This window comes from Gymnoscopelus braueri (assembly GCF_963280865.1).
Source record: "Gymnoscopelus braueri genome assembly, chromosome: 12".
In the NCBI taxonomy this organism is placed as follows: domain Eukaryota; kingdom Metazoa; phylum Chordata; class Actinopteri; order Myctophiformes; family Myctophidae; genus Gymnoscopelus; species Gymnoscopelus braueri.
Window position 1 is genome coordinate 43391017 of NC_137614.1, and position 144179 is coordinate 43535195.

At 41.8% G+C, this 144179-nt stretch overlaps 6 protein-coding genes across 7 annotated transcripts; 3 read left to right on the top strand and 3 right to left on the bottom strand.

Moving 5' to 3' along the window:
• Positions 1–7605: 7605 nt before the first annotated feature.
• Positions 7606–24836, top strand: LOC308096285 (sodium- and chloride-dependent GABA transporter 1-like; the record flags this gene model as incomplete). Its single annotated transcript, XM_080443672.1, has 14 exons — positions 7606–7840; positions 8789–8920; positions 9106–9206; positions 9909–10018; positions 10156–10288; positions 11891–12025; positions 12518–12621; positions 13279–13403; positions 13959–14071; positions 17268–17399; positions 18722–18824; positions 19799–19899; positions 20271–20438; positions 24372–24836. The coding sequence occupies 14 exons, from the start codon at positions 7606–7608 to the stop codon at positions 24834–24836; spliced, it is 2157 nt and encodes a 718-aa protein (XP_080299798.1).
• Positions 24837–50475: 25639 nt separating this feature from the next.
• On the bottom strand, positions 50476–61690 carry LOC308096898 (transcription cofactor vestigial-like protein 4). The gene is made up of 6 exons (XM_080444415.1): positions 61546–61690; positions 59724–59860; positions 56663–56828; positions 55257–55482; positions 54491–54605; positions 50476–53869 (listed from the first exon to the last, which is right to left on the bottom strand). The coding sequence occupies exons 2-6, from the start codon at positions 59803–59805 to the stop codon at positions 53667–53669; spliced, it is 792 nt and encodes a 263-aa protein (XP_080300541.1). The 5' UTR covers positions 59806–59860; positions 61546–61690; the 3' UTR covers positions 50476–53666.
• On the top strand, positions 61575–91822 carry syn2a (synapsin IIa; the record flags this gene model as incomplete). The annotated part of the gene is made up of 13 exons (XM_080444416.1): positions 61575–61705; positions 64818–64901; positions 66703–67081; positions 85251–85305; positions 85467–85558; positions 86232–86388; positions 87248–87337; positions 87471–87533; positions 87974–88116; positions 88595–88669; positions 88889–88991; positions 89641–89787; positions 91688–91822. Exons 3-13 carry the CDS (start codon positions 66711–66713, stop codon positions 91820–91822), a joined length of 1431 nt encoding a protein of 476 aa, XP_080300542.1. The 5' UTR covers positions 61575–61705; positions 64818–64901; positions 66703–66710.
• Positions 91823–95227: 3405 nt separating this feature from the next.
• Positions 95228–105605, top strand: LOC308096595 (peroxisome proliferator-activated receptor gamma-like; the record flags this gene model as incomplete). The annotated part of the gene is made up of 9 exons (XM_080444010.1): positions 95228–95291; positions 95644–95950; positions 96650–96722; positions 98937–99180; positions 99879–100069; positions 101193–101331; positions 103412–103620; positions 104468–104972; positions 105358–105605. The coding sequence occupies 9 exons, from the start codon at positions 95228–95230 to the stop codon at positions 105603–105605; spliced, it is 1980 nt and encodes a 659-aa protein (XP_080300136.1).
• Positions 105606–107409: 1804 nt separating this feature from the next.
• On the bottom strand, positions 107410–119259 carry LOC308097181 (5-aminolevulinate synthase, non-specific, mitochondrial-like). 2 transcript variants are annotated; one of them, XM_080444827.1, is made up of 11 exons: positions 119129–119259; positions 116531–116736; positions 115680–115811; positions 114622–114753; positions 113953–114175; positions 113454–113638; positions 112836–113015; positions 111937–112101; positions 110252–110520; positions 109202–109364; positions 107410–108129 (listed from the first exon to the last, which is right to left on the bottom strand). In XM_080444827.1, exons 2-11 carry the CDS (start codon positions 116721–116723, stop codon positions 107969–107971), a joined length of 1803 nt encoding a protein of 600 aa, XP_080300953.1. In that variant the 5' UTR covers positions 116724–116736; positions 119129–119259; the 3' UTR covers positions 107410–107968. The 2 variants fall into 2 exon arrangements, with proteins under 2 accessions (XP_080300953.1, XP_080300954.1); XM_080444828.1 differs by lacking the exon at positions 119129–119259 and adding an exon at positions 117500–117513.
• A 3353-nt stretch (positions 119260–122612) lies between these two features.
• On the bottom strand, positions 122613–136847 carry spo11 (SPO11 initiator of meiotic double stranded breaks). The gene is given in 16 exon segments (XM_080444829.1): positions 122613–123158; positions 124890–125001; positions 126211–126235; positions 126238–126286; positions 126815–126852; positions 127858–127921; positions 127923–127958; positions 128090–128202; positions 128356–128365; positions 128367–128393; positions 128833–128919; positions 130165–130273; positions 130610–130676; positions 133466–133557; positions 135564–135677; positions 136524–136847. Coding segments are annotated over 16 exon segments (1167 nt in total). The 5' UTR covers positions 136628–136847; the 3' UTR covers positions 122613–123038.
• Between the last annotated feature and the right edge of the window lie 7332 nt (positions 136848–144179).

Consider the following 144179-nt stretch of genomic DNA (forward strand, 5'->3'; position numbering starts at 1 on the left):
GGTCACTACAAATGTACAAATCAACCCAAAGCTGTTCTTTACTTTGCTTTGATAGAGCGAAAGGGATGGGGAGGAGAGACAGAGAGAGTGAGAGAGAGAGAGAGAGAGAGAGAGAGAGAGAGAGAGAGAGAGAGAGAGAGAGAGAGAGAGAGAGAGAGAGAGAGAGAGAGAGAGAGAGAGAGAGAGAGAAAACTGCTGGAGCATTCACTTCACAGCTATTTAGGTCATGCTAAACAAATGCTTTACCACATAGTCAAATAAGAACATTTAGTCTTGAGGTCATTGTAGTTTCTGGGAGGCTGGGCATTGAATGGAACACAGATAAATAAAGTAAGGGGCTGTGCACAGTAAAATCATCAGTGATATTCTAAATGTACAAAATAGAACTAAGAACTAAATGGACTCTTGTGGGTCTGTTTGTTTCCATTTGTACACTCTCAGTGAGAATTTTACTGTGTGGATTACATTTTTGTGGGTTGAGGTGTATTTCATGGTATAAAATCAATTCAGTCAGAAAGCCCTGTGTGGGTATGGGGCTGAATTGTAATCACTTAAAACTAAACCATTCTCCTGTAAGTGATCGCTCACCCAATTATGTATTTATATCTTGGTGGAAAATGTATCTTCAGCAATCCTGGACACAATTGGACACATATACTCGAAGAATATGGAAATGATATTCTTCTCAATTTTATTTACAGCAAAAATTGAGTGAGAGAGAGAGGGAAAAAAAGCCAAATAAAGGACCAGAAACAATTCTGCATAGCCATGACTCATGAATAAAATGGAACCACAATGGAAATAAGCGCTCCAGTTTTATTGTTGTGTTTTATCCCTTTGAGATATGTACAAATGTATATGCATTTGTATTTTTTTCAATAAAGATGTAAATCAATCAATCAATCAATCAGTCAATCAATCAACTCAATTTTTGTCTATATGACCAGATTTGATCCCAGATGACACCTCACTCCACAGAGGAAGGAGATAGATCCTGGTATTATATTTACACATTTATTATGTTATTTATTGTATTTATTTTAGCCATAAAAAGGCATTTCTCCTTTTATATCATCTCTTCTTGATACGTTAATATTATTGCATGTTAAATCACATACAATCACAATTACATAATATAACTTGTTTAGAACAAATACAAATGGAAAGTGTAAACAATTTTGAACTGTCGGGGAAAACAAGTCCTGCACCAATATGAATAAAATATGTATATCTCTCATTATCAGTATGCTAATCACCAATCATCATGTTAATCAGTTCATTTGTGTTCTCAAATTGCAGACTGGTGACTGGAGATATTCCATGGCCATGAAGATTTATCTCAAACTGAGAGAATTTGACTGAAGGCTACGTGTTATTATGAGGCGGAAAAATCAACATCAATGTTTATTAAAAATGTAGATGTCGAGTGTGATCATCTCATTGAGGATATTTCTTAATGGCTTTAGCCTTGTCCCAAGAAAAGAGGGATTTTTCTTCATTTTCCTCCTAACATTTCTTAATTTCACACTTCTATTATGTTCCTTGGTGTTGGCGATGCACTGGAAACTCCAGAAATTATAGATTAATATTTATACTAGGACCCCAATGGAAACAAGACCGCAAGGACTTTTTTTGGTGTTATTCTTTTAGACAAAGGGTTTGACTATACTCGTGCTGTTTTACATTTCTGTCTAATAAAAGATTCATTCAATCAATCAATCAATACTATATATTCTTTTTAAATCATAATATTTGCTCAAGATCTTCATCCTGAATTATTCTCAGTTACATGAGGTTTGCATATAATTATGTGAGGCCAACATATTTAATGTTGACAACGTTGCTAAATAGTTTTGATACTATCACTGGTTGTAAAGATGGACTTGAGGTATTAAATATGTATTATAGATATCAAAGTGATGTTGCACGGTAAAATCTTGAGTACTAATTTACCTCTGAGAGTGTACAAATAACCAAGTAACCAAGGTCCATCTGGTTACATTTGTTCTTTCTTACATTGAATTAACACTCAAGCGCCACAGTCATAGCAATTTCCCTCCAGGCAAATTATCCAGCCAACACCACCAGGACTGTTGAATCATCTGCTGCTGCTCATTTCATAGCATGTTTCTGTCAACCAGGACTGTTGAATCATCTGCTGATGTTCATTTCATAGCATGTTTCTGTCAATATGTCAAAATATCTGTGATTATGTAGCCAGTGCTCTAAAGCAGGGGTCTTCAACGTTTTCAGGCCAAGGACCCCCTAGCTATGGATAAGGATAAGCTGAGAGAGAGATGAAGCAGGGACCCCCTACTCTATATTGTATAAAATTGTGTTTCAGATTTAAAAAATGTTTTTACTTGGTCTGCTATTTTTTCCCTCTACACCTATAGCCTCTTTGCCAAAAATAGTCGATCTACAAGCTGAGAGCTTGTAGATCTGCTATTTTCGGCTAATGTTCCCCTCAGAAATTTTTTTTTAGGGTTCAAGTGGTTAATGTAAAAAAAACTAAATCCTATCACACAAAGATTTGGCGGACCCCTTATAGTAGCTCTGAGGACCCCCTAGGGGTCCCTTACCCCCTGTTGAAGACCCCTGCTCTAAAGAGAGCACTGGTGTCAGGCAAGGTACTGCTAGCCCTTTCCACAAACAAACAAAAATCTGCACAGAATTAACCGGAGCTTAATGAAGCACATTGTAGGATCCATGGAGTCTGTAGATAAGGTGCAGAGGGGAGGGTGGAACAAAAGCCACCGGGCCGGGTTAAGAGGTCAGCTGGCAGGGCACACATGTCACCAGCCCATCCGACATGGTCTGCGTACTCTGTCAGCAGGTGTGTAAATATGTGTCATGATTCACACTCTGGCGTCCGCAGGGGACGGCAACCCAGATGGGAGTTTAAATGCTGCATTTCATGTGTTATCATTTAGTGGGTTAGTTCACCCCTCATTGGTTTACCATCTGGTGCCCTCTCTCTCACTCACTGCACTGTAGCTGCTCTACTGCCTTAATGCCCCTCAACTTATACCACCAGAGCATTGCCAACCATTTATTCCACCGTTAACAAAGTCACAGCAACCCCAGCAAAATGACATTGAGCCAAGTATCTGTCTGCACATGAGCAAATGACACTGGAAATAACTACGGCATCTGGAGTTTGAAAACAAAAATAGACAAGGATAAAGAATGGAGATTTGTATGGCATTATGCTTTGAAACAAACCACATGGCGTAATAGGCTGTAATATGGGGTGTTTTCTAAAACAAACAAAAAAACAAAAAGAGCCATTTGGTGATGGATTTACTGGAAAAGTTAAAACAGCCTCTTAACATCAGTATTCACACCAAAACTCATTACACAGAAGAAAACTCATGCTAAACATTCAGTTGAGCTAACCATGTTGTTCTCATTTGAAGATGTTTTAAATCTGTATATCTTTATAAATATAATTAACAATAATAAGATTTACAGTAGATATACATCTTTATATGTATTCTTATTTATCTTGATTTAGCTCTTGACTCTATTCTTTACCTGTACCTATCCTGTGTTACTTTCTCACTGCTGTTGCTGCTATGTCACCTGACTATACCTCTCAGGGGATCAATAAAGCTTTATGAGACAATAACATTGACATACTGTAAGTTCTGGAAAAAAAACTCACCTTTTAATAACTTCCCAGGAGTATTTGTCCAAAAAGAACAAGAACTGTTGTTCTCTTCTTTCTTCTTATTTTCCAGATGGTTTGTCTAGAAAGGCAAGGACATAAAACATAATAAAAATTAAAAAAAAATCACAGACTTGGACTCAAGCACCTTGACTCCTTGCTTTTCCTCTCAAGAGAAGGAAAAAAAAAACCATCTTAACATCTTTTCTTAATTCTCCCCGCTTGGATCTTACTTCTTGAAGCAGTGGTGTCTTTTTAAAATGTGTGGGAATAAAGATTAGTCCACGAGTTTATTCCTCTGTCATCATCCCTTCATTTCTGGAGACGTTGGGCTTATTGGCGATTACAGAGACAAGACTTAGACAATCAGCGACTGTTCCCTCCCTTTATTGACGGACTCTCTTATCACATTTGCCAGAAAGCAGACAGCCGCTAACCGTTCTGTCTCACCTTCCAAATGTGCTCATTTGGACTTGTTAATCGTGCTTACATTGCCCTCAATATGTTTTAAATGTTTTGTACAACGAGATTAATTTCGTTTGAGGGAGGTTTGGGGGGGTGTCAGGTTTTGAGGTGGGTGGGAGCGCAGAGCGCAGAGATTAAAGGAGTAGTTCACCGAAAAAATGACTTATTTATCTATCAACCACACAACCCATGAAGCCTTGAATTCCTCGAGATTTTTTATTTGTTTATCGCATTCCTGAGCCAATAATTTTACTCCTAACGCCTACTGGAGTATCTGCCGGTCATTAAATTATTGGCTTAGGAATGCGACAAAAACGCCATGAATTCAAGTCTTCATGGGTGTGTAGTTGATAGAAAATAAGTACTTTTTTGGGGGGGTGAACTGCTCCTTTAACCTACCAATTTGAACAAATGTAATTCTGTGTTTGGAGAAAAATAAAAAAAACACACAGATGACAAATCGAACATTAATCGCTTATACAAATGGTCATCTGCAGCCTTTCCCGTGAGTTTCTTTGCCATTGGCACAAACTTGCTTGTTAATGGGAGCTCGAGACAAAAGTATGTGTAAACGTCTGGTCTATCCATTCCATGTGATTATACCTGGTTATCGATCATAGGCACACCAAAAAAACACGTTACAATTATGAAATATTGAGGAAAAACACACTAAATAGCGGTGCCCTGATGTGCATGCGGTCCATAAAGAGGAGGGGACGGCGACTTTCAGATGACATTGACGCTGCTAGATGGGAGTTGGTTTCTTGGTTGTTGATGTTAGACCAGTGGTTCTCAACCTTTTCAGGCCGTGACCCCCCCCCAAAAAATAATCATATTTGAACTGGGGACCCCCCAAATAAACACATTTAAACTGGGTTCTCCCCCCCGCACCCTGACAAGCACGCGGAAATGTAGGAGTTGAGGCATAACATTTTGTTTGACTCGATTCCCGCAGATAAACATTGTGAAAAGATCTACAAGCGTTGTAAAAAGTCTTAAAAAGTCATTAAATTGTCACTTCACTGTCATCTGGGGACCCCCCAAAAATCATGTGGGGACCCCCCTGGGGGTCCCGACCCACAGGTTGAGAGCCGCTGAGTTAGACAGTCGTTCTCGCTGTGTGTTGATTCAGCCACCTCGTCTCGTTTCAGCACCGAGCACTAGTGGACAGCTCCCCGCAGCGGGATATACGTGCGCGCTCTCTCCTCCTCACCATCGCTCCAAGTGCTTTCCCCCTTTTAATGGAAATAAAAGATATTTATGTGCCAAGAAGCACTGGAAGTTTACAACTTCAGGGGGAATCTATACGGATACCTCGTTTTTTCAGTATTTGTGGCAGGTACATCATCGTCGGTGGCAGACAACACAGATCTGTGAGTAAACTGGATTGTTTTTTTGTTTTTTTGATTGATTGATTGATTGATTGAATACTTTATTAACAGATTTGCACACAAAAAAAACCACAGAAAGTACAGTTCTATACAAAGGGATGCTAAAAAGGATTAAACCCAAGAAAGCTGACTTGTTTCCATTGGGGTCCTGTGTATTCAATTCATCACCCAAAGAATTTGGTGTGTGTGTGTGTGCATATGAACTCCAAAATTCCTCTCAGTATTAACGAGATACAAATAATCAATTCATTTATTGCACAATCGCAATAATAACACTAATAATAATGACGGTGTTTAAACTCAGATCGATGCTGTCAGTATATAAAGCCATTAACAGCTGGTTAGTGTGAGTAGCCTACACATAATGAGCGCCGGACCATGCATGTTATAGCCAATTAAATACCAAATTGATGGCTGGCCCCTGGTGTATTGCATGTAGATGCATTGTCATGTGTTTTAATACTGCGTTTTGGTTCACAATGAACGGATGGAATGGGGTTGCTGCTATTTGTGCTGCCGCCTGATGCATGCGTAAAAGCTTTACGCTTTGGGTCATTCCTTTGTTTCCACAATGCGTTTGGGTTCTTCTCCTCTGTAATCCTGAAGAATAGATGTTTTGTACATGGATATAAGTATTAAAAAAAGAATCTGCGGGTGCTATAGTCGGTATGGCTACAACACCATTTTTTATTTCTTAATTCTCATTGGCTATTTGGTATTTCTGTGGCGCGCCTGGGGGCGCGTGATGTGCATGTTTTGGTGCTTGGAATTTACATGCAAGTTGTTTTTCCTTTGCCTATTGTTCGTGTGAAGAATTCTTTCATTGGCTTAGTTTTAGTAGCAGGTTTACTTTTTCCAGACCATCATATGTGTGCTTTTTGATCGATTGATTGATTGATTGCTGAATTTTATTAGACAGAAAAGCAAACAGCACAAGTATAGTCATACACTTGGTCTAAAGGGACTTTAATACACAAATAAAGTCCTGGTGGACTATCCACTGAGGTCCTATTCAATTAATCAACTTAACATAAAAATAACACAAAAATCAATATCATTATCAATATCATCACAAATAATTGACCTGGTGTCAGTTCATATGCAATCTGGCTGTGTATGTGAAGGCTATTTGTTGACGAGAGAGTCTAATATCAAAATGTCTAATTAATAGTGTGGTGATTGTTAGTTAAGTAGCCAGTAAGACATCGAGGAACAGAAAATAAATCGTCGTGGATGCAAACGTTCGTTGAAATGCTGTATTGGAAAATGTCTGCGGTTTAAGTTTCACCTGTATTTTTTTCCACCCTCCATGAAAAACAAGCCATCATCACCCCATGCAGTGGTTCTCAACCAGTGGTCCGGGGACCACCAGTGGTCCTTGAGGGGGCTCCAGGTGGTCCCCAGCTAAATGATGGAGCTGGTTACCAAATGGACCCCTTGTAGATCTTTAACTCTTGAGAGTGTAAAATGAAACCAAATGGACCCTTACGGGTCCATTTGGTTTCATTTTACGCTCTCAAGAGTTCCATTATTGTTAAACATCTGCATTACTTAATTAAATTATTGTTATTTTGATCAACGTTTGGCCTGTTATCTCTCCTATTGATACCAACATCAATACAGCATGGAATTGTGGACAAAATCTTATCCAACGATAACAAAATATTTTGGGTCTGAGATCTCATCAAACGGTGGTTCATGGCTAAAAAAAAACCCCGAATAAATAAATGGATCTTGATATGAAAAAGATTGAAAACCACTGACCCCATCCATCATGTATTAATGTAAACCCAGTTTGAGTGCTGCCCTGAGAAACCGACCGCTTGCTCTGTCTTAATACGAACGATTCCAGGTTAACGGCAACCGACGAGCCGTTGTCTCCGTGTAGGAGCCTCGATCACCCCCCTCCTCCACCTCCTCCTCCTCGCCCTCCTCCTCCTCCTCCTCCTCCTGCTCCTCCATCCTCCAAAAAACATTCTGGTCAAAAAGGTTCCATCGTAAACCGCTAAGCTGCTGTCTGCGTGGACCGGCGCTGAAGGAGCCCCCTATCGCCCCCCTCGGACCAGTAAACCCAGAGACATGGCGACGAACGGCACCAAAACGGACGGGCAGGTGACGGAGCTGAACGAGGTGGCCGCCAACAGCAGCGACAAGCCCAAGTCGCTGGACGTGAAGCCCGAGAAGGAGAAAAAGGAGCTCCCAGAGAGGGAGACGTGGGCCGGGAAATTTGACTTCCTCCTGTCATGTGTCGGTTATGCCATCGGACTGGGGAACGTGTGGCGGTTTCCTTACCTGTGTGGGAAGAACGGTGGAGGTAAAAAACAACAACAACAACACACACACACACAACACAACTATTTGAAACACATAGGGCTATATATCACTGTTTCCCCCAAACAGTGGGTCGGGACCCATTTGTGGGTCGTGGACACATTTTTTATGGGTCACGAGTTAAAGATCCCTTTATTTTCTTGTTTCTTACATTTTGTTGTTCATTATTATCATTTCAAAGAAAAAATAAATAATAATAAATGCTAAATCTTTCATGAATTAAAAAACAAATTCAGTGATTTTTTTTCATGAATAAATAAAAGAAAACAAACAATTTTTAAGAAAGTGAAAATAGCCTAATCTACAAGTTGTGAGCATGTAGATCTGCTATTTTCACTAGTTTGGGTCCCAGGCAAACATTATTTCACACTTATTTCTCTTTTGGTTCGACCTAAAAAGTTTTGAAACTGCTGTAGGCTATATCCACTGCTGTAGGCTATATATCCACTGCTGTAGGCTATATCCACTCATAAAAGCATTGTCATCTTCTTCCTTTAAAAAACAAAACATACAGATTTTTCCAAGTTGTTTTTTATAACATACAACCACACAGACAGTACAGACAGTACCAAAAAAAATAACACTTAAACATAAGACATAACACCATATATCAAAAGCAACAACAAAAACACACAGAAAAAACACATGAAAACAAAAAAAAAAAACTCCAAAAATAAAATAAAATAAAAATAAAATAGTTATGCATCATTCAAATAATATACATATATTCACTTTACATCACCAAAGGCGTTGCCATCTTTAACTGGCCTAGGAGATATACAAACTCATCATCATGTGGCAGAGAATAGGAATCCATAACCCTCTAATATAATGCTTCACACGTTGCATGCATGGGGGCTGTGATAATGCACTGGTGCAGTTTTATAATTGACATGCTTTAACTCTTATCTATTCCCATTCGTCCATGCAGGGGCCTTCTTGATCCCCTATTTTTTGACTCTCATATTTGCTGGAATGCCCTTGTTTCTACTGGAGACTTCCCTGGGTCAATACACATCAATTGGAGGGCTTGGTGTATGGAAGCTGGCTCCTGTGTTTAAAGGTATGCCCCCCCCCCCCTAGATTGCAAACACCCACAACAACAAACAAAAAACGGTCCTTATATTATTTAAATACAATTCATATGATTAAATTGTAGCCTAATTATCAGGAATAAATCTAAAAATAAAAGAAAGACGACTTGGGTCTGCATCAATAACCTCACATATCCCCTTCTTTGTGTTATAGGTGTTGGCATGGCGGCGGCTGTGTTGTCCTTCTACCTTAACATTTATTACATTGTCATCATTTCGTGGGCCATTTACTACCTGTGGAACTCCTTCACCACTGTGAGTATGTTATCGTACTGTCCATCAAGATTATAGCTCTCACTCAGGCTTTTCTTCCAGCTCACAGAGAGAGAAAGAGAGTTATAAACATGCATGCTAATGCCAAGTGTGGCATAAACCCCTAGCTCATAACCAGTGTGGCGTAAAGTAACTAAGTCCATTTACTCAGGGTTTTCTTCCAGCTCACAGAGAGAGAGTGTTATAAACATGCATGCTAATGCCAAGTGTGGCATAAAACCATAGCTCATAACCAGTGGTGTAAAGTAACTAAGTACATTTACTCAAGTACTGTTTTTTAGCAACATTTTGAGGTATATTTTACTTTACTTGAGTATTACCAATTTTCAATACTTTTACTTCTACTCCACTACATCTCAGAGGCAAATATTGTACTTTTTACTCCTCTACAATTATTTGAAATCTTGAGTTATTAGTTACTTTGTTGATTACAAAACATACATTAACCACTTCAGCGATATTATATGCATTTCGGCCTTTTTAAAATAGCCGATCTACAAGCTCTGATGTCAAATTATTCGCTTAGGAATGAGACAAAAACAAGAAATCTCCATGAATTCAAGGCTTCATGGGGTGTGTAATTGATAGAAAATACGTCATTCTTTGGGTGAACTACTCCTTTAAGTAAAAATGTGAGTACTCTTTCCACTACTGCTCATAACTTTGGCTTTGTTTTGCATGCAGGACCTCCCGTGGAGCTCATGTGGCAATGCATGGAACACAGAGAAATGCTACACCAACTACAGCATCGTAGACACCACCAATCTGACCAGTGCAGTGGTGGAGTTCTGGGAGTAAGAGATTGTCTTGTATACTTTCCGCTTGCATCAAGAAACTGCACATTATATTAGACCTGGCCTGCATGCTTCCTTGAGATACATAAAAGAGAACCACAATAATAGTGTTATTGTTGCTCGCTCTTATCTTTTAGGCGCAACATGCATCAGATGACCGATGGCTTGGAAAAACCAGGGCAGCTCCGAGTGCCACTGGCAATAACACTGGCCATCGCTTGGGTCCTTGTGTACTTCTGTATCTGGAAAGGGGTTGCTTGGACAGGGAAGGTGAGATTTGAATTGAAAGGCCCCCCCCCCCTGCCAGATTTCTAAACTAGGGCAGGGCGATATATCAATATTATATTGATATCGTGGTATGCGACTAGATATCGTTTGGGATTTCGAATATTGTAATTCTGTGATATGGCAAAAAGGCCTGGCTTTTCCTGGTATTAATCACTTATTCTATACTTTAAAAAATGGTCAGAAATTGTCAAAAATACAGAAAATAGCTGATCTACAAGCTTACCACGCGCAATGATGCGACACATAGTGAGCTATTTTCATCTTTGACAATTTTTGAAAAATGTAAAAGAAAATTCTATGATGAATCATTCTATGACCGACGATGAATTAGATTCATCACAATATCGATATTGAGGTTTGGTAAAAAACACAAATTGTGATTTGATTATTTTCATATATTGCCCAGCCCTAATCTGAACCCCTCCCCATCTGTGTCGATTTCCTACAGGGTTCAGTGTTTGACAGCCATGCCAAATGCATCATTCTCATATCACATCACCACTCATTTAGATTGCAGCGTATAGTACTGTACAGATAGATTTTTCGAGTATAGTACTGTAGGAGTAGAGACATCAAACACTCCCTAATCCAGTGCAGTCTCGTGGTAGCTCCCCTAATTCCAATCCTCCTGACAGCGTCTGTACTGTGTGTGCGGACCCATGATAGGAGGAGCAGCAACATGCAGCCAAACGCCACACTGTCGTTTTGTTGAGCCTTTTTGCCCTCCCCAGTGCTGCTATGACGAAAACCCTGTGTGCCATGTGACCATGGCAAATAAAATGTCTTCTGGTCACAAAATAGCCATTCCCCCTTTGCACATTTTGCCCACAAATATCATGCAGAGTGTGATAAAAAAGCGAGAAAAGAGGGAGAATTTAATTAAACGAAAGCTTCAGTACGTTTCTACACTTGGAAATCGTTGTTAGCCCGTTATCTGTTGTCTCTGTGTGATACTGAAGCCTTTTAAACCCCTCATGAAGAGGCCTTTTGTTTTCCCGAATGGTGTCTGCATTGCAAATGTGCTAATTCTGTCCGCTTCATTTGCAAGTGCACAGCAAAAAAATACGGAGCGTTAATGTAATCCAGAGAGTGCAAAAGGGGGTCCACTTGTACACGCTGAGGATTAAATTAACACTCAGGATTAGGGATGGGACGATGTGAAAATGTCATGTCACGATTATCGTGGCCAAAATAATTGCGATTAACGATATTATCACATCAATCAAACTATGCTTAGAACCCCTAAAATATCATTTTTGTTAACCGCTTGCACCCCAGCTTCCATATTCTGGATGGAACATTAGCCAAAAATAGCAGATCTACGAGCTTGTAGATCTGATATTTTTGGCTAGAGATTTGGTAGACAAACAAAAGCAGTCAGAGACAACTTATGTCCAGTGCATGACGGACAATTTCATGATAACATTTTAATCTCCACGATATGATTATTGTGAGCGGCTTTTATTGCGGTATAAACGACAATAACGATTATCATCCCATCGCCACCCAGGATTTTACAGCGCACCCTTGCAGAGCAACACTATAACATTTCTGATGCTTTATTCTGTTCCCATTCTGTTCTAGGTGGTGTACTTCTCAGCCACCTATCCCTATTTCATGCTGTTCATCCTCTTCATCCGCGGGGTGACTCTACCTGGAGCTTCAGATGGAATTATGTTTTATATCACGCCTGACTTTAACAAGCTCAAGGAATCTGAGGTAAAAAAACAACAACAACATGATGGAAACTTTGTGTGTCCAAAACTGTTACATTTAAGGAAATGGGGGGTTGGGGGACAGGGGAGGGGATAAACTGTATTTAAATGTAGTTATCATATAGCCTACTTGTTAATACTTTTCATTGGTTAAATATTTATAAAAACCCACAGACAGACTCATTGGCTCTATAAGTGGGGCCCTTGGGGGGGGTGCCAGGGGGTCCCCAGCAAAATGTGTTTATATGATGTCACAATCATTTTAACCACTTTAACCATATTTTATACATTGGTTATTCAAAAATCTTGATTTTTTTTAAGCAAACATTTTTAACACAAATCTTTGCTTCTAGGGGTCCCTGGCACAAAACAAAATTGGGGTCCGCTGCCAGATATATATATATGTATTTGGGGGTGAAAAAGTTTGAGAACCACTGCACTATAATAGCTCTCTCCAGGCTGCTCACTATAGTTGTCCTCCTCCACCTCCATCCAGGTCTGGCTGGACGCAGCAACCCAGATCTTCTTCTCCTACGGCCTGGGTCTGGGCTCTCTTATTGCTCTGGGCAGCTACAACCCTTTCACTAACAACGTGTACAGGTAAGCTCACTGGTTGATTACCAAATTCATGGATAAGGTATATTGGACCGAACCCCCCAAAAAGAAATCCAAGCTGAATTTAATACGTTGGTGCAAATCCTTAACAAGCGGTTAATGAACATGGAAATTACACTGCCACCGTTATAGGCCATTATTAAAGACCCTTATTAAATCCTGCTGCCAGGGATATATAGGCCATTATTAGACCGAGATTACATTTGCTGCGAGCAGGAACATGATAACAATAAAACGTGTTGAGAGATGCTTCGGGGCTGCATATAGCATGTCCACAGGGGCCGAGACTCTTCTCTGTGGGTATGGAGCGTACAAAAGTGTTTATCAATTGCAGAAGCACTGAGCATCATGTTGCAGTTGTTTTATGCGTCTCAGTCGTAACCAAATCAAGGATCCACACAATTAATATTTTTATTGCATTTCACTATGCTGAAAAGGACTATTTTGCTGACAAATTGCGTGGTTGATACTGAAGCTTGCGTGGTTGATACTGAAGCTGGCAGCGGGGATGATGTGTTCACTCAGCCGTTGCATAAGGCAGGAATCTCAGTCTCCTCAGTCAGGGCCATAGCTGGAGGAAATCAAGGAAAATGATTTTGAGCTTTGACAACAGGCCCTGTTTTCATGTCTCCCGTCCCCCAGAGACTCTATCATCGTCTGCTTTGTCAACTCGTGCACCAGCATGTTTGCTGGCTTCGTCATCTTTTCCATCGTCGGCTTCATGTCGCACGTGACAAAGAGGTCCATCGCGGATGTGGCGGCGTCGGGTGAGTACCTCAATCCATCACGTCCTTCCACTGTAACCGTTTGATCGACGCACAGAGTGGTGTCATTGATCTAGACGCTGGGGAGTTTTCAATACCTCTTGAACCTTATACAGTAGCATCCCTATTCTGGGCATGTCATCATAGGCAAACATTTGGCCAAAAATAGGAGATTTGGTGTAGAGTGTTTCTCAACGTCAACTCCGGGGACCACCAACCAAGGGTCCATAATGGACCCTTACGGGTCTATAACTCTGAGCGTGTACAAATTTGTACACTCTCAGAGTAAAATAAACACTGAGGATTTTCCAGTGTAGATATGGTTCCCATAAAGAATTGTATCAAATGGGCGGTCCGTGGCCTAATGCATATCAAACTGGGGATCTCACTGGTGTAGAGGGAGAAAATGAGGTGACCAAGGAGTCAGGACAGGACTCAACGGTATAATAGGCATTTAATTGGTTAACTGATGCTACTATACAGAGTGCTTCTACAGCTTCACAACCGGGTTCTATGAGAAGAAGAATTGTGATTTTCCTGTGTGTGCGCTTCTCTCAGGGCCTGGCTTGGCGTTTCTGGCCTACCCAGAGGCTGTGACCCAGTTACCAGTGTCTCCTCTCTGGGCCATCCTGTTCTTCTCCATGCTGCTAATGCTGGGGATAGACAGCCAGGTGAGCTTGCTCCTCCACGGTTTGACCTGAATATGTACGTTGCAGGTACATATCACGCTGCTGTTCGGCGCTGCTGCTCTCTCCCCGCATGATAAGTGTGCAAGTTTGTTCCGTGTGGACGGATATAGTCGCGCGTTGACATTTGCTGTCAAGTCTTTTTAATGCATCTCTGTCACTTGACGACAGGCCCCTCGGGTATCGATATCTGTGTTTATTCTTTATTTTCCATGTGTGATACGTGGTGTTAGATTGAAGCCAAATAGGCTATACAGACCGGTAGCCCAAATCAAAATTTTCTTTGGCCTATCCGGATTAGAATCAGATCATTTTTTGTCAAGTTTGAACGACAAAAACATAATATAAAATAAAATAAAAACACATTTTGTTTGCTTATTAGATTTGAATCACGTGCATTCGAGGATGGGTTGCAAAGTGATTGAAATCTGATTCCTGATGTGACACTCAGACACTGAAGCCTGAGTTATATACTTATTCATACGATGGTGTCGCTTGGTGTGGAAAATATCAGATTTACAAGCTCACAAGGTGGGCTATTTGTCACAGAGCGACACCGGCATACGACAGGGTAAACGCTAAGCATTAAACTCTCGTCTATGTCATTACGTAATTAGCACAGCAACCAAGACGTGTTCAGACGATGTCTGAACACGCAAATCCGATCCGTTCACTTGCAGAGCAACAGTGTCCTAAAAATCTGATTTGAGCAACAAATCAGATTTGCCCGCCAAGAATATGTTTGCTGTTGTCGGAATGTTGAAATTGAAATTATTTATGTTTTTTTGTAAATCTAAGGTAGGGTAAGTGCTTTTCTTTGGTTAAAATAAGTGTTAAATAGCTCTATATTCTGATAGTACTCATTGCATTAGAGTGTTTGTTCAGCAACAGCAGTCTCCATGTTTCTCCAGCTCTTTAAACAGAAAAGCCATTTTCAGTTCAGGATACCAATTTTATCCAATCAGGATAGAGAACTCAGACAGAATACAGGATACAGGATACAGATCAGGATAGATAACTCAGACAGGATACAGATTAAACAAGTGAAATTGGAAGTGATGACACAAAGAAATGAGCAGACAAAATTGGAACTGGAACACTATACAAATTAAGCTGATAAATGGGTACTCTCCTGATTTAGTCACCTACCTGAAAATGTATTTTCTGTTTATTAAAGAGGTGGAGAGACAAGGAGACTACTGTTACTGCACAATGATTACTATCACAATATAGTGCTTTAACCTTTTAACAAAACAATTTTTGTTTAAACCAAAAAATATAATAACCTACCTTTAATGCACTACTTCATCATGAAAGAGTGTCACACAAAGGTAGTGAACATAGCAGATCTACAAGCTCACAATGCATTGCATTGTGATGCATTGTGAGCTTGCAGATCGGCTATTTTCACTACTTTTAATAGTTTTTTTTGTTTTTTTGTGTCATTATATTTTAATAATAAGAGGACCGGTTTTGATTGAACATTCAAAGGTTTCCCATAATTGTCTTTCTCGCACAGGCAGATTTGTCTGGTTTCCAGGCTAGGTTTCCCACCCGAGAGTGACAATATGAAATGTAGCTTCACAATAGGTTCTCCCGCCCGGCAGCATCTCACAGTAAAAAAAAAAAAAGCCCCATAAATCATGAACCTATAAAAATTGTCATAGTAATGGCTCCTTCGCATATTATCAGAGCTATTAGGAAGATGGCCTCCACGAAGATGCAGCGGTCAGACAGAAGATTATGCTGCCTGTTATGTTCCATGGTTTCCTGCACACTATAGTCTCATGTAATCTGTCATTGTCTGGCAGGTTCCCCGTTAGGACGAGGCTACTCGTACAGGGGTACCCGTCTGAATCCTCCGAGTTCAATTAACTACTCAGAGTGTAGAAATGGAACCAAATAGACTCTCTTGACTTAAATTAACCCTGAGGATTTTTACTGTGTATATAGAACCACCCGATCTACTATGAATCACCCCATTCAATGGAAAGGTGGAATTGTACAATCTCTATACAACCTCGCTCGCATCGGCGCCAAGGACCGCCCATACCTTCTCCTGATTGGTTGAAATGAAGCGGAACTGTCTGCGACTGAGGCGCGCCGTCTGAAGCGGACTTGAGCCACGACAGGCACCGCCGAGCGAGCTCAAGCGAGCGAGTCGCCGTGCCGAACGTTGCGTTGCGAGTTACGACCCGATAGGGACAGAATCGTAAATCATGTTTTGTCCGCAGACAGGTCACGTGACAGCATCTGCGTTAGCCAATGGAGAATCCAATACCATTAAATGGGATTTTGGCAATAATTTGTGTAACCCCGGGTGAAAGAGGTGGGCGGGGCGGGTGGCCGAGAGAACAGCCAATGGCGAAGCCTTACCATCAAATGGGGTTTTAGGAGTAAGTTGTGTAACTCGGGTGTGTGGGGTTGTAGAGATTTCTGAATGGGGTGATTCATAATAGATCGGCTGATTGAACATACCAGTTGAGAGACCTGACCATTACGGAGAGAGAGAGAGAGAGAGAGAGAGAGAGAGAGAGAGAGAGAGAGAGAGAGAGAGAGAGAGAGAGAGAGAGAGAGAGAGAGAGAGAGAGAGAGAGAGAGAGAGAGAGGGAGAGAGACAAAGAGAGAGAGAGAGATACAAAGAGAGAGAGAGAGAGATATACAAAGAGAGAGAGAGAGAGAGAGATACAAAGAGAGAGAGAGAGATATACAAAGAGAGAGAGAGAGATACAGAGAGAGAGAGAGAGAGAGAGAGAGAGAGAGAGAGAGAGAGAGAGAGAGAGAGAGAGAGAGAGAGAGAGAGAGAGAGAGAGATACAGAGAGAGAGAGAGAGAGAGAGAGAGAGAGAGAGAGAGAGAGAGAGAGAGAGAAAGAGAAAGAGAAAGAGAAAGAGAAAGAAAGAAAGAAAGAAAGAAAGAAAGAAAGAAAGAAAGAAAGAAAGAGACAGAGACAGAGACAGAGACAGAGACAAACAGAGACAAAGAGAGACAGAGACAGAAAGAGAGAGGGAATAGATTAAGATAGATCATGACAATATCCCCCCCTCCCCAGTATTTACTTAATGTTTTTTCTTATTTACTCTGTTTAATCATGAAATTAAAATAATTGAACCAAAGTACACAGATTATGTACACGTGGTTATGTGTAGTGAATCAGTGCTGGGTTGTGTGTCCTGCTCCAGTTCTGCACGGTGGAGGGTTTCATCACCGCTCTGGTGGATGAGTTTCCCAGGGCTCTGAGAGGAAGACGAGAGCTCTTCATCGCTGCTGTGTGTCTGGTGTCCTACATCATCGGCCTGTCCAACATCACACAGGTAACATCCTCTCACCTTACCAAACCCATTAAAATACCTTCTAAACCGTTAGTTCTCAAACGTTTTCGTGCCAAGGACAACCAAATAGATATACTGTATATATTTGGCTGCGGACCCCCTCCCCCCATCTGAAAACGTTTTGTGTGAGGGACCCCTAGAAGAGAAGATTTGTGTTAAGGAAATTGTAACGTATTCACATTATTTCAAGCACTTTAAAATAAAATGTTTAAAAATTGCAGATTTTTTATGTAGTTTTAATGGGTTAATGGTTTTAGCCACCAACCCTTGTGCAGTGTTAATTTAATAAATTACTATGACGAAAAATGTTTGTCGACTATACCTTTTTTCCCTGACGAAATAAATGTGAATAAATGACTCAAACTGACTAAATATACTAACAGATAAAAACTAGATGAAAATGTTAGGGAGGGACTAGTGGATAAGAGATCCAGTAGAACTAAGACAAGTCATTTTATGCTTGGCTGTGCGTGGGTGTCTCACAAAGAAAATAGCCGATCTACAAGCTTGCAACGCGTTGTGAGCATGTAGATTGGCTATTTTCGGCACACAGCTAAGACGTCCCACGTTTTGAGCAAACATTTTCCAAAATAGCACACATCTATAGGATCTATTCTATAGGCTTGTATATCGGCTATTTTCACCGCCCCACACCATCATTTGACAAAGTATGAAATATAATAAGACTAGTCCATACCCGTCATTTCCACCCACCGTCCATCCGGGCTATGGGACTGCAACCACGACTACAGATCCCATAGTCTGCGAGGACCGTTCACAAAAACGCTAATAAACAGCTTACATTTGAGGAAAGTGAACAACTGGCTTCGTCACTCCCTTCATAATATGCCAATGGTCGGTCAATGCCCGTGTGCAAGTTCAGATCAGTTGGTCAACACAACTGAGGAGAAAACGCGGTTCCGGACAGACAGAGGCTTCTTCATTTTGTAGTGTAGGATCACGTGGGTTACAAACCTCATAGGGCTTAAATGGTTAATGAACAAACCAGGCAAGTACAGCAGAAAGATCCATCAAATATCGTAAGGTAATGTGCTTGAAATATGTCATCAAATCCATGCATATGGTAGTGAGAACGAGCAGATGTAACTGTTTACGGCCAGTTGCCCTTTTGGCTTTTCGTAATTTTGCTTGTGCCAGCAAATGCTGTCCACGGACATGAGTGTCTGTTGCCTTATGCGTGTGTGTGTGTGTGTGTGTGTGTGTGTGTGTGTGTGTGTGTGTGTGTGTGTGTGTGTGTGTGTGTGTGTGTGTGTGTGTGTGTGTGTGTGTGTGTGTGTAACCAGGGAGGCATCTACGTCTTCAAGCTGTTCGACTACTACTCTGCCAGTGGAATGTGTCTGCTGTTCCTCGTGTTCTTCGAGTGCATATCCATATCCTGGTTTTACGGTGTGTAGCATCATCACTGCATCAGTGAAGCAACTAAGCATTAGGCTACAGTATATTCATCATCCATTAACCACTTCAACCCAAGTGGCCCTCTGGGCATGTCATTACAGATGAACGTTCAACGGACGGAAATAGCAGATCTGCAACCTCATTGCATTTTGACACGCTTGTAGATCAGCTATTTTTGGCAAAGAGATTTGGTGTAGCGAGAAAAAACAATGGGGCCTAGTATAGGTAGTAAAGTACAAAACGATGATAAATGCATGTGTTATCTGAACCCAAACATGTTGATGTCTTAATATGTGAGCAGTGAAAAACATCTCTTTTTAAAAAAAACACATTTTGAACAAAGACAAATTCATATTTTGGTGAATTTGTTAGTAGCATAATTGGTCATGTATAAACATGATGCATCACTCAATCAATTATTACAAAAAATATACTAGTACTAAAATATACATTTGACAATTGATACATTTTCTGTTCAGCAATTAATCTATTATTTGATTACTCGATCAATTGCTTCAGCCCTTATACTGTAGCACATCAGGAGATTATGAATACCAGGACAAACCATTTTCCATCTGTTACCAAACTGAGACGGTGACACGTGACAGAGGACACAGGTTAAATGATGGATTAACCTCACACGTCTCAAACAATATTAACACAACTACAAACACTGTTCATCCTCAATGACACCAGCGCTACCGTGCTCTGCCTCATATAAATGCCTGATTGAGACTTATTCGTGCGCCGGTGTTGCACACAGAAAATTGCAGATCTACAAGCTCTCAAGCAACCACGCTGCGTCGCGCTGGGGGCTTGTCGATCGGCTATTTTCAGTGCGGCACACAGCGTGCGACCAAGAATAACTCAGGCGTATAAGTCATCGTCATGCATGGCACGCCGGCAGCAAATTGAAATAAATTGGCTATGAATATTTTTCGATCATACTTTCATTTGTCTCTCAGGTGCGGACAAGTTCTACGACAACATCGAGGAGATGATCGGCTACAGGCCCTGTATATGGTGGAAGCTTTGTTGGACCGTGTTCACTCCTCTCATCGTGGGCGTGAGTGCTCCCCAGAAATCCAATAGCGACATCCTCAGTCATGACATGAAAGCATGAAAACAATAAAGTCAATATTATGTGCCTCGGGTCATGTCAGGCCCGGTGACTGATTTATACTTGGTTTCGCACTGTGGTGCGCACCCAAAACAGCAGATCTACAAGCTCACAACGCGTTACACTGCGGGCGCGTTGTGAGCTTGTAGATCGGCTATTTTGGGCGCGCGACGGCGGCACAGAGCTAAGTGTAAGTCACCCTTGAGACGATGCTGCCCTGGAATTAGTGATGTCAGGATACAAGGCTTGATTTATATCCTTCGTCGTACGGGCGGAGAATAAATTGGGCGTAACGCGTGTCCCCATGTCTCCCACAGGGGGTGTTCTTGTTCAGCGCCATACAAATGGTTCCACTCACCATGGGAGATTACGTGTTCCCAGGCTGGGGCCAGGGAGTGGGCTGGCTCATGGCTCTGTCCTCCATGGTCCTCATTCCAGGATACATGGTCTACATGTACTTCGGCCTCAAGGGCACTCCCAAGGAGGTAAGAACATAGATATGAAATGGTATAGATCTGTAATAAGTAGAGATGTTCCAGTTTTTTGCTGTCGGGTAGAAACCTCTTATCTCCGTATTTTAACTTTTAGTTTTTTCGCAAATTTGTGCCCAACTGACCATACTACGGCTTGAGCTTGTAGATCTGCTCAACCCGATCTCACACAACTTAGTATACATTGCAGAGACGTCATTCCGTGCATAGACACCTAGAAAACCCCGAAAATCCGCGCATAGCCGCCTCGCATCTCCTCCATTGACTAAACCATTTCGGAGGCGCGCAGTCTCAAGCTAATTGGAGCCACGCGAGGGACCACCGAGTGAGCTAAAGCGAACGAGTTGGCCGTCCCGAACGTTGCGACGTTCGCTTGAGCCTACTCAGCGCCGTTTGAGTTATATACCGATAGGCACAGAATCGTAAATCATGTTGTGGGGACTGCTCTGCTTCCGGGTTGCAACCGGTTGCGCCCACCGTGGGACTCGCCATACATTATAGGCGGCGGGTGAGCTTGACAATTGGGAAGGCTACTGGTCGGCCGTGCGCAAAGCGCGCAGGCGCCGATTGGTTTCTGGGCGGATTCTGTTAGTTTATTTTGGGTTTTTGGTTACTTTATTTCGGTTATAGGGTTAGGGTTCGGGTTAGGTTAGGGTTAGGTGTTTTAATCCATATTTTACCCTGATTTTACTGATTTATTATAAAAGAAATTACTAAACAATACTGTGCACATATATTATATATAATTTGCACAATTCCCAGAATTTCCCAGCATAACATTTGGGAAGGCTTAGCCTACCCTAGCCTTCATTACCCGGCGCCTATGCCGTACATATGCACAGATTTTCTAGGCGGCTATGCACGGAATGACGTGCACTGGGTCCGTGCAATGTATACTAAATTGTGTGAGATCAGGCTGATCTGTTACTTAGGCAATTCTTTTTTTGAATTCTGAAAAGTAACAGTTCTGGAGGTTTCCACCCGACAGAGTCTATATTGGTCTAGACTGAGTACTGATCCTCCGATACCAGTTCGTAAACATAAACTGATAAATTGTTATTACTATCTAGTTTAAAAGAACATAAACTAGAAAAAGTGTTCCTCGGAGCACAGGCCTCCGCCAGGTCAGGTAGGTTATTGTGGGCCAGAAATGTTTGGAATTCAGTCATTATAGGGGTAAATGGACTCTGTGGAAGTTGAGGGATTGATGTTGAGGAAGTTATTGCACAGACACATGTTGATTTGTGGGACTGTAGGATATAGTTTTGTGTTTGAGTTGCTGTTAATTGTATTGTCATTAATGTGAAGTGGCTTGTTATAGTGTTATAGTCAGACAATTTTTGGGTGGGCCTCCTGGTGGCGCTAAAATAGGCCCATGTGAAAAGGGTGGCATTTTCTTCATCTGCCTTTCACGGCAATCGTATGCTTACGTTCATGATTTGAGGCATTTTGTTCAGAACGGACCACTCCTGCTAACTTCGGAAGCCAATCTTACCAATCAGGATGGAATATGAAAAATCTGACAGATCCTTCTTGATCACATGACTATAGAAATTATGTGTACCGATTTGCGTGATGTTTGGACAAAATCTGTAGGAGTAATATAAAATAAATGTTTTGCTAAAAACAGCCTCCTGGTGGCGCTATAACAGGACAATGTGAAAAGGGTGGCATTTCTTCCTCGGCCTAGTGGGAATGTGCATGGAAAGTTTCATGGCAATCGGATTTGAAGCATTTTATTCAAAACGGGCCACACATGCAAACTTTAGATGCCAATCAGGATGGAATCTGGAAAATCGGACAGATCCGTGTTAATCACATATAGAGATACTGTGTACCGATTTGCGGGGTATTTGGAAAGAATCTGGTGGCGCTATAACAGGCCTATGTGAAACATTTGTGCCAGAGGTTCTGCTCTGGCATCCAGGGAGTGTGTGCGCGCAGTTTCACGTCGATCAGGCCAACAGTGCCGGAGATTAGCTGTCCACAGACGGACACGCGGACATGAACGGACAGGGTGCAAAACATAGTCACGTATCTGCCACGCCTTCGAAAATGTCCGTCACATGCCGGCATGGTGGTGACCCCTGCTCCCTACGCTTCCATTGAAACATTTTGACCCTGGTGTCGGGTAGGTAGGACACCTACTGGTTGACAACAGACAAAAAAGATGGCCCACTGGATTGGACACTAGGGGCCCTATCTTGGCCAAGAGTGGCTAAACAGACTATTTGGGGATTTAGTATGGCGCAAGGGGCGTTCCCGCTGCAAATGTTGCTCCCTTCGGACACCGGCCTTATCCCTAAAACACCTGCGCTACCCGTTACATTATGCATAGGTGTGGTTTGGGCGTTACATTAATAAAACCAATCACCGCGCCAGATGCCACAGCCTTTAAGAGAAGACTGCGCAAGCCATTGTCCCCAGTGCAATCTTACGCTCTCTCCCTCTCTGCCCATGGAAGAGCGACGTTGCCTTGGAATAAAATGATATTTGATACACAGAATTACCACTCACACATTGCTGGCTATAGAGAACTTTAAATTACAGCGATCGCTTGTGCTCTGGATTAATCAAACGAAATGGTCTGGTGTGGTTATAGCAAACGCTGATCAAACAACGTTTTATTTGTCTTTGATAAGCTTAACTGGCAACTGCTGATAAAAAACACAATAACTTGACACAAGGAATTAACAGTCACACTTTTTCGAATTACAGTAAAATTGTAATGACAATCACATTCACAATCACTTAATTCAGTAGCGAACTCTGCGGCCGCACTGACGCACTTATATCGTTGGACACTGTACCCGACGTTTGCTTCATACGCTCTAGCCTTTGATTGCCTTGAATAAAACCATATTTGATCGACATAATTATCACCCACATGTGATTGATTATAGAGAATGTTATATAATTGTAATCCATTCATTATTTCCTGCGCAATGGATTAATGAAACTGAACGGAGCGAATGGCATCGCGCACGACGCGCGGCACAAATCATTGTCTTCTTTGAAAAGACTGCCCGGGCGACTCCCGACATTCCCATTACAGGCACGTTCTACCAAACTAATTTGGCATAGCGGGTGGTTTTAGAATCCGCTATGCACGTGTGTGGGCAAGATAGCAATTTCAGGGAAAGCGCAACAACACGCCAACAGGCACACCTCCAGGCGCAAATAACGGAGTCAGCATAATGTATAGCAGGTAGTGCGGCCGTAAGATACCATTTAGGGACAGTGCAGCTGCCTTGTGCGTAATTCACAGGTAGCGGGTAAGGCTAACGGGTAAGGCTTCGCCCAAGATAGGGACCTAGATGTGCTGCCATCTTTGTTGTAGTTCAGACATCATCACTGCAATTTCCTCTCTGTCAGGAGAAGGAGACAGCGGACACAACTCTAACAAAACTCGCAGCTTTAGCAATGTCATTATTTGCTGGTCAGTTATAGGCTACTGAGCCAACCTTCATACATGGTTTTTAGCAGTAAATTCAATGTTGTGGAATTCTGGATCAATCATCAATTGATCAATTGATGAGGCAATAGGAGTTGGAGACAATATTCTAGGTGGTGATGGTTATGCTTTAATTTACATCATGGGGAGAAGTACATTAGACACACAGTCTGACACGGATCGTGGTATGGTAGTTCTGCCAACGAGCACAGGGATCAGACCATAGTAATACTAGCTGCTACAAGGACAAGCTGAACAATAACAGATAGGCTGTAACAAAAAAACAATAGCTGTCAGGCCTAGCTGAGACATCTTTGGCTCCAACAGGCTACCAAATATCATGTCATATCATAATGCACTATAAGTGATGGTAAAATATAAAGGTTAGATATAAACACAACCATAATAACAATATAGTATAATGTATAATGCTTCTACAAAATAATAATTGTAATTATGTTTCTCTCTCCCAGCGACTTCGGATAATGTTTCAGCCTCCTGCAGTGGTCCGGCGGAAGGAGAACGGACCGGAAATACAGGCAGAAACCAGCGCTACTAACGTAGCTAGCCCCACCAACCCGGCCAGCCCTACTAGCCCGGCAGCGGCGCCGGCGCCGCCCACCGCCACCAGCCCCGCTACCAACGCGGCTCCCGCTATCTCCACCAGTCCTACGGCCCCGGCTAATCCAGCCACCCAAGCTCCACCGGCGGCAGCCACTACCGCCACCAGTCCTGTGAACCCAGCAACTAGTCCAACCTCCGTCATCACCACCACCGCCACTACCACCACCACCGCAGCAGCAGCCACTCCAGCTAACCCCGCCACCGCAACCAGCCCCGCAAGCCCACCGCCCCCCAACCCGGCCGCCCCTACGGAGCCCGTCATCCCTCCTCCCAACACGACCTCCAACCTGACCAACGCCGAGGCCAACGTCTAAAAACGAGCACGGAGAGAACCCTATAGCTGGAGAGAGTAGACAAAAAAAGAGAACATTACAAAGGACTTCCAAGATTTCAATTGATTCACCTACCTCCAGGGGAAATATGTGATCAAAACAAATCTTAAAAAAAACAACAACCTTGTATTAATTTTTTTGCATTTGTAAAACCAAGCCAATAGTGTCTCATTATTGGTATGCATTCCGAATACAAAAATCAAAGACTGTTAGTGTTCAGAGATACTACCATAAAAAAAATACCATAGGAAAAAAATATGTAAAACATACTGTGTAATACTGTGAGAAAAGAAAAGAAAAAAACTGAAAATAGAATAGCAATTTGTTGAATATCTTCATGAATCAAGTAAATACAGTGTGAATATAGTAGATGAAGTTAGTGACTAAAATTGACATCATAGGCGAGCGAAGGGGACGATGGGGTCAATTTTATTGTGGATGTTTACCAAACCTCACACAGTTGTCTCTTATTCAAACATGTCACTCTGTGAGGACAGCACTACAGCGCCCAAACAGAGGACGGGGGGAACGGGGGAGGGGAGCGACGAGAAAGCACAATGCCAATAAGAAGTTTGGAGTAAATCCAGTATTATGTTGCAAAAGATTTTATGTGTGTGAGAGAGACTGTTATTTTTGTTCCTTCCTTTTTTTGAGTAAAAAAAAAGCAACAAAAAACTTTTATGTGATTGAAACATTTTTAGAATTATTTTTAGGATGTTTTTTACTATATGTTGTTTACGACGGAGGACCAAAATCGTATATAGGCAGACGAAAAGCAAAAACTATGCCATTTTAGTGTTCGGTTGGTAAAAAGCACAGGGTACAAAACAAAAGTACGAGAAAAAGCACAGGGTTAGAAAACGCTGATTTACATACGCTGACTGATGGCAGTCGATCCTGTTTACGTTTTGCATGCTTTCCTCAGGAACATTGGTGATTTTTTTTCCAAAATGTCTCCTGACAATGAAAAAAAAAGGAAAAAGACGAAGGCCTTAAGCCAGTTATAACAACCAATTTCTACAAAGCCATTATAGTCTGTTTACATGACTGGGCTCAGATCAACAGAACACCACTTTGTATGCTAGCACAAAAACTCGGACCAACTCTGTGTTTAAATACAGTCCTTAATTTTACTTTATGTGTAACGATCAATTATACTTTGATCAATATGTATTAAGCAATACATATGTAGATGTATAGGTGCAGGCCAGTTAGGCGAGTGGTCTGTTTTCTCATTTTGTTTACGTTGTCTTTGCTTTACTAGTGAAAAAGCACAAAGCTTTAATTTCAGCAGACTTTTGCCATGGCGTGTTAGGACAATGTAAGCCTTGATTTATGCTTTGTTGCGCGGGGGTGTCGCGCCCCGGAGAATAGCAGATCTACAAGCGCAGCACGTCACAGCGCGAAGCTGTGTGAGCTTGTAGAATGGCTATTTCCGGCGTGTGACGCCTGTGCGTCGCGAAGTATGAATCGAGACTTTAGTTTGCTTCTATGGCAGCTACTGTGAAAAGGCATCTGGTGGAACGAAACATGTTTACTTTGAAAAGCAAAACAACTGAGTGGAAATGTGAAATGGCTAACAGTTCATGTCCTGTGAATTTTGTATAAATTACTCTACCACAGTTTTCTCTGGAACTTTGTTGTAAAACTGTACCGTGTAAAACATGTAACTGTGAATGTCTGTAATACATTGGAAGTTATTGTCTAAATGTTGAAAAAAAAGAATTCTAAAGGAGTTGCTGTTTTCTGCAATAATATTTTGATGACAGAAACCGAAGCACATATCTTATAGAAATATATGAAAAATGATGATGACAATGAAGATATCCACCGTTATATTAAAAATAGAAACTATGTCTAGTAAAAAAAAAAATATTGTTTTGTATATTTTTAACTGTCTCACTGCCAAATGTAAAACATAATATAGACATGATATGTATCTAAATGGTGTCACATGATAAAGCACGATTGTCATGTTATACAAAAATAAAAAGAAAGCAAAAAAATAAAATAAAGAATTATAGAAAATAATAAATACAAGACATGCCTTCATATGTACGTTATTTATTTATTTAAACGGATTGCATGTGTCTAAACAATCCAGCATTTCCAGCATTTCTTATGTGGAAATTAGGTCACCATGACTGTCCTATCAGAAGCTATATTTCGCACGCAGAATCTTCCTGCAGTAATTGGCTATTGTCTCCTGCCTTGTAAATAAACCCTGTTGTTTTATTTACAGTGAATGCATTTGCACTTTTAAGAGAAAAGGGAGAAAAGTAATCTACTTTCAGCGGGGATTACAGATACCAGTTCCATATGCAAAGCTGTGTGTTCATGCCTTAAGCCTGTAACGTGTGAGATGAAACGAATAAGAAACCTTTTGTTAATTATTACCGGGCTAAGACGACAAAACCTGCTGTCATTTCAGAAGATGCCAACGTCGTGCAAGATTTTCAATGAAAATTTGTGAAAACTGAGAGTGAAAAGCGTCAAAAAAAACAAACAACGAGAGCAAAAAAATGCCTGAGAGCTTTTCTTGGGGACTTAATATGCGTAATTTGCTTCTTCGAAAATAGCCAATCTACAAAGCCTCACAACGCATTGTGATGCGTTGTGAGGCTTTGTAGATGTGTCACGCGACTCCGTCGTATATACCGCCAAAGTCTAAATGGGTGTGTGTCAGAAAACACAAGCTGATCACCAGGCCTCAGCAGGCTGGAACAAAAACATCACCACCAAACAGCTCTGGCCCTGGGGCCACGGGGCCCTATAGCGTGTGTACACCCTCCCCTTCCCCTGTCCTGTGTGTGTGTGTGTGTGTGTGTGTGTGTGTGTGTGTGTGTGTGTGTGTGTGTGTGTGTGTGTGTGTGTGTGTGTGTGTGTGTGTGTGTGTGTGTGTGTGTGTGTGTGTGTGTGTGTGTGCGTGCGTGCGTGTGTGTGTGCGTGTGTGTGTGTGCGTGTGTGTGTGTGTGTGTGTGTGCGCGCGTGCGCCTGCGTCTTACTTCCCCCACCTCCCATGCGTTTGCTGCTTCCATTAGCTTCCAGTGTGATAAAAGAGACAGCGCCAGCTGACACCACCAACAATGGCTCGCACATGGAGAAATAGAATGAGATGTCCTCACTGGTAAGCTTGTGGCAAAACGTGTGCACGCGCGCGAGTGTGTGTGTGTGTCTGTGTGTGTCTGTGTGTGTCTGTGTATGTGCGTGTGTGCGTGCGTGCGTGCGTGCGTGCGTGCGTGCGTGTGTGTGTGTGTGTGTGTGTGTGTGTGTGTGTGTGTGTGTGTGTGTGTGTGTGTGTGTGTGTGTCTAAAAGAGAGAGTGGGCGAGTGAGACAGACAGAAACAGATACAGAGAAAGAGAGAGAGACGGGGGTGGTGGGGCAGGAACAGTGTGTGAGTATATTGGGGGGGTTGAGGTTGAATAATGCCTCTAATGTTAGCTCCCATAACGATCCGTTGATGGATGACATACCGGCCTCCCCTTATTCCCACACGTGCAATTTAGCATCATTACCTATGAAAACCAGTCACCGCCTCGAACAACCTGGAACTGATGTCTTATGTCCACACAAGCAATAGATCATCATTTTCAGTGGGGAGGAGGAGGAGGGGGGGTCTTGATTAGTGGGATGCAATCTACCAGAACACGGTTAGTCTGAGGTGACGACGTTATTGGCTCGGCGCTGATAGGTTGACCGTGTTTTTTTTACGATACAATACAACCTCAGTTTGGCTCCGCTTTTCTTCATGCAGCACTGCATTTAAATAGAGAGGCTTGTTGTGGTTGATTCGTATTCACCGGTACAGGCTGTAGCTGATAAACGTTTAAAAAAATATTGTGTACACAGTACGTTACTATTGGGTGTTATAGGATAGTGTGTATTGTATGTTTAACCCCCATTAACACCAGGAAAGCATCATGTGTCATTTTAGATTTTAGATACAAAGCATTATTTTATACTTTGGCTATTCAAAAATCTTGAAAATTTGTGTTAATCTTTGAATATATATTTTTAAAGCGAACATTTTAACTCAAATCTTTGCTTCTGGGGGTCCCTGGAACAAAATATTTTCAGATGGGGGTCCGCAGCCAAATACATATAATTTTGGGGGTCCTATATAGCCATTAAAAGGTTTGAGCACCACTGATATAGCAACGTACGTTTTTCAGAAAACTGTTATAGGATTTAGACAGACATTTGTAGAATGCAGGCCTCAGGTCTTAATGGGTTAAGGATGAGTGTTTCTAAATGTTGGTTAGCTCCACGTTGTGCACAGGAGAGATCCGAGCATGCAAAGGGACTAATGTTTGGCGCCGAGCGTTTCTTGGCGATGTCTGTGCAGAGAGAGAGCCTATTTTTAAAGTTAAAACAAATGCTCGCAGTGTGGCCGCCAGTGAGGACAGGCTAGAGGTGCAAACTGGTGATCCATGATGCTTTTAAGAAAGGATGACACAAAGCTATGAAATCCCCAGTGTTATTTTAACTCTGGGAGTGTGCAAATGTGACCAAATGGACCCTTACACATTTTTGTACACTCCCTGAGTTACAAACAGATAAATTAAACTCTGAGAGGATTTTTATTGTGTAGGCTACGGCTTATAAACACATAACCCACCATAATCCTCACAGCCCACTGTGAGGGAGATCATTATTTCTGCTGTGAAGATGAGGAGATTGATAATCATTCAGATAGTTTTTTGTTTATTTGTTTTCAGCCTCTTATAATCACTTGAACCTTGGCGTCCCTATTCTGGGGAAAAAGTAGCAGATCTACAAGCTCACAACGAGTTGCAACGCGACGTGTTGTGAGCTTGTAGAGTAGCTATTTTTCGGCAAAGACGTTTGGCGGAGATGGAAAAAAGGAGGGTACCTGCAGGACTCACCTGCAGGACTCAGTTTAAATGGTTAAAGTGGCACCAAATAAATTATGATCCTTTATGTTATTTAAGTAAAATAAAGCCCCTTTTTCCCATTTAAATGCATTGTATGGGTCACCAAACCTGCACAGGTTTTTTTGCGTAATGGTTTGTGATTCCCAGACAGCCATCTGAGGTACGCTCACCCGAGGATTCAAATCAAATACATTAATGAATAACTAATCTTTGCCGATGCATGAATCTACATATCAATGTAATCAGAGGATGCTGTGTGCACGGTTATTTCCAGCACGAGGGGCTGAAAGGGATGTCAGGCATGCAAAACCTCTCTGCATATATGCAAATCAGTCTCCGGTCTCCAATCTGAATATGAACCACGATGCTGAAAATGTACTTGTTTACCGATTCACTTTTAGCGTTTACCCTGTTTTCACACAACCTGCATCATGCATGCCAGGGCTTTCATTTAAGTCAGCACAGCTGTCTCGGCTTCGAGATAATCGATGGAGCCTGAAAACACATGAAATGCGATGATAAAGGCGTCTCGTGACGCAGCAAATATTGTGGTTGTTTGCAAGACTGCAGGCAATGCACAGAGCAGTGGCAATGCACTCAGTGCAGAGGCAATGCACAGAGCAGAGGCAATGCACACAGTGTAAAGGCAATACACAGAGCAGAGGCAATGCACACAATTTCAATTCAATTCAATTCAAAGGGATTTATTGGCATGAGAAAACATACGTTTACATTGCCAAAGCAGAAAGCACAATACAACAATACAGCAATACAATCAAAACAAAAAATATGTACATTTGAAAGTCAGAATCTTCAATAGATCAATTTCTATGTACCAAGATCACTGGGTGCAGGTATAGTGCAGGAATATACATAATGATTAGTCTTTGGGTGGTTGTGTTCCGTTTGATATCCTTCTCCTATCACAGCAACTCACGAATCTTGCTGCTGTGTTTGCACATTGTTGTACTTCACCCAGCAGATATGGGAGTTTTTTGTCATTGGTCATGTTTTCAAAATCTCCGTGTGTGGTTGTAATCTGTGGGAAGTATGTGTCTCTGATGTCTTGGTACAATGGACAGACGGTTAGGAAGTGTAGCTCGGTTTCCACTTCATTTTGTGTGCAGTGGGTGCATAGTCTGTCTTCTCTCGGGATACAGGTCTGCCTGTGACGACCTTTCTCGATCGCACACAGTGTAGAGGCAATGCACAGAGGAGTGTCAATGCACAGAGCAGTGTCAATGCACAGAGCAGTGTCAATGCACAGAGCAGTGTCAATGCACACAGCAGTGTCAATGCACACAGCAGTGTCAATGCACACAGCAGTGTCAATGCACACAGCAGTGTCAATGCACAGAGCAGAGGCAATGCACACAGTGTAGAGGCAATGCACAGAGCAGAGGCAATGCACACAGTGTAGAGGCAATGCACAGCAGAGGCAATGCACACAGTGTAGAGGCAATACACACTTACACAGAGCAGAGGCAATGCACACAGTGTAGAGGAAATGCACATAGCAGAGGCAATGCAGGCATGAAAAACCCTATTTATACTTAGTCGTATGTGTGTGTGTGCCACACCTGAAAATAGCTGATCTACAATCTCAGAACGCGTCACATCGCGACGCGTTGAGAGCTTATTGATCGGCTATTTTCGCGGCGTACGCTATAAATTAGGCCTAACCACTCAGTACAAACAGACTTATCAGATTTTAAACCCCTGTATCAGAGAGGTCAACGCCTCATACATAAAGGGCTTATTGTACATCTAGTTTGCCGTATAAGAATATGCAAAGGTTTCTATTTAACAAATCCCCCTCTTCCGAAAAAGCAAACACACTCTTCAAAAAAAAGAAAGGAGAGCTTAATTTACATTACATCACCCCTCCCCCATCCAACCCCCGCTGGCAGTTTTCATAAATCCACATGGAAAAGCCTCTTCTAGTCAGTCTGTATATAGGCTAAATAATGCTACTGCTTTGAATTAGCCAGCCCTTCCGACTGTATTTCCATATCCCTGTGTGATTAAAAGAGGGGATAGCGGTATTTTAATTATTGACTATTATGAGTGAGCAGCACAGTGTACCATAAGGTTTCACGACGGTGATTAAAATACGTTTCTATCAGTGAGTGGGAATTTAGGCAGACAATAAAAATGGCAATTTTGACTAATCAGGAGGACTGTCCCTAGCTACCTGCGAGTTTGTTCAAGCTTGTCTTGTCTTTTGTCACAGTTTATAACATGTCCCCAGTGTGCCGCGGGCCTATTGAACAGTCACTGTAGATTACAGCCTGGCTCAAATGCTCGCATGCAAATCAGGCGCAGTCAGAAACAAGCAAAACCAAACGCAGAAAGTGAATTGGGGGGTGCGACGCTCTCTCCCAAAAGGGAGAATGAGCTGTCAAACCACTGCTGGCGTTTTTAGTTTTTATTTTAATTATTGTAATTTTGTACACAAGCAAGAGAGAGGTACATGCATTGAATATGTGAATGTAACACCGCTAGTGGTTTTTGGCGTGTAGACCTACTCATGTCTTTTTGGAAATGGCACAGTCAGCGTTTACATGTATAACCAAGCACTAAAGCTCAGTAGCAAAAATAGGCAAATTTGCAAGTTTTTAGATTGTTTTGTGTGCATTATTTTTTGAACGTTTGGTGTAATCCACCACCACATTATGTGACAGTTTCATTTTGTTTACAATAATAATAGCAATAAACCACCATCCTGTACATGACATCCTTTGTGAACTGTTTGTAACCGTTGCCATAGGATACAACATAATTTCAGCCAACAGATGATACCTAGCGTATGTTTGTATTTATTTATGTATTTATTCATGTATTTATTCATTATTAATAGTAGGGTTACTGTGGTGCTAACAGCTGAAAGGATGTTGACATGGGTTTTCATGTCTCATAGCAACAATAACATGTTATCATCATCTATATACAGTACAGTAGGCCATACTGTAGGACCAAATGGCACATGCCAACTTTTTGCCAAGGGGAGAAATTCCACATGGTGAGCGATGTGTTGTGAGCTTGTAGATCGGCTATTTTCGGCGTGTGACACTGGCGCTCGACTAAGTATACAGGCTTTACGCACCCTCATGTCATGCACACCGGTTGTTCTGGATGATCTTGTGTCCTGATGTGAAGAGAGGCTCCCCAGTCTGTCTGTCTGTCTGTCTGTCTGGCTCCTCTAATGGTCCTCCTCTCCACAGGGAGCAGTGTCTTTCCTGTGAAGAAAAAAAACTGAAAACAAACAGGATAAGTTGTGTGGCTGCCCTTACTGTACATGGAAGTGACAGCACACAAAACTCTCTGTAGCAAGTGAATTACTATGCAGCTGAAAGGGATAGTTCACCCCAAAAAAATACCGCCGGTCATCAAATTATTGGCTTAGGAATGCGAATCTCCATGAATTCAAGGCTCCATGGGGTGAGTAATCGATGGAAAAAAAGTCATTTTGGGGGTGATCTATTCCCTTTAACACCTGAAATCAAGAATTTGTGCGTGTGTGTGCCTGCATGCGTGTGCGTGCGTGCGTGCTTACATGTGTGCATGCGTGCGTGCATGCGTGTGCGGCCGTGCACGTGTTTGTGTGCATGTGTGCATGCAAGTGTGTGCACGACATCATTTGCATATACAGTATGCGTGTATGTGCTTGTCTGAGTGAGCCTGCTCATGGTGATTTGATGGTTTTTGGCAGGTTGTTACATTGAGAACGTAGCCCACTGACATGCTTCACATGTAACGGCACTGCTCCCGCTGTCGCGTGACGTTTCATGCTCATGTGATTATGCCCTTGATTGCCCATTACAATGTCTGTGCATAATGAGGCACACACTTCAGTCCACTCACATATCGTTGCTGTCGGGCAGTAAATTAACCCCCTATTGATCATACTACAGCGTCACGCAAAAGCATCAAAAGTTGCAGATCCGCAGGCTCGATACGCGTTTCAAGCTTGTAGATCTTTTTTTTTATTTGAATCCTGAAAAGTAGCAGTTTTGGACATATGAGGTTTCCACCCGACGATACGAACCTCCCTCCCACATTATGCAGACTGCAGACATTCTGCCACCGCGTTTCAACCACTTAAGCCCTATATATTTCGTCATACGCCGAATAGCGACATTATAGGCAATCTACAGATGTGTGTAGACCTGCAATTTCTGAGCATTTTTCAAACACAATGGCGTCCCATAATGATGGGACGTCACACCAGGTTGAAAATGGCTGACAGGCGTTAATGATGCACTGCTCACAATCACACACATACAAGTAACTCGTCATAGCGTGGTCATAATATGCAAAGCCCTTAATTTTCTCTTGGTTTTTATTATTTTGTTTTACAGGGACAATGGCACCAAAGTTAGCTCCCAGCTCATTTATCATACATTAAAACCGGGTCATTTTAGATTTTATGCGTTAATTGGCCATTCAAAAATCTAGCAGATCTACAAGCTCACAGCGTGTCACTGCAAGCTTGTATATCTGCTACTTTTGAATTTTTTTGAAAAATCTTGAAAGTGTGAGAACTACTGATTTAGAAGGCATTTGTAGAATCAGCCTCATATCTTAATGGGTTATATACTGTATGTAATGCCTGGGCCGGCCGGAGTCTATTCTCTTTCGCTCTCTCCAGCCTTATACGACAAACACACACAAACACACACACACACACACACACACACACACACACACACACACACACACGCACACGCACACGCACACGCACACGCACACGCACGCACACGCACACGCGCACACACACACACACACACACACACACACACACACACACACGTGCGCAAAGACGCACGCAATGATTTGGGTCTAAGGGCCTTCAGGACAGAGAGGGACTCGGGGGCTGCAGTGAATCATACTTGTGATGTGGTGATTTGCATTGTGATCTGTCAGACAGACTCAGGCTCTGTGCTCACTGATGAGTGAGGAGGATCAGGCAGGGCCACAGCAGCCCTGCATGATGCGCTCCCTTCCCCTCGTTCTCCTCGGGCTCCACATCAGCTACAGTCCTCCGCCAGCCCCCCCCCCCCCCCCCCACCCCCACCCACCCTCGACAGGATCAGACCACAGCCTAATAAAGCCTCATTTATAGACTTTGTTGTGTGGCGGTGTCGCGCAACCGGAAATAGGCGATCTAACTATAGCTTGCGATGCGTCGCAGCGACATGGCACGCGAGCCAAAGAACCAGACAACACCAAGCCCCAGGGTGCTCAAGACATGACTGTCAAGGTGTTTTTCTAGTTTTCTAGTCTATGAAATCTTGACGTTGAGAACATTTTAGTTTATTTAACTAGAACTTTCAGTATAGGTTAAAAAACCTATGAAATGCAACAAGAACTGACTATAAAACCAGTTACAAAGACAAACAATTTAGCAAACGTTTAAGAAAACAGGCAGGTATAAATACACTGGGAACTGACAAGATACAGATGAACTCAAGGACAATCAACACATGGATTGGCCGGGGGCAAACGGGACACAGGTGACACAAATGTCTCTCCACCGTGTGAATAATCACACGGTGGAGAGACTTCAAAATAAGCCACAGAAATACAAGTGACTCCCTGCCCGGACTCCCTACAGTTTGCGTGCCATGCAGGCAAAACTCCATATGGATGAGACCATCATCTTTGACTTCTCCAGTGCCTCATACAGCCACTACCAGTGGTGTTTTGGTCGGGATACCACAGCGTTCCACTGGTAAATTCACCCCCTGGATTCACAAGCTAAGTACCCAAATGGTTACTTTGCATAACAGTTTTACCGGTGGCGGTGAGCGTGCGTGCGCATGCATGTGACGTCATTAAAATACCGTTCCCCTGGGGGGAAAAAATCACCATTGGCCACTACGACTAGCTGAGAAGCTCTCTGTGCTGCTGGTGGACCACGGCTTGGTGGGATGGATTACCATCAGTAGACCAGGGCAGGGCAGCCTGTCAGATGTGCCGTGAGCAACACCGGTCCTCCCCAAGGACCTTTACTGTCACCTTTTCTATGTGACAAGAACCACCTCAAGCTCAACGATGGAAAGACCAAGAAGCTGGTGGTGGACTACTGGCCAGCAAGCAAGCAAGAGGAAGCCCCCAACTCCCATCACCATCCAAGTGGAGGAGGTGGAGGAGGTCATGACATCTAAGAAGTTCCTGGGAGTAACACATGAACAATAAACTGGACTGGACTGACAACACTGAGGCCCTCTACAGCAGTGGTTCCCAAACCTTTTAGCTCAAGAAATTAGACTTTCTACAGGAAGGGGACGCTGTGCCCAGGAGCCTCAAGTTCTTCAAAGTGTGCAACAGGCTACACTACAGTGTGTAGTCGCCAGTGTAGCCAGTGTCCTCCTTTAAGGTAGTGAGTTGAGGAGTGACATCAACGAACTGAACAGGATGGCGAGTACCAGCTCTACAGAGGGAGTTGAACTGGACATTCGGGAGGTGGTTGCGGAGGGTATAATACAGGCACGCACACACATGCACACGCATGCACGCATGCACGCACACGCACACGCACACGCACACACACACACACACACACACACACACACACACACACACACACACACAAACATTTTGCTCTATACGTATTCTTTATATTAATGAAGTGATGATCACACTCTCATGGAGTTCTCAGTCGTCACGACTGATTTGTCATTTGGATTCCATATAGAAGTCAGCATGTCTTCTATGGAAGCACGTCGCGCACCGAAAATAGCAGATCTACGAGCTTGTAGATCTGCTATTTTCAGTTATTTGTTATTTTAAGATGAAAGAGTATTTGAAGTGGTCAAACTAGCAATAGAATAGGCTACATGTTCAGAAGCATCTTCCATGAAACATCTCGGTCTTGGATATTTCATAAAAGCAAAAGGTCAAAGCCTCAATCTAGAACAGCAGCAACATAGTTTTTAGAATAATATCTAAACATCGTCATCTTACATACTGTGTTAAAAAATATAAATAGGAAACAGAGCACTAAGTCACAAATCACAGATTGGGACAAAGTGGTTCAGTCATGACATTTTATTTAGCTTTATTCCATGCACTCTACCACCCTGCCTTACAGATGATGACCGGACCACCTACGCACACCATGTGCACCACTGGATCCACAAACCAGACACTGTCAGGTGTGATAACGGTTTGTGTAACAAAAACCCACTGTGAAGCCCCCTTTCCTGCTGCCACGCCATCGCCACACTGTGCACTACTGCAACACGCATGCATGCGCTACAACAGCCTAAAGATGCTTTCACTCTCGGTTCACCTGCACTACAGCCCCCCCCCCCCCCCCACACACCCCTGGTGGCGGGGTTGGGGGCGTAGCCAGGGTCTCATCACCAAAACTCGCATATTGTGTGAGCATTGTGCATTACTGGCGTCCATACACTGGTTTATATGTCAACCTATGGGAGTGTAATTAAATCTAAAGTACTTCATGTTTCTTAAATGGGGAGGCAGTGGATCAGGCGCAGCCATTTGTGAGCCGCCCGGAAGGTTCCTGGTTCAATCCTCAGCTCCTCCTGGCTTAGCGTCCAAGTGTCCTTTAGCGCTGTACTTATGATGCGATAAATGCAGACGAATGCAAAATGTACTCGGGCCAATAACAACAGCAGCAGCTAAGGGGGGCACATTTATATGTATTTGTTAAATCATCTTTACCTCCCTTTCGGGGGACCTGCTTCCTCCCTTTGACCTTTTTGGTTGCCCTTTATTCGACCGCTGGCTTCATATGTCCCCTACGGACCCAGAAGAATTGGGGCAGTATTTCCCCAGTGCATGCTCATTATTTCAATCCTCACCAGACTGTGGACAGGCACAGCCTATCTGACAGCATTTCTCTCTTATTGCAATGTAAGACTAGCCAACCTTCCTCTTTTTCGTCGCTCCTACTGTATCCTGTTTCCCCGTGCAGTTTCTGATGACCCTGCAGAAATGAGAAGGGTAAGTGGGGCCATTTAGCAAAGATCTTCATCTTGCATATATATACAGTTGCCTATATGAGTTCTGATTTTGTTAACTTTTTTTGTAATATCCACCCTATCCATCTCAGCCTGAGGATGTGTACCTGCCCGTGAAGTTTTATCGTGTATCGGTGCCAAAATATTCAGTGGGAGGCTGAATACACACACACACACAATAATTAGCCACATGAACCCAAGCGTTCCCTATTCTGGGGTAAACATGCGGTGCAACGCGATGGATTGTGATCTGCTGTTTTCGGTTTAGAGATGTGATTTAGAGAGGGGGATCTAGTGGTATGGACCCCCGGGGGACTCCGGTCAATACAAGGTTTAAGTGGCCGTACACACACAACCTTTTATTCCTGCCCAAAGCTTGCTTCTATTTGGAAATCCTTTTTTGACACACTCACTGCGGTTCTGGGATTCTCTGTGACTCCCTGTCCTCTAATTGCCATCTTTGGTGTGTCTCCTGCAGCAGGCAGATTTAGCAGATTCCAGGCCAACTTGGCTGCTTTTGCTTCCCTCACAGCCAGACGTCGTATATTCCTCCACTAGAAGAGCCCTAACCATCCGATCCTGGTGTGTCATCCCATGGTTAAAAGACTTGTCAACGTTTCTCCATTTGGAAAAAAAATAAATTCACGGTTAGAGGTTCGTTGAAAAATAACCTGGGACCCATTTATTTTGTACATTAACTCCTTAACCACAATCTAAATAAGGAGTTAACAATCCCCCCCTCTATTATTTTTATTTTTGTATGTATTTTTTATTGTACTCTGTTATCACTACTATTACAATTTTCTTTGTTTCATTTCTTATTTGCATGCGTTCACTAATTTATTCTACTCCCCCCTGGGCATGGGTAGGTGAGGGTGGGTGGATAATTGTGAAGGTTTGTTTTGGTGTATAGTAGTTGTTGTTGTCTCTTTTTTGTTTTCTTTTGTTCCTTCTGTTCTGTATGTTGTATGTCTTGGAATGGGAAAAAAGCAAATAAAGATATATAAAAACGAAAAAGGAATCTGCATTGTCAAGAGAGAGGCTTGCGAGTTCAGTTATTTCATCATCATAACATCATTGTTTTAAGTCACAAGGGGCATTCATCTGGATGTGAAAACTGGTTGTCTTGGAAAAGAAATGTAATGTGATTAATAAAAAAAAGAAAAGGTGTGTGTGGACTCTTTTTCCTTTCATTTGAAGGAATCTCTCCCTGGCATCTGTGAGATCTTTCAAGCCTATTCTTACAGTGAACACAATGGGCTGAAAATGAATGAGAGAAGATCACATATAGGCAGTTGTAAGATCTCAGCAACTGAAGTGTCTTTACTGCCATCGCTCTGTGCTGATCATCATGCGTAACCTGGTCGTCTGTTTGCTACCGTAAGCCGCTGATTCTGCGTGGGTTTATTCAACATGAAGGGGAATGATGATGCAGAAAATATACTGTATTTGGTCTCTGCTGGCTGCGCGAGGCTCCCAGAACAATATGGTGGAAAAGAAGAGAAGGAAAATCGAGCAAGGAGCAATTTTCTGCACTGGATTGTTCCCTTTGATCTGGAGTGTTGTGAAAGGAGGGCATTATGTAACATCTTCAGCACACACATGGCTGACTATGTGACTGCTAAACACACACACACACGCACACGCACGCACGCACGCACGCACGCACGCACGCACGCACGCACGCACGCACGCACGCACGCACGCACGCACGCACGCACGCACGCACGCACGCACGCACGCACACACACACACACACACACACACACACACACACACACACACACACACACACACACACACACACACACACACACACACACACACACACACACACACACACACACACACACACAGAGAGAGAGAGAGAGAGAGAGAGAGAGAGAGAGAGAGAGAGAGAGAGAGAGAGAGAGAGAGAGAGAGAGAGAGATTGGGCCATGGTACATGGATGTGAGTGGAGAAACATTGCTATTGGTGTTGGGTCACTTTCCTTATTAAGGCTGTTCAGTCAAGCAGCTGTAATGTAGGGCCCTAACGAGCCTGATAATGAGACATGAGAATGCCCCTTAGTGATGGTTCAGCATTCATTCATCTGCTGCTCCGAGCCCAAACCCATGCCGTCTCCATTACCCACCTCTTTCTGTACGTCGTTTACACAGAATAAAAGATCATTATATGGGTTACTGATCTTGTAAGGTAAGAAGAAAAAATAAAAGTGCTCCCTGTTTAACAAGGGCTGCTGACCTCAGACCATTTGTTTATTCTAATTGGAAACAATTCATTATCTTCCGGGAAGAAGAAAAGTGTGTGGGCAATAATATCATATAGCCTATTGCCCTCACAGCTACTCAGGCTGTCTTACAAGCAGATGGTCCTCATAATCAATCATTCAAATAAAGAATCAATAATGCATAATTCCATGAAACCTACGCCAAATGTGTCCCTAAAATATGCTGGCTGTATCAAGCGCCATACGGCCAGCAAGGAAAAACCCCAATAAACTGGCCCAAACGATCGCTCCGAAAGAGGTCAAACACTTCAGAGACCGATGGAGAATACAATTGGACTGAAGACGATCCTTATACTTAGTCCTGCAGCCGGCATCGCTTCGCTGAAAATAACTCGTCTTTCGGCAGGCGACACACCGCCGTACGACGGGACTATACATCATTAGGGCTTCGACACGCAAAGGAAGGCTCCTAACAAATGGGAGACGTCTCAACCGATGGCCGGCGGAAGTGAAGGAGGGGAAGAGCGATCGGCAGAGTGTGGCGTTCGTTGGTCTTGCGCATGCAGCGCCAAACTGATGCTGAGACGCCCTGACAGGGTCTGTTTCTGTTCACTGTGAAGACCGTGATCCACAGTGACCGGCCCTGTCCTCTCCTCCTTCCACAGAGGTTATGCCATCGCCAGCAGTACACATGACACAATGAATGAGGCTCCGCCATTAAGCTTCATTTATACCAGTGATTCTCAAACCTCTTTTCATTTCAAAGGACCCCCACCGGTTTGATACAGATTATAGGCTTTCGGACCCCCATTTGATATATATATTTTAATCTCTGGGACCTCTACACTGTAAAATCAGTGTTTCACAGTGTTTATTTAACTCTGAGAGTGTGCAGATAGGGTCCATTTGGTTCCATCTGCACACTCTCAGAGTTATGGTCCCATAAAAGGGTCCATTTGGTGGTCCCTGGACCCGATGTTGAGTTATAGTGATATACCACTTCGCACCACGGTGTCACTTGCAACACTGTTGCACTATACGGAGTATAAATTAGGCCAGAGAGAACCTCCATCCTCTACCGGTTCTCAACGTGGGTCCCGGGGACCCCTCCAGGGGTCCTTGAGGGGTTTCCATGGGGTCAGCTTAAATTGGTCGATAGTTAGGAACCAAATGGACCCTTTCCTCCGAGCGTCCGTGGCATAACGCATAATCACACTAGGCGTCCTTGAGGTCAAAAAGGTTGGGAGTCTTTGCTCTCTTCAACCTTCACGCTCCACCCACACCATCACTGACCCCCACACTACACCTCACAGACAGGTGTGTGTGTGTGTGTGTGTGTGTGTGTGTGTGTGTGTGTGTGTGTGTGTGTGTGTGTGTGTGTGTGTGTGTGTGTGTGTGTGTGTGTGTGTGTGTGTGTGTGTGTGTGTGTGTGTGTGTGTGTGTGTGTGAGTGTGTGTGTGTGTGTGTGTGTGTGCATGCGTGCGTGCGTGCTTGCGTGCGTGTGTGTATTTGTGTCTGTGGTATGTTCTTTGCTGGCGACCCATCGCGGGGCCGTGGCTGCATTCTGGAGATGACGTGCTTGGTAATCGGGTGTGTTGGGCTGTGGGCTCAGGGTGCATGATCTTGCCAGCATGACTCAAGTCTGCCCATGAAGCGCTGCCTCCCTCCTTCCTGCATGCATGCATGCATGCGCTGCTGTGTGCGCCTCTGTACTCCAGTTTGCTTGTACGATCTATTTTAGATTATTTCGCCCCAAGGATGTGTGTGCATCGTCACAGCAGAGAGAGATGCGGAAGAAAGAGGAAGAGGGGGTGGGGGTGGGGGGGGAGAATAGATAATGTTCAAATAATCTACAGGCAATCATGCAAATTCTCTCCCGAAACGTCGTGCACTCAACGGATGCTGCAGATGCTGTAGCTGCTGCTGCAGCCTGGCATTCTGATCAAGTCACAGCAAATTTGGAATTATGCAAAACGAGGGATGGAGGGAGATCTTTATCAGATGTTTGCGCGAGCAGGCGCGCAGGCTCCGCGTGTGACAGAGAAAGGGACACGTTTCCATTTAACCCCCGTGAAATGACTCTTTTATCCTGCATGGAATTAATGACCTCTCCATCTATAGGGCTGCAAATGTATAATAATATTATATTGATTGCTTTTTTGATTAATCGAATAATCGAGAAGCACAGTTTTTTGTTTTGTTTTGTTATGTATCAACGGTAATCGTTATAATAAATTGATGAATCTGATTAACCACTTAAGCCCTATTTTATGTTTTATCGTACAACGTGTCAGACAAAAACAGAAAAAAACACCTGATCTACAAGCTCTACGTCACGATGCGACGCGTTGTGAGCGTGTAGATCTGCTATCTATTCATTTTATTTTATTTTATTATTTTATTAAAATCTAATATTTAGTTATAATCAATTCCAATTGATTACGGTAGTTCAATTAACTGTTGCACTCCTATCTCCATCCCATGTCCATGAGTGCACTGTTTCAACCAGGTCATTGGTTCTTCTCTTCTATTGCGTAACCACGGGGAGAAAATGGCGTGCGTGTGGTTGGTTGGACAGATATGTGTCTTGACCAACGTCTGAAGGCAGCAATGGCATCATCCTGTTCCAGCAATGAGAGGAGGCAGGGGGGGGTGGAGGGACCAGCGCTGATGTCATGCTCCTCCTCGCTATACCTTCAATAAGAAGAGGCAGGGCTGCGCTGATGTTAGTGGTGGGAACTTACTATGTAACTGTTCTTTAATTGATAAAATGTAATTTTGTCCAATCTGTATGGTAGAGTATGTTAATACCAATATAACTTTTTGTATTTGTATTTGTATTTTGTCTCCCTGCTCTTCTTTTTTTTCTTAATAATTTTTATCCCACGATTTTGTAACCCTTATTTTTCACCCGGTGCCAATTTAAAATGATCCTGGGCGCTACACTCCCCTCACCAGCCTAGGGAGGCCAGGGCCGAGCTCATGCCTCCTTCAATGCATGAGAGCCAACTGAGCATGAGAGCCAACTAAGTCTCCCTGCTCTTCTATTGAGACATTTAGATCGTGTCAAAGGTCATGTCTCACCTAGACACAGGATCTGACACGAATTTTGACCTGATGGTCAAGATTCAATTTGTCTTCTGAGCAAGCAGGCAGGCTCTATAGTGCTTGCCAACGTGTCGTCACCACGGGGGGGGGGCGTGGCATAGTAGCTGCAGACATACTGGTGGGGGGCAATGTTAAGTCAACCTGTTTATACCCCACAAAGATGTCCGCCGCTACCAAATGACACTTGCTGACGCCCCTTCAGAATTTTTGGCACGCACTATTAGCTCAATGGCAAAACATGTCAGCACTTGCACAGGAAACCAGGTTCAAATCCTGTTAGAAGTGGAAAGTTACAGCTTTAAGTAAAAGTATCAATACAAACAATATGAAAATACTCTGTTACAAGTAAAAGGCCTGTATTCAAAAGTTTACTTGAGTAAAAATATACTTACACTTCCAAAGTAAAAGTACTCAAGTTTTTCTAAATTTGTCATACTTGTTTTTTAAATAGATCTATTAGATTGGCTATTTTCAAATAGCCTTCTGTGGTTATTTTATGTTTTGTAACAATCTCAATCTGCAAAGTAGCTAGTAACTAAAGCTGTGGAGCTTTAGTGGAGTACACAAAATGTGCCTTTTTGCAGGAAAATTGCAGATTGTCAAGCTTACAACACATCGCAGCGGCTATTTTCAGCGAATGGTAGAGTATGTTAATAATAACAATAACAGAAAACAGAAAATTCACTAGCATAGAGCCCTGAGGGACTCCACATAAACATATGGGGTTTAAGTGGTTAAGTTAAATTTGCTTGGGTAAATGTACAAATGATAGTCTTCAAGAGACAATAAAGTGGCAGCACACACTGGTCGCCAAAGTGCCAATATTTTATCATTCCGGACGCAGAGTAATGAAAACCAACGTTGCTGCCTTCTTCAGAGTAAGATGGCAGTAAGCTCCCGAAATGTTGGTTTTCATTACTCTGCGTCCAGAATGAAATATTGACACTTTGGCTGCCAGTGTGTGCGGCCACCTTAGTGTCTCTTGAAGACTATCATTTGGATCCATTCTGCCGCACGCCGGCACCACTACAAAGACCAGTGGTGTAAAGTAACAAAGTAAATTTACTCAAGTACTGTACTTACGGTAAGTAGAATTTTGAGGTATTTTTTACTTTACTGGAGTATTTCCAATTTTAAGTACTTTTAATTCTACTCCACTACATTTCAGAGGCAAATATTGTAATTTAACTTCACTACAATTATTTGAAATCTTTAGTTCAGTGCTCTCTCCCGATTGGTTTAAATGTTGTCACCTACCTGAAAATGTACTATATTCTGTTTACTAAAGAGCTGGAGAGACCCCTGTAACCAAACAAACACTCTGTAGCAATGATTACTATCAGAATATAGTACTTTAACCTTTTTAACAAAAAAATACAAATACCAAAAAAAATCACGTACCCTACCTTTAAGTACATTTTGATACCAATACTTTTGCACTTTTACTGAAGTAAAATTTGACTTGTAACAGAGTATTTCTACAATGCAGTATTGATACTTTTACTTAAGTAAAGAACGTGAGTACCTTTTCCACCTCTACAAAGACTTTGCTGTGCGTAGCATTCCTGTGCACAGTGAATGAACTTAGATTACCTTCCACCTCCGCTCACAAGCTTCAATAAGAGGAGGCAGGGGGGTCGAGGGAGCAGCTCTGGTGTCATGGTGCTCCTCACAACCTTCACACTGTAAAGAGAGCCAGCCTGGATGTGGCATGACCCTGAAGTGTCTCCCTGATCTACACCCCCCATGTACATGTACATGTCACTGTGCTCTGATATCTCTGTGTGTGTGTGTGTGTGTGTGTGTGTGTGTGTGTGTGTGTGTGTGTGTGTGTGTGTGTGTGTGTGTGTGTGTATTACTATACTTGTGAGGGCCAAAACGTCCACAAGTATAAACTTGTATACACTTGTGTATACACTTTGAGAAATAGACATGTAGTGAGAGGACAATTTTACTGGTCTATTCACAGGAGAAATGGTTGTTTTAAGGTGAGAACGTGTACGTGTACGTGCACGTGCACGTGCACTTGCCTATGTAATTTATAAGCTCGCAACGTTGTGAGCTTGTTGTGAGCTATTTTCGGTGATAACTCATAACAGGCTTTAGGGTTATAAGGTTAGAAATGGAAAGGTCAAAATGGCATTTATAAAATTGTTGTCCTAAATTGCTGATGTCCTCACAAGTACAGTAATACAAACATGTGTGTCAGTGTGTGTGTGTGTGTGCGTGCGTGCGTGCGTGCGTGCGTGCGCGTGTGTGTGTGTGTGTGTGTGTAGTATGTGCACGCGCGTGTGTTTGTTTGTGTGTCTGCCATTGGTTTTGCACAGGCAGGGATACGTGGATCTCGGCGTCGGTCGGCGTATAATCCCATAGGAGCGGGGCGTCTTTGGAAGGCATGGCATAGAGAGAGGAAGCATTGGCATTGTGGTTGGTGAATGGTGGGGCCTAATCTCGTGGAGGCAGGGGTCTGTTGGAGAGGCTTTTGAGCAGATTTGAGCCTGAGGGGTGAGAAGAACTATAGTACCAAACAAAACACACAAAAAAGGAAACCCAGAGATGCTTCTCCTCCAGTTTGAAGATTTAGGTTAGCTAAGGTTGTTGGGCAAAATGAAATGATAGGCAAACTGAAGATGAATGCGTTTATGAGAATATGACTCATTTTACAGTCTATTTGAGGCTACTCCAAAAATTCTATTTATACCTAAAGGTTATAATAGATATGGTAGTTGAACATCATGCCTCTGAAACATAGGCTGATTACACCCACTGGGAAGAAGGAATGGTCAAAAAATATAGCAATCCAATCCAATCCAATCCAAACCAATGTAACCTCTTGACCAATGTTGAGTAACCCCTGTTCTACCAAGTTCAAGTTGTGCTTCCTTATTTACGTACAAAATGAATATTTACACAATGAATATAAATAGATACGGTATATAGAAAGAAATGTTGGATTCACATCAATCTTCCCTGGGTGATGATGGTGCTCATGTCTTTGTTTGCTCTCCAATGACTAGACTTTTGGAGAATCTTCAGTGGATCAACGCTGCCATCTGCTGGTTGAGAATTATAATGAGGGTTTGTTCCCATTTCAGTTCCACAAGTTCATTGATTGATTGATTGATTGATTGATTGAATGAATACTTTATTAGCAGGTTTGTTAACAGTACATACAGTCAAAGGTTATGCTAAAAGACACACAAAAAGCCCCAGGGGGCTTGTTTCCATTGTGGTCCATTAACTCAAACTTTGATATGCCATATATGGTGTTATCCTGAATTCATTATACCTTTTTTGTTTGTTTGTTTGTTTGTGAGGGAAATATTTTCTGATCAGCCAGAACCATAAAACCACTGCATACTGCATCAAGAGTGTTCAGTGGCTTTTTTTTTTTTTTTTTTTTTTTTTTTTTACCAGGGTGTCGTAGAACCTTCCATAACCTGAAACTTTCCAAAACCTGTGATGTTCTGTGAAGTTTCTTTCTTTTCTTTTCTATGATAACCAGAACGACCCCGGAGGTGCGTCATAAAAAACGAAACAAAAAAAACTCTGAGTTCATGTTTCCCAGAACTCAGGGTTAGTAGCCTACAACCTCCTTAGAATTACCCAGATTAAGATCTGAGAACCTTTTAATTTCTATCATATGGAAATAAATCCAGTACCTCTGGACATATACTTTACACGGTCGGCATGGCATGTTCTCTTGTCTTTGCATGTCTTTATGTATGTATTTTGTTGTTTTCTTGTGTCATGTCAAATGTGTGTACCTGTTATATGTTGCATACATGGCTGTTGGGTCGCAAGACAAATTTCAGTGCAAACTGACAATAAAGTATTATCGTATCGTATTATCGTATCGTATTATCGTATCGTATCCCTAACTTCTTGCAGTCAAAAAGAGCCATAACGACCTCTGACACAGACTGATCAGCCCTCTTTTTTTTCTTTATCAGGGACAGTGGCCATTAATCAACATGTCAGTTTTTCACATCCACGTAAATGAGCCAGAGTTAGCCAGAGTTGGCTAATTTTCATCTGTAGTCCCTGAGCAGGCTGTTAAAAATGGTGGAATAGTTATCCTCTGTGGGAGATAAGAGGGATATCTGTTAGTTTTAGCACTGAATTGCATGGTAATGCAAGCCTATTCTGGGCACAACATAAAGTTACAAAGCAGCAGTCAGAAATCTGTTCTCAGCAACCGTTTGACCACGAAAAGGAACCACATTAAAAGCAATCAGAGCTGGCCCGACCCATTTAAGTGATAGGCCCCCCCGCTTGGGGGCCCGCAATGTGCATAGGCCCCATGCCCTATTGTTATTCTATGATAATAACCTGCAACAATTTATTTATAATTAAAGGCTGCTTGTAACAATGTCTGCAACATCACTGTACGGCTGGAAAAGACACCAAACTGGCAACACTGTCTGCAACATCACTGTATGGCTGGAAAAGACACCAAATTGGCAACACTGTCTGCAACATCACTGTATGGCTGGAAAAGACACCAAACTGGCAACACTGTCTGCAACATCACTGTATGGCTGAAAAAGACACCAAACTGGCAACACTGTCTGCAACATCACTGTATGGCTGAAAAAGACACCAAACTGGCAACACTGTCTGCAACATCCCTGTATCATATTCATAATGTGCTCACGTGCGCTCATTATCACGCCACATTAATTTTAATTATGTTTGTTGTGTTACTTACAGAATGTGTTTGTTGTGTTACTTAAATAATGTGTTTGTTGTGTTACTTACAGAACGTGTTTGCTAATGTAGAAGAATGTCTTTGCCTGCCACAAAGAGTGAAGAAAGAAAGGGCAAAGAGGAAGTGAAACAGAACACAATAGGTTCGCTTTGTTTAGTGTTCCATTCATATAACCAGTGATGGAAAAAGTACTCACATGTTTTACTTAAGTAAAAGTGTACTGAAATACTCTGTTACAAGTAAAAGTCCGGAATTAAAAAATGTACTTGAGTAAAAGTACACAAGTATTGGCATCAACTTAAAGTACCAAAAGTAAAAGTAGGCCTATAGCCTTCTAAATGTTTGAAAATAGCCAATGTATAAAATAGGGCTAAAGTGGTTAATGTGTGTTTTATAATATGATTTATATCTGCAAAGTAACTAAAGTTTTCAAATAATTGTAGTGGCTTGAAGTACAATATTTGTCTCAGAGATGTAGTGGAATAGAAGTAAAAGTATTGAAAATTGAAATACTCCAGTAAAGTAAAAAATACCTCAAAATTGTACTTATAAGTATATAAGTAAATGTACTTAGTTACCTTACACCACTGCAAAACAGAAGCATCCCAAATAAAGAGCTGAGACTGACAGCACAGCACAGGGCTGCCAACCCTCTTGGATTCTGCAGGAGTCTCCTTGATTTCGACCACATCTCCTTCTGGACTCCTGGATTTTCATTTCCCCTTGATATGGTAACAAACTCCCTAAATTCACCAAAACACAGGAAATGACATCTACTATGTTAAAAAGGTTTCGGGGGGAGGACCCCCAAGACCTCCGCTTGGGGGGTGTGGTCAGTGCATGCAATCATACACAGATATTCACTTTTAAGCAATGAATGGTTATTATGAAAGATGGGTTTTACATTGCTTCAGTTATCAAATCAATTTCTGTCTGCCTGCTTTTTTCGTTTTAATGGATGAAATTGTACCCATCATTTTCCAATGCTAGTAGGCTAAAGCAAGCCTGATAAAAGTAGCAAACTCACAAAATTCACCAGAACCGAAACGGCATCAATGCTGTGCTGTGCCACAGCATTGATGTCGTTTCGGTCAGTGCATCTCTATTTTTCTTCCTAACCAGCCGAGAGACAGAGATAATGTACCCTTTGCTAACACCACCACCATGATATAAGTGTGAAAGAATGGGGTCAGTTCATGAGTAGCTAAACTCAAAGGTGTATCATTTTTGATGCTTTGTCACACATCATTTGCACTCAAAGGACCACAATGGAAATAAGCTCTCGAGCTTTTTGGCGTTTTATCCTTTTGACAGATAGGTACACATATATATGCACAGTGACAGGATATGCATTTGTGTCAATAAAAAAATCTATCAATCTCGTGACTTAGGCTATACCTCCTTTTCAGGATCCACAGCGGCTGATGACATGTTTGGATGATGATCACACAACCACATCAACATAAGGATGATGAAGATGATGATGAAACTGTTATGGGTAAGTAGAATCATAAATTAAACAGGTATCAGGTATACCATTGAATAGCCTACTGAATCTAAATGGTGTCAGTGTAATAGCCTAATAATAATATAATTATTTATATAGCACTTTTTTTTTTAACAATGATACAAAGCGCTTTACAATATAAAATCAAACAATGAATCACATACAATTTGTGTGAATAGAATGACAAGACAGCAACACACAATTAACAGCATCAATGAGGATATAGGTGCACCAATTTCTGCCATTAGGGGGTTAAAAGGTCTTTTTGTAAAAACGGTTATGGAGCTAGCAAGCCTGGGATCGGGAGTCGAACCTGCGACGCAGTGTCAGGCTACATTGAGCCTAGGTGCCTGGACCACTACGCCAGCGGTCCAGGCCATGGAGGGCCCTTTCATGCACTGGGGCCCCTCGCCCCCTGGGCACGTGCCATAAGTGGTAGATCCGGCCCTGATTTGTCTGATTAACCACTTGTACAAAAATAAGGAATGCTATTGTAGCTACAGTTGCATAATGCCATTGTTAAAATGTCAAATGAATGGCTAGCTGGACACTTTGTGCAAGAACATCCTTATGTGTTATGAACCAGACTAAATAATCTTTGGCTATGAAGTGCCATCTAGTGGCAAATGTTCTGTATGTAGCCAGAAGTACTTAAAACATTGGGTCTGGCTGTTTTGACAAGCCATAGGGAATTACAATATGCTAGTATCAGTTATCATAGAAAACACAATTGAAGACTAACAAGATTGTCTCTTTAAACTCAAACCCTGCTACTTTTTGCTAAAAGACTCAGAATTCCAGGTTGGCAGTATAGTAGTTTATGTCTAATGTCCCAGTTAATTCAGTGATTTATTATGTAGACAAGCTCGTAGGCTTAACTCTGGGTGTTTGTGCCGCTTAGGCACACCCCCTGACTGCATCCCTCCCTGTAAGATTTACTGTAAACTGGATCTGTATGAATTGGTAGATAAACTAGGTTAAGTCAGGTGCTTAGCTTCTTGGTCCCAAAAAGCGGTTGTCCTAAGAGAAAATAAAATGTCAATTATATCCTGTAGTAACAATGTCAGTCATCAAACTAGTTTTCTGAATCAGAGTAAAAAAAATCTTTCACTTGTGATTACACTATGCTAACATTTTAAGATATAAATGGACACAAAATAAATATTCCAAAATGCATTTGTATCTTTATTTAGAAGAAATCAAGTACAAAACAGTGGCATTTTCTTCTGGAGAAATAAGGCCAAAAGTTAACCCCAAAAATATATATATTTAAATGTTTATTTTCCATGTGAATGACACCTGGAGTTAGTTTCAGCAACTTGTCTTAGAGGCAGAAGCAGTCAAAGTAGAGCAATTAAATAACATTGGAATAAACGTATCAGAGGATCAACTTGTGTCAAACAGGTAGATCCTGTGATAGTCCCTTACTGTGGTATACAGACTGTCACCGGTTAGTACCGATGTCACCATGACACTGTACTTAAGTCTTTTCACTAATTGACTGATGTGTTCCTGCACTTATTACACCTCTGACAATGGTGGAAAAAAAGATCAACTTTTAAAGAAATAAAATGCATGGTTAGAAGATAATGAGGATCCATGCTACACAAGTATATTGTTCTTAATAAAACAAATATATCTATTGATCATTACGCGCGGCGTAATGATAGTCTGTTGTCCGATATCCAACTAAAAATAAACGAAAAGACGGTAGCGTATATATTCATTTTTCAAAACAGTGTAAATTAGTAAAAGCAAGTACACAAGCATACTTTTCTCGCAGACAGTTGACTTAAAGGAAAATCTCAATTTACAATACCATTTCTCATCAGTGTTGACACCTGGGTTATGCTACGTTAATAGGTAATTTCAGATGGGTGGTAACGTACAAATTAAACAAAACGCAACTGCATAACGACTCAGACTCACTGGTACTCCTACTTTTATGCACAATTCTATAGATCCTTATAGGTCACACTAAAGCATCAGCTATATTTAAGTGGACACCACACTCCCGCGCACAAAACTCAACTCATATTAAACACTTGAAGTGACTGACAAATGTTAGATGGTGTTGGTGGAATGTTTATGCGCAATCATAACATTAAAGACATCAATACGCCAGGGAGGTGTATTGCCTTTTACAATTGAGAGGAAAACAGCGTTTGCAAAGGAGGAATGTAGATGTTCTCAGATGCTCGATTGAAGGGAAAGGGAAACAAAACAGGCAATCGATTTTTAACGAATCTAAAGTTATGGCAAAAGTTAATGTGAAGCTATGTTATGTCCCGAATAAATAAAATCCATTACCAACAGCATTATCATGTCAATTGTCAGGTAGAACTTCTCTGCAGAGACTTATGTTAGCAGTATTCAGTCATGCATAACGCTATAGCATCCAGTACCACAGAATAACAAAGCAATCTAGCCCATTATACTGCCTTCAGACAACCTTGCCAGAGGCTGTTATGTGATTCGTAGATGGATGCCATTGCTAAAGTATAGGCCTACATATACTAATGAAAACCAGATACAAAAAATATATTGAGTACAACTGTACCAGCAGTAAGTATTTCTAAACCGTTACTGATAAAAAATAAATTCTGAGGGTAAATAGTATAGAATAAGGTTTGTAATAGAAACCAGCTATTTGAAACATGCTTCCTAGTTAAGAGGAATAACCTACTATCCTTGATACTACCTTACCAAGTGTTCAACCACAGTGAGCATAAAGACTCAAGACAAAACAAACTTTAGTTAACAGTGGATAAGTCCAGTTCTGAATAACTAAGAAAACTCAGATTAAGAAAGTTTTAGGGGCCATTGGAGACCAGAGCCTTGATTGCATTATGACCATTTCAAACACAACACACATTCTTCAACCAGTTAGCTCAAATAATAATAAAAAAGGAGAAAAAAAAGATAAAATGCTGCCTGAAAACAGCCTCAAACGCAATAGTGCAAATCAGACCCAGTTGTCCTTTTTCAAGTAAAAACAGACAAAAAAGCAGGATGATTTTAGAATTTAAAGATGATGGGGTGTTAGTACTGCGCAAAGACTGGAACCAGACCTATGGCTTGTATGTAGTTGGAAAAGGCAGGGACTTTCTTTGGTTAACAAGGCACAGAGCAGTTTCTTTACGAGCCTGTATCAACTGATAATTTTGCAAATATCTAACAAATCTATGATTGTACAGTTTCCACAAGCCAAATCAAGACTGTCAACCCAATAAGTAAGCCTTGCCGAGCCATGTGGCCTATCTCCTGTTTCTGTAGCTTGAGGCAGCTCAACCCAATGACCCTCATTTATCAAACTTTCGCCGACCCCCCAAAATATTCGGCGAACTTATTTCAATGCAATTCTCTGCATTTACCAATCTGTCGTCGATTTAACGCAAGCGTAGCCGACGATCAAATCTCACGTCAAGTCTCAGCTCATGTATGCAAATGTTTTTCAGCGCAGACCAGACTTGTGACGCTGTAGGTTCCACAGGGTGTCCAAAATATGCACGGGCCACGGGCTGTACACGGCACGCCTGGAAAATACTTTATTCTGACCTGTGGGGTTCCGCACAATATTGCAATATTATTATTGCGATAATGGGATGCCATTGGACCTTCCAATGAAGCCAGAAAGCCATGGATATTACAGACCCAGCTGGGGACTGTATGACGACACGGGACGGGACTTCACCTCAATCCTCACTTCTAGAATTATGTTTGGCAAGGTGGCTTATTCAATACGGGAGATTGAAACACGTTTAGTAAAATATTTGGATATAATAATTTAGCTTTTCATTTATCTCTTTTAAAATGTCGCAGAGAAATGAGCGATTGAATTTATTTCCGCCACTGTCGACCGCATCATTGATTTTCTTTCATGGTTTCTACATTAGATTGATAAATGAGGATCAATGTGTGTTGACTCAATGAAGTTTTCATTTTTCTTCTAGGAAAAAAAGGAAGTCTGAATGTTGATCCATTTGAAAAGAAGTTGACCTATAGGTTTATAGCCTATTTGAGCACCATATTCAAACTAATACATCACTCACGTTGTTCGTAGCTACAGGAAGTCACCCACATGAACCCTAGCGTCCCTATTCTGGGCATGTCACAATAGGCGCGTACATTTGACGAAAATGTGTGAATCTATTGCGAAAGTAGCAGATGTACAAGCTCGTCGCGTGTCGCGAGCTTGTAGATGGGCTATTTGCGCTATTTGACGTCCTACGAAAGTATACAGGGTTTAAGTGGTTAATGCTTGGCAAAGGATGGCACAGCGGTGGATCTGCGCTGTCGTCTGGAAACACTAAGGAAGTGATTGTGGTTCAACTAATCGGCACTTGAGGCGAGCAATCTCTCTCTTGGTTCATGAGTTCCCCTTTGGGCTTTGGGGACCCCCTCCTTTAGCCATGATCTGGAGCCAGGTGGTCTCCCCCAGTGCCTTGGCGAAGTGGTCGTCCACTGAGCCGGTGATGGAGACGGAGTTGGAGACGGGCTCGGGCTCTTTGTAGTTCTTCCCGAGGCTGCGGCGGAAGTGCTCCTCGATCACAGGATCGCAAACCGTGTTTGCTGAAAGGACACAAGGAGTCAGAGAAATGTTTTGAGTTTAATGGCAACCAGAAATCTAGTTTAAAAAAAACCTAATCATGTGGACCCCATGATGAAGTCTGAGATTGGAGCCACTCCGTTCCCATGTTCATGTGGCCAGCCTGTGATGTCACTATGACGGTCAAATTTGGGGAAGGTTTCAGATCTGAGCCTGTATGACTTTCATTACCAAACTATTGAAAGAATTTTTAAAAATCTATGTGAGGGGGAAAAATGCATGGAGGTACTAATTTAGCCTACTGGAAGCATACACAAGAAATTTGGCGATGAGCTCCGGACAAACAGACACACACACACATCTCCATTAACGGCTAGCCTCCTACAGCGCCATGCCGTAAAAGGGATTGCTGACTATGATGGAATAATTTGGGCATTGATGTGAGCCGTTGTGTACATATGCATGCGTGTATTTTCCATGTCCCAGTATCTAAGCTTGGCTAAGATGAGATCAAAAAATCGATTCCAACTCCAACCATAAATCGATGTGGAATTGAGCACTCAAATCGATGAGATGATTGTAAATTAACATCCCTACTACCAAAGATGCTGGAATGCATGAACCGTTTTAAGACTTGAACCTACCATTTGTCTTCCTCTGATCAATGGGTGGACTGGGAGCACAGCCATTCATGTGGCAGTGAGAGAGGTTGCAATTTCGGTTGCTTGCAGGGGCACAAGTGATGACAGATGGACGATTCTGTACACAAAATCCAACAGATTAGCAAGTTAGCAACAGGTTTAAATCTAGCGTCAATAAAACAAAACATGGTAACATGTTTAGCTAATATACAGTATTTTCTGTATTTAACTAGTTTGTTACTCCACTTGACATGTGCCTTTGAAAGACATGGCATGAATGTAATTAAGGGACAGAATTGAATTGCCCATTTAAATTGCACTTTTACTAGGGCTGGGTGTATCAAATACATATATTTATTTTACCAAATACCATGGTATTGTGACGTTAATATAATTTTATTTTAAAATATTAAAAGATTGTCAAAAAAGTGAAAATACACACAACACACTGTGGGCTTCTAGGTCTGCTATTTTTTTTTACATTTCTGAAAGCATAACATATGGAAAAGACCACACTTTTGCCATATCACTATAGTACGATATGCAAAGCCCCAGATGATCTCATCACAATATAGATATATTGCCCAGGCCTAACTTTCACCTCACAGAAATACCCTTACATCTACTGTACCTCTCCGTAAACATTAAACAACCCTGATTAATCAACGAATGCCGCCCCCCCCCCCCCGTCTTCGGTCCACAGACTTGACTTTGCCAACATTAAAGATCACCTCCATGCGTGTAATCTAACGCTTTGGCGAAGACATACCTGCTGCCGCTCCACGGAGCCAGCCACGGCAGAGCGCTCGCTGCTCCCAAGGCCCACGTCCATGTTGCTTTTGGTCAACGCCAAAGGCTGGTCGGAGGCATAGCCAGGGATGGAAGCATACAGGTGGTTCCCATGGAGACCGTTGGAGGAGGACGTAATGCACTCCACGGGGCTGTGGCCGAGGCTCCAGTGCTCATTGCGGTTGTCTCCGCCAGTAGGCCGGGCCCTTGATAAAGAAGAGTGCAAGAGGCAGATTACCCCTGTGACTTGACATACAGACCACCAACAGCTCTGTCTATTCATAGGGCCACTTAAATCTTGCTCCCGCTTTGATGTCAGGAGTCTGACTGTGCAGCACAACGCTTAATGAGGGTGCAAGGATTCAGCTCACGAGTTGTTCAAAGCACCGTGGACACCGTGTTTACTTAAGCTGTGACTAGACTACAAGATTTAGAATCCCAACAGATGGTTTAAACAAAGGCAATTTTAGCAATGAGGCGTTTTTTTTTAATTCTTTTCATGCTGTCGGAATACTGAACAATCATGCAGAAAGTGTCGACCACTGAACAGCTTAGGCCCATGGGAACTACAAGATGGGCACAAAAAGTCTGTTTACAAAAGACGCTTATGGGATTCAATCAAATGGTCCCCCAGTCAGCACACATACACTAACCTGACAAGAACAGTTTTAACAAGTCAGAATACAGTGACCATTTTAATTTGTTCCGAGTGTTTATCTGAGAGGGAATAAGACATGTTTTGTGAGAGGGAGGAGGTGAGAGGGGTCCCGCTTGATGAGAGTGGCTTTCCTGATTCTGATTACTAGCCAGGTGTCCAGATCTGATAGGGGAGTTGGGGTGAACCCAATTATTTTGCGTGGGAGAGTTTCGTTTTGCATTTAGCGGTGTTATACCAGGTTGAATTGCAGAAGGTGAGCATGGATTCAATTAAGTGTCCTGTAAACCAGGGTTAACACTTAAGCTGAGTGTGCTGAGAAAAGGCACAAGGATGCGTCTATCTCCCCCACCCAAAGGTATTTAACCACTTGAGCCCTACGTATATACTTCATTGTACAACAAATAACAAAAATAGCCGATCTACGTAAGCTCACAAATGCGTCGCATTGTGAGATTTTAGATCTGCCATTTTCTTTACATTTATTATTTTTAATATTATTTTATTTTTTAAATGTGCCCAAAAAAGGGCACCATGTGGGTAAACAATTGTACTTGAGTGGTTGGAACAGGGTGGTGGTAGTTCCGTGTTACCTCCGTCATTTACTAAATGGTATGTAAACGTGTTCCCCTTTCAGCTCTGAACTCACTCTGTCCTATTGTGTTACATTTAAGAACTGACTGGCAAAGTGCTGGATCATCAATAAATCTCTCTCTTTTCAGAGCACTTACAGTTGAGCCGCAAACAGTCTGCTCATTTTGGTCATGTGGTCATTATCACAGTCGATGTGGTCGTCCACTTGTTCTTCTCCATACTTCCTTTTACTGGGGCAGATAGGAGGTGGCCCAGTCCTCATGTTGGACATGGCAGTAGGCAGGGAGGGCATCCTGGACTCACCTGTAGGGACACAATTCAGCTGTGGAAAGCAATCTACCAGAAATCACATGATAACTGCACTGCTCAATGAAATTAACAGAATACTTTAGCCCCTTAATTTTGTTTGAGCAGTTTTACTGCTATCGTATACTGCAAAAAAATAAAATAATACTGTTCCAAATAATACTTTTGAACAGTATAGATAAGACAGACCTTTATTGATCCTGAGGGAAATTCCTGTGCCATAGCAGCACCACAATTAGGACAAAGATACAGAATAAGGGTAGAGAACAACTACAGTACAGAATAAGTAACAGGGTAACTCTAGTTAAAATAGGACACCAATATAAAATACAATAAAGATGACTTAACCTCAGACATGGCCCTCTGTGCCTGGGCTGGTCAGGTGTGCATAACATATAAGTCATCAGTAGATAGAAATAGGGTCATGGGTAATAGGCATCGCGTGAGGTGCGAGTTCCATCACCAATTAAAAAAAAATAGACAGACTTAAGGACCTAAAAACTGACCTGGTCATGGCCAAGTGCACTTGACTGACCGCCGGGCATAATAAATATGTTCAACAACAGCCTACAGTGAATGGTTTTCTATATTGAAGAACAGGCAACAACAGCTATCATGTAGGTGATGATTAAAATCGCTGCACGCATATTAATTAGGGTATCATGCCCCATAGGAACCAAAACCCAAACAGTGATTCTGGACACAAACCATAATTATCCCCCCCCCCCCTTTCTGCCATCTCACAATTTACAGTGAGATACATCATGCAGGGTAGAGAGGGTATCATATACATAATCAATCTGCATGCCATCTTGAAATTGAAAAGGAGTTGATAATATGAGGAAGACAAGTGCTGCAGAGCTCAACTAATTCCTGTACATAATGGCTGAAGTTTACTTAAACTAATTTCCTTAAAAAGGGTAGGGTAAGTGATATTTTTTGGTTAAAACAAAACGTTTTTTGCAAAAAATCCAGCTTATCAGAGAGAGTACCCATTTATCAGCTTCAATTGTAGTGTTGTCAGGTTCCAAACTTCCAATGTTGTCTGCTCATTTCTTAGTGCCATCACTTCCAATTTCACTTGTTTAATCTGTGTTCTATGCATGTTTTCTCCCGATTGGCTAAAGCAGGTAGCCAGACCTGAAAATGCATGTTCTGTTTTCTAAAGAGCAGGAGAGACAGGGAGACCCCTGTTACTGAACAAACACTCTATCAATGAGAATAGAGCGCTATTTAACACTTATTTTAACAAGACAATGTCAATTACCCTACCTTTAAGTATAATCACATGTATGAATGAGCAGAGCAGCAGATCTTATGTTATGTAATTTAGGCAGAATAAAAATGTCTTGGCACAGACCAAGATTTATCGGTGTGTAAATCATTGTTGAAAGTTCAGTTAGTCAATAATATCCTAAATGGTATCCAAAACTAACAACTAACAGTCATACCTGAATATGTGATATATTGTTGACAACGCATCACATCTTTTTGTCAAGCGACACCATTATGTGATGACTTTTTGGATGGGTATATTAACCACTACATGCTTAAAGTTGACAGTATGGAGCCCAGTATAGGGCTCTATACTGGGGCCCCTCGTTCTTTTCTCTCTACACTCAACTTGAACATTAAATAGCAGCTCACATACCGTGTGTGACTGTGTGTGCACATGCATGCGCCTATAAGTGCATGATCTTGTAGGCCTGCTATTTTCCCCCGGATGAGAATAGGAACTTTAGGGTTCAAAATAACTGCCAATAACTGGTTTTAATATTAAAGGGATAGTTCACCCCCAAAATGACTTTTTTTCTATTGATTACACACCCCATGGTGACTTGAATTCATGGAGATTCTTTTAGTTTTTGTCACATTCCTAAGCCAATAATATGATGACCGGCGGCAGCTCCGGTAGGAGACTCAAAGTATCAACTTTGCGTCTCCTACCGGAGACATTAGCATCTTTACGCCGGTTATCAAATTATTGGCTTAGGAATGCAACAAAAACGAAAACATCTACATGAATTCAAGGCTTCATGGGGTGTGTAATTGATAGAAAATAAGTCATTTTTTGGGTGAACTATCCCTTTAATGGTTCTTACGTCGCATCCGGGGATGAACAGGGGTCCAAATGGACCCTTACGGGTCTGTAACAACACTGATGATGATGATGATGATTTGTACTGCATTGTATGTCTTGTATGTCCTGATTATGAATTTTCTTTTGCTGTTTTCTTTGTAAAGCACTTTGTAACCCAGTTTTGAGAGGTGCTATATAAATAAAGTTGTATTATTATTATTATTATTATGAATTGAATACATAGGAGAACCACACTAGAAACAATCCCTCAGGGGTTTGTGTTTTATTCTTTTATCATCGCTTGTGTAATTGTACTTGCTGTACTGTTTGAAAATGTAGAAATCAAAAAACAGTGTTCAATCAATTTAAAATAAAAAGATTTTACAGTGTAGATTGGGGTCCCAGAGATTTTTAAAAAAGGATATCGAAGGGGTTTTGGCCTAATATGTGTCAAACTGGGGGTCCTCGACATTCAAAAGGTTGAGAATCACTGGTTTTAACCCATTAAGGGCCCGTTTTAGACTGCAGTCACATGATCACATCAAATCCGATTTCTCAAATCTGATCTTTTGGCCCGATTTGAGGCAAAGATTTGGGTTACAAATGTTAAAAAATATATATATTCAAAGATTTGCACACATTTTCATGATTTTTCCAAAAATAGCAGATCTACAAGCTCGTAGCACGTCACTCGGTGCCGCGCTACGGGCTTGTAGATCTGCTGTTTTTTTAATAACCAAAATAAATCTTAAAATGCCACAGATGCGTCCCCGGTCTTAATGGATTAATAATGAACCTTTATAAAACGTTACCTTCGTAATGTAGTCTCCCGATGTTGTTGTTCATCTTGTCCAGGAACTGAGGGTTCAGCAGGTCCATCCTAGAGAAAAGCATTTACACGAGCTGGATGGTTGCTAACATGGATGTTAGCAGCAACACACACACAACCCTGCATGAGAGACAAATACAAAGAAAACAGTGGTGTAAAAGCAGGGTTTCTCAAAGTGGTTGCCTTGGCACCCTAGGGTGCCGTGACGCAAGACCAGGGGTGCCGCAGAACACTTATATTTGGAATTCATCAATATCACTTCAGTTTAACCACTTGGACCATCTATACTAAGTAAAACGGACTTGAGTTGCACTTTCTTTGGCGCGTTCTTTTTCAATCCACACTATATCTTTTCACCAAAAATAGCAGATCTACAAGCTCACAACGCATCACGTGAAACACGTGTTGTGACCTTGTAGATCTGCCATTATTGGTGAATGTTACCCACCAGAATAGGGATGATGGGGTTCAAGTGGTTAAAGTATAGTTATTTTCAATCTGTCCTAAATGGAAACGTTAGGACAAGTTTTCCTCATGAAATATTGTATCTCAGGGGGAAAGATTTACATATGTATGTACCGTAATATGACATAAATGTAAGGTGCTAGTATCATGTAACTCAGGGGTGCCGTGGATGAAAAAGTTATTTACAGGGGTGACCTGAGCCAAAAAGGTTTGAGATCCTTTGGTGTAAAGCATTGGTTCTCAAACGTTCAAGAACCCCCAACATTATATGTATTTGGCCCGATCTCAAAATAATTTGTTCCAGGGACCCCCCAGAAGCAAAGATTTGAGCTACAAATGTTCGCACAAATGTTCTAAATTTTTCAAAAATAGCAGATCTACAAGCTCATAGACAAAGTATAAAATATGGTTAAAGTGGTTAAAATGATTGTGATGCTATATTAACTAATTTAACTGGGGATCCCCAGACCCCACTTTGAGAACCAATGGTGTAAAGTAACTATGTGCATTTACTTAAGTCCAGTACTTAAGGACATAATTTTTAGGTTTTTGTACTTTCTTGAATATTTCCAATACTTTTACTTCTACTCCACTACATCTCGGATCCAAATATTGTACTTTTACTCCACTACATTTATTTGAAAACTTTAGCTACTAGTTACTTTGTAGATTTGTATTATTACAAGTTAACAAAACATACACTCTAGCCACTTCAGCCCATTTTGGCTATTTTCAAAAGACTTTTAAACATTTTGAACTTGTGAAATGGGACAGACTGCACAATGAGTACTCTTACTTTTGGTACTACATTTTGATACCAATACTTTTGCTCTTTTACTCAAGTAAATTTTGAATTCCGGACTTCCACTTGTGTAGTGTTTCTACGTTGCAATATTGATACATTTACTTGAGTAAAAAAAAAAAAGGTGAGTAGTACTTCTTCCACCACTGGTTGAATGTTGTGCTAACGTAAGTTAAGCACACGAGCTAACCCGTAGCCACTTTGACACCAGCTAGCTAGCCGCGTTAGCTTACTCCAGCTAACTATTAAAAAAAGAAACACTTCCATACTTCGTCGCACGAGCCTTAATTTCGCTCAAACCAAAACGAAACGACGTCATTTCACACTGCGACACACTTTTTTCCCCCTTGGTTTGTTAAACACGTCATGTTTTTTCTCGCGTCGACACTTTGTTCGGTTAAAATAAAACACGTCGTTTTTCGTCGCTCGAGCGACTCTTGTCGAGAAAAGGGGGTCAAACTAACGTAAAAAAAAAGCCCGTAACTTCGCTACAGTTTGGTTAAACTCCCCAAACGAAACGTCGATCATGACAACTTACGATTATGTCAACGTTCTGAAGTCGAAGTAGTTTATTTACGGTCCAACCGATCACCAAAAACCACAAGGCGAAGCAAACGTTTTGTAAATAATAATAATAATAACGTCGGTTTTAGCTGGCTGTTAGCATGCTGGCTAGCTCAGCTCTACATCTACTGGTGGTGAGTAAGAGAAGCGGTGTTGCCAGGATTTGTGAGAGAAATAAGCAACCAGGTCTATGAAAACAAAAGCCCAAAAGAAGCGAAAATAGCAGATCTACAAGCTCACAACGCCTCGAGACTCGTCGCGTTGTTGTGAGCTTGTAGATACTATTCAAAAACAACTAAAACACGAAGAAATGGGGATCCCTGGCATAAAACATTTTCTGATGGGGTTCTGCTAGCCTTAGATCAAGACTCTCGTAGATGTATTTGATCGATTTTGACATGTTTATATCTACGAGAGTCTACCACCCCTTAAATGGGGCTAACCACCCCCTAGATTGCCCTGAAATGTCACCAGCAAAGCCCGTACTTCTCCAAACATGTACAAATGCAAAATATAAGATGTTTACTCGCGTGCCCCAAATGTTAACTAGGTGTCCGGCGTATTTGTTTAATGTATTAGTCCATATTATTCAATAAAGAAGTGTTTTAATCCCGTCTGTGGCCGATTATGTCGAAAGTTCCCAAAGGACGGTAGTGACAAGGCGCATCCGGTGAAAACCAGAATTACACTCAATGTAAACAGGAAGTGAACGAGGGGGAACAAATGGCGTTCGGCCACCGACGGGATTAAAACACTTCTTTGTTGAAGAATATGGACTAATACATTGCACAAATAGTCTGGAGACCTAGTTAACATTTGGGGCACGAGGGGTAAGAACCTTATATTGTGCATATTTTGTACATGTTTGAAGAACTACGGGCTTTGCTGGTGACATTCCAGGGCAATCTGGGGGGTGGTAGCTAAGACTCTCGTAGATATAAAAATCGATAAAATACATCTACGAGAGTCTTGATCTAAGCTAAGGCTAGGGGTTCTGCAGACAAATATAAATTAATTTGGGGGGTCCTTGACATGAAAATGTTTGAGAATCACTGGTTTGAACAACATTACACAGCAAGCCCAAATAAGCAACTACTACACTTTAGAAACAAGCCCCCAAAAAAACGCAACCTGCAACTATCAATATTTACAAGCAACTTTACAGAGAAACAAGCCCAGAGTCGCTTATAATAAGAGGACATGGCAACACTGGTGATTAAGAAGAACGTTCACCAGCGTTCACACAAAAGAAGATGCGTCTAGCTGCGGGAAACAGCAGATCTACAAGCTCAAAACGCGTCGTGGTGCGACCCGTCGTGAGCTTTTAGATCTGCTATTTTCGTCGCCGACGCCTTCACGCAAACAAACAGTCGTCCTGGCGCGGCACAAACACACAAGTGAGTGAACACACAAGTGAGTGAACACACAAGTGGCCATTTACAGTCACTGCCACTGGATTAATTATATTATATCAAATACACAGTTAATGGGGTTTATTGTCACTATAGGTCCCAGGACTATAGGTTTACATACTATCAAATACAGTTAATGGGGTTTATTGTCACTATAGGTCCCAGGACTATAGGTTTACATACTATCAAATACAGTTAATGGGTTTTATTGTCACTATAGGTCCCAGGATTATAGGTTCATATACTATCAAATACAGTTAATGGGTTTTATTGTCACTATAGGTCCCAGGACTATAGGTTTATATACTATCAAATACAGTTAATGGGTTTTATTGTCACTATAGGTCCCAGGACTATAGTTTTATATACTATCAAATACAGTTAATGGGTTTTATTGTCACTTAAATCCCAGGACTAGGCTGGGGCACGGTGGCGCAGTCGGTAGCGCTGTCGCCTCACAGCTAGAAGGTCCTGGGTTCGATTCCCGCCGGGGACGCTGTGGGCGCTGGGGGCGTGTCTTCTCCTCCGCGTCATCAGCGCCCATACCCTAGGTGGGGTTGGCGAAAGGGCCTACTCTGTGTGGAGTTTGCATGTTCTCCCCGTGTCCCCTAGGGTAGTTAATACCCTCACAAAAACATGTAGTAATCCTGGTCGCTATACCGCCTCCCCCATGACAGCCGGGGCGCCTGATGGAGGGGAAGGGAACTGGTTGGAATAACGTGTTCCTTCCACGCGCTACGTCCAACCAGGGAAACTCCCCCCTGTCAGGTGACAAGAAGGTCAGTTCAGTTGGCTCTCATGCCTGAAGGAAGCATGAGCTCGGCCCTGGCCTCCCTACTGTGGGGGACTGGTGTAGTGCTGGTGTAGGGCTGGTGTAGCGCCCAGGATCACTTAGGAAATTGGCACCGGGTGAAAAAAATGGGTTACAAAAAAATCGCGGGATAAAATCCCAGGACTAGGGTTTTTTTATTATGCAAAATCCTCCTATGCTTTATGTTCCCATTCTGTAATCTTTATAGAATAAGACCACTGCTCATCAACAATGTGTGTTGAATAAGAGAGCCATGTGGTGTAAAGTAAAACATTTTTTATCTTTGATTTAGTATGCTCATATTATTAGCCCGTAGCTACAATCTGGATAAATAATGAATGGCACACAATGGGACACATCTGGTCTATTTAACCTCATATGCTAATCTACTGCACCTCAACACCAGGTGGAGTAAATTGTGTTTTGATCGTCAAGCTTCCATTATACAGCAGTGGACACGCAAATTAATTTTGAGCAGGGTTTTAAGATTGAATCCTGTAGGCCGGGTCTTCCTTTTAATTTCTAAATTTTGGCCCTTTAGTTTAGCCTAGTTGGGTCTATTGCAATTGTTTTGTTGCCTATGCTGTTTTTATGCCTTGCTTTTAATTGTAGCACTCTGAGATTCGTAAGAATGTAAAGTGCGTTATAAATAAAATGTATTATTATTATTATTATTATTCCTCCATGGGTCTTCCTCCATGTGTCTCCCCTGGGATGGCTCCCTCTCATCTTTCCTTCTGTCACAGTCTGACTGACCATGAAGGAATAAATATAACAACTCTGTCCAGTGGAAACCTCATATGTCCAAAACTTACTTTTCAGGATTCATCTGCTACTTTTGATGCTTGTTTTGTGTGACGCTGTAGTATGATCAAGTAGGGCATTAATTTAAGAAAAAAATACTAAAAGTTAGAATATGGAGATAAGAGGTTTCTGTCCAACAGCAACCATAAGCAAATGAACTGCTCTCTAAATTGATTTCTTTCTTTTTTTTAATATCTTGTTTTCCTTTCTGCAACACAGTGACCCACCACTGGGGGCAACAGCACCACAGTACAATCAGCAGTTGTGTCCTGCAAGGCAACCTGCACAGAACACGCTCATCATGTAAGTTCTTCATTGGCCAAATTTCATGCATCATAATTTAAGACATGCTGGTTTTCTATAGCAGACAACAAGAGAATCACAGTTTCTGTATATTTATAATATCATCGTCACTTCTAGCGAGCCTAGTTAACACATTATCTATAAGAAAGCAATTCCCTAACTCCTGTTTCCATGGAGATACATTTTCATGGGAGAAAAGAGTTGCACACTGCTGACCACTGCTGACTTAGGATCAGCATGGCATTCATTATCAACGAATGAATGACAGTATGAATGAATGACAATAACCACTGCTCTATATCAAGTATTTATGATAGAAAGTTGCATCACTGGCAGTTAGATGACAGGTTATTTTAGGTTATTTTAAAGGCTGATTAGTTTTTTCCAGTGCCAGTGATTCAAAATCATTCCATTGGTATTTGGATGTTATTATTTTACCATACTTTAAAATGGCAAATATTCAATATTTTCCCCAATAGCAGAACAAACATGAAAAGACAACAACATGAAAGCTATGTTTGCCTCTCCTTCAAATCTGCATACAAGTTCATTCATGCATTATTCATTTGAGAAGACAGAACAATATCAGTAGAGTAGCCTACCATACATGAGTCATTAAAAAGTAATCCATTACAAGTAAAATGATTACAAATACAATTACTTTTCAAAGATCTTTTAGTTAAGTGCCATTCTATCAAAATCCCAAAGCAGATATATTTTTCAGGTTTGGTGTCCTTCGGTGCCTAGATTCAGAGTGAATTACAAGATATTGACATATTTGGTTGTTTTGCCTGCATGTTTCTGTTTAAAAGACCTGCAAATGATAGCAAGGTGTGCCAGAATTGTAAGTTTTGCTTCTGTGTAGGGGATGCTGCACTGTGCCAAAGCCCTATAATCATGAGCAATATAATTATTACACACCACATTGGTCATCACAGACAGGACCTTACAGTCCACTAAAATACTGATGCAAAACACCTAGGAAAACCCTCTGTGATTAAACACTGACTGTAGGGCAGACTTATATTAGTTCAGATGAAATTCAAGAGATCGATGAGGGTTCTCGAACCAGTTAATTAAGGCAGGGGGTTAATTATATGCTGCTATACCAACATTATCTCAAGGGATGGCTGCGGATGCTTTTCTCCCCTTCTGCATCACCCGTAAACACTTAGCCCTAACAGCCATTTTAGATCTCCCTTTGCATGTTATGTGGGTAGAAAACCAGAGGCAGAGAGCAGGGAGAACAGGAGGAACACAGGGTGTTAAAACATGAAGGAGTAGTGGTGGATTCCTCAATAATTTCCCCCGTGCTTCCACTGGAAAACCCTCTATTTTTTTTTTCCTGCAGTGGTTGAAAAATGCGTGACGCCTTTATGGCAGTGCAAAATGGGGGAGGGGTAGAGGAGACAATCACACAAGAGAGAGAGAGAGAGAGAGAGCAGAGAGAGAGAGAGAGCAAAGAGGAGAGGAGAAGAGGGAGCATCTTTCGCAGTCATCCAGGGTATCGGAGGCTACGGTGATTGGCTGAGGGATCGTATGACATCACTGCAACTCCGAGGGGGAGCTCTGAGGATGCGATGCTGATCTGGGAGGCTGCACACTGAAGAACTGAGCCGTTTCGCAGCCTCACTCTGGGAACCGGGTACCTTTCTGCAGAATAATCTAAACATAGGGGTGATATTCCATATTCCACCCCCCTACACACACACACACACACACACACACACACACACACACACAGCGTTATCACGTTTTTTTTCAACGTCCTGTCCTTGTTGACTCCGCTTCTCTCTCTCAGTGACAGCCATGAACTATTTACGCCGGCGTCTTTCTGACAGCACCTTCATCTCCAACCTGCCCAATGGCTACATGACAGACCTCCAGAGGGCTGACCCCACTCAGCCTCCTGCGCCCGCTGCTGCTGCTGCTGCTACTGCCGCCTCTTCCGGTCCGGCCAAGTCTCCCACGGCCGCCGGGCCTCCCGCTACTTCCCCGGCTGCCGAGAGGAAGCCCCAACCGCCGCCTCAGTCCCAGTCCGCCGGGGTGGGCTTCTTCAGCTCCTTCTCCAACGTGGTCAAACAGACCGCTGCCTCAGCGGGTCTGGTGGAGCAGACCCAAGTCACGACGCCGAAGAAGTTCAAGACTCTCCTTGTCATTGACGAGCCACAGCAAGAATGGTGAGGCGACATGCTGCTTTCCACGTATACGCGCGTGTGTGGCTTGAATAATTCATAGGTTCACCGTAAAATCCTGAGTGTTCAATTAACTCTGAGAGCGTGCTTGTGACCAAATGAACCCTTTTACGGCCTTTCCTTGTGATGCATGTTAACCCCTCATGCTTCAGTGTAATAATGTGTGTGAGATATATTATAGTGCTGTGCATGTAGTTAATGGTTTAACGCGAACCCCAGCATCAATATTCTGGGGGGGAACATTAGACAAAAATAGGTGATCTACAAGCTCACGACGCGCCGCGTCGTGATCTTGTAGATCGGCTGTTGTTTTTGGGCAAAGAGATTTGGTGTAGACAGAAAAAAGCGGTCCATGTACAGACCCAACTCAGGTCCAGTTTAGAAACACAACACACAGGCATGGAATAGATTGATTCTCAGCAGTAATTACATTACAGCAAGATGGGAGATTTTCACGGACGTCCATTCTCTCTGCATGGGCAGCAGCTGCTGATATTTTGTTGAGTTAATTGTCTGATATAATCGTTAACGCGAAAGCTTGTCCTTTGCCAGTTTGTGGGTGATTTTGTCGAAAACGACTTGCTTCAACTGCGTTTCATTGCCAATACATTGATCCGTGTCTGGATACCGATTTATGACAGACACATTGACTTGTTTTTAAATGAACTCAGTTAATTAAAATGGAATCGTCAGATGAGGGTTTCCCCCCTCACAGCTCTGAATCATTCGAGAAAGAAACGCATTATTAATATTCAACAGGCTGCAAGCAACAGGGAAAGGCACTTGTCTTGTCCTGTCTTGTTACAGTACAGTTTATAGTAGGCCGGGGACTGCAGTGGTTTCATATTTCATGGATGGGGGTTTCCCCCCTCTCACCGATAGCATGCAGGTCACATGACCTACACGGGGAACTGCAGCACATGATGGCTCCTTTAGTGATCATAATAACAGCCAATACGTAGAGTTATCAAAGGAAATAAAGGAGAAAATTCAATAATGGTGCCGTCTGAAGGTCAAACTAAGGCCGCTCCAAATCCAGATGTCAGCTTCTTGGCAGGTGGATCGCAGCACGTTTACACGGACCACTAATACCCTAGCCTCGGTATCCAGGCTATTATTTTGTGGTTCTCAACCTGTGGGTTGGGGGTCCCCATGTAATTCTTTGGGGGGTGTCCCCAGATGACAGTGAAGTGACAATTTAAGGACTTTTAATACCTAATACCAAAAATATATATATATATATAAATAAAAGAAATTAAATGAAAAAAGACCATTGCTGCATCAAAAGTAATCAACAAAATATACAACTGGTCAAACGTTGGCCATATTGTCAAATAAGAAAGAGGCAAACATTTTGAAAATAGCTTATCTACAAGCTCCCGTTGTGAGCTTGTAGATCAGCTATTTTTCACAATATTTATCTGTGGAACCGAGTCAAACTAAATGTAATGCCTCAACTCCTAATTCCAAGTGCTTGTCAGGGTGGGGGGTCCCCGGTTCAAATATGATTATTTTGGGCGGTCACGGCCTGAAAAGGTTGAGAGCCACTGCCCTAACGTCCCTGTTGTGGGCATGTCATAACAGGCAAACATTCTGCCAAAAAATGGCATATCTACAAGCTGACATCGTGGCCGCGTTGTGAGCTTGTAGATCAGCTATTTTCGGGGGTAAGAGATTTGGTGTAGGCCGGGGAAGAAAAGGAGGGGGCCAACTATAGTGCCCTGAGGGACCCCCATCATTGATGTATAGGGTTTAAGTGGATAACGGATTTGGCTGTCATTCACCTTTGAGTTCTTAGAGGTAGACTAAAGCAATTAAGCACCTTTTCAGACTCCTTTCACCTCCTTTCGGGTTTGTTTTAGATCTCTTTTTAGCCTGCTTGAACTATTCCTCCAAGAGTGCAGTACATAGCATTAAACGATTATTTCATAATACGTACAAAACACAGCCAATATTAAAATGTTCCAAACAGCACGTCACAATAGATCCATAGTAATGTTTCATAGTGCAAGTACCGGTATACAAAATGTGTTCCCATAAAGCAGTACAAATTCTTAAAAAAAAAACTATTACACCCAGTCCCACAATTTATAAATATCATTTTACACCTACAGTAGTCTCACATAGACGGACTTTCAGAGGTCTCCGCCGGCGCCTACTGATACGCCGGGTGACTAATTCTGGAATTCTAATTCCAATGGTGTAAAATAACTAAGTACATTTACTCAAGTACTGTCTGTACTAGTACTGTACAAGTACAATGTGTTGCATAAAGAGCTTGTGGATCTGCTATTTTCAATTTCAAACGATTGCTATACATTTTATACATTTGAAAACTTGTGAAATGGGGACATTCTGCATAATGAGTACTTTCTACTTTTGGTACTTTAAGTACATTTTGATACCAATACTTTTGTACTTTTACTCAAGTACATTTTAAATTCCGGACTTTTATTTGTAACAGAGCATTTCTACATTGCGGTATTGATACTTTTACTTAAGTAAACATTGGAGTGCTTTTTCCAAAACACTTCCCAGTCCCACAATTTATAAATAACATTTTACACCTACAGTAGTCTCACATAGCCATAGCCGTCTACTGAAATCTGGTGACATCTAAGTCAATAAACTTGGTGGAAATAATGAGACATTTAAGAAATAACAGCATCACAGAACCCATGCAAAGACCTTAGATTTCCCCACACGTATCAGCATAGAGCCAGAGATCCCTCATCGTCTGGCTGCTCGAGACAATTTTACACCCTGTAGGCTTAGGGGATGACAAGTATAAAATTCTGTCTGTCTCTGACAATTTCTTTTTTTTTCCTTACCCAGCTGAATTTTTTATTATTCGCCTGAATAATACAGCTTGGTGTTAAAGGAGAAACCCTTTAAGAAATCTATAGAAAAGAAGTGCAGGCGCTTCAACTTATTTATTCAACTTACTCTGGGTGGTTGGTCGTGGGCGGTGATTCTCAGATTTATTTTGTTGAAGAGAATATCTTTTCAGTCAGGAACACTCGCGTCAAAGTAGATTGAACCATTTACTGCAACAAATGGAATGCAGTTAAACTTGGCGTTAATGACTCCGCTCTCTCTGGGATGTTCCCTGAATTCTGCCCAAGCAGCATGCTAAGAAAAAATCAGGGGAACGCTACGCAAAACCCCCATAGGAATACAATAGCGGGCCTAAGCAATGTATTGACATATTAGCTTGAATCAGCAGGCATAAGATCACAAGTATTTTGAGCCTATATATGCCAGACTCTGATCAAAAAGGTGGAGACTGGGGTGGAGGATGCAGCTAAGCAGCAGCGGATGTGAAGCAGGCAGCAAGAGAAGCAAGAGATCTAGCGAACGCAAAGCCGTATTTAAAGGAAACCTCTCTGTTATTAAGAGCGTGAGCTCTGATTGCAGTATATGAAAGTGTGACTCAATGACCATGCAGAGCTGTGAATGTAGAATAGGAAGCTAGGCTGATTGTTTACAATCAGCTGACTGACAGCCGATTACAGCTGAGGCGTGCAAGACTCCCTTTATTAAGGCTTGTATATCGGCTGTTTTTGAATAGCCGACGCTAAAATCTAAATTGACACAGATGCTTTCCCGGTTTTAATGGAGTACTGAAGACTGATGTCATTTTGGTTTGTATAATATAAGATGCTCAAGACAACAAAATCTATATTTTATATCTTCAAGTAACCACTTGAACCCCAGCATCGATATTCTGGAGGGGGGGTAACATTAGCCAAAAATAGCAGACCTGCAAGCTCACAACGCGGCGCATTGTGACGAGCTGTGACCTTGTAGATCGGCTATTTTTGGCAAGGAGATTTGGCGAAGAGATAAAAAATGTGGTCCAAAGTACAGAGCCAACTCAGGTCCAGTTTACCAAGTCTACAGGGTATAAGTGGTTAAAGCAGCACTATGTAACTTTCCTCTTCTACCCCGGATTTGAACCAGGTTTCCTGCGCAATCGCTCAAATTCTTTACTGTGAAAGGTTGGCTGATGGCTCAAGGCTCTAAAAAGTAGACAGATGCACAAATACAGTTTTGGGGTATTTATTTACCTCCAAAAGATTAACAGTGCAAGCCTGCGACAAAATACAAAACATGAATAATAAGACTGGTCAAAAGCAAAGTTCCAAAAACAGGAAATAAAGAATAACCACTTGACGACTAAACTAAGGAAAAACAACAAACCAAGATTTAAGAAACTGAAACACAGGAAATGCCCTTTTTGTCTGGCAGCTCTCCCCTGGTATTGTCACCTTCACCCCAAGCAAAACTGAACTAAACCCCAATCACCTGTAGCATACATGCCTTTTAAGCAGGTGAGGCAAACCATACCAGTAATCATTCATTGGTAAATCATTAACTATGGCTAACTAAGGCCCATGAGTTATCTTACACAATTACTTTTAATGATAAAGGAATTTCCAAACCGATTCAACTATATCTCACAGGCCCAATTCATTCACACATTATTGAAATAAGACAAAACATGATACAAACATCTTACACCCCTCCTCTGCAGTGCTTGGCACCTTCCCAATTATCAATTGCCAGCACTGCATAGGAGAGACAGGTGACCAACCAATAATTGAACTTCTTCACACAGGGTCAATAAATAAACATGTTAAAAACCCTTTCAGTCCTTGTGTGAAATGTCACATGTACACTTTAAAGAAAACATGCAACACAACACTAAACCCACACTTCCCAGCCGGCTTGCTGGTGATTGGTATCGGAAGCAGCTGTGTAGTGTATGTGCATGCAAAGTAAATGTCACGGGCATGGGCTGCCCGTGACATTTACCATTGAGCTATAGAGCCTGCCTGCTTGCTCAGGGGATAAATTGAATCTTGACATTCAGGTCAAAATTCGTGTCAGATCCTGTGTCTAGGTGAGACACGATCTTTGACAAGATTTAAATGTCTCAATAGAAGAGCTGGGAGACAAAATACAACCACCCCAATTGTATAAGTTATATTGTATTAACATAGTTACTCTACCATACAGATTGGACAAAATTCATTTTTTTTTCATTAAAAAAGGTGCCACTTTAATGTCAATTGCCTCTCAAAGCTATAACTAACTAGACACCTGGGACTTAAATGTATTATACCAACTGAATACAATACACTAGCTGTAGTTGCAACGTGCATACTGTAGAGACAGACCTTATGGACCTGGAATATTTTTTCTAAAGATTTCCTATTAACATCTTAATGAGCTTGATTAATTCATTTGAAGCCAGATGTACACTGATCCAGAGAGAATCCACCCAGAAGAGACATCCTTTCGTTCCTGTGGTAAAAGAATAACATAGCTCAGAGCTCTAAATTTGGTTGTAGACTCCAGTTAAAAGACCTGAGGCCGATTCTACAAATTCCCTCTAAATCAGTAGTTCTCACACTGTCAAGATTTTTCTAAAATGTTAAAAAATAGCTGATGTACAAGCTCGCAGTGCGGCACGAAGTGATGTGCTGTGAGCTTGTATATCTGCTATTTTTGAATAGCCAACGCAAAAAACAAAAATGACGCAGATGCTTTCCGGGTTTTAATGGGTTAACCACTTTAACCCTGACTTCCCTATTTTGGGCATGATATTATAAGCCAAAAATTCTTATATTTTGTAAACATTTCAAACCTTTCCAAAATAGTGAATATAGCAGAACTACAAGGTCACTATGCCTCAGATTTCGGTATTCATCGTAACGTATACTGTATTTAGGGCTTATGATTAAGAGCTTTCCAGACAGTATCCCAACATGCTGCAGAGAATGAAAGAATATACTCTGATTTAGACGTCTACTGGGTGTAATATGTTTTTGTCTTTCTTTTCTCAATATATGAACTGATCTAATTTGAAGAACAAGATCTAATTTATTTGTTACACCATAGATCACAGGCTCATTCTCTTGGGTCAGTTTGTAAACACTGCAGATGGCACAGAGAATCTGCCTCGGGGACCATCTGTGCTGAACGACAATGACACAGCGCATGTTAATGTGCTGCTATTCTCCATACTTGGAGGATGAGGCCATCGTTTTGTGTAAATGCAAGTTGAAATCTCCACTCAAGTGAACAACGCAGACACGGGAAGGTACATAGAAGGAAATAAGCAACAGATGAAAGAGGCAATTAAAACAATGAAAAGGTCTCGATATAAAAGTACGTTTTCAGAAGTGAAGGCGACACTGACTTTGCCATTATATGTGAATATTCCACATTATTCGAATGTCTCTTTAGAGGAAATTCATATTCACATTAATGTGCTCTGTAACCGCAACTAACAAGGCTAGCCTAATTAAGGCGGCTCAGCCATGCTAAGTGCACTTTCCCTGTTTTGTGAGGAGGACTAATGGCAACCCGATCAAAGCTAATAAGATCTGACCCCATGTCAGGTGGAACGATGCCAAGTCTATGACTATATGCACTAATTTTCATTAGAGGGATCAGGGGAATAAGGACAGAAAATATGTATAATCCAAGATGTGAGCGTTTATTTGTTTTTTAGTTTTTCTCGTAAATTAACATTTCATGATAAATGACTCATTTCTTTATTACCGAGTATCAATTCAACCATCATGAAACCACTTAAGTGATATTTGGCTCAGAATCGATCTCTATCCCTTATTAATCCATACCCAGCGATGTGTTCCCCAACTACAGTACGAGCAGGCTTGCCAAAAATGTGAATAAACCGCTTACGTTTGGGAAAATGGCAAAATCGGCTTTGACCGTTCCTGTCAACACCAGTGATCAATGCCCACATGCAAGTCCAGACTAACTGGCCAACCCAGAAAAATGGATACAGACAGAAGGACAGATGGACAAAGGTTTGTCGTTAGGATAATACCAATTCAATCCAGGAACGCATCTGTGTCATTTTAGATGTCTTTGGCTATTAAAAAATTGCAGATATACAAGCTCATAGCGCGGCACCAAGTAGATCTGCTATTTTCTGAAAAAAAACGTGAACATTTGTGTAAATCTTTGAATATACAGTATATATATTCATTTCAATTCAAACTTTATTCCAGACACACAGGGGTCCATAGAGTACATACAAATATCACGCAACAAATAAATAACAAAACATAAAAAAAACACATAAAATACCAGCCTGATCTCCAGAGAATACCGTAACATTGCACGGAACAGTGCACTTCATTCCGTGGATAGTCGCCTCGGAACTCCCAAATTGCGTGCATATGTACGGCGAGTCCCACGGTGGGCGTAACCAGTCGCAACACGGAAAAACCCGGAAGCAGAGCAGTCCCCACAATAAAATTTACGATTCTGTGCCTATCGGTACATAACTCAAACGGCGCTGAGTAGGCACAGGCGAATGTCCCACCGTTCAGGACGGCAACTCGTCGCCTTAGCTCCCTCGGTGGTCCTTCACGGGGGGACAATTCGCCTGTGACTGCGCGCCTCCGAAATGGTTTTGTCACAAAGGCAGCGCCGTACCATATGCACGCAATTCGGGAGTTCCGAGGCGGCTATCCACGGAATGAAGTGCACTCGTTCCGTGCAATGTTACGGTAATCTCTGGAGATCGGGTTGTAAAATACATACATATAGGCTGACTCTCCAGTGTTTACGCAGCCTGGACGAGTACCGGAGACAGCTCATCCCAGGATTGACTATATCCTCAATAATACTGTTCCGGGACTCATCCAGGCGAGACATGAATCCATACATACATAGAGTGTCTTAAGAGAGCCTCACAAGTGTGGATTCCACATGTTACAAACAAGTGACTGGCACTATGCCATCTAGGGACCTTAAAGACGGGGTGCCGTGATTTTCAGTGATCCCCCCCCCCCCCCTAAAACATAATCATCAGGTATTATGGTTATACTAGGAGGAAGATTTTTTTCAAAAAAGTGTAGAGAAATTGTTAAAATTAGACATAAAAAAACATAAAAACACCACCAGGGGGCTTAATGAAGTTCTATCAACCTCATAGACACATGAAAAACAGAAAAAGTGCAAAACCATGGCACCACCTCTTTAAGTAGTATCCTCAGGGCATCGTTGTAGGCCACTTTAAGCCTCCGCATGCTACCTTTCTTGTATTGTGCACCACAAGACTAACTGGCCAACCCAGAAAAATGGATACAGACAGAAGGAGAGATGGACAACGGTTTTTCGTTAGGATAACACCCATTCGCTTCACCCATTGAGACCTGGAACGCATAGTGTAATTTTTTTATTTGAGCTAAAAAGCATTATTTTGCACTTTGGCTATTAAAAAATAGCAGATATACAAGCTCATAGCGCGGCACCGAGTGCCGCGCTACGAGCTTGTAGATCTGCTATTTTTGAAAAATCGTGAAAATGTGTGCAAATCTTTGAATACATATTGTTTAGCTCATAGCGCGGCACCGAGTGCCGCGCTACGAACTTGTAGATCTGCTATTTTTGAAAAATCGTGAAAATGTGTGCAAATCTTTGAATACATATTGTTTAAAGCAAACATTTTTAACTCTATTCTTTGCTTCTGGTCTTAATCTTAATCGCTTAATGGAATGGGATCTCTAGTGTACAATTCTGCCTAGTTATTTCCCTCCTCTGTTCTTATTACTTGCATGTAGTCATTGGCTCGACCGGTGTCTCCATCCCAAAGAATCTGCCTCCATGTCTGAATATGTCTGTGCATCCATTTGGCATATCTCTGAAATATCACTGAGCATGTTATTAAGCAGGGTTTCTCCTTGTTGGAAGTGTGGCATATATATCCTACTACATTATGAGTCTCGGTCAGAGTGAACGAGTGGGGAGTTTTTCGTGTTTTACTACCTCAGTGACAGTGCGGCCTTGAGACTCTTTATATTTTGGCTGTAGACCGAGGTCTATAATTCAGTGTTCTATACTGTAGCTCTTTGGCTCTCAACCTTTTTCTTTAGCACATAGGTTCTCAAAGTGGGGTCCGGGGACCCCCGGGGGTCCTTGGAGGGGTTCCAGCCAGGGGGTCCCCAGCAAAAGGTTAATGTAGCGTCACAATCATTTGAACCAATTTAGCCATATTTTAAACTTTGGCTATTAAAAAATAGCAGATATACAAGCTATGAGCTTGTAGATCTGGTCTTTCTGAAAAAGATTTGTGGAAATATTTGAATAATTTCTTTAAAAAGCGAACATTTTTAACACAAATCTTTGCTTCTGAGGGTCTCTGGCACAAACCCATTTCAGATGGGGGTCCGTGACCGAATACATATCATTTTGGGGGTCTTTGACTGTGAAACCCACAGACACACTTAACCACTTTTAGATGGAATGTAATTTTAAAAATTAATAAATAGCAGATCTACAAGCTCATCACATTGCGACGTGTTATGTTGTGTGCGACACGTTGTGAGCGTTTAGTAAACAAGAAGTGATAACACAGCTATTTCTATTTCATTCAAACATTTCTTATTCATATTTAACGTTAATGATCTGTTAATGAAGCCAGATTTATAGTTGCACGTCGGTGTTGTGCACCGAATAAAGCAGTTCTACAAGCTCACAATGTGTTGTGCTGCAACGCTTTGTGAGCTTATAGATTATTTCCTGTGTGTGTGACACCGCGTGCAACCAAGTATATTAAGCCCTTAACAGTCAATATCTCATTTCACACTACACCAATCACTTCACAATCTTTCTTAAATTCGATCCGACCTTTAATTGATATTATTTAAACGTATTTTGGAAACAAAAAAAGGCACGATATATATATATTTTTACATTTCCCCATGGACCACCTGTATTCATGCCATGGACCAGCAGTTAAGAAAGAGTGGTGCAGCTTATGTGGAGTTTTCACGAATATTACAGTTCTGTGAGCACTAACTCTGACATTTCTTATTTTATTATTCTTTATTTTACCGTAATTCTTTTTACCAGTAATATTCCCACTTCAAAATCTCTTTTATCTTTTAAATATTAAGCGTTTCATGTTCAACCGTGGGAGTAGGAAAGCCCTTGCATAAAAGGATCCTTGTTGGAATACACAATGACTCGTAGTGTTGTTGACACCGTTTCCGCTGACTGCCAGACAGATACCTTTTGTAATGTTATAGCAGCTCCTGTGATGTTAGCACTAGATGAAGGCTTTGGACGGAGGGATGTTTTATGGCCTTGTCTCATTGTGGGAGGGATGACGTCAGCACACACACACTGCTGCTCATGGAAGCCTGGCTGACAACAACACTGGCCGCTGGCCCCTCCAGGACACAGGCCAATAGGCTCTATGCACAGCAGCCATATATATAGGAAAGAAATTGGGCCTCTTCCTCACTTCCTTCACAGCTGTTACCAATGATTCTAATGAAGGCTCTGTTCAATTTAGTGCAGTAGCACAGTGGTTCTCAAACCTTTTAATTTCAAGGACCATCGTAACTCTGAGAGTGTACAAATGGAACCAATCGGTTCCATTTGTACACTCAGCGTTACAGACTCATAAGGCGCCATTTGGAACCCCTTCAAGGAACCATAAGGGTCCTTGGACCACACTTTGAGACCCACTGGTGTAGCAGAGTGTTTCCAGTGAGCCAACATGCACAATATCAGCACCCTGACTGTGTTTGACCAGAATGGAACAGAGCCTTCATTAGTATAATTGGTATTTGGTAATACCTGTGAAGGAATAGGCCAAATTTCTTTCCAATGTGGCTGCTGTGTCTGTGCATAGAGCCAATTTATTTTTTAAAAAGCTCTCCAGACTTATTACTATTAGCAAGGACTCCTCAGCCATGACTATTATCTGAGCTAGAACTAAAGCAACACGGCTCTTCACAAAGAGCAGCGATTATCAACCTTTTAATAGGTATGATATGTATTTGGCCATACGGACCCCCGCTCGATGAAATGTTTAGTCTCTGGGACCCCAATCTACAGTACACTTTGAAATTCCCAAACTGGGGGTCCCCAAATACTTTTGGGGGGTCCCCAGATGATTAGCTTAATGTGCAACATTGATTTCCTCACTCAACAGTAAACAAACCAACATACAGTATAAGTGTATACAGGGTATCTGCACATTTCTAAAAATTACAATTAATTACTTTTAAGACTTTCTTTTATACCAAATTGGCCAAATTGTCAAATATTACGTAAGAAAGAGGAAAACATTGTGCAAGCCCACAATGCCTTGCAGTGCGATGCGTTGTAGTTCGTCTATTTTCACAATATTTATCATGTCGAACCGAGTCAAACTAAATGTAATGCCTACAATTCATCGTGCTCGTCAGGGTGGGGGGTCCCCGGTTCAGATATGATTATTTTGGGGGGTCCCCAGTTCAAATATGATTATTATGACTATTTTGGGGCGTCCCCAGTTCAAATATAATTATTCTGGGGGGTCCCCAGTTCAAATATGATTATCATGACTATTTTAGGGGGTCCCAGTTCAAATGTGATGGGTCCCCAGTTCAAATATGAATATTTTGGGGGGTCGCGGCCTTAAAAGTTTGGGAACCCTTGATTTGGTCCCCCTGGTGGTCCCCAGACCCGACGTTGAGAACCGGTGACAATGAGGATTATGCCCATGCAGTCACACAGCTGTAGGGAGTGTAGCAATGTTGCTAAAAATATTAACTTTAACCTTGACATTAACTGGGGCGTCGATGGCCTAGTGGGTAAGGCGTGTCCCATTATATAGGCTCTGATGCAGCCTGACAGACAGCGGGTCGCGGGTTAGATTCCTGAGCCCGACGGACCTTTGCTCAACTCAACTCAACTCAACTCAAATCTTATTTACAGTATAGAGCACATTTCAAATGACCGAAACCAACCAAAGTGCTATACAACACAGCAGGAGAAAACAACAATGACACAATAGGATATTCAACAAGCACATGCAGCAATTGAAAAAACAAGTTAAATATGCACAGCAAAAAATAGTGAGGAGTCTGTGGTCATGGAGTATCAGATTAGCTGTGCTCAAAAGCAAAAAATGTGTTCAATAATTATTTAAAATGTTCTATGGACTGAGAGGCTCTGATATTAAATGGCAGGCTATTCATTTGCTGCGTGTCATTCCCCGACCCTCCCCCCTGTTTCCTGTCATCTCTCCACTGTACTATAATTAAAGGCAGAAGAATTGCTCCGAAAATATCCACGATAAACCTTAAGATTAACTAAGTCAGTTTAGTCAGACTGTCTAGGATCTGCTTTCATAATTCTACAAATGTCTTCTAAATCCTAACAGCAAAAACAAAACAAAAAAAGTATGTTGCTATAATCAGTGGTCCTCAAACGTTTTCATGTCAAGGACCTCCAAAATGTATTTGGCCGCGGACCCCCATCTCAAAATATGTTGTTCCATGGACCCCCAGAAGCAAAGATTTTAGTTAAAAAGATTTGCTTTAAAAATATATATATATTCAAAGATTTATAAAAACTTTCCCGATTTTTCAAAAATCTCCTATGTTTTAAAAGCCAAAGTATAAAATAATGGTTAAAAGGGTTACACAGACGCACTCCCGGTTTTAATGGGTTAACAAACCCATACAAATTCTGTCTGTGGCAGCAACCAATCATACACAAGTTAAAGTTTTTCTTAACTAATCATGTCGCTTATACAGAGCCATGTGAGAGGGTTAATCAGAGGGGTTCGTTTTGCCATTTTTGTGACTATCCTTTACGGTTGCAGTTTGGACCAAATGATTTTATTATTGGGGAAGAAAGAGGCATGAATTATGTATCCGCCAGTGAAAAAAAGTAGAAAGACTATGGTTTCTGAGTGTTTGAGTGACAACAATGACTCAGGAGGCCTATGGGAGCTCCCTTGTGAAAGGGAGACTTAAAAGGCGATAGCCCTTGTTTTTATTTTATTCCTTTATTTAACTGTGAGAGAAATCCCATTGGGGCCGCTCGGTTGGCACAGGGGTAAAGTACCTGCCCAGTGCCCACTACTGTGGGTTCGAATCCACCACGGCACACCGGCTTGCTGAGTGTCTAAAATGAACACAATTGGCCATGTTTGGGGGATGGAAGCCAGGCGAGGAGGAGTGATATTTGTCACTGCATGAAGTCCTATTGGCTGGGGTGGCGCCTGTCAGTGGGGAATGTTGAGCGTAAGACGGAGGTGTTACTTCCTCCCAGTGGGGGCTGCTCACTGACAGCAGTGGCAAGCAGTGGGAGGAATTAATTGGTATAAAGACTAAATTGGGAGAAAAAAGGGGTAAAAAATATTTGGCAACTCAAAAGAAGAAAACATTCCTCTCTTTGAAAGGCAGCCAAAAACAAACCAATTGGTCCAGGTAGACACAAACACAGTTTCAGCGACATGTCAGAATCAGATCAGAATCAGAATCAGTTTTATTGTCACATCACAGGTTTACAAGGTAAAAAAGTGGGTGAAATTCTTTTTTGTACATCGTTCCCATCGCAACGTTAGTTTCCATAGAAAGAAGAGGGGGGGGGGGGGGAGAAGAAGAGGGTGGGGGGTAAGTGGGAAGGAGATCAAAACAAGAGAGCAACATAAGGCCAGACAAGTTATCTACATATTTACAAATTACCTGAGATAATAAAAACAAAAAAAACTAAACTAAGGTGCCTGAGCATAGCAGCAATGTATTGTATACTGTGCATGTTATACTTATACTGTGCATGATAGACAATGGACGTTAAGGTGCTTAGAGGAAAAGGAGCACAATAAAAAAGATCAAAAAAAGTCAGTGCGTTATACAAGGGATTAAGGTGCAAAAGGTCAGTGCGTGTCCACCTAGAGTGGACTGACCCTAGTATAATCCGCATGTAGCTCCATGAGGGAGTGCAACAAAAAGTCATTTGTACCTGGTGTAGTCCACAGGTGTGTCCGAGGGGGGGCTAAAGTCCAAGTCATTGTCCCTGGTATAATCCACAGGTGTGTTCAGGAAGAGCCAGAAAAGTCTGCGCTGCCTGTTGTCAGGCTGCTGAACAAGGCCTATGCCTCATTCAGGTTTATGCCCCATTCAGCATTCTGACAGCAGCCGGATTGAAACTACACCAGTATCTGGTGGTGGAACTCTTGATACTGCGGTAGAGCCCCTTGCCCGGTCGCGGTCGTTGTAGGGGGTAGTAGACAGGTAAACATTAGTAATTAGATAAATAAAACAATGACATTCTAAAGACTGTGCATCCAATTCTTTCATTTAAAATGGTTTAACGGCAGGGATTTATTGACCATAATTCCAGGCAGAGGGTGCAAGAATATGTACAGTAAAAAATATTTTTCTAGTCTTTGTATGAGCATTTGGAACAGGGAGCATGAAAAAGCCCTGGAACATAAAACATAGTGCCACCTGCCCAGTACTTTTCCTCAAGGTATAAATGAAGCATAGCGTTAGTTCATGCAGGACACGGACGTCTTGCAGATCTGCTATTTTCAAATAGCTGATGTATATGTTAAAGTGTTCATGTGGCCCATAGTCGCTTCTTTTGGGCTGGTTTTCCTAGACCTGGTTGCTTGTTTCTCTCACAGAATCTGGCAACACTGGCTCTGCTGGTCATTACGTCACACATTCATACTCCAATCAGAGCTCACGCCTTAACAAGGAGGTCCCTTTAAATATGGCTTTGCATTCACTAGGTCTCTCCGCTTGTCCTGCTGCCTGCTTCACTGCTGCTTAGCTGCCTCCTCCACCCCAACCTTCACCTTTTGATCAGAGTCTGGCATAGGCTCAAATACTTGTGATATTATATCTGCTAATTCACACTAATATGTCAATGTATTGCTTATTGTTTGATATTGTATCCCTATGGGGGGTTTTGCTTAACATTCCCTGATTTTGCTTAGCATGATGCTTGGACAAAATTCAGGGAATATCTCCAAGAGCGGAGCTTAACTGTATTCCATTTGTTGCAATAAATGGTTAAATCTACTTTGACGTGAGTGTTCCTGACTGAAACACGTATGTAACTTGATTAGAGTTTAAGTGGTGCTAAACAAAGAGCCTGAAAGAAGGCTAATCACAGACCCTTATAATGAGCAAAACAAGGCGATGGGGGCCGAAAATGACCTCCAATCATACCCCCATTAGTGCTGTGTGATCTTACAAGCTAATCTAATCAAAAAGCAATTAGACGGAAACACAATGAATGAACCAATGAATACAAATATCATTTTTTCTTTGAAAATGTCCCCGATCTTTTTTTAGATCCCTTGTTGCATCATTTTAGTCTCTCTGTCTGCCCTTTTTCTTTTTTTCTTTATCAAGGCAGACTAGACTACTAGAGCATATCTGACCCCGTCTGTAACTTCCCTCTCTGTGGAAGAGTTATTAATCAGGCTGCTCTCACAGTTGACATAGTTTACATCAATATCACTGCCTAGAAATCCACAGAGGTCGACCAGGTCAACTACTGAGTAGCTTTACACAGTGTATGTGTTGTTTGGTGCACACGCACACACACACGTGCAGCTAGAGGTTTGTGAGAACAAAGCCATTGAACCTCCTGAACCCCTAGAGTCCCTATTCTGGGCATGTCATACTAGGCAAACATCCTGCAAAAACGGCTCCAAATGCGTTGTGGCTTTGTAGCTCGGCTACTTTTGGCAAAGATATTTAGTGTACAGGGGGAAAGGGAGGGGGGCCGAGTATAGACCCCTGGAGTAGGCTACTCTGGTCAACTAGGGTTTAACAGTAGCCTCTACAAATGCCTTCTAAATCAGTAGTTGTCAAACTAGCTCTCAAAGGACCCCCTGAATAGACTGTCACTTTCAAGATTTTTCTAAAATGTTCAGAAATTGTAGATGTACACGGTGTACATCTACAATTTTAGATTATTTTTTTTAAATGGTCGTTTAATTAATTAATTAATTAATTAAAAATCACCCATCACCCATTACAGATGCTTGCTGATTAGCCCAGTCAACATTATCAAGCAGGCTACGCCGGTGTGTACAAGCTTGCAGCGTGGCAAGAAGTGACACGCTGTGAGCTTGTATATCTGCTATTTTTGAACAGCCAACGCAAAAATCTAAAATATCAGATGCTTTCCAGGTTTTAATGGGTTAAGTGGTTATTGTGTAATGCTTAATTTATACTCCATGAAAACAATGGTGTCGCTCGCCGAATATAGCAGATTTACAAGCTCACGGCACATGGCAATTCACTCAAAGACCGTCCACAGACACTTGCCTGGTTGCTGGCATCACCTTCCTTTGCTATCAGACCCACGGCCTCCTGTGTGTCTCTGTATTGATTCATTGTGAACGTGGATGACAGGGTTGTGGGCGAGATGCAATCGCCATTAGAGGACGCGGCCGCGGCGGCCGGGTCGCGATGTCCCTAGAGAAATCATCACATTGGTTGCTGTGTGAAATGAATTGATCTCCGCTAATTATATGGAGACGGCGGAGCTGTTGTTTTGGTTCAAAACAACCTACCCCGGCTCATTTATCATATTAAGATGTCAGTCACAGAAAAGCGTGTTTTGCTCCAAGGAGAGCTGCCCCATATTTGCTCCAACGGCAGGGAAAACAGATGGTGCTGTCTCACTTATCAGAATAAAGATTCTGTTCACCGTCTGCGTCTTCCCACCGCGACTCAAAATAAAGTAGAGAGTTCAGTCAGTCACTCTCTCTACGAGCGGGAGGGGACATAATTGTTTAACACGGGGGCCTATTAGTTTCAGCTGATATTGCAGAGGGGATTCCGACAAAGGGAATTAAACCTCTGATCAAATCAAAAGGGGAGCTTTTTTGTACTGATGGCTTAACCTCATCCCGACATCATTTACATGCAAGAATGGGGAAAGGTGAATTTTAAGTAGGCTAACTAAATGAGAACATTGAAATGTGCAACCCTCTGCCTGCTAGGGCTCCCAGATCCTCTGAATGTCTCTTCACAGCTACACAGCTTTTCAATGGCTAATGTGTGTTCAGTGTGACATCAATTTAACACTCCCAGTAGTTTACTGCCAGTCAGTGATCTGATTTATACCGGGTTGCGCATCGTGTCTCGCACCCCGAAAACAGCAAATCTGCAAGCTCACAACGTGCGGCGCCGCGGCGCGTTGTGAGCGCGCAGATCGTCTGTTTCCGGCGCGAGGCACCGACACACGACTAAGTATAAATCAGCCGTTAAGGCTTCCTGCCAAGTTAAGTTGTAACCTTGGGAAGCTTTATGGGACAAATTAACTGAGACTGAGTCCATGGCAACTTGAGTGAATGGGAGAAGGGAGTGCTTTAACGTTCCCCACCCCGATACTAGGCTTCAGAGCTCATTAGTTTGCGTTGTTAAAGTGTTTGCCGCTGCAGTTTGCACGACGGACCACAGTTAATATCAGTGTCAGTGTACCAGCATAATGACATTGTTCAACATTCAGCAATCCCCATCCATCAGACTTGTTTTCAGCAGACTGAAACGTCATACAGGACGCCGGGTCGCGGTTAATTCTAAGCATGTGCAATGTCTAAAAACGTTGCTGTCGGGCAGAAACCTCTTATCTCCATATTTTGTGTTTTTAATGCCCTACTTGATCATACTACAGCGTCACACATAAGTATCGAAAGTAGCAGATCTGCAAGCTCGAAACGTGGCGCGAATCAACGCGTTTTGAGCTTGTAGATCTGCTTGTAGATCTGCTTTCCCCTGTCTGGCTGTGTGCAATAGACTGAGTCAAATTCCTTTTTGAGCATACTGCAAATGAAAAGATTGTGATTCTGAGATGTGATTTGAATTTGAACAATGTTAAATTGCTCAGTGAGTTGCAGCCATTTTATGCCATTGCCATGTTCAGAAGGCATATAAGACTGCACTGCATCATTCACCAATATCCCACTAGGTGGCAATGGCATTTTAATATTCATAGGGGAATGCCAAATAGAATCTATTGTATACGGATTACGCACTGCTGGAAAATAATGTAGTGTATTGAGTAGAAGCAATGAATAGAAATGTTAGAATGCACAAATTTGCCTTCATCAATCTCAAAGGCTTGCTGTGTTTATGAAATTGTGTTGCCAATATGAATCGAATGTGCGTAGCGAAAGCCTGTAAATCTGATGTATTAAGTTAAAGAACTGTGTTAGATTCAGTTCTTGGTTATTTTGTGTGTGCTGTTTGCAAGAGATACATGAGCAACAATGTAGATGATCGATAGAGAGAAGACTTGTGGTGTTTGGGTGTATTCTATCAAAGGTTCACTTCATTGTGTTTCTGTTTCTTAGGGCAAAACTGTTCCGGGGGAAGAAAGTGCAAGGGATTGACATCAGAGTGGAGCAGGTGATATAATATTTACTTCACACGTTGTCTGTTGTTTTTAATTAGGAGTCTATATATTTATCTAGCTTCGGGGCAGAGTTTGTTTTGAATTCAGAATCGTATTTCTTCTACCTTCTGTGTGGAGTGTGTTTTTAATTATGAATCTATTTATCCATTTTCAGGCAGAGTTCAATGAGATCAACATCGTGGCCTATGCCAATGGGACCTGCACCGTTGACATGCAGGTGCTGAGGAATGGTACCAAGGTTGTCAGGTGAGATGGGTGCATGTGAACACACATACAGCACGCACGCACGCACGCAAAAAGATACAGACAACACAATACTGCCACAAGGGTGGGAAAAAGAACAGCATGAAAAAAGAGAAAAAAGGGGGAACGACATGCACAGTCCCTCCCAACCCAATTAACTTAGGCATGTAATGAGCAACGAACAGTACAAAGAGAAAATAAATAAAGGCTCGCACTGTACACTGAGGGCTCCAATGCGACAGATGCTTTATTGCACCAAAGGAAGGTGTGACGTTTCGAGCTAAACGCTCTTCCTCAGACTAAAAAAGAACAGCATGGCCAGAAATGATTCCAAATTATTGTTCCAGGGGGTCCCCAGCAAAATGTGTTAATACATTTAAACCCCTTTATCCATATTTTATACGTTGGCTATTCAAAAATAGCAGATATACATTCTGAAAGTGTTTTTTTGAATTATTTAGATTTTTTTTAAACTTTCCTTCTGGGGGTCCCTGGCACAAAATGTTCAGATATATATCAATTTGGGGGTCCTTGACCCGAAAATGTTTGAGAACTACTTGTGTAGACAGTCAGTCCTAAAGATCAGATTAGTGAAACAAATCAGATTGTGCCCGCGGTCTGAACAAAGCCTCTTACTGTGGTTCCCACATCTCTTCTATGTTTCTTATTTTCACAGGTCTTTCAAGCCAGACTTTGTCCTCATCCGTCAACATGCCTTCAGCATGACCCAGAACGAGGACTTCCGCAATCTGATCATTGGCCTGCAGTATGGAGGCGTCCCCAGCGTCAACTCCCTGGACTCCATCTACAACCTCTGCGACAAGCCCTGGGCGGTAGGCACACAGCAGCAAGCCTGCTGGTTTACTGTCATACATATCATCTACAATAGTAACACAACCTGCTGGTTTACTGTCATACATATCATCTACTATAGTAAAACAGCCTGCTGGTTTACTGTCATACATATCATCTACAATAGTAACACAGCCTGCTGGTTTACTGTCATACATATCATCTACAATAGTAACACAGCCTGCTGGTTTACTGTCATACATATCATCTACAATAGTAACACAGCCTGCTGGTTTACTGTCATACATATCATCTACAACCTCTGCCACAAGACCTGGGCAGTAAGCATACAGCCTGCATGCATTACATTGCATTAGTATTGTTAAAGTTAAAATAATACACACAAACATAATATTTGTGTTCCATCTCAATTTCAACATACAGGTTGTGTGTGTATGCCCCCCGGCATATACACACACGCACACGCACAAGCACAAGCACACGCACACGCGCACACGCACACGCACACGCACACACGCACGCACGCACGCACACACACACACACACACACACACACACACACACACACACACACACACACACACACACACACACACACACACACACACACACACACACACACGCGTGTATGTATTAGCTATGTATTAGATCGGTGCAATCAGCTTTTAGAGATCATCAATAATAGCATCTTGACCCTCTTTGTGTGTGTGTGTGTGTGTGTGTGTGTGTGTGTGTGTGTGTGTGTGTGTGTGTGTGTGTGTGTGTGTGTGTGTGTGTGTGTGTGTGTGTGTGTGTGTGTGTGTGTGTGTGCGCGTGCGTGCGTGTACGTGTGCGTGTGCGTGTGCGTGCGCGTGTGTGTGTGTGTGCGCGTGTGTGTAGTTTGCCCAGCTGATCAACACCTTCAGGAAGCTGGGTTCAGAGAAGTTCCCTCTGATTGAACAAACCTTCTATCCAAACTACAAAGAGATGGTGAGCATCATCATCATTCAAATCCAACACTGGCAATAAAGGCAATAAACTCAGCCTCTTCAAAGGGGGAGATTGTGAAACAAAACAATGTAGCAGAACATAAAACCTCAATGTCAGGTTTCTGTCACACCAGGTTGCCATGCCAACGTTCCCTGTTGTTGTGAAGATTGGACACGCCCACTCTGGCATTGGAAAGGTATGGAAATGTTTTGCAAGTTATTATTTAGTCCCCAGCTCTTGTCATTGCTTTTTATTGGTTCAATGTTTATAAAACCCACAGACGGACTTAGCCACTTTGAACCTGTCGTCCATATTTTTGGCATGTCGTGGCAGATGAAATGATTGCGTTCTACAAGCTCACAACAGTCACTGTGCGACGTGTTGTGAGTTTGTAGTTCGGTTATTCTCGCTACTTTTGCAACAAAGTATAGAATAGTTATATTTGGGGAATTATTTATGAAAAAGATAGATGCTTTTTGTAAATCCATGTGTCCTTTTGTGCTGGGTGGGTATTTGACTGTTTATTATTATTATTATTATTATTAGTTGTAGTAGTAGTTTTATGTTGGTCATCAAAAGCAATTCAATTCAATGCCTTCATTTGATATCAGTGAAAACATAATGTTTTATTGACAGGTAAAGGTGGAGAACCACACTAAGTTCCAGGACATTGCCAGTGTGGTGGCTCTGACCCAGACCTACACCACCACAGAACCTCTGATCGACTCCAAGTATGACGTCAGAATCCAGAAGATTGGCAGCGACTACAAAGCATACATGTATGGCATGCATTATCTCAGTGATTCTCCCAAATAATTGTCAAAACCGTAAGATTTTAATGATGACATAACATTCATAAAATGTTATATGCTCTGCTAATGCACGTGACCCACCCATTTGACCACTTAACGCGGCAGCCGAAACTTTTTAGATTTTACAAAAATATTTAATATTTGTTCTAGGGACCCCCAGAAGCAAAGATTTGAGTTACAGATGTTCGCTTTAAAAATATATATATTCAAAGATTTGAACACATTTTCATGATTTTTCAAAAATAGCAGATCTACAAGCTCATAACACGGCACTCAGTGCCGTGCTATGAGCTTGTATATCTGCTATTTTTGAAAAGCCAAAGAATAGAATAATGTCCATTAGCTCAAATCTAAAATGACACAGATGCGTTCCCGAATTGAACGGGTTAAGTTATTTAAAATCTGGTAATAATATCTTTCATGATGTCATTTTCCTACACTTCAGGAGAACGTCTATATCTGGTAACTGGAAAACCAACACCGGCTCAGCCATGCTGGAACAGGTGGCCATGACTGACAGGTGAGTTCTGGAAGGCCCCCGCTGCGAATGTCTCGCACCCCGCAACAGGTTGGCAAACGTCTGGCACTGACAGAGCAAATCAGTACGATCGAACATGAGAAGGGCATTTTGAGAGGACAACTCTCAAACTCGTACTGGCAGTGAGTCTGGTCTTGTGCTGTTTTTGGAGAAGACAGCTGTTCCTATTGTCAGTATTGATTTTGGTCTTCTTGTGTCTAGGTACAAGCTGTGGGTGGATACCTGCTCAGAGATCTTCGGCGGTCTGGAAATCTGCGCGGTCAAAGCCATCCACGGGAAAGATGGGAAAGATTACATCACAGAGGTACAGGGCCACTGTTTTACAGGTTTATATTGAATTTAAAGGTTTCATGACGTTCGGTTTTACCACACATTAAAAGTCTTTGTCATGGTCCTTCAAACGTGTATAGAAAAAAATTCCACTCCCATTGATCCATGGCAGGTGTTTTTCTCTCACATTTCTAAAGCCTTTTCAACTGCAATGAAAAAAGAAATCTTTGCCTGCGGGTGTCGCTGGTGAGGGATTTTGCCTGTCAATCATCGCCTCTGCTCCGCCCCCCCCCCCAAAGGAAAGGATAGGGGAGGGGAGGGGCGAGGAGGAGAGTGGGCGGGATTAATCGGCTGTGACCTCACTGCCGAAGGGCCAAGCTCAGATTACTTTTCAGCCTAATTATTCAGAAAACCCCAGACCACAGAAAATCCACTGAATGTTCAAAGTTCAGATTTTTTGGGTGTAATTGAGGTCATAAAACCCCCCAAAAAACATAAAAAATAAAAAAAAGTGAAAATGAATGTCATAGAACCTTTAAAAAGGAATTTGCTTAATTTACCATGCCTGGGTATTTACAACTTATTTCACTATTTACTGTCTTAGTACAAGCCTTGCTTATTTCAAGCACATCAGGTGAAAGCTTTCCAGAATCTTATTTCATTTGTTCAAAAAATGCTCTCAGGTGGTGGGCTCCTCCATGCCTCTAGTTGGGGAACACCAGGCTGAGGACAGGCAGCTCATTGCGGACCTGGTGCTGACACGAATGGAGCAGACTTCAGAGAAGACAGCGAACACGGCCCAGAGACCCACCACCATACAGCCGTCTCAGGTAAACAAATAGGAAACTCACAGTTTACAGCACAATGACACTTTGGTAGAGGTTTGGGGTTGTGTAGTTGCCGTGCCATGATGTAGTTCCAAGTAGAGATATCTTCAATAATTGCTCCACTGTTTAGAAACTGATATTCCGAAATAGCCTAGACCATTGACTTACATTGCACAGTGAAACAGACTCACAGTCGCGCCTGCGACACGTTGTGAGCTTGTAGATCAGCTATTTTCGCCAAACGGTTGCCCTGGGAACAGGGAGGGACACAAGGGGGTCATGTGGTTAAATGAAAAATAAGCTGAACTAAAATACGTACATTAGAAGAGGAAGGGAAGCCGGCACGCTGTGTAATAGCTCCCTGTAGAAACATTTATTAAACTTTAACATCGTTTCAAACCTATGCGGGTCTTCATCACCTGATGATGACCCGCTAGGGCTGTTAAACTTTAATAAAGGTTTCTACTGGGAGCTATTACACAGCGTGCGGACTTCCCTTCCTCTTCTAAATGAACATAAACCAAAAACATTCATCACAAATACAACATAGATCCCCCTCCTTTATAACAAGACAAAAGCACAGCAATAGAACAAGACACACAGAAACAGACACAGCCCGAGGCATGCTGAGAAATGCCTCCTCAGCCAACTAACAGCTTGGGATGCAGTGTGTTGTTTGCTTGTCGACAGATATTAACAATGGTATTTGGATAGATGCCACGTTTGGATTTCTGCTGGTTATATCCAGCTCCTATATGCATCCTAAGCATACACTTGCAGTGGTGGAAAGTAACTAAGTACATGTATGTACTCAAGTACTGTAGTTAAGTAAAATGTTTAGGTATATTTTACTTTGCTAGAGTATTTCCAATTTGCAATCTTTTACTTCTACTCCACTACATCTCAGAGGCAAATATTGTACTTTTACTCCACTACAATTATTTGAAAACTTTGGTTACTAGTTACTTTGTAGATTTAGATTATTATTACTAAACATTAACCACTTCAGCTATTTGAAAATAGCCTATCTATAAGCTCACAACGCGTAGTGATGCAACGCGTTGTGAGCTTGTAGATCTGCTATTTTCAAAAGATTTGTATATATATTGAACTTGTGAAATGGGACATTCTGCATAATGAGAATAATTATGGTACTTTAAGTATATTTTAATATTATACTTTTGCACTTTTACTCAAGTACATTTTTAATACCGGACATTTACTTGTAACTGAGTATTTCTAGATTGTGGTATTGATACTTTTACTTAAGTACAAAATGTGAGTACTTTTTCCACCCACCACTGCATATTGTTATCTTAGCACTTCTTGTTATCTTAGCACCTTGACCACTTACCATTTGGATTGATAGTTACCAGATAAGTTTCATGGCAGTTATTCTGACCTTGTACGTCGGATTTGGATTTGCTGGGTCTGCTAAATGTCAAAATTGTAAATTGTGCTATGGCACAGGAAACTACAAACAGCGTTTGTCATTCATATATCACAGTAGTCAATGTATATTACCATTTATCAAAATGTCACTGAATTAAAGGTAGGGTAAGTGATTTTATTTTTGTTAAAATACATGTTAAACCGGTCTATATTCTGTTAGTACTCCTTGCTATAGAGTTTAAACAGGTCGGGATATCAATTTTATCCAATCAGGAGAGAGAACTCACACAACATACAGGATAAACAAGTGAAATTGGAAGTGCTGACACAAATACATGAGCAGACACATTTTTAACTGGAACACTATAAAATTGAAACTGATAAACTGGGTACTCTCTCCTGATTGGTTGAAATTGGCAACCCCCCTGAAAAAAAATGCATTTTCTGTTTATTAAAGCGGGTGGAGAGACCTTTAATATCATTAATTATTTATCTGCCTCTGTTTTTTTAGGGTGGTGGCCAGAAGGGAGAGCTGGTGTCTGAACCCACTAAGAACGGTACCGCACACCCACCTCAAGGTTGCCTGCAGTACATTCTAGACTGTAATGGCGTTGCAGTGGGGCCAAAACCAGTCCAGGCCAACTAAAACACGTCACCCGGAGAGAAAGGGAGGTAGTATAAACGTCTAGAGATAAACCATGATGTACAGTATATTAGCCAAACACACAAACACACGAAGAAGAAGTGGTATGTGTGTTGCGTGTGGGGGGGGATGCTGATACTAGCTAGACTCCGATCTTGGGTGACGTTGGCTCGGGGCCCGGCTGTTGAAAAAAAAGCCGTTCCTGGACTGGGTTTTGTTTTCCTCTATGCAGTGTCAATATGTACTGTGTCTACTTGTTGACCTGTTGATTTGTGTGCTTGTAGAGGTCTACCCTTGTTTCCGTATGCTGATGTGGATTCTGTTTCTTTGGGGCTGTTTGATGATGATGATTGTGCCTACACTACTCAGTGCTGCTCTGTGTGACCCAGCTATCCCCCTCCCCCACCCTTTTTTCCGTTCTCCGTTTTGCTGTGTATACCTTTAAATATCGTTCAAACTGTTGGTCCATTCTTGTGCAGTTTGAGATGTGTGTGTATATCTGAATAATGTACACGTGGGTGCGTATGTAGTGGTGATTATTTTCATACATAATAGCTGGAATAGATATTTATTTTTGTTTTGCATGTTTGATAGGAGAAAAAAAAATACAGGTGAAAGTCTGTTTTTAAGTGTCCGATTAACCGGGATGTTAAAAAGTAACATCGCAGTTACATCTTAAAGCTATGGTCTCCCCCTGTGTGCATTGTGAATGTGTCATAAGAAATGCGTATTATATAAGTTATACACAAATAGATGTAGTTGATCGTTAACGATCACGTATTAATAGACGGCTGAGGTGTGCACACTGCTGCAAACACAATCAGGATTCAGCGTTGGACGTATGTTTGTTTGTCTTTCTTTAAGTTAAGGAAGTTAAGTTGTTGATCTAGAGAGATACCTATCAGAATAACAGATATTTCTTATTTAGAATAAATAGATTCATTAAATAGTGCGCGCTGGCAACTAGTGTTTTTTTACACTGTCCCCCACACACACCCTCCCCTTCACTCCCAAGATTTTATTATGTAAAAAATCATGTCACAATTAGACATACCGTAGAGCACTGGTTCTCAACAGGGGGCCAAATGGGCCCTTTACGGGTCTGTAACTATGACGGTGTACAAATGGAACCAAATGGACCCGTAAGGGTCCATTTGGTTCCATTTGTACACTGTCAGAGTTAAATTAACCTTGTATAAGAAGGTGTGGGGGGGGGGGTGTTGTGGCCTAATGCATATCAAACCGGGGATCCCTTCCTTGAAATGGCAAAAAAAAAAGTTGAGAATCACTGCTGTAGAGGGTCTGCTGCATACATACATACATTCAAACAAACAACTTCAATACATTTGTGCAATTTTTGAGCCAAAGATTGAATTATTTACACACAGCACTTGTTTGCACTCCAGTAAATATCCGGGAGAGGACTGTTACACGCCGAGAAGCTCTGATACGAGATGACAGGAAGAATACATTGCTTTTTTATTTGTACATTTATTGATTTATAATTTTTTTCCAATATATCCTCCTGCTGTAAATAGTATATCATTTCAGTGATTCATCTTTTGGCTCTGTGTTTGCGTGGAGAGACCAAAAAAATAAACACCGGTCCTCAAAACGTTGCATTGACGTTTTGAGCTGTAAACACCACCACACCAGATGTCAAAAAAATCTCTGATCTTACAATACCACCGCCATCCTTATGCTGGATATCGGCTATCGTTGTGGTGTTGCCATGACAACAGTGCCAGCAGCGAGGCATGCCTCTGTTACTGCCTTATCATGCTCCTCCCGTGAGCTGATGGATGGAGAGTGCAATATTGATTTGTTTTTACTCGATGTTCTTTTTAAATGCTTTTTAAAATCGGATCTTCCTCCATGATTTATTCATAAAGCTATATTCACAAATGTGTCACCCCACATTTGACTGTTGGACGCTTATTTTTTTAAACGGTGGAGTCACATGAAATCGCTTTTGCTGTGATCGGGTGGCTTTTTTGAGGAGGCCACGAAATGTATCTATCCAATAAGATGCTAATATAACAATAATAAGATTAACAACTAAATAGACCATGTTAACTGTAAAAAAAAAAAAAAGAAAAGAAGAAAAGAAAGAAGAAGAAAAAAAGATCTGTACCATTCTCCCACCGTTTGTTTCTAGATAGTACCGCAAGCTCTGTGTGCAATTCTTTTCCAAGGTGTATTAACTGCCATTATGTCTGTGAGAGTAACCTTGTAAAAGCCATGCCTGAGGCTTCATGGAAAGTGTTGTTTTGTTTTCTAGGAAAATATGCCATGACGTTGATTTCAAACGGAGGATAGCGCAGATGTATACCACGGTCTAAAATAGTTGCACAAAGCTAAGCCAGATTTCTGCTCCGCCGTCATACGTTGGAGCCGTGCACCGAAAATAGCTGATCTACGAGGCCACGATATGTCATGATGCGATGCGTCGTGAGCTTGTAGAAGATGGGCTTTTTTTCTGAGCATGTCTCCATGGAACGACTGAGAAGAAATTAAGCGTTTTACAAGTGATCTTCCAACAATTTTCAACCTCAGATTCAGAATTTAATACAGTTGCCTGGTGAATGTAAATGCATTCTATTGATTCCAATTTTGGCTATTTTAAATATTCAGAAGTTACTGAAATGGGGTCAAATGTGTCAGTAACCATCGACAAAACAAGGGAGTGAAGTCTGCGACTAAAGCTGACAGCAATTACTAGATAGTGCAGTAGAGAGCGTCTGCCCTTTAAACTGAATATTTTGATTAGATTTGGCCAAAGAATATGGTCTCTATGGTTGGGAAAGATAGAACAATAATCCAGGTTGAACTTTGGTTGGAATTCCACTTTATTCAATTGATTCTTGTTGACCAATTAGGTATTATTATTTGGTCATTGTGTCCATATGGAGGTTCTGTATATTTTCAAAGACTGTAACTATTTAGGACCATGGTAGTTTACTAAATAACTGTACTTTTAAAACTGGTGTTGGACTGTTTTAAAATCAAGAACAGAATACAATATGTGGAAAAAAAATCCATTATGGATATTTCCCTCATGTCACTGGCAATAAAAGCTTACTTTGCAATATACGTTTGGTCTGTCTCACCGTGTTTTTTTATGATTCTGTTTTGAGGAATATTTAAAAATGAGAGAACCAAAAAACACGGAAAAAGGCTGAATTTTTTTACTTGAAAATATTTACTTTTTCAACTATATTCTGTTAAAAGGATGGAAAACTACAGCCACCAGTAAACTGACAAAGTTACGGCTGGTCATGTCGCTTTTATAAAAAATTAACAGCATGATTGCTCGCCCACATTTCATGGCTTCTAATGCATGGAGGAATAGCAGTATTGTATCTTTGCTTTTGTGTTTTCCATTTTTTTTGCTTCTACCTCCCCTACATGGTGTCACTGTCGGACGGCAGTCCTGTGTTGTCATTCCCGTTGAGGAATAAACCAGTGAACTGTGAGTAAAATATAACCTTGCTATTTATTAACCCATTAAGACCTGGAACGCATCTGTGTCACTTTAGATTTCTTTGGCTATTCAAAATTAGCAGATATACAAGCTCATAGCGCGGCACCGAGTGCCGCGCTATGAGCTTGTATATCTGCTATTTTTGAAAAATCTTGATATGTTTTGGATAAAAAAAATAAAAAAAAATAAAATGATTTAGAAAACATTTTTAAGATTCGCCTCAGGTCTTGACTTAATCAACTGACATTAAATCGAAAGTCACGATTCTCCGTCCTGCCTTCCATAGTAAAGATGCCTTGATATCTAATCTATCATTAAGTGTTTCTTGTACTGAAATTAGGGGGGTCATCGGAACCCCAGGGATTGCTTTCACAAAGGCCCGCTCCAAAGTTGACTACCAAAGTTCCCGCAGAGGACACAAGCCCAGGGCTCGACCCGGCGGCGACACAGCGGCCCCGGTGCCAGACGTCGGAGGACGCGGAGGTCCGCCCGGCCCCGGCTCCACCTGCCAAGCGGGTTCTTCAGAGACAGCCTCCGGTACAACAACCTGGGTCCATTGAGCTGGAGCCAGCAGCCCAGCATCACAGAGAGGTACCACCTCAGAGCACTGAACAGCAGGAGACACAGCAGGCACATCCATCGCTGAGGTGAGGAAAATGGTTTCAGCTGTTGGTACTCAAATGAATACCGTTCAATTTAATAGTTATTATAAGTCCAGATATTTCAGTGGTGGAAAGTACATGTACTCAAGCACTGTACTTTGCAATACTTTTACTCCTACTCCACTACATCTCAGAGGCAAATATTGTACGTTTACTCCACTACAATTATTTGACAACTTTAGTTAGTAGTTACTAGTTGCTTTGTAGGTTTTGATTATTATTACAAAACATACATCACCCACTTCAGCCCTATACATTTCGGCCATTTGAAAATAGCCGCGTACAAGCTCACAATGTGTCGCGATGCGACGCTTTGTGAGCTTGTCGATCTGCTATTTTCAAAAGATTTGTATAACTTTTATACATTTGAAAACTGGTGAAATGGGACATTCTGCATAATGAGTACTTTCGGTACTTTAAGTACATTTTGATACCAATACTTTTGTACTTTTACTCAAGTAAATTTTAAATTCCGGACTTTTACTTGTAACAGAGCATTTCTACATTGCAGTATTGATACTTCTACTTAAGTTAAAAAAAATAAGAGTACTTTTTCCACCACTGAGTTATTATAAGTTCAGATATTTATACTTTGATATACAGAATACATATCGCCCACACAAACTAACCACACGAGGCTATTTGTTTCATAGTTCTTTTTTTACTTTTTCTTTTATCTTTCAGTAAATCCCAGTCCCTGAGCAATGCCTTCGGACTAAGGGATGTGTCCTTCTTTCGTGCGGCCAGTGCGGATACGGTGAACGCCGAAACCATTCGCACCTTAAGGAAGTCTTTTGCAAGTCTGTTCTCTGACTAGTCATCTTGAACCACGCACGCTTTTAGTTAAGCAAATTAATTCAGCCAACACTTTTCATCCTCCTGTTTTCTTATGTAGGCTACATAGAAAACCATGCATACTTTACTTACAGTACCTTTACTATGTTGTAGTACCAATGGCATAACTTTGATCAGACTGTGATATCACAGATTTGACATATATATGTGCATAATGTTTTATGTATTCTTGACTTAAGTATTTAAATTTAAGCTGGCTGATAGTGATAGCCAAGTTGAGCGATTGAAGTCATTACAACAGCATGGAAAGCTTACAACTTACAGTACATACACTTATACAATGTTCTGCAGGGAACCAAAGAAGATCATTTTTGCATTTGTAATTTGGTAGTTGTAGCTTGGTTGCTTTGCCTTCTTGATGTTTGGGTGTTATGGCATGATATGCATGTATTTTATTTGGGTGTTATTTTTAGTAATAAAAACAACTTGCACCAATATGGACATTTTTGCAATTTCCCCTCTCTTTTGGCTCTGCATAATAAATAGCCCAAAGGCTCTCGGTTGCGAATAGAATATTTTGTAACCTTTACATTTACATAAGATTCCCTGCACAGACAGCAGCTACAGCATTTTTAAAATATGATATATTCCTGCCTTCAGCCAATAAACTGTACATTCCTGAGAGGACTGACGCTGGGTTTCCTCTTGTGACTCCAAAGTCCAACGTATGAGGTGAGAGGGAGGGACTTCTGCGGTTCTGGTTCTTTACTAGGAAGAACAGAACTTTGATGATTGCCTGTATCACTCAAATGGGGGCCATAGGAACAAACATTACATGTAAATGTTTTTGATTCCTAGCAACTAAGGACATATTTAAGGGGGCATATTTTCTGAAGAAAAACAACAGAAACTTCCTTGGACATTTGGTTCCAGACAAAGGTTTGTAATCTTGAATGACTACACAAGAAAAGTTAATAATTAAAGAAAGGTTATCGTAAATTGGTAGTCTGATTTGTGTTCCCTATTCATTATTCTCTGCTCCATAACTCCTGTAGCACACTAGATTATGTTCTATTCACTTCTGATTGTTTCTGAAAGTGTGGCATCTACAATAGGACTTCTAGAGGAGATCTATTTAACATACTATAAGATACAATGTATTGCTGTTTGACCATTATTACATTTTCTTAAACAAATATATAATATTGGTGAAAGCATTAGGTATAATCAGATCACTATCCATTTAAGTGCATTAATAGTTTTAATCAGAAGGATGGGCTTCTGCAATCCTCAACTGTCATGTATTATTATGACATAGAAATGAGATCTGACATAATCATCAGTGTCCTTTGCCAGTTCATCAGGATGAGTAAAATGTAAAATGTTGCCATCTGCACGTGAGAAAGACTGGCCTAAAACTTGTATAGTTTCGAATTACAATAGTTAAAGGGGTATTTCACTTTCCAACACTTCTGGGATCAATTTAACGTCTGCTCTGGCTTTTGTGTGCACCCCACACAGTTTCTTAAGTGGCTTGATTCAATATTTAGATATTTGATATTCATTTTATCAGACATGCCCTCCTCCTATAAGCCCATTGAACTTCAAACTTAATTTGAACCATGTTAGACTCATTTAAAACACACCCCTGCTTCTGGTGACTGATATTGTCCTTCTAATGGGTGAGGGGCAATGTTTTTTCAATTAGCTGTTTCCGTTTATTTTGTATTTATTTTATGGAAATACCTATTTATTTATTTTTTAAATGAAAAAGGTAATCAAAACACACAGCCCCCTCAAGCACTAGAAGGACAATATCAGTCACCAGAAGCAGTGTTTTAAATTAGTCTGACATTTTGAAGTTCAAAGGGCTTATAATGGGAGGGGAGCGTTTCTGATAAAATGAATACTCAATCAAGAAACTTAAACTGTCTCTGGGGTGTCTCACTCAAAAGCCAGAGTAGACGCTAAAATGACCCCAGAAGTGTTGTAAAGTGAAATACCCCTTTAAGTGTCTAATTGGTGATGGTGCCATATGTTGACCCTTGGACCACACACCCACACACACATACAGTACATGCTGTATCTGTATTTACACATGCATGATTTCGCAAAGCAGAATAGAGTGCAGTCCAGTTTTGCAGGATCATCAGTTCTGTTGTGTGTGTCCCTGTAGAAAATGGTGGACACTCAGCGACAAGCTTGGTCAGTGGGTTTTGGGTTCAGCCCGTACGACGTGACCAGGACGAATAATGCGGGATTCAACTCGTTTGACATGGTGGCGCCCCAGTCCGCCACGGAGTTCCCCTTCGAGTACCCATACGCCTCCTACCTGCCGCCCAGCCACAGCAACGACCCGACCATGGGAAGAACGTCCACGTACAGTGACCCCTATTACACCTCCTCCAGTCAGTTTTACAGTGAGTTCACTGTCAAAAATACCTGCATGATCAATTTGTCTGTTTGTCCTGTGACGGGAGCTTGCTTATAACCACATGAACCCTAGTGCAGTGGTTCTCAACCTTTTCAGGCCGTGACCCCCCGAATTAAATCATTTTTAAGCTGGGGACCCCCCCAAAATAATCATATTTGAGGACCCCCCCCACCCTGATAAGCACTTGGAATGTAGGAGTTGAGGCATTCAATTTAGTTTGACTCGGTTCCATAGATAAATATTGTGAAAATAGCAGATCTACAAGCTCACAACGCCTCGCGTTGTGAGCTTGTAGATCGGCTATTTTCACAATGTTTGCCTCTTTCTTATATTATTTGACAATTTGGCCAATGTTTGAGCAGTTTTTATAGTTAGGTTTGTTGATCACTTTGGATGCAGTAATGGTCTTAAGTCCTTAAATTGTCACTTCACTGTCCTCTGGGGACCCCCCCAAAACCACGTGGGGATCAAATTTGGGGGTCCCGACCCACAAGTTGAGAACCACTGCCCCTGCGTCCCGTTTCTGCGGCGAACTATAACCGAAAACAGCAGATCTACTCGTGGATCTGCAATTTGTCCTGCAAAGAGATTTGGTGAAGAGGTAAAAAATATATATATAATTGCGGGCCATGGTTGGACCCCTGGGGGGCCCCAGTCAATGAAACGAATGTCTGTTTTGTTCAGGTACAGTGAAACAGGAGCCTCAGTCACCACCACCGTACCAGGACGGCGGTCTCTGTCAGAGCAGAGCCCCCCCTGTGTTCCTCAACACCCCAACGGATGCAGGCAGCTCGCTGGTCAACATAGACTGCAGGGTGTGCGGGGACAAGGCCTCTGGGTTCCACTACGGGGTCCATGCATGTGAAGGCTGCAAGGTACTGGACAGTGGTGGGAAAATATTTGTTTTAATTAAGTAAAAGTATCAATACTGCAATGCTCTGTTATTACAAGTAAAAGTCCGGAATGAAGGGGTTACTTTTACTCAATTTACTTACCTCAAAATTGTACTCAAGTACAGTACTTGAGTTGAGTGAATGTACTTTTTACACCACTGGTACTGGAGGACTATATGATGTTATGTATGAGTATGATGATGACTTTATTGCCCCCAAGGGCAAATTCCTTGCGTGCCATAGGCTGTCAGTATGGCTAAACATACAATATTACAAAAACACAACACCACATCGTAATACATAATACAATAATACAACGTACAATAGCACAAGACACTTCCCCATATACAAAAACAACAGAAATACAATATTACCGCTTTCTGGACTGCTGCTTCATGTATATGGACTGCTGTTTCATGTGTAATATGGACTTCATTTTGACCAATAAGATTTCACCAAAACTTCAACATTTTAGAGAGTTAAAGCCTCACTATGTAATTTTTTTTTTATGAATAAAATGTCATTTTGTCCAATCTGTATGGTAGAGTATGTTAATACAATATAACTTATACAATTGGGGTGATTGTATTTAGTCTCCCTGCTCTTCTATTGAGTCATTTAGATCGTGTCAAAGGTCATGTCTCACCTAGACACAGGAATCTGACATGAATTCTGACCTGATGGTCAAGATTCAATTTATCCCCAGAGCAAGCAGGCCGACTCTATTTGCTCAATGGTAAAAAATGTCGGCGCTTAAGCAGGAAACCAAGTTCAAATCCGGGTTAGAAGACACATAGTTACATAGTGCTGCTTTAATGTATTAATACCTGGAACGCATCTGTGTCACTTTAGATGTCTTTGGCTATTCAAAAATAGCAGATATACAAGCTCATAGCGCGGCACCGAGTGCCGCGCTATGAACTTGTAGATCTGCTATTTTTGAAAAATCGTGAAAAAAAAAATGTTTAGATTTTTTTCCAAAAACTGTTAGGATTTAGATTTTTTTTTAAAGAATCGCCTCAGGTCTTAAAGGGTACAACAACTTATGAAAGCCTATGTTTTCTGTAGATTCTGAAGTCTCGTCTCCTCTCTGTTCCCCCTACAGGGTTTCTTCCGCAGGACTGTGCGGTTAAAACTGGTGTACGAGCGATGTGACCTTCACTGCCGCGTTCACAGGAAGAGTCGAAACAAATGTCAGTTCTGTCGCTTTCAGAAATGCCTCCTCGTGGGAATGTCACATGACGGTAATGATGGCACACTGTTATTATCATAAGTGATTTGGGTTTTGTGCATGCAACACTCCAGATTTCCCTCTGGCTCAATAAAGGCTTATCTTATCTTATCTTATCTGATCTTACGCACTTGAGTGATCTTTGCTCTTTGCAACGGGCAGATTGCACAGACCTCTAGGCAGAGTAGCCTGAATTTGTCATTGTCACTGTTACATAACAGATACACAGGCCTATACTCTCTTTTCACGGGTCATGAAGTGCAGTGGTGTAAAGTAACTAAGTACATTTACTCAAGTACTGTACTTAAGTACAATTTTGAGGTATTTTTTTTTACTTTACTGGAGTATTTCCAGTTTTTAGTACTTTTACTCCGATACATCTCAGAGGCAAATATTGTACTTTTACTCTACTACAATTATTTGAAACTTACTAGATACTAGTTACTTTGTAGAATTTGATTATTATTACAAAACATACATTAACCACTGCTCTGTATTTCGTCTTCAGCTCTGTAAATATAGCCGATCTACAAGCTTATAGATCTGCTATTATTTTTCTATGTATATATTTGTATACATTTCATACATTTGAAATGGGTCATTCTGCATAATGAGTACTTTCTACTTTTGGTACTTGAAGTACATTTTGATACCAATACTTTTGTACTTTTACTCAAGTACATTTTTAATGTAGAAATACTCTTTTACTTGTAACAGAGTATTTCTACGTTGCAGTGTTGATACTTTTACTTGAGTAAAACATTTGAGTACTTTTTCCACCACTGCTGAAGTGTGATTAATCTCTTTTAATAACAGGTAGTGATTTGACCATTTCTATTAATAATCTGTGAAGGTCCATAATGTCCTCTGATCTGGTGTGCTGATTCCAGTGGGAGAATTGATATAAAGTTTCTTTGTTCAGTTAGCGTTATGTAATCAGCCTGCACGGCATGTAATCTTCAAGCTCCATGGTCATAGCAACAGTGGGAACCTGATTAGTTCAAGATTAACTGGGGTTTATACAATAGGATCCTTCAAATCAATATGGCCCCTACGATGTTTGATTCCAGTAAATGACAGTGGTTCCCAACCTTTTATGATCCATCCGACCACTTTACACAGCAGCCACATTATTTTTTGTATAATTAGGTTCTGAAAGAAAAAAAACTCCTGCACGCTGTCTTCAAACGCAATTAACCCCTTTAAAACCGGGGAAGCACCCGTGTCATTTTAGAATTTAGCGTTGGCTATTCAAATAGCAGATCTACAAGCTAGATCTAACAGACCGAAACGTTGTTATTCCCAGTAAAACGTTTTTTCTTTAATTGCATTTGAAGACAGTGTGCGGGAGTTTTTTTCTTTCAGTGCGTTGGGGCCCTCGTTTGGTCTTCTCTATACGCACCTGTCGCCTTCGTAGGTGTGCAAAAGACTTGCTTTGTATAATTAATGTCATCAATAAAATATGAGTGTTTTGCCAGTTATTTGCCCCAGCACACAGGTTGGGAATCGCCAGTGATGGAAAAAGTACTCAATTTCTTTTTACTAATACTGCAATATAGAAATACTCTACAAGTAAAAGTCCGGAATTCTACATTTACTTGAGTAAAAGTACAAAAGTATAGGTATAAAAAAATAAAAAACCAAAAAAGCACCAAACGTAGAAAGTACTCATTCCGCAGAATGTCCCATTTCACAAGCTTTCAAATGTGTAAAATGTCTGTAAAATATTCTGAAAATAGCAGATCTACAAGCTCACAATGCGTCGCATCGCGACGCATTGTGAGCTTGTAGATCGGCTATTTTCAAATGGCCGAAATGTATATAGGGCTGAAGTGGTTAATGCATGTTTTGTAATAATAATCAAAATATACAAAGTAACTAGTAACTACATTTTTCAAAGAATTGTAGTGGAGTAAACGTACAATATTTGCCTCTGAGATGTAGTGGGGTGGAAGAAAAAGTACTGAAAATTGGAAATACTCAAAAATACCTCAAAATTGTACTTAAGTACAGTACTTGAGTAAATGTTACTTTACACCACTGGGCTGATATCGCTGATAAACTTGACCCCGGTCTCTTGACTTTATTCACAGCAATCCGTTTCGGTCGCATGCCCCAGGTGGAAAGGGAAAAGCTGCTGGCTGAATACCTGGAGGTGGACCCCAGCGTGCCAGAGTGTGCTGCTGACCTGCGGGCGCTCAGGACCCTGGCCAGGCTGCTGGTCACAGCCTACCACAAACACTTCCCACTGACCAAGAGCAAGGCTCAAGCCATCCTGGCCGGGAGGTCCCATGGGTGCACGGTAAGGAAAGGAGCTGAAACGTTGTGTCTCACATTGTAGGCATATATATATGCTCAATTGTATTTCTAGATCAGTCTCAACACTGTAATAAGATCAATTGTGATGAAGAGTTTATGAGTAGAGAAGTAATTTCATCATGTATACATCTGGGCAAGTAAACTATAGGACTATTGAGAAAAGAGAAAAAGTGATATTATTTTTATTTCATATATTATGCCAAGAAACCTTGTATGCTTGTTATAGTGTACTGTATATATAATTGAAAACAAGAAACTGATAGGAAAATATTTAATACATCAAAATAGTTCATCATAATCATTCATAATTGATTGCCTCAACTTTGAAGTATTATGCAAGGTGTTTCACCCTCTGTTACTTTCTAATCGTGCGTCACCACACATATTTGTTCAAAACATTATATTGGTATGCAACATTATATTGGTATGCAACAGATCAAGTCTGTACAAGTGAGACTTAAGCCAGTATCTTCATAAAGAATATAGTCATATTTTGAGATTGCAAATATTGTGACATAATTTTATATGGATGGTATAGGTATACATATTTTCTGAAAATGTAATACAGTACAATTTCAGCAAAAATTGGATATGTTTGGATTCTTGGCTCCACTAACCACTTAAACTATAGACTTTGTTGACTGGAGTCCCCCAGGGCTCTATACTAGGCCCCCTCCTGTTTTTGCTCTACACTAATTTAAATGTCTTCGGCGAAATCAGCAGAACTACAAGCTCACTACGTGAGCTGTTCTGCTGTTTTCGTTTAATGCTTGCCCCAAAACAGGGACGCTAGGGTTCAAGTGGCTAATATGCTGTCCCTGTCCTTCCAGCCATTCGTAATCCATGACATGAAGAGCCTGATGGCCGGTCAATATTTTGTAAACTGCCGACAGCTGCCAGCGTTGGACCAACAGATACCTGAGCTGTCCCCTGTTCCGGCCTTCGCCAACCCCTCCTCCCAGGAGCAGCAAGGAGAGGTGGAGCTCTCGTTCTTCCACAGGATCCAGATCCGCCAGGCCGAAAACGTGCGCGAGATCACGGAATTCGCCAAGAGCATCCCGGGCTGGGCGGAGCTGGACATGAACGATCAGGTGACCCTGCTGAAGCACAGTGCCATCGAGATCATCATGATCATGCTGGCGCCGCTCATGAACAAAGATGGCACGCTCTTCGCCTACGGGCAGATCTTCATGACCCGAGAGTTCATGAAGAGCATGCGGAGACCGTTTTGTGAGATGATGGAGCCCAAGTTCGAGTTTTCCGTGAAGTTTAACATGCTGGACCTCGACGACAGTGACATGGCCCTCTTTCTGGCGGTCATTCTGCTCAGTGGAGGTCAGTATTTATAGATAGGCCTATTTTAATTGTTTACATCATTCCAAGATAGTCCGTCAATGTTCAACATGATACATTAGAATAGAACTTCAACTCATTTTCAACTTTAGTCATACCACACGCACAGGTTTCTAGGCTGGCATAGCCAGACAATTTTTTAAAATTTTGCACTGGCAGATTCATCTGGTTTCCAGGCTACAGGTTTCCAGGTGTAAAAAGAAAAGAAAAAAAGAACTGGGTGAACTGTGAAAAGCTCATATAATATGTTGTAGTTTTCCGCAAAGGGAAGAAGAACAGAGATAGAAAGGACCAGGAAAACAGAAAAAAATGTTTGCAGCTGGTACTAACAGATGCTCCTGTTTCCCCCCCTCCTGGTGACGTGCAGACCGGCCCGGCCTGGTGAACGTGAAGCCCATTGAGGACCTGCAGGCCGTGGTGCTACAGGCTCTGGAGCTGCAGCTCAAGACCTTGCACCCAGACTCTCCACAGCTGTTTGCCAAGCTGCTGCAGAAGGTGACCGACCTGCGCCCCCTGGTGGCGCACCACGTCAGCCTCATCCACCTGCTGAAGAAGACGGAGCAGGAACAGTGCGTGCATCCCCTGCTGAAGGAGATCATGAGCGACTTGTATTAACCACTTAAAACCCCCATATGGGTAACCGGAGTCCCTCAGGGCTCAGTACTAGTGTATTTTCTGTTTTCTGTTATTGTGGGGAAACTAAAGCTTTCGCTGAAAATAGCCAATCAGTTGCGTGGCATTGTGAGCTTGTAGATCTGCAATTTCCAGCGAAAGCTTTCTGGGTTTAAGTGTTTTTTTAAGGCGGGATGGGCAAGAACCTCTCAAACTCAAATCTATGGAAACTGATGCTTCCTCAGAAATTATGATATTTATATGGAAATTGTTTTTGGCACAGTTTTCCTTTTTTTGGTGCGATATATCAAATATAGGCTAGTGTATGCACATAACGCCTATGATGCTTATGTTCAACTATTATGTAGGTTCAGTAATGTCACATTACAAATACAATGCCTATTACACTCAAAGAATTTCACATGGTTGCTTTATTTCCACTACATAAAGACAACAACAACATAACTGTTTAAAAACAAAGCAATAGATAGCTATATAGAGTAAATGTCTTATTGGGATTAAATTCTTGGTTAAATAACTTAACTTTCTATTAATTGTTATTGTTATAAAAATTGCTATTATTGTTGTTTTTATTAGCATTATTGTTTGTTTTTTGTTTTTTTAACATTGTATTGTCGAGTGGAATTAGTTACATGAATTGATGTTTGAATACTTAGACAAGGCGTATTATTTTTTAAGTTAAATAACAAAATGGTAATAATAAGCTTAGGCTTCAGTCAATGCCTTTTTTTTATAGGAAAAAATGTTTTGATGAATTCAGTATTCAGTTGTGTGGAAAAAAAATCTGTGAAGACTGGAAAAAAATAAACTAATAAACTAAAACTAAAACATGACTAAAATATGGTTTATATTGCCATCTGGTGGTGATTATGAGCCACAACACTTTCTGCGTCTAGTTATGCAATCCCACTCAAACACAACAACATGCATTTACTTTGTCACAGTACTAGGTACAGTACTAGGCACACTGCTTAGTATAGATACTAAACAGTAGGCTGAAAATAGCATAGCCTACTGTAGTACGTTAGTATGTGGTTTCGGACGCAATCTTAATATACAGTATGAACAGATGGCATCCAAGCCACTATCCTCCTCCTCTACAATCCTACTATAAAATGAAGGACACTGTCCATTTTTATCCTCAGTGTGTTGTTGACCAATATTTCTCAAACGTACATTGACCATTAGCATAGAGATAGGAAGCCAATTCTTCCGTTTTTCAAAAAATATAAGCTTTATATTAGCATTTATGTGAAGAAGCTGCTATTGTGAGCAGTGCCAGGGCTAATGATCAGCAGGTCCCTTTACAGTATCAACTAAACGTTCCTAAGAAGTATCAAGAGGATGCAGCCAGAGCCATTCAAGGAGAGTTACGTCACCTCCGTCCACTTCTTCGGGCCAGGTCTTCTACATAGCCTTCAATTTGTGAATAGCCCTAAACCGAAAGTTTACGGAATGCATGTCTATGGGCGTTTGTAACTATTTCCAGTTTACATGCTGTTTCTGCCCCCTCAGTGGCGGAACTCTCTAATGTAAGGCTCTGGATGCAGCCATCCACTCCACTCTGCAGAGGGGCGAGGAAGTGAGTTCATGTTACCAGCATGTCACCAGCCATCAATAGGAACCTTACTGTGCCCCCCTGTGGAGAAATGAAAGAATCATCTAAAATGTATTAAATAGAAAGGACCACACACTGGACAATGGGCTATATATAGAAGAAAGAAAACAATGACAAAATAGACAAACAAAATAAATAAATCAGAATTCAAAACAATACAGGGTCCCAAATTCTCTGATTTCCTTCAAAACCTGCGACTATCCTATATCATTTAATCTTCTCTCAGTCCAATGTGAGGCAAGTTCATTTAGTTTTTGTGAAGCAGAATTTACCGCTTTCTAGTTTTTAGGTATTTTCTTCAATTTTTTCCAGCTATGCTTAAGTAGTATGTTTTTCTTACCACACTACTTAAACTCACCTTGCTGCATGTTTTTGCCATCAATGCTCTTTGCTTTGCTCTACTTTCACCCAAACCAAATCTCTTCTACTTGATACTCTCGGTTGAGTGAAAAATACATATAGGTTGCTGCTCCAAAACCTCATGCTTGAGCTAAAGAAATCTGTGGAGGAGCACTGGAACTCCAGACTTAAGGGTGATTTATACTAAATATATACAAAAATGGCAGATTTACAAAATGACCATGATACTGACCAAATAGGCAGCTTCCCCCGACATTTATTGGTGATACATAATAATTAATGCATATTGACAGGACTGATACATGTATAATAATAAATATGTTGAAAGGCGTGATGGAGTCTGGGGTCTGCTGTTTAAAGTTTGACTTCAAGCCGTCGCCGACGTGGTGTGACTCAGTCCTCTGAAGTATGACATCTCCCTCTCGCTCATCAGCTCAAAGTGGAGAGGCTGCTGGCAGAAGTTACATTCTCCCGACGAATGAGGACTCAGGTCCATACCGACCTCTGTCCAGGTCTCCACCAGTCGCTCTGTTGAGACACGGAAGACGGATGCAAATGAGGACACAGAACAAGTCTCCTAAGCTTTATTTATATGCTGTAGTATGATGTTGTTGCTTGCTGAGAAGATCAGTTTAGCAGCAGATAAGCCATTTCCAAAGTAGAGGAATTTTCAGAGTAGCTTTTCCAACACTGGGATTATGACACTATGGATGAAAATCCATCAATACAATTACGTGAACCTTGCTGCAGCTAGACACATATTCTGACCGAAAATGAGCTCTCCATACTTGACAATTCATTTTCTATACTTTGAGACACAAGTACAGAGGCACATCTTCTAGGAATGCTGCAGTATACTACAATTAATTTCTGGAGGCCTTATAGCTGCTCTCTCCACTGGTTACCTTTGAGTTTCTCCCCAGTTACATTTACAGATATGTAACAGATATGCTGGTCCCTTCCTTATGAGTCATGAGGCATTGGTCATGGGACGCGGTAACACGCCGTGCAACCCCTTTGTTGAGCTGGAGCACGTGCACGCACACGCATGGATTTAAAACAACCCTTAATTCACATCTCAACAAAGTTAACCGAGGCTGCCGACTGCCGGTTGTCACACCAGCATGAATTAACATAGGATTAACATAGGAATGAGCCTTTGATGCATATCAATTGTCCATGGCCTGTAGTGTAGGTGTTAAGCGACGTACATGTGACGTCATTAAAATAGCGTCCCACCACTAACAAAATCACCAATACAACACTGCTTATGGGCCTGTGTGCAGCCATAGATCCTCAGGTAGGGCGCTCCTGGTTGTTCCTAAAACTCGCCTCATTACTCAGGGTGATCAGGCGCGCAAAAGACCCCATAGTCCATCCCTGAGGATCTAATGCTAGCAAAATCAGTGTAATCTTTTAAGTCTTCTGAAAAAAATTATGTCAAGTCCTTTTCTTAGTGAATTTTGCCTCTTACATCAGTTTTAATTTGTGTTTTTTATCCATTTTATCTTCTGATTTTACTTTGATTTTTACCTTGTTCTGTAAAGCATTTTGTAACCGTTACACAAATAAATTCCTTCATCATTCGTTCATTACATACCGACAAAGTAGTGCATCATCTGAGGAGTGTGATGTGGCGTGGGGGCGATACGGAGCATCTCCTCGCCCTTGGCCACCGTGGGGTAGTTGATGGCCTGGACGTAGATGTTGTGACGGGACATCATGATGTCACAGAGCTCTGTGTTCTTCTCTGCGTCGGCCACCTGTCAAAACAGATGCACAGATGTTTTAATGGCGCTTTTAATTCACTTAACGCCTACTGTACCATGCACTAGAAGACTTTGAAAGGATTTGGAAAAATACGTATAATCACTTAAAAGGAGTAGTTGTTTTTGTCGCATTCCTAAGGCAATAATTTGATGACCGGCACTCGGTGCCGTGCTACGAGCTTGTAGATCAGCTATTTATTATTTATTTGCAAATCTTTTAAATAAACTTTTTAAAGCGAACATTTGTAACTCAAATCTTTGCTTCTGGGGGTCTCCGGAACAAAACATTTTTACAAATGAAAAAATACATATTCAAAGATTTGCAAGAAGTTTCACGTTTTTCTAAAATAGCAAATCTACAAGCTCATACCGAGTGCTATTTTTGAATAGCCAAAGAAATCTTGACACAAATGCGTTCCCCGGTCTTAACACATTCACTGTCAGGTACTATGCATCCGTATTTTTTAGTTTAGTTTTTTTTTCTCTGTTTTTCTAACCTTTTTAAGTAGTCACAGAATATGTATCTCCAGTATGATTGATCCCCTGATGGTTGCTAATCACGAAGGGTTTCACTGAGCTTGAGAAAGAAAAAATGTCATTGCAACCTCCCCGTTCGCTTGTTACGCGCCGTTGAAAATAGCATGCCTCGCCAAAAATACATAGTAAAAACACAGGAGCCAAGATACAGAATATTTCCCAAATACTTTAACCAGGAAGTGAATGGAGCAGGTAATTCTTTGGATCACGTTATCTCCTGGTTCTGTGTTTTTGTAGATTTTCACGCGATTGGCAGTGAACGGTTGTATTTGCATTAACGTAGATCTACGTGATTGGCAGGGAATGTCTTAATGGATTAAACAAGCCAGGCCGGGTGCTCTTACCCTCACGGGGATGATGTGGGAGGGGCAGTGGACCACCGGCAGACCCGAGTCCATCAGCATCTGCCGGAGCAGCTTGACGCTGCGCTGGTGCTTCCTGCGGAGGCCGCGGCCCTCCTCGCCCTTCAGGACCCGGACGGACTCCCGGGCCCCGGCCAGCAGCATGGGGGGCAGGGAGGTGGTGAAGATGAAGCCCGCCGCGTAGGAGCGCACGGCGTCCACCAGGCCGGCGGTGCTGGCGATGTAGCCGCCCACGCAGCCAAACGCCTTCCCTGTGAGGAGGAGAGACGAGAGTCAACGTGTTATGAGTTGAGGGATGTGTGAGTTTAGATCAGTGGTTCTCAACCTTTTTGGAGCTCTGCTCTGGACCACTAGGGTGCACAAACATATATGGCCACACACACACACACACACACACAGTCACACACACAGTCACACACACACACACACACACACACACACACACACACACACACACACACACGCACACGCGCACGCGCTCATGCTTTTTTTGGTTTATTGAAAGCAGGACTGTTTAGATACTTTTATTGTGTTCTGGCTTTTGTTTTACTTTCTCCCTGACACACACACACACACACACACACACACACACACACACACACACACACACACACACACACAGTGATCCATGAAAAGAACTATTCTGTCCCTATCGGTTTACAAATCAAACGGCGCTGAGTCGACTAGTGGAGCGTCGGCCGGTCACCGCGGGCACTCGCGCCTGGAGGCGCGAGGGCGCGCTTCCTCGGCCTCAAGCTCCACTAAGTCGGCGCGCCGTGCGTGTGAACGCGTGTTCAGCGTTCCCCTCATAGATATTATGGTTCCCCTAGCGTAGCTTCCTGGTTGCTATGTGGGGGGGAACAACAAAAGACAGGTCTCCGTCGGCGCATCAAAGCCCCGCCTCTCCGCGCTCTCCTTCTCCTCCTCCTCGGAGGAGGAGAAGGAGAGAAGGAGAGGACGGGACGGGTTATTACGCGAGGAGGAGGAGGAGGAGGAGGCTCCTCTTCCTCGCGAGCCTCGCGTAATAACCCCCCGCCTCGCAGCGCCGTCCTCCTCCTCCTCCTCGCGAGCCTCGCTAATAAACCCTGTCTCGAAAAGCCCCGCCTCGCCCCGAAGGAGCCCCGTGCCTAAAAACGAGCGCTCTGTCTTCAATCGTACTGGTTCTCCAAACGTACTGTGACATATATATTCATTGTATAAGAATGCATAACACAGTCATAAAAAAAAAGAAGAAAAAAAATAATAACATTAACATTAATGATCTTAAAGCCTGATTTATACTTAATTGCGGGCCGGGGTTGCGCACTGAAAAGAGCAGATCTACAAGCACACAAGGCATCACAGTGTGACTCGTGAGCTTGTAGATCTGCTATTTTCGGTTAATGAAGTCCACGCGCAAGGGAAGTATATCAAAGCCTTAACAGTCAATATTTAACTCCACCACAGGATACCTATTACATAAATTCGACGTTTTTCATTATTTAAAACCTTTGGAGAATTTTTTTAAAAGTTATTATTATTATCATCATTTTTAAAACAACAACGATGTTTACTAGGCAACCCATGAAGACGCTTCAGCGACCCAACCCTACGTTTGGGAAACACTGTTTTTGACAGACACATGTGTGTCTGTGCTGGAAAGCTCCTGACGAGTGAATCCAACATACCGAGTGTTCCGGAGACGATGTCCATCTTGTGCATAACTCCATCCCGGTCTCCAATCCCTCCTCCCCTGGGTCCGTACAGACCCACAGCATGCACCTCGTCCACAAAGGTGATGGCGCCAAACTCATGGGAGACGTCACACATCTCCTCCAGAGGGCACACAGCTCCTACAGGGCAAGAGCACAGCGTCAACTCATTTATTAACTTCATTAAGACCTGAAGCCGATTCTACAAATGTCTTCTAAATCCCAACAGTTTTCTGAAAAACGTATGTTTCTATATCAGTGGTGCTCAAACGTTTTCATGTCAAGGACCCCCAAAATGATATGTTTTTGTCCGCCGACCCCCATCTCAAAACATTTTGTTCCAGGGACCCCCAGAAGCAAAGATTTGAGTACATTTTTTTTGCTTTAAAATAATATATATATATTCAAAGATTTGCAGATCTACAAGCTCGTAGATTGTATATCTGCTATTTTTGAATGGCCAAAGTGTAAAATAATGCTTTTTAGCTCAAATCTAAAAATGACAGATGCGTTCCCGGTCTTAATGGGTTAAAGATCACCCCCCATATGAATGTATGCCAGAAAAATCTATACAGGGTGTGCTGGTAGATGACTAGTACCGTAGGTAGTGCATCTGACCAAATTGCAATTGAACCAAGGATATTACGCTGGGGAACCCTGGTCGACAAAGTATATAGGATGTTAAAATAAGTGTATTTGAGCCTTCAAATGTGAGTATTTCCATCAGATCACAGGCACAAGTTCAATTATGCGAGTATTTATTATGCTAATTGTTATGGATTATACTCATGAATTTCCCATACAACATGTGGGAAAGAGACCTTTGACAGAAATATTAATTTCCAACAACATTTTGGGAGACATTGTAAACATACCATCCATTGAATGCACCGTCTCAAAGGCCACGATCTTTGGAGTGGCGGGGTCTGATTTCTCCAGCAGCTCTCGAAGGTGACCGACGTCATTGTGACGGAAGATGAACTTCTTGACTCCGCTGTTTCTTATACCCTGTATCATGGAAGCATGGTTCCCGGCATCAGAGTAGATCTCACAACCTGGCAAGAGGAAGACGCATAACACAGACAAAATGTTTATCCCGAGAATAATTACAGAAAACATTCTTCACGGGGGAATTGTTGATCAAGCAGTTCAGTGAGCAAACGCACTATGAATGAATACTGTCAGGCAGAAACCATTATGCATATTTCATATTTTTCTTTTCATAAATGAATGCCCTATATTTTACTTTGTTCTATGACAGTGAAAAGTATTAACAAGAGCTTGTGACTAAATAATAACTACATTGGATACATTGGAACACAGGTTCTTTTTTTCCATTCATGAAAAAGTAACAGTTTTAGAGAAACAAGGTTTCCACCTGGCAGCGATGATATGCATATAAAGAGGTGTGTTACTAAAACAACAACAACAACAATATTATTATTCATCATTATTATTATTATTATTATTATCATTACTAGTACATGTCCTACCCGGAAGCATCTTAGCCAGAGTGAACAATGTGGAATCGTTGGCCACAAAGCAGGAAGTGAAGAGCAGAGCTGCGTCTTTGCCGTGCAAGTCTGCAAGCTCGTATTCCAGGTCCACGTGGAACTTGCTTGTCCCCGAGATGTTGCGCGTTCCTCCTGCACCAGCCCCGTGCTTTTGTAATGTGTCCCTTGAAGAAGACAAAGTAAAGGAAAAATATTAGACTTTAAAAAAAAGACACCTACCCATCACGCCATTTTACATTAAAACCTGAGAAATTGCCAATAAAAGGTGACTACATAGTGGCCGCCTTTAAAAGACGCTGATCAGAGCGCTTTCTTTGGGCTGAGCGGAGTGCTCTCAAAAGTTTCTATTTCAGAAATGCACTCATGATGTGAAATAAATTAAAAGCACTCTAGGCAGCACCTTTTCTTCATAAAGGACGAACAGTGAGGCCCTTTTCTCTGAGTTATATTAACACAGAGGATTTCACAAGGTACTCACATGATCTTGTCGGTGACTCTGGCGTGACGGCTCATGCCCAGGTAGTCGTTGCTGCACCACACGGACACGTCTTTCTTATTGTGGAGAGACTGGGAGTAGTCGTCAGCCATGGGGAACGCCGTTGCACGCCTGTTCACCGTTTTAAACACCCTGTAAGTGTGATCCTTCTTCGTCCCGTCGATCTTCCTCTCAAAAAACCTGTCGTACTGGAAGGTAGCAGCCTCTGTCCGATACACAGGAAGAGAAAAGTGCTTGATTTATACTAGTGGCGACGCGTTGTGAGCTGTACAAGATTGTGAGTTGAACAACGTTGTACATCGCTGCACAACTTTATAATTATAAAATAGGGCTTTAGTGTTAATCAGACTAATCTATTTAATTGATAATAAAACATCTATTCACATATAATCGATAGCTGCAGTTAGTAGTTCTACAAACTTACAATGTATCACAGCATAAGTTGTATCAAAGCTGACTGTAAGGCTTGAGCTGACTGTTTGGTAAAATAACTTCATCCATCATAATTTGATGGATGAAGTTATTTTGAGCAATACACTGTATCCTCTTTGGAAAAGCAACACATGGATATTATCCATGTGTTGCTTTTCCGGAGAGGAAATATGGCTCATCATGAATAACAATGATGTATGGTTAGCGTTCTGTTCTTACCGTGAGGCAGGTTGTCCAGCAGTAAATGAGACACTTTGGGAGCTGCCGGCTTGAGCGGGTTTTTCTGTGTCCTTGTGTTGACCTTGTCCGCTTCGATCAGCTCCATTACCGATGATTCCACCTCCGTTTTCTCTGTTATGAAACAAATGGGGGAAAGCTTGTGGAAATTAGTTTCTGCATTTACTCAGGAGATGGATGCTGTTTGCGGTTAACCGCATGAAACCTGGCATCCCTACTTTGAGGAGAACCTTTGAAAGATTCGCAGATTCTTTGCGAGCTTGTAGATCTGCTCGTGAGCCGAAAGACATTTTGTGTAGAGGTAAAAAAGGAGCCCTCCGGTCAACTAGTACACTATATAGGGTTTAAGTGGTTAACTGCGTTGCTCAGGGACACATAGGACTGGCTGAACTGAGGGTCCAAACGGCTCCAATTGCCAGACTCTCCACTTACTCAGCTACGATATACAATATTAATTCATCTATTAAGTTCAACATGTATCGATATACTAGTTCTATAAACACAAGAAAACTAAGAGCTTATTTCCATTGTGGTCCTTCAGTGTAAATGTGTGTATACTGAGAGTTATGGATTAGGTGTGTGTGTGTGTGTGTGTGTGTGTGTGTGTGTGTGTGTGTGTGTGTGTGTGTGTGTGTGTGTGTGTGTGTGTGTGTGTGTGTGCGTGCGTGCGTGCGTGCGTGCGTGCGTGCGTGCGTGCGTGCGTGCGTGCGTGTGTGTGTGTGTGTGTGTGTGTGTTTTGCCAGCGCTTGGAATGCGATGCACATTAGGAGTCATAATGGATGGATGCTCAAAACAGTGACCTTTCACACACACAAACACACACACACACACACACACACGCACACACGCACACACACGCACACACACACACACACACACACACACACACACACACACACACACACACACACACACACACACACACACGTAACTGACCCAACGACCTACAGCCAACGCTGTTGTAACAACACAACATACATAACCCGCCAGGTTCAAGAGACACTCTTACGGCGTGCTACCCAGCTGTGGGCGTGGCTTACTTGTGCGGACGGCGTCCTGGACGTCCTCCCGCAGCTCCTGGCTGCTCCGAAACGGGCACTTGGAGCCTGGCTGTTGGTCCACAGGGGGCACGTTGGGGTGGCCACGGGGCAAGTGGACCGGACATTTTGGATCTATAGAACAATGGGCAGAAACGCAATTGTAAAGAATGTTCACCGTACCTAAGTTTGACGGTATATCACTGCACACATGTACTGTAATTACAATATAATCACTTCAACAGTGGTGGAAAGTAACTAAGTACATGTACTTAAGTACTGTACTTAAGTACAATTTTGACTTGAGTATTTCCAATTTCCACTTTTACTTCTACTCCACTACATCTCGGATCCAAATATTGTACTTTTACTCCACTACATTTATTTGAAAACTTGAGTTACTTGTTACTTTGTAGATTTTGATTACTCTTACAAAACATACATTAACCACTTCAGCCCTATATGCATTTTGGCCATTTGAAAATAGCCGATCTACAAGCTCACAATGCGTCGCGATGCGACGCATTGTGAACTTGTAGATCTACTATTTTCAAAGATACTTGAAATGGGACATTCTGCATAATGAGTACTTTTACTTTTGGTACTTTAATTTTTATGCCAATACTTTGGTACTTTTACTCAAGTACATTTAGCATTCCGGACTTTTACTTGTAACAGAGTATTTCTATATTTCAGTATTGATACTTTAGTAAAAATGTGAGTACTTTTTCCACCACTGCACTTAAGCCACTTTCAATCTATTACATCTTTTTGGGCATTGTCATTATAGGTGAACATTTAAAAACAATTATGTGCAACTATTCTCATAGGGAAAGATCCTCCTTTCAACCGACCTTCATCTCTCGGAGGATCTCTGGGCACAGAGGCTGAAGATGAGAGCGCTCTGGCCATGCAGGGTCTGGAGGCCAGGTCCATCATCACAGGGCACTTCTGGGCACAGCCCAGCAACGACGACTTCCCAGCCAGCTGCAGGAATGCACCGGGAACCATCGTCAGGAAAGGACACCGGCGAATAACCGTTTCCATTGCTCGTGATGATCTACAGGAGAAGAAGGGGAGAGTTCATTTAGGATGGGTTGAGAATGAGATTTCAGACGACGCGTGCTTGGAGTGGACCGATGAGCGAAACCTGATGAGCGGTAAACTATTTATATGAGTGCGGGATCATTGGATAGTTATAAACTACTAACATAAAGTAGTGGAGATATATCTTTTTTTTCCCATCCATTTCTCATCAAAAACATCTCAGATACAACCAGTAAAGGGTTACATAATGCAGATGGGACAGACCTGGGTGTATGTGCAGTGCAATTTAAGGAGTCATGTCTACCGTTCGAGTGTCCCACACTGAAGGTACAACATCTTATATGACAATCGATGCATATTAACAGAACAATTGTTTCAGGTCCCACAGCTGCATATCGCCGTAGATATAATGCCCTGATTTATAAAATAAAAAATGAAAAATAAACAACTAGTTGGTGAAACGCCAAGTGGTGGGTTTGTTGTTTTTTTATGTGGCTACAGCTGGCTATTGCCCATGGTTAAATTACAGAATATGAAATGACAAGGATATTGTTCAAAAAAGAAACCGGATCTAAAAGTAGAAATAAAAGAAACACAAAGCCTCAAAATAAATCAAATCCGTTTCAGTAATACAGTTAATCAACCACACGTAGTTCATTATCTTCAATCTATCTATAGAATCTGCAACAGAGACAGTTTAACCAAAAAACTCGAAGATGACACAATTAATACAGCTAATTTGTACAAAACATCCGTCTCCCATTGGGAATCGTTACCTGAACACGCCCCATTCCACTTTGACTGTACAGCAAAACATCACCTGGCGAAACATGACACTAGCACTATACAGAACGAACATATGGCATGTATACTATACTGAACTAACATACAGTACTATATGGACACAGTATGGACACTGAAACCAGAGAGAAATGTTCAAAGCAGCCTCCCCGAGGGAGTGTGCCTGCAGTCAGCTGTCCTTGACAAGGAGAAAAAGGGAAGGCCACTTGAGGGGCTGTCATGCAACTAAAGAGATGGAAAACAGACCCCACCATACTTCATAAGACAAAGAAGAAGCAAAACCATCTGGTTTCTATTGAAACAGAACAGATACATTAAGCTATAACATCCTCGAACCCCCCCCCCCCCCCCCCCGAAACCACCACCCCTACACTAACCCTAACCCACCCCTCCCACATTACAAAACTACAGCTCAGAGGTGCATTGGGGGACAGAGCGCACACACACACACACACACACACGCACACGCACACGCACACACACACACACACACACACACACACACACACACACACACACACATTTCGAGCTATCTACAGTACATAAATACTAAGTGAAAACTACCAGGTGTGTGGAAAGTAGAAGTGTCCCTGGGAGAAAGGTCAATCTGCAGTCAGCTGAGCTGACAGCTATAACGGTGGCTATAAATGGTACTAACAACATGCCTTCAATGGATTGTCAATATACTACAGCTGGGCCATATAGCAAATGTCATATTTTTGACCAAATACCTTGATATCGATATTGTGACGATAATATTATATCGTGACGCTAACTTAATGTTTTGTAATTTTCCATAAAAGAAAAATAGCAAAAATAGCTGATCTACAAGATCACGTGTTGCATCTTTAGCTTGTAGATCTGCAAATTTTGACCATGTTGTTGACATATTTGTTAAGGTATAAAATATGGCTTATGTGATTAAAACCAGGCAGACAACATTTTTTGCCATATCAAAACATTACAATTATGCAAAATCCCTGATGATGTCTAGTCTCATATCATGATATTGATATTATAATATTACTATATTGCCCCACCTGCCAGCACTACAATAGACTTTAATTTCCTGGCCCCATTTTCTCATATGCCTACAATATAGGCATACCTCATATAAAGTAATCCCAATCAGCACTAAAAGAAACTGATGTTACTTTTAATATTTGTTTTTATGTTCTTACAACACTGTACTGCTGCTATCCTGGACAGGACTCCTTGGGGGGGAAATCAGATAAATAAAATGTATACCGTGAAAGTTAGAAATCAAACGAAACCTGAGCATAATAGACTAGTTCTAAGAACTTAATTAAACAAAGATCACATAAAATAAATACCAATTCGTCACTATATTCGAACTATAATTCATTCATCATAATCAAACCCAGTTCTAGATCAGCATAAACACTGACGCTGAGGCGAGGGAATAACTGAAAAATACAATAAGTACACATTTATCTTCATAAACCCATAAAGTCATATTAGGTTTAGCTGACTGGTGGCGGGCTTGTGTAAGCAAGCTCACCACTGATGATATAATGGGAGTACAGTAGGCTATATATTATGATATTTAGCTCTCAGAACACTCAAATAATGTAGTAGCTGACCTGTTTTCCTCCTAATTGTTCTGGGCTGTGCCGAGATTGTTGATCTTGACTTTGAGTCCTCCTCAGTGTTGTTGTAGTTGTAGATCAGTAAATGATTCTCCAAGACAGACAGTGAGTCAGTCTGCCGGTGTCTAGCTGTCGTGACGCGTACGATGACGTAACTGAAGCGTGTTTCGCAACAGCGCAGTTTAGAGCCCATAGCCCGGGGGGAAGGTCGGCTCGTGCTGTGATTGGCTACTTGATTGCCAGGCAACCCCCGCCTCACGAGGGTTGCCAACCCTCCTGGATTCTGAGTCTCCTTGATTTCAACCAACCACATCTCCTTGACCTTGAGGACTCATTGATTGTCATTTCTTCTGAATTTCTCCTTGATTTGGTATCAAACTTCCAAAATTCACTAGAACACAGGAAATCTACTCTGTTAAAAAGTTTCTGGGGGACTACCCCAGACCCCCAGATCCCCAACTTGGGGTGTGTGGTCACTGGTCAGTGCATGCAATCATACAGAGCTATTGGCTTTTAAGTAATGAATGGATATCCCCCATGGAATGAATGCATATCCCCCATTTAAAAATTAGAGCACCTCAGTCTCTTTTAAACAGAAAGTAATTCAGTGGACAGGAGCCTATCCTATGTCTGACAGCGCTGCGCCACCGTTTTCTGCCACAGCGCCACCTAGAGCCTGCAAAAAAAGCCCCCCCCCCCCTAGTGGCGCCCTAGGCAACTGCCTACTCTGCCTAATGGGCGCAGCGGCTCTGGACCCCCGCTTGGGAGGCCAAACTGGATCAGAAAGTTCTGTGCAGTAGGCTACATTGGAGTCAACGAGAGCCCGCTGGACCAGCTTGTGAACAAACAACAAACAACAATTGCGTCCTTTGTCAGTTAATCAGTTCAGGAATATAAAAGAAGACATATCGCAGCTTTCTAAATCACTTGTTTTTTGACATGCACACTGTATGATTTTATTGAGGCCGAGCGTCTAAGCACTGCAGCGCCATGCATCGTTTCTGGCTCAGCAGCAGTGTTGCTTGCTTTGAGTTTGATGTAAGGAAGGAGGGTGTCAATGATCGACAGTCTCGCGATACTTGGCACGTTCAGAAACGTACTTTGTGCTCATTATAAACCTCAATAAAATTATATAGTGTACACATTGAAAAGCAACACAGCAGAATTACAATGTGTGATTTGTGTTCTTCTATTTCCCTGGGCTGAGTATTTTATAAAGGTCACAGTCGTTCAGAAATAGTGTTTGTTCATATACGTTGGTCCACCTGGCCCTCATATTGACTCCAATGTATTCCACTGAACACCCAGGTGCAGTTTGCCTCCCAGAGCGACGAATCTGCCTGTTGGACAGGGAACATGAGATGACAGCACATTCTTTTTAATTGTAACAGGAAAAGTAGGCACTAATAAAAGGAAGAGTGGAACCTCAATGTAGCATTGGTTATTTGTCCAAAATGTTGAAATATAAAATATTTGGAAAACAGTCTTGTAATGTAAAGTATACCTCAAACGGTCTGTTTTGATGCTGCTACCGGTTTACTACTAACCTCCAGGAACTGAATTATTTATGATTGAACCGATTGAACTCAATGGATTGAACGGAAGAACTGACGTCAGCTGTCTGACCAACAGCTAGCCAATCACAGCCTATCCGTCTCTCCAGGCCATGGGATCTATATTACATGTGCGTGACACGCCTGCCAACAGTCTCGTGACGACCTATACATAACCTACTGTATATGTGTTGTACATAATCACAGTTATGAGTGTTGCATAACTCAACATGGTTATGTCACTGCTAGTCTCACGAGCCAGACTGTTGTCTCCCACAATTTTCAAATGCTTGTGGAATAGTTGTCTGGCCACGGGAGACTATGTCAGTCAATGTTATCTCAAGGATACATACAGGATTCAGGAAGGGTGGGCACTAGGGAAATCTGGGCACCAGTTTTTGGGGTAAATGCAGTGCACAAGACTAGGCACCCAGTCTTTTGGAAGAGTGGGCACTTTAGGGGAGAAGAGTGGGCACTAGAGGTGCCCAGTCTTCAAAGAGAAGTGGGCACTTTGGGGGGAGAAGAGTTGGTGCCCTGCCTTCAAGTTGCATGGAAACCTTTCTAAAGAATAATAATAACTAGAAAAAGTGCTCCTCGGAGCACAGGTCTCCGCCAGGTCAGGTACGTTATTCTGGCCTCCTGGTGGCGCTATAATAGGCCAATGTGAAAAGGGTGCCAACCGTGCCATTTATTCTTGCATTGACACTGCATTCATGATTTGAGGCATTTTGTTCCAAAAATGTGTTTTGCTAAATTAGACCTGCTGGTGGTGCTATAACAGGCCAATGTGAGAAGGGTGGCATTTCTTCCTCGGCCTAGTGGGAATGTGCGTGTGAAATTTCACGGAAATCCCAAGCTGTGTGTATACTTTGAGGCTTTTTGTTCAAAACGGACCAATCCTGCAAACTTTGGAAGCCAACCTTAGGCAATGAGGATGGAATATGGGAAATCGGACAGATCCGTGTTGATCACATGACTATAGTAATACTGTGTACCGATTTGCATGACGTTTGGATAAAATTTGTAGGAGTAATATGAAAAAATGGGTTTTGCACAAATCGGCCACCTGGTGGCGCTATAACAGGCCCATGTGAAAGATTTGGGGCAGAGGTTCTGAATTGGCATCCAGGGAGTGTGTGTGCACAGTTTCGGAGCGACCGGGCCAACGGTGCCGGAGATTAGCTGGTGACAGACGGACACACGGACACACGGACGGACCGATTGTCTCCGCCACAATAAATACAATTGGTATGGCGTGTAATGTAGTGTGGGTACCTGCTTCACCTCTCTCTCACCTATGGGGGCCCTTAATTGGCCTGAAAAAGGTAAAAAAAAGGTAGCAGTTGCATACACCTACAAGCCCACAATGTGTCTCAACGCAATTCATTGTCAGCTTGTAGATCGGCTATTTTCGGCAAAGAGATTTGGTGTAGATGGGGAAAAAGCGATCCAAGTGCAGTTGTAATTCAGGTCTGTTTCTCTAAGAATAGAAGTTTTAAGTGGTTAAGTAGGCCTACTAACAACAACAAAGCTGCATGCCAGCAGTCAAAGGAGGAAAAAAAAAGCCTAAGTGTCGCGCTCCAATGCATCTTCTCTTTATCATACATAGATATGCATGACAGACAGGTGCAAAACGCTTTATGTGGACACAAACCCTATACTTCCCACTTTGGTGGATTTCCCTAGTGCCCAATCTTCCAAGGTGTGGTGCCCACTCCTCCGAGGTACCCATATTTCCTGGTACCCATTCTGTTTTGGTGCCCAGATTTCCCTAGCGCCCACTCTTCCTAGGCCTGGTGCCCACTCTGTTTTGGTGCCCACTCTTCCTGTTACCTTTCTCAAAATCATCGTCATTTCTTTCATTATCATGATCACCGTCATCATATTTAATCACCTTAATAACAATTTAGGGAATGGAACTAAACTGACATGAGAAATCCTTTAATAAGTGTAGCAGAAACAGCCCTAAAACCATATAACCATATATAGTATGCATAAACATCAACAGATATATTTAAATAAACTTAAAAACAAAAACATGTGCATTGAAATCAGGCAGGTGCATCAAAAATAATGGTCAAAAAGTTAATAATGGTATACTTGGTAAGAGTGAAAATACCACAAAATAGGGAGGCCAGGTTGAAATGGTTTGAAGAGTGTGGACAACAATGAGGAAATAATTATGGAAAATATGACCTTTCTGTTAATTTCATCCAGCTGTTGTCATACAGACGAATTGGGGGGGGGGGGGGGGAAACAATTAAGTCAATGGAACTAAACCAAAGAACTGACATGTCAGGAACATGACTTCGATCAGTTGACTTCTTCCACAAGGTGGCAGCCTCTGCATCTCACAGCCAGCCTCCATAACGCAGCTTGTTGGGCAGGTAGACGCTGGTGAGGAAATCGGGGGCTATGGCCGCAAGGGACTGGATCTCAGCCTTGACTTTCTCCTGCTGCATCAGTTCCATCTACAAACAAGAGCAAACACGCACTAGCCTCCAGAGATGCACCAGACGACGGCGCGCACGTGACGCCATGCACAGCACGCCACGCAGAGCCAGGTGTTTTCTTATCTACAGCAGCTATTTCACAACAGAGCTGCTTGTATCTCTGTTTGTATCCTAAATACCAGGGAGCTTAAGAGCCCTCACACACGCACACGCACACGCACACGCACACACACACACACACACACACACACACACACACACACACACACACACACACACACACATTCCTCAGTGGTGTGTCACACCTGTAACACATCTGTATGGTTAAAAACGCTCAGGAGACACAGAGAGAGAGAGCTATGGTTTCACAATTTTGCGTGTGACAGCTTCTGGTGCAACAGGTTAAACTATTACAAAGAATTACACGCCATCGGAGGGCTTTAAAAAAAAACACGCCATTGCAGGGCTTTTAAATGATACACGCCATCGCAGGGCTTTCAAATGACACGCCATGGTAGGGCTTTTCATGCCCAAGGTTGTCTCTGGCTCTCTACTGCCTACTCTCAGTGTGACATATGTTTATCACCTTCCATCATCATGCCAGTTGTTGTCGTTACCGTCATGACATTTTAGTCGATGATTCATTGGTCCTATACATAATTGAGATTAATGATTTAGTTGTGTTTCTGGCGTTAAACATTGGAACATATAAATGAAAATTATTAAAAACTGAAATATACAAAGAAATGACTCAAGAATGACCAGTTTCAATTATCAAAATAAAAAAAAAGTTAATAATTGTATACTTGGTAAAAGTGAAAATGCAGATCTACAAGCTTGCGTAGTGAAGCAAGCTTTGCCCAAAATGCTCAAAATAAGGAGGCCATGTTGAAAGTGGTTAGAAGAGTGTGGACAACAATGAGGAAATAATTACATGACCTTTCTGTTAATTTCATCCAGCTGTTTTCATACAAGATGAATGGAAACAATTGTAACGATTATGCAAAATTATTGCGAATACTGTACCTAATTGCCATCAGGTGATTATTTAATAATTGTGACAGGCCTCGCCACCATCACTATGCCAGTGTGTCTCACCTAGGGCTGGACGATATGATTTCAAATCAGTATCACGATTACTAAAATATTTTGCTTCGATTACGATTTATTAACACATGATTTATTATTTTTTTCTGCTGAAAATAGCAGATCTACACACTCACAACGTGTCGTGATGTGACATGTTGGGAGCTTGCAGACTGGCTATTTTCACTATTTGTACACACCGCCATTGTACAATAATAGTATAATACAGGGTTTAAGTGGTTAAAGAGAGGTTCCACCATGCCTCAAGCCAAAATCAGGCTGGTCCGGTGCATCTCATATAGCAGGTAAAAAGAAAGCACTGGAGCAACTCGGACAATTGAAGCCTTTTCTTTAATGGAGCATGGTGCAAGGCAGGAATACATCTTCGTCAGGTCACTAACATCGAAACGTTGTCATTCCTGCCTTGCACCCTGCTCCATTAACAGGCTTCAACTGTCCGAGTTGCTCCAAGGTTTAAGTGGTTAATTGATTTAGTCATTAATCTATTCACATTTTTTCATTGATATATAAGAAATAAAAACTAATTATACATTTTTAAAAAAGCAGCTTTTCGATTAATCTATTAAGCAAGATTAAGTCGGTTATTGGTTCTAAATGTGGGTTTGGATATATTTTGGGATAATTACCCATCCCTAGACTCACCTCTCTCTGCCAGGCTGGTTGGCAGCTGATGTAAGGTCTCTTCAGCAGGCTGCTCAGTTTGCTCTCATCTGTCTGGGTTAGAGGGATCAGGGCCTTCTCAGGAACCCGAAGTCTAAATGATAAATATATATATAAAAAATTAAACATTGGGTCATTGGGCAAACCTTAGATCAGTGGTTTTCAAACTGGAGTCTGGGGAGTGCCAGGGGGTCATTGACGGGGTTCCCCAGCCAAGTTTAAAGTCACTATAATTCAATTAGCTTGAAAATACCAAAAATGCACAACTGACTATTACAAAAATATATTTTAATATCACCTAATAATCTATTTCTCATGAACACTCAGATCCTTATTATTTTATTCTTAAAATATTTTCCTACAGTATAATCATTTGAAATGGGGGTTCGTGGCCTCTATGAACAATTTGGGGGTCTGTGACATGATCGGGTTTGAAAACCCCTGCTGTGTGCATATTTTGTGTATATTGTCACGAAACCTTGTATCTCACTTCCATATTTATACTTTTTACTCAATTGTTTCATAAATGAATGCCTTACTTTGTCATGATAGTGACACGCGAAAGCAGTGAAAATAGCCATCTACAAGCTGAATTTGCGTCACAGTGTGTGGCACATTGTGAGCTTGTAATCTGCTATTTCTGAACATTTTTTTATTTGGTTTGAAAATGTTTGCCTATAATATATCATGCCCAAATAGGGACGCCATGTGCAAAGTGGTAAGTAAGTCTGTCTATGGGTTTTTATAAATATTTAAACAATGAAAACTAATAACAAGAGCTTGTGACTAACTACAGTACATTGGATGAATTAGAACACAGGTTATTTTTTTCCATTTCCTGAAGAGTAACCGTTTTGGCCATATTTCGACCCGTCAACATAAATCATGGCATGATGGCAGCAGCATGTACTTCTGTTGATGGATATTCTTTCATAGCCACTAAAATGCAGGACATATCCTCTGTCCGGACATACTTTGCGGAGCTTTGATCATGTATACATTCAAGCGGATGCTTAGCAGGAGTAAACGTGCACACTAGAATTAAGCTTTACTTATATGTAAAAAAGAAAAGAAAAGAAAAAACCTTTTCAACCTAGGATCGTTCAAAGCGGCCATATACTTAAAACCCAATATACTCTGGAGAGCTACTTCCTCCTCGGAGGGGGCCTCGGAGGGGGAGAGAAAAAAAAATGGAGGGCAAACAGCAACAGAAACCAAAACAAACAATCTAAATGTCCCCAGAATATAATCACAATTAGAGACAGGAGGAGGAAGTAGGAAGTAGCGAGTGGTGAGTCCAAACCTCTGGAGGTCAGAGGGGAGGAGGCTAGCCACATGACACTGGGGACGGTCAGACTGCGGGCCTCAAACGACATGGCCTGTGGAAAAAACCCGGTGCAGAATAAAACGCATGCACATACACAAATACAGTACATACACACACACACACAAACACAGGCACACATGTGGACAGAGACACACAAAACATACAGAGTAGGCAATTGAACGAAGCTATTGCATCCAATACAGTACATAAAATAATTATCACACAATCGTGTTCCTAAACACTCTGCTTACGCTAAAAAAACACAATAAAAAACACAATAGATGCCAATAAAAAGTCACCGTTAATGCTTCATGTATAGCGTCACATGAACTCCTAGCATCCCTATTCTGGGTGAACGTTTGGCAAAGAGTGGAGAGAAAAAAGGAGCGGACCTTGCATACAGCCAGGGGGACTTCCGGTCAACTAAGTATATAGGGTTTAAGTGGTTAAATATTTTGAGATGGACGATCATTCCGTTTCTTTTCTTTTTTTTCTACATAGAGGCATAATTACATATTTCTAGCACAGAGGACACTGACCAGGCCACACACCGGATGAAATACAGCACAGAATAACTCACCAGTGATCCATACTTGTAGATACACATGATCTCAATGCCTGAGGAAAAAAACAAAAAAAACAATAGAGACAGAGAGAGACACTGCCAATCACCACCACGCCGGAGCAATTATATCCTCTCAGACATGTAACGGAGCAGAGAACAGAGTAACGCTGACACGTGTGTCCTGCCCAGTGTTGCCTTGTTCGCTTATTATAAGCGACTTTGGGCTTTCTGTAAAGTTGCTTGTAAATACTGGTAGTTGCAGGTTGGTTCTCAAACACTTTCATGTCAAGGACCCCCCAAATTAATATGCATTTGTCTGCAGAAACCCATCTGAAAATATTTGATGCCATACAAGGATTTGTGTTGTTAAATAGATTTTCTTGAAAATAGCAGATCTACGAGCTCACAACGCGTCGCATCACGACGCGTTGTGAGCTTGTAGATCGTCTATTTTCAAAAAGCCGATGCATATAGTTTTAAAGTGCTCATGTAGCCTAGGGCATGTTTTCGTAGACCTGGTTGCTTATTTCTCTCTCTCGCAAAATCTTGGCAACACTGGTCCTGCCGTGAGATGGGACCAGATGGGAGAGATACTGGTCTGGGAGGGGATGAGCAATTACGCCTGGAGGAGAGATCACATGGACGGAAACCATCGCCAGAACGCACCCGCCAAGACACGCTGGTCAGGTGCTTCATCTGTTGTCTCCATGGATTAAAGCAATGAAATATCTCACGGCCAAGCTGCGATTTCTCAAAACAGTCGTGAAAGGAGCCCGTCACACTAGCGCTTCGTTCCTAAACATTAGGAGAAATTATGTAAAACTATGATTTTTCGGTATTAGCGTTCTAAAACGATGCTTTGAAACATTGTATTCTATTGCTTATATTATTCAAATACTCTTTAATCTTCAAATGACTTTAATATACATTATTCCTGTAGGGCTTGACTTTACCAGCTAAACAAAGACAAAGACATGCCAGCCTCTATGGAATCTAAATGACATGAAATCAGCCCTGGGCGACAGAGAACTTCAATCCACTTGTAACGCCATGTGTACCGTGAGGATCGCCGTCCACCAGAGCGAATGAGGGGATGTGTAGCGTGTCCCAAAGCTTTCGCACACATCAGCCGGGTGTTTACATCCGGAACGCCTTTACCCTGACACACACACACACAAACACACACACACACACACACACACAATCGTTAAACGTGAAATAAAGAATGAAACAGCCATATCAAATAGTTCAAAAACCATCACAGCAACAGTATGAAATAAAAATAAAGACACACTGGATCCTGATGCATGGACCCATTTTGGAGCAGAAGTCATCATCAAGCAATCTTTGGAAGGTGGCGTCCTTCTCCACGATTAGCACAAACTTTGCTGATGATACAATATCTGTTCTGGGTCAAGGTGTACTTGAAGCACAAGCCCTGTACACCGTGCCCCCCCCCCCCTCCCCCTCCTCACTGAAAAAAGTCCATCATGACTAAGATATATATTTCTGTGTAAGAGAAACAAAAGTCCTGAGCAAACATAATAAAAGGATACTCCTGATTCCTGGCAACATGCGATGAAACTGGAACGACCTGAAAACAAAAAGACATGAATGAACGCATGAATCTTTGGATCAAATGCTTCCATATCTATTTGAAACAAACAACAACAAAAAAAGCATTATGAATAAACATTGGTGTAGCCTGCTGTGGATTGTGGCCCAGACAGACGGAGCACATTAAGTAATACATGTCTGGCACATTCTTAATTTATGCTTCGCCGAAAGTAGCAGATCTATACAATCTATACAACTCATCGTGTTGTGAGACTCGTTGTGAGCTTGTTGGTCTGCTATTGTGGTGCTGTTGCTTTGGGGAAGCAACACTTTAGTGAGTGTTGTTGGACAGAAATCCCTTAACATTGGAAGATGATTGTCATGTCAAATGTATTTGGCTAATAAACACATTCTCACACAGTATCAAACGTATTTAGTTAATATTACATTCAGCTCATACTGATTTAGGAACATACAGTGGAGCAGGAATGGCAGTCAACCTTGGTACCGTCCTCCTCCAAGTAACACAGATCGCCTGAGATTAATCCCTTGGAAGTGGCCAACTGGTGATGGTTATACATAGTCACACACACACACAGTCACACACACACACACACACACACACACACACACACACACACACACACACACACACACACACACACACACACACACACCACACACACACACACACACACACACACAGACACGCACGCACGCACACATTATGTACACAAACTTTTGACACTGCCTCTTTGACTCAAGTCTAATTCAATTGCCGTTTGATCACGAGAACCATAAGAGAATTGTTCCACAGGTGTTTCCCTGAGATATGAGGCAGAAAGAATTCTTAAAACACTAAACTCACTAACACGTTGCATGTGTTGGACTTGAACTCCACCATAACAAAGCATATCAAAAGAGGTTTTGCTACAGGGTTTAATACACATGTGAGTATTAAGTCTTTTCACACACACAGTCACACATGTAACCTTCCCACACCACCACCTAGGCCGGGGCGATATGTCCATATTATTTCAATATCGTGACATGAGACTAGATATCGTCTGGGTTTTGGGGATATTGTAAAATTGTCATAATGGAAAGGTGCTGGTTTTTCTGGTTTTAATCACTTAACCACTTGAACTGTAGCGTCCCTATTCTGGGACAAGCTCAAATTCAGCAAAAATAGCAGATCTACAATTTCACAACACGCCGCAATACGACGCATTGTGAGCTTGTAGATCGGCTATTTTCAGCGAACAGATTTGGTGTTGAGGGAAAATAAGAGCGGACCTAGTGCAGTGGTTAAAGGGATAGTTCACCCAAAAAAATACTTTTTATCTATTGATTAGCCACCCCATGGAGACATGAATTCATGGATATTTTTTAGTATTTGATGCATTCCTAAGTCAATAATTTGATGACCAGCGGACCGGTAGGCAGCGGTTATTTTGTATTTTTATTATTATTCGACTGAGAGAATGGCCTAGTTTTTTTTGTATTAATTAACTAATAGTTTGCCAAAAATAGGCATATACATTATGATTTATGGGAGAAACCAATAGTATTATGTTAAATCAGACACTAAGCACCCTACAGCCAAATGAAAGTGAAGAGATGATCTGTAGGAGATATACAAGCTCACAACGTGAGCTTGTAGATCTGCTATTCCACTATTTTTTAAAATGTTTGAAACATTAAACATTTTCAACATGGAAAACGATTATTACCATTATGCTAAATAAATGCGATTATCTCAAATAATTGCGATTAGGCAATTATGTAATAATTTTGACAGGCCTAACCACGTGGAGTTTCCTTCGAGGAACCCTGAGCATGCAGGAGATGTCATCCACGATTAAATCCACAGTTCTCTGAGAGACAAACAGCATTGTGTCACTGTAATAGATGTCCCTGTAGAAACAGATAATGTTCCTGTCAAGGGCAACTTTGGCAAATGCTACACTGTTTAATATACTTTCAATTATAATAAAACCCTACATAAAGTCAATACCAAACCGCTCATTCAATATGGTTTGGCCTAACCACTTGACCACTTAAGCCCTACTTAAGCCCTACTGTCGGACAGCAAAAATAGAAGTTCTACAAGCTGCAAAAACTACATTTTTGGAACTTTTAAAAAGATTTTCACCTATAATGACATGGCCAAAATAGAGGTTTAAAAGTGGTTCATCTGGCTGTACTGAGTGGCATTTTAATGTGCTGATTTGAAAATAGATGAGGAATCACCTTTTTGTTGCATAAGAGTTGCTCTGGACAAGTTTGTAGATGATGGACAGAATCTTGACAACGTGCGCTACAAGTTGAAAGACAAAACAAATCAATGTTAAAGAGGCATGACGGCGGTCTGGCATGTTATGACCCAGACTATACTTGTGTGTTTTTCTTTTTCTTTTCAAGGAAGCAACTGGATTTCATTTATTTCTGTACAATACTGAAATAAAAGAATCTACTGGCAAAGACTTGCTTGAGATACAGTGAGTAGGTAATCTATAGCCAGTACTGATAAATTGGATTCAATTACATAATTTACCCTACAGACCTGGTTTACTATTGTCAAGTAGTTAAAAATAGAAAATACTATCTAAAAGACTGACATGGGTAGCCTATGATACAGCATTTCAACCAGGGAAAATGGAACAGAGATTGAAACATTAGACTTTAGAGATTTTATAAAAGAAAAAACACATATAGTGTAATTAAATATTTATATATGTCAGAGTATGATTGGAAAACCAGTCAGATTGAAAAGGTGCACTAGGTTTCACACCGACGTAGGTGCGCCGTCTGAAGGTGACTTGAGCCACGAGAGGCACCGCCGAGCGAGCTCAGGCGAGCGAGTCGCCGTGCCGAGCGTTGCGAATTCACCTTCAGTCGACTCAGCGCCGTCCGAGTTATGTCCCGATAGGGACAGAATCGTAAATCATCGCCGAGATCTCCGAGACGTCTTTTTTTTCTTTATACGGGGGGGCCCCGCCCCGTCGCGGAGAGGCGCGGGAGGTGAACTCGAAGAAAACGAGCACTCCTTTTTAATATAACTGTTTTTTAAATCATACTGTAACATACACACATATATATACATATACATACTCTGTGTGTGTGTGTGTGTGTGTGTGTGTGTGTGTGTGTGTGTGTGTGTGTGTATATATATATATATATATATATATATATATATATAATATATATATATACACACACACACACACACACATATACACACACATATACACACAGTATATATATATAATGGTGGAATATATATAAAACACAGTAGAAAACAACAAGTTCCAATACTTGACAGCAACTTTCATTTTTCTCAGAAACTTCAAAACTATCAAAAGCAGTTGGGAACACCCCAAACATGCTGGAGGAATTGTGATGAGAAGCAAACCAAACCAAACCACTATCATGTCTTTTGGGGTTGTTTCAGGTATCCACATTTTCTGGAATGATGTCTGGCAGAAAATACACCAGATTCTAAGTTTACAAATACCAAGGTCCTGTTTAGTTCTGGATCTGGAAGCTCGTACCAAATGAAGTGACAGATACCTTTTGAAAATAGGTATTGCAGGCTTTGCAGCAGGCATAAAGCTCATTATGGAAATCGTTCCAGACAGAGCCCACGTCTGCAGAAAATGTGCTTCAAATAGTCACTGATATTTTTTTACATGGAAAGGATCACTTCTAGTCTGAGATTATAAAGAGTGGGGGGAAATGGATTGATTGTACATACGGGCATAAAGGCTAGGGATGTTTTGACTCTCCAGACCATTATTCATTGCTGTTTTTGACATGATCCCATATCTTGTATGCACGTGTGAGTACATGTGCAATACATGACTGTTTAAATGACATATGTTTGCAAGGAGAAGATGAAAACATGATTTTTTAATTATTACTCTCTATTGTTATGTCCACAATATTCCCATGAGTCATTCTCCTATGTATAATGGAATTGTATTTACTTTCAGTTGTACGTAAGATGATGTCTGGCAACATGTGATCTGTTCTTTTATTGATTTGAAAACATAATAAAACAAAAAAAGAATAGATAGGTAATCAAACACAGTGACTATCACCCATATTGGTTGTCAGAATTATGTTATTGTTGTCTCAATGCGTTTAAATTGCAGATTGATCTCAAGAGTCTAGTTGAAACTAGTCCCTGGAAAAATGTATTTGTTTAACCAAATTCAAACATCCATGATAAAGTGGATTCATCATCTTTATAAATTTAGAAAATAGCGACATCCAGTAATTATTCAAAAGCATGCATCAAATGGCTGCATGCTTTGGAAAAGGGTTGAAAGTAATGTTAAGTAAAACCTGGCATACATACCAGACCAAAGGTTTGTTCAATGTATAGTTTCTTCTGACTATTTACTATTCTATTTCTCTGTCATAGGTAGCCCATTATATTAGGAACGTTCTAAAGGAGCACTGCAAGAACAATAATCCACATTTCTTTCTGTTCCTTATAAAGAAAACCATATGGTGAAATAAAATAGTCTTCTCTGAACCATTTCTGACTCTCGCAACTATTCACCTAAACTCAAACTGAGAATTGTTCACGCATATAATGTGCAGGCAGGGAATAAAACAAAATCCACATAACATAAATGTCATTTGAATTGTTTGTAAATGAATTGAATGTAGGTTGTTATAAAGCAGTGGTTCTCACAGTGGGGTCCAGGGACCCTCTGGGTTCCTTGAGGGGGCTCCAAATGGACCCTTACAGGACTGCAACTCTAAAGTATACAAATGGTTCCATTTGGTTCCATTTGTACACTCTCAGAGTTATGGGGGTCCTCGAAATAAATAAAAACATCCGAGAACCACGGGAAGGTTGCGAAATGTGGAAACGTATTAACCCATTAAGACCCATCTGTGTCACTTTAGATTTCTTTGGCTATTCAAAAATAGCAGATATACAAGAGCTTGTAGATCTGCTATTTTTGAAAAGATCTTGAAAAAATCTTTTTTTGATTTTTTTTTCAAAAAACTGTTAGTATTTAGAAAACATTTTAAAGAATCGCCTCAGGTCTTAAAGGGTTAAACAAAGTGTGTGAGTGTTTTTCTTCTCACCAAATCTAGTGGCAGACCTGGGAGAGTCGCAGCGAACTGTGGCGCAGGTGCTTCCCTCCGCACCCATCAGAAGACCAACATCGTTGTCAAAACTCAAGAGGGAAATCATGAAAAAATAAAGAGATAAATCAATTTACAACTCAAGTGGAAAATAATGGGGAGGGTGGGGTGGGTCATGAAAGAATTCCACAGAGATCATACATGGAACATTCACTCCTGACACTTTCAGTCCCCCACCTGCTAGCCTTGAAAAAAATCCCCCAGACCCCTGGGGGGATACCTGTGAGAGAGCCCCCCCCCCCCCCCATGTCGTTTCCTCCGGGAAACCTTTGGCTCTCAATCTGTGGGATTCTCACTTTTGAAAGGGCCCAAGCTAGAATGTGCTTTAAGCTGCAGCGAGGTTTGATCTTAAGTCGACTCGACAGTATGCTTTGTTCTGAGCATGAGGTCTCCACAGCCTAGGCACATTAAAGACCTCTGCAAACCACCAGATTTGTGCGTGTGGTTGGGTGTGTGTGCCTGTGTATGTGTGGGTGGCTGGGTGTGTTTTTTGGGTGTGGGTATGCATGTGTGGACACACACACACGCACACACACACACACACACACACACACACGTATGCACATGTAGAACAGCGCTTTTCAATTCCTTATCAAAGTGACATCTTTTAAGAAGGCAGGAAGTCACTTCAACGTCGATCTCTGGGAGTCAACGATCAAGATGAAGTTGTTGTTTTTTTAAATCACTTGTTTAGCTCTCAGTTCAAGCACGCTTGTATAACGTTGCTGTCGGGTGGAAACCTTGTATGTCCAAAACCGCAGTGGTGTAAAGTAACTAAAGTAACTAAGTATGTTTACTCAAGTACTGCACTTAAGTACAATTTTGAGGTATTACTTTACTGGAGTATTTCCAATTTTCAGTACTTTTACTTCTACTACACTACATCTCAGAGAAAAATATTGTACTTTTACGCCACTACAATTATTTGAAAACTTCAGTTACTAGTTACTTTGTAGATTTTGATTATTATTACAAAACATACATTACCCATTTCAGCCGTATATACATTTCAGCCGTTTGAAAATAGCTGATCTACAAGCCATGCGACGCATTGTGAGCTTGTAGATCTGCTCTTTTCAAATGATTCTCATACAATCTAGTTGTGAAATGGGACATTCTGCATAATGAGTACTTTCTACTTTTGGTACTTTAAGTACATTTTTATACCAATACTTTTGTACTTTTACTCAAGTAAATTTTGAATTCCGGACTTCGACTTGAAACAGAATATTTCTACATTGCCGTATTGATACTTTTACTTGAGTAAGAAATGTGAATACGTTTTGCAGTTCCACCACTGCAAAACCGTTCCTTTTTGATTTCTGATGTGATTGTGAACTTGTAGAACTGCTATTTTTACAACTTTTGTGCGACACTCTAGTATGATGGAGTATTACTACATTCTAAAAAACATAAAAAGCAGAAATATGGACATAAGAGGTTTCTGCCCAACAGCGACGATAAATTAAGACTGTGAAGAAGCACTGATTTCCTCTGTAAATAAAGGCATTATGCAGCAATTTGAACAACTTGTGTGGCCTGACCTCCCACCAAATTCTATGTGGGCAATTGTTGATGAGTTTTTTATACAACATGAATGCGCATGTTTATCTTGCAAATGTCAGACATCTTGGCTGCCACACAGACTGTGACGTACTAGGGGCACAACAGTTAATTAAAAATAATCCATTTTAATAAAATAATCTAATAATCAAGTAGCATAGAGGCCTGCAACAGTTAGCCACTTTAAACATCAGTATTTTGGGCATGTCATTATTGGTGAAAATGTTCAAAAATAAAAAAGTGAAACTAGAAGATCTACAAGCTCACAACAGGTCAAGATGCAACGCGTTGTGACCTGTAGATCTGCAACTTTTGCAATTTTTGTGCGACACACGCTTCTTGATTATTCGATTAAAAAAAAAAGGTTATCGATACAATTATTACTAAGAAAATAAGTGATAGTTGCAGCTTAGTGTGGGTGTGTGACTGACAGACAACTGACAGACAACAATGAGTGAGTTTAGCAGAACTTTACCTCACATTGGCCCAACTGGACCTGATGGGCACCACCAGGACCGGAGCTTCATCTTTAGACACACTGGTCACCATTCCCTGGATGACCTGTTCAATCTGCCTTAGAACCTGCTGCCTGTGTGGTTAATGACAATACAACTTATTTTAACCCATTAACCCATTAAGCCTGGAACGCAGATCTGAGTCATTTTAAGATTTATTTGGGCTATTCAAAAATAGCAGATATACAAGCTCATAGCGCGGCACTCAGTGCTTGTAGATCTGCTATTTTTGAAAAAACAGCTTTGAATATATATATATATTTTAAAGGGAACACTTGTAATTCTGGAACAAAATATTTTGAGATGGGGGTCTGCGGCCAAATACATTGGGGGTCCTTGACATGAAAAAGTTTGAGAACCACTGATATAGCAACATAAGTTAGGATTTAGAAGACATTTGTAGAATCAACCAGGTCTTAATGGGTTAAAGCAGTGTGTAGTGCGGTCATTTTACTAACTTTACTGAAAACTGACAGAAAAAGACAAATGTATGCTAATAGCCTACACACCACTTGATTCTCAAACAAGGACCCCCAAATTAATCCCTGTCCCTGTTTGACCAGGGGAGACATTGCACTTATGAGCTTTAGGCAGTACTGTAGGTTGCTTGCTTCCTACCCCTGTGGTCCTGAGTGACACCAGAGTTTAAATGTGTCAATGGAACATTATGGAAGAGAAGGGAGAACCTACAGCAGGTGTATTAGTTAATATTGCATTTACATAGGCCTACTCTACCACATATTGGTTAAAATAAGTTGTGTTCATTAATTAAAGTTCCAGAATGCAGCTTGTACAGATTAAGGTAAGCTTTGTGTTTTCAGCTTAAGTTGCTGTCAGTAGTTAGCTGCTAGCTTAATTAAACCAATGTGTCCTTTAGTTTAACTTTTAGTTTATGTTAGTTAGCTGGTGTAAAAGCTCACCTGTCTGTTTCCTCGTCCACATGGGCGGTAGTGGGTACTTTAGATAACAATTCAACTCGTAGCTTGTCAATTTCGGCAAACTGTTCCAGTGACGCAGCTTCCATTCTAATTAAATGAATGAATTAAGGCTCTTTGACTTTGTGACGCAGTTAGTTTGTGTTTGATGCACGCGAAACCTCCCTGTCAATTATCAAACTTTTATTTTTAAAATATTATTTTCAAGCTTTTATTTGTCACACTCACGACTGAGTGATGATGTGCGCGTGCTCGTGTGCGTGCGCGTGGGGGTCTGTTAGCACAGTCTCGTCCCAAAAATCCCCACTGTCTGTAACGTCAGTGACACGATAATGAGCATGGTGCGTGCATCCAATTGTCCGATAGAGAGAGAGAGAGAGAGAGAGAGAGAGAGAGAGAGAGAGAGAGAGAGAGAAAGAGAGGGTAGGAGTGTGTGTGTGTGTGTGTGTGTGTGTGTGTGTGTGTGTGTGTGTGTGTGTGTGTGTTATTTTTGGCATTTAGTAATAGCAGGTGGGCCATGGCCATGGGTCCCATAGCTTAACACACTACTACATTTCCCTGCTATACACCCAAACATCCAAAAACTCTAGTATTATTGAAATGTATCAAGCCCCCCCCCCTCCCTCTAATAGTGTTTAGAAACACTCTGTTACAATTAAAAGTCTGGTAATCAAAATTTACTTGAGTAAAAGTACAAAGGTATTGGCATCAAAATGTACTTAACGTACCAAAAGTAAAAGTACTCATTATGCAGAATGTCCCGTTTCACAAGGTATCATTACGTATACAATTTATACATTTAATTTATATTTATATGAAAATAGCAGATCTACAAGCTCGTAGCTTATAGATCTGCTATATCCAAATCGCCAAAGTTTAGATAGGGCTGAAGTGGTTAATGTATGCTTTGTAATAATAATACAAATCTACAAAGTAACTATGGAAGTGACTTAAGTTTTCAAATAACTGTAGTGGAGTAAAAATGTACAATATTTGCCTCTGAGATGTAGTGAAGTAGAAGCAAAAGTCACTTAACTGGAGTTAAATAGAAGTATCTCAAACGTGTACTTAAGTACAGTACTTGAGTAAATGTACTCGGTTACTTTCCACCACTGCTTATTGGAATCATGATGTCACAACAGAGAAAGCCGTTTAGATCCCATAAATATTAGGTCATTGGCCGTCACTGGGAGTCCCCCACCTTGTTAAAGACGTGCTGGCAGGCAGGCATGCTGTGTGTGTTTGCGGAGCGCAGTGAGCTGAAGGCCTGTTTGGAACGTGTGGGAGCAAAGATCTAAAGAGAGGAGGCCCGTGCCCCTGACCTGACCCCGAATAGCTCCTAATGTGCAGCTTTGCCAAAGGTCTCCCCGTCTCCTGAGTGGCTTTGACAAGCTGCTTCCTTAGTAATGTCTCTTAATTGTTAAGTAATTGCTATCTCTCAGTGACGTGGGATGACCTTTTAGCTACTTGACCAGAAAAAAAAACAGAAGAAAAAAATATCTGTGATACAGGCCACAAAACCCGGGGGCCCTGAAAGACAGTGGTGGAAGATAACTAATGTACATTTAATCAAGTACTGTACTTTGAGGTACTTTTATTTACCCGAGTGTTTCCATTTCATAATACTTTATACTTCTACTACACTACATCTCAGAATCAAATTGTGTACTTTTTTCTCCACTACATGTATTTGACAGCTGTAGTTACTAGTTACTTTGCAGATTTAGATCATTAATAATGCAGAAAATTATTAATCTAAAATCTTCTACATTTAATAAAATAGCAGATCTACAAGCTCACAACCCGTCGACGCGTTGTGAGCTTGTAGTATAAACGCTTAGGGCGTAATTGGTTCATGATCAAATTGATCAATATACTTACAGTCCAATATAACATGATACTGTATATGGTAGCCTATATGATTCTGATTTGGGCATTCTGCATAATGACGAGTACGCTACTTTTCCTTTTGCTATGTATATTTTGATCATGTTAATACTTTTGTACTTTGACTTAAGTAAGATTTTGAATGCAGGACGTTTTACTTGTAACAAACTGTGTTATTTTTACTTTTACTTAAGTCCAAAATCTGAGTACATACTTCTTCCAGGGTTGCCATTTTGCGAGAGAAATAAGCAACTAGGTCTATGAAAACAAGCCCAAAAGAGGAGACTAGGCTACACGAGCACTTTAGACCTTCGGCTATTTGAAAATAGGCAATCTACAAGCTCTACAAGATCTACAAGCACATGCGACACGTTTTAGCTTGTAGATCTGCTATTTTCAAGAAAATCTTGAAAAAAAATTGAAATAAATATTTTAACAACACAAATCTTATGGGGGGTCCCTGTCATAACATATTTTCAGATGGGGTTCTGCAGACAAGGGTCCATGACATGAAAATGTTTGAGAACCACTGGTTTAAACAACATTACACAGCAATAGGCAACTGCACTTAAGAAACATGCCCAAAAAAACGCAACCCCAATATTTACAAGCGACTTTACAGAAAAACAAGCCCAAAGACGCTCATAATAAGCGGACCTGGCAACGCTGACTTCTTCCACCACTGCTTCCATCCCTGAAAGGCGTAGGAGACCCCCTGCCGTTTTCCTTGGGCTGGGAGAGAGTTCTGTGGAGTGTGAAGCTCTGAGCCGAGGAGACAGAGTGCAACGAGTCATGTGCTGGTCTCGGGACGAGCGTTTGAGCCGGGCAGAAGTGGGGGGGGGGGGTTGGGGAACACAAGGTGGTGGTGGGAGGGGTCAGCGGGTTGGGGGGGGGGAGGCTGCCGGGTCAGAGGAAAGAGAGTGGAGGTGCAGGTGAGGGGGATTAGCTGTGGCTAGAGGCCCAAAGAAACTAAATACAGATCTGTCAACCTAATCCTCACAAATAGAAAACAGAGCCGCCCCCCCCACCCACCCCCTTAACCATCCACCAGCCACAAAACACACACACGCACTCGTGCGTACACGCGCGCACGCGCACGCACGCTCGCACACACACACATATCTTCCTAACTCAGGCCCAGTGGTGGAAAGTAACTAAGTACATTTACTTAAGTACTGTACTTAAGTACAATTTTGAGGTATTTGTACTTTACTTGAGTATTTCCAATTTTCAGTACTTTTACTTCTACTCCACTACATCTCAGAGGCAAATATTGTACTTTTTACTCCACTACAATTATTTGAAAACTTTAGTTACTAGTTACTATTCAGATATAAACTATGATATAATGAAACATACATTAACCACTTTAACCCTATTTTATACCTAGGCTATTTGAAAATAGCAGATCTACAAGCTCACAACGCGTCGCATCGCGACGCGTTGTGAGCTTGTAGATCGGCTATTTTCAAATATTTAGTACTTTTACTTTTGGTACTCGAAGTACATTTTGATGCCAATACTTTTGTACTTTTACTCAAGTAAATTTTGAATTCTAGACTTTTACTTGTAACAGAGTATTTTTATATTGCAGTATTGGTACTTTTACTTAAGTAAAGAATTTGAGTACTTTTTCCACCACTGCTCAGGCCCTCCTGTTCCTCTGTTTCTCATCAGCGTTTAGCCCAGGCCAGTCTGCCCCCCTACAGCCTCCAGGCCCCGCCACCCCCGGCCTGCCGGCGGTGGCGGCGGCGGTCCGCTCCTCGGGGCCAGCGCAGGCCGGTGACTGATCACCCAGGGCTCTGCCCGAGATTGACAGCTGAGCACAGCCTCACGGAGTGACGAGAACAAGGCCTCTCTCTCTCTCTCTCTCTCGCCGCAGAGACAAGGATCTAAATGAGGAACTCAGAGGAGCCTGGCCCGGGCATTTTTTATCAAGCCCCTCACACCTCGGTAATGGACGCTGATAAAGTGCACGGCCCGGCCCATCGAGCAGGCACAGAGTCAGGCCTGCCTTCTGCCCGATGACACACGAGTGACAGGGTAAGTGAGTGATAACATCCTGCAGTGGATAAGCCTTACTCAGCTGGGCATTAACCCATTGAGACCTGAAGCCGATTCTACATGTCTCCTAAATCTCAAAAGTATTCAGAAAAACGTATGTTTCTATATCAGTGGTGCTCAATCTTTTTCATGTCAAGCACCCCCAAAATTGTATGTATTTGGCCGCGGACCCCCATCAAAATATTTTGTTCCAGGGACCCCCGGAAGCAAAGATTTGAGTTAAAAATGTTCGCTTTAAAAATATCTATATTCAAAGATTTGCACACATTTTCACGATTTTTCAAAAATAGCAGATCTACAAGCTCGTAGCGCGGCACTCGGTGCCGCGCTATGAGCTTGTAGATCTGCTATTTTTGAATAGCCCAAAGTGTAAAATAATGCTTTTTAGCTCAAATCTAAAAATGACACAGTTCCAGGTCTTAATGGGTTAAGTAAACGCTATCTGGCTGTCAACAGCCCCAAACATAACTGATTGGGGGTCTGGCAGGACCGCTGAGAGCCATGAATCAGATCCAACCCACGGCCGGTGTTCCTGAGCGCCTATATCCTGCTGCAGACGGACGGACAGGCGAGAGAGGAGACAGGGGAAAGTAGTCAGTGAGTGACAGAAAAGGAGTAATGCAGGTGCACGGTTTCAAATGTCATCATCGCCCAAGAAGCTCAGAAGAAAGCGTGTGCCGGACGTGAACCCATGAGTTTTCGTCACGGGATGCAAGTCTCAATTTTTTTTATGTCTTGTTAATGCCGTGCTCGGTGTCTCCGAACGTGAGTATGGTTGTAGAGGGTGGGATCTTCAAAAGGAACGGTGCTGCCGCCCTCTCTGCTGCCTGTCTCACAGCTGTGTCTCATATGTTCATAAGGGCCCCTGGAAGTGTCAGGCACCAGAAGGGGAACATTTGCAATTGCTCAGCCCCACCTGGGCAGGCTGTTTTAACAGGCCGCTGGGCTCTATGGTGCGCACAGTGGGGGCTATGCCCAAAATGTAGACGAGAGCGGATGGAGCAGTCAGACGGGGGAGGTGGGGGGGTGTTTAGGAGGAGAGGAAAAAAATGCACCCTCCCCTGTCCCTGCACCCCGAACCTGCACTGCTTCATTTGAGGGCCAGTTTACCCTGAAGAGAAGGTTTTTTCTGTACCCTCTGTACCCCCCCCCCCCCCCGCCCCACGAGCATTCAAAAGGACTACCTCCTGCCGCTTTCCGTGGCAACATGCACCATAAACATTAACCTGACTTCTGAACCCATCCTTTGAGCTGGTAAAAAAAAAGAGGGGGAAAAAATGGAAAGAGTGTGGAACCAAATGGACAGGCCCATTTTGTTCCATATGCACACTCTCTGGAGCTAAATGAACACAGTGGTGATTTTTACCGCGTTAACGCGGACAAAGGGACAGTGAGAGAAAGTCTTCCATGGGGAGTGTCAGTGTGTTTGTGGTGAGTGTGAGAGAGCTTCACTCCACTGCTGTGTGGTCTTCCATAGAGCCAGGTGTCATGCTCTAACCTGCAGGAGTGGGGAGGAGGTGTGTATTTGTGCAGGCAGGCCAAGACCAAAGCGGGAGGCATGTTGTGTGTGTGTGTGTGTGTGTGTGTGTGTGTGTGTGTGTGTGTGTGTGTGTGTGTGTGTGTGTGTGTGTGTGTGTGTGTGTGTGTGTGTGTGTGTGTGTGTGTGTGCGTGGCGTGCACAAGTGCTCCAGGGCAGGAGGTGAGTTTTAACCACGCAGGATTAAAGACAAATACCTGACATAATGGAGAAAATGGAGCCAAAAGGGAGGAACAATAGACCACGCATCTGTATTGATGCTTAAGTCTTACTGGTTTTGGTCAGTGTAGAGATATGTTGTTGGGATCTTGTGTCTGCGTAAACCCAGCGGGGTGAATCATCGGTTCATGAGCGCCGAACCTGCAGCTTTACGGCTTTGTTGTCCGGAGCGTTTAATAGTAATAGACTTGCCAGTGCATTAGTCACTCCTTCTGTATTTTATTCTTCCACTCTATCAGGCCCTCACAGATGTGTTTAGCGCTCTTTGTGTGCGTGTGGGAGTGGAAAGAAAGAAAGAAAGAAAGAGAGAAAGAGAAAGAGAGAGAGAGAGAGAAACGTACAGAGCCAGAGAGGAAGAACAAGAGAGGTAGTAGTGAACGACAGAGGGTTCAAACACTGTTTGTTCTGCTTTACTTCCCCTGGTCAAAGGCCCCTCAGTGCAGCTGGCCCAGGCCTGGCCCCGGTCTGTGCCCCACTGTTTACTGTGACTGTCACCGGGGCCATGGAGGTCCAAACAAAGGGGGGTCTGTTCCTATTGTCCTGGCCCAAAGTGTCAGCCCCTCTCTGGGCACTGACTGAGGCCAGGCCTGGGGGTTGCTGGAGAAAAAGGACAGGAGCTCAGCCCTCCCATGCCCCACAGCGAGAGGGAGGGAGAGAGAGAGAGAGAGAGAGAGAGAGGAGAGAAAGAGACAGAGAGAGAGAGAGAGAGAGAGAGAGAGAGAGAGAGAGAGAGAGAGAGAGAGAGAGAGAGATGTATAGTTACTATATAACTGAAACCAAGTCTCTTTCATGTCCTCTGTCGGAAACTGCTGTAATGTAAACACCTGCGGCTATTAGCTGATTCTATCTGAGCGACCGGATAGCAATGTTTATATGTAACAGGCTACTGCTGAAAGGCCATTTAAAAAGCAATAGAGTGTCTGGCAGATGATACAGAAAGAGTAGGAGCAGGCCGCATAGGCATTCTGGCAAACCGCATTGAATTGTCATCGGAAAAAAAAGTGGTGCGGAAGTCCTTTGAAGATGAGACCAGAAACTTTAAAATGGACATGGAGGTGAGATTCATCTGGAAGACCCTGAGACACGCTCCCCCCCCACCCACCCCCACCATCCTCTGCTTGCAATTATAGCTCGGAATCTGGCTGCCTCTCTTGCTGTGTGCCATTGAAGTCTTAATTTTATTGTCATAAAATTACCTGGCAAGCTGCAGTCCTAAAACATCTCTCCACTACAAAGCCATTAAAACCGGTCTCTATATGTAACCCCCCCCCCCCCCCCCCCACCTTTCCACAGCAAAAAAAAGGAGGGTGGGGGGTGAGCTCTCACCACATAAAGTGGCCATTAACGGTGGAGAAGGCCATCTGAAATCCCTCCGCCTGCATGGGCGAGAGCAGAGAGAGCATGCGAGGGTCAGGAGCGTTCCATTAAAGTGTGGTGTTTAAGAGGTGCTGGGGCCAGAGGGGGCAGACTGATGCAGCCGGGATGAGGCAGCTGCCAAACATCTGCACCCCTCTCTCTCTCTCTCTCTGCATGTCATGTGCGCTGCATGCTTTTGTGTCATAGACTTCCTGCTCCAACACTTGGGGACACAAAGGCTAAGGGCTTTCAGAATGCACAGGCACTGACTGTATACGGCTATCGTCAAAACATGATGGCCCCCCCCTCTGCCTTTAATTTAGAACCGACTTGAACCCCTTTAAACCCTATATGCTTAGCCGACCGTGGTCCACCAGGGCTCTACACTAGATCCTTTTAAGTATTTCCCTCTATACCAGGGGTATTCAACAGGGGGTCCGGGACTCCTAGGGGGTCCTCAGAGATACTGCCGCCTAATCTTTGTGTGATAGGGACTTTATTTCTTTCATTTTTACATTAACCATTTGAACCCTCGTATCCCTATCATGGGATATCATGTGGTTACATCTTCCTCCGCC

What these genes read in the sequence shown, in the direction of transcription:
- LOC308096898 (XM_080444415.1), bottom strand. Translation starts at nt 59,805, where the DNA reads ATGCTTTTCTCTAGGATGGACCTGCTGAACCCTCAGTTCCTGGACAAG. An exon ending in AGACTGTTTGCGGCTCAACT is followed by an intron (nt 55,483 to 56,662) that starts GTAAGTGCTCTG and finishes TTCTTTATCAAG; the next exon opens with GGCCCGGCCTACTGGCGGAG. An exon ending in TGATCAGAGGAAGACAAATG is followed by an intron (nt 53,870 to 54,490) that starts GTAGGTTCAAGT and finishes GTGTCCTTTCAG; the next exon opens with CAAACACGGTTTGCGATCCT.
- LOC308097181 (XM_080444827.1), bottom strand. Translation starts at nt 116,723, where the DNA reads ATGGAAACGGTTATTCGCCGGTGTCCTTTCCTGACGATGGTTCCCGGT. An exon ending in TCTGGCTAAGATGCTTCCGG is followed by an intron (nt 113,016 to 113,453) that starts GTAGGACATGTA and finishes TCCTCTTGCCAG; the next exon opens with GTTGTGAGATCTACTCTGAT. An exon ending in CATCGTCTCCGGAACACTCG is followed by an intron (nt 110,521 to 111,936) that starts GTATGTTGGATT and finishes TCCTCCTCACAG; the next exon opens with GGAAGGCGTTTGGCTGCGTG.